General features: G+C 45.3%; 4 protein-coding genes across 12 annotated transcripts; 3 read left to right on the plus strand and 1 right to left on the minus strand.

Annotated features, from left to right (window-relative positions):
- The first annotated feature begins 15,483 nt into the window (after positions 1–15,483).
- cuedc2 (CUE domain containing 2) lies at positions 15,484–17,462 on the plus strand. Its single transcript, XM_038981954.1, has 2 exons — positions 15,484–15,930; positions 16,101–17,462. The coding sequence occupies exon 2, from the start codon at positions 16,115–16,117 to the stop codon at positions 16,952–16,954; it is 840 nt and encodes a 279-aa protein (XP_038837882.1). The 5' UTR covers positions 15,484–15,930; positions 16,101–16,114; the 3' UTR covers positions 16,955–17,462.
- Positions 17,463–25,460: 7,998 nt separating this feature from the next.
- On the minus strand, positions 25,461–34,449 carry LOC120035150 (zinc finger C4H2 domain-containing protein). Of its 3 annotated transcripts, none has more exons than XM_038981958.1 (5): positions 34,051–34,449; positions 31,020–31,191; positions 26,530–26,702; positions 26,231–26,420; positions 25,461–26,115 (listed from the first exon to the last, which is right to left on the minus strand). In XM_038981958.1, exons 2-5 carry the CDS (start codon positions 31,173–31,175, stop codon positions 26,002–26,004), a joined length of 633 nt encoding a protein of 210 aa, XP_038837886.1. In that variant the 5' UTR covers positions 31,176–31,191; positions 34,051–34,449; the 3' UTR covers positions 25,461–26,001. The 3 variants fall into 3 exon arrangements, with proteins under 3 accessions (XP_038837886.1, XP_038837884.1, XP_038837885.1); XM_038981956.1 differs by lacking the exon at positions 34,051–34,449 and adding an exon at positions 32,662–32,842; XM_038981957.1 differs by lacking the exon at positions 34,051–34,449 and adding an exon at positions 32,662–32,833 and having other exon boundaries at positions 26,258–26,420.
- Positions 33,502–51,065, plus strand: LOC120035147 (moesin-like). Of its 7 annotated transcripts, XM_038981948.1 has the most exons (16): positions 34,297–34,564; positions 35,004–35,261; positions 36,290–36,340; positions 37,394–37,477; positions 37,589–37,684; positions 38,165–38,287; positions 41,410–41,561; positions 41,932–42,015; positions 43,583–43,729; positions 44,531–44,627; positions 44,775–44,938; positions 45,035–45,165; positions 45,396–45,556; positions 46,222–46,305; positions 47,279–47,428; positions 50,172–51,065. In XM_038981948.1, exons 2-16 carry the CDS (start codon positions 35,253–35,255, stop codon positions 50,334–50,336), a joined length of 1,698 nt encoding a protein of 565 aa, XP_038837876.1. In that variant the 5' UTR covers positions 34,297–34,564; positions 35,004–35,252; the 3' UTR covers positions 50,337–51,065. The 7 variants fall into 7 exon arrangements, with proteins under 7 accessions (XP_038837879.1, XP_038837880.1, XP_038837876.1 ...); XM_038981947.1 differs by lacking the exon at positions 34,297–34,564 and having other exon boundaries at positions 34,585–35,261; XM_038981951.1 differs by lacking the exons at positions 34,297–34,564; positions 35,004–35,261; positions 36,290–36,340 and adding an exon at positions 33,502–33,692 and having other exon boundaries at positions 37,329–37,477.
- A 2,869-nt stretch (positions 51,066–53,934) lies between these two features.
- LOC120035146 (androgen receptor-like) lies at positions 53,935–93,599 on the plus strand. The gene is made up of 9 exons (XM_038981946.1): positions 53,935–55,031; positions 63,394–63,533; positions 63,935–64,051; positions 86,889–87,047; positions 87,239–87,448; positions 90,969–91,113; positions 92,524–92,654; positions 92,747–92,898; positions 93,067–93,599. The coding sequence occupies exons 1-9, from the start codon at positions 54,160–54,162 to the stop codon at positions 93,232–93,234; spliced, it is 2,094 nt and encodes a 697-aa protein (XP_038837874.1). The 5' UTR covers positions 53,935–54,159; the 3' UTR covers positions 93,235–93,599.
- Positions 93,600–125,772: the final 32,173 nt, after the last annotated feature.

Raw genomic sequence — 125,772 nt, forward strand, 5'->3', positions numbered from 1 at the left:
TACAATACACCTCTACAACAGGGTACAGTACAATACACCTCTACAACAGGGTACAGTACAACACACCTCTACAACAGGGTACAGTACAATACACCTCTACAACAGGGTACAGTACAACACACCTCTACAACAGGGTACAGTACAATACACCTCTACAACAGGGTACAGTACAACACACCTCTACAACAGGGTACAACACACTTCTACAACAGGGTACAGTACAATACACCTCTACAACAGGGTACAGTACACACACCTCTACAACAGGGTACAGTACAACACACCTCTACAACAGGGTACAGTACAACACACCTCACAACAGGGTACAGTACAACACACCTCTACAACAGGGTACAGTACAACACACCTCTACAACAGGGTACAACACACCTCTACAACAGGGTACAACACACCTCTACAACAGGGTACAACACACCTCTACAACAGGGTACAACACACCTCTACAACAGGGTACAGTACAACACACCTCTACAACAGGGTACAACACACTTCTACAACAGGGTACAGTACAATACACCTCTACAACAGGGTACAGTACAACACACCTCTACAACAGGGTACAGTACAATACACCTCTACAACAGGGTACAACACACTTCTACAACAGGGTACAGTACAATACACCTCTACAACAGGGTACAGTACAATACACCTCTACAACAGGGTACAACACACTTCTACAACAGGGTACAGTACAACACACCTCTACAACAGGGACAGTACAACACACCTCTACAACAGGGTCAGTACAACACACCTCTACAACAGGGTACAGTACAACACACTTCTACAACAGGGTACAGTACAACACACCTCTACAACAGGGTACAACACACCTCTACAACAGGTACAGTACAACACACCTCTACAACAGGGTACAGTACAACACACTTCTACAACAGGGTACAGTACAACACACCTCTACACAGGGTACAACACACCTCTACAACAGGGTACAATACACCTCTACCTCACAGGGTACAGTACAACACACCTCTACAACAGGGTACAAACACACCTCTACAACAGGGTACAACACACCTCTACAACAGGGTACAGTACAACACACCTCTACAACAGGGTACAACACACCTCTACAACAGGGTACAACACACCTCTACAACAGGGTACAACACACCTCTACAACAGGTTACAACACACCTCTACAACAGGGTAAACACACCTCTACAACAGGGTACAACACACCTCTACAACAGGGTACAACACACCTCTACAACAGGGTAAACACAACACACCTCTACAACAGGGTACAGTACCAACACACTTCTACAACAGGGTACAGTACCAACACACCTCTACAACAGGGTACAACACAAACACACTTTCTACAACAGGGTACAGTACAACACACCTCTACAACAGGGTACAGTACAACACACCTCTACAACAGGGTACAGTACAACACACTTCTACAACAGGGTACAGTACAACACCACCTCTACAACAGGGTACAACACACTTCTACAACAGGGTACAGTACAACACACCTCTACAACAGGGTACAGTACAACACACCTCTACAACAGGGTACAGTACAACACACCTCTACACAGGGTACAGTACAACACACCTCTACAACAGGGTACAGTACAACACACTTCTACACAGGGTACAGTACAACACACCTCTACAACAGGGTACAGTACAACACACCTCTACAACAGGGTACAGTACAACACACTTCTACAACAGGGTACAGTACAACACACTTCTACAACAGGGTACAGTACAACACACCTCTACAACAGGGTACAGTACAACACACTTCTACAACAGGGTACAGTACAACACACCTCTACAACAGGGTACAACACACTTCTACAACAGGGTACAGTACAACACACCTCTACAACAGGGTACAGTACAACACACTTCTACAACAGGGTACAGTACAACACACTTCTACAACAGGGTACAGTACAACACACCTCTACAACAGGGTACAGTACAATACACCTCTACAACAGTGTACAATACACCTCTACAACAGGGTACAACACACCTCTACAACAGGGTACAGTACAACACACCTCTACAACAGGGTACAGTACAACACACCTCTACAACAGGGTACAGTACAACACACCTCTACAACAGGGTACAGTACACTACAACCTCTACAACAGGGTACATAACACACCTCTACAACAGGGTACAGTACAACACACCTCTACAACAGGGTACAGTACAACACACCTCTACAACAGGGTACAACACACCTACAACAGGGTTACAACACACCTCTACAACAGGGTACAGTACAATACACCTCTACAACAGGGTACAACACACCTCTACAACAGGGTACAACACACCTCTACAACAGGGTACAACACACCTCTACAACAGGGTACAGTACAACACACCTCTACAACAGGGTCAGTACAACACACCTCTACCACAGGGTACAGTACAACACACCTCTACAGAACAGGGTACAGTACAACACACCTCTACAACAGGGTACAACACACCTCCTACAACAGGGTACAACACACCTCTACAACAGGGTACAACACACCTCTACAACAGGGTACAGTACAACACACCTCTACAACAGGGTACAGTACAATACACCTCTACAACAGGGTACAGTACAATACACCTCTACAACAGGGTACAGTACAACACACCTCTACAACAGGGTACAACACACCTCTACAACAGGTACAGTACAATACACCTCTACAACAGGGTACAGTACAACACACCTCTACAACAGGGTACAACACACCTCTACAACAGGGTACAACACACCTCTACAACAGGGTACAGTACAACACACCTCTACAACAGGGTAGAGTACAACACACCTCTACAACAGGGTACAGTACAACACACCTCTACAACAGGGTACAGTACAACACACCTCTACAACAGGGTACAGTACAATACACCTCTACAACAGGGTACAACACACCTCTACAACAGGGTACAGTACAACACACCTCTACAACAGGGTACAGTACAACACACCTCTACAACAGGGTACAACACACCTCTACAACAGGGTACAGTACAACACACCTCTACAACAGGGTACAGTACAACACACCTCTACAACAGGGTACAACACACCTCTACAACAGGGTACAACACACCTCTACAACAGGGTACAACACACCTCTACAACAGGGTACAACACACCTCTACAACAGGGTACAACACACCTCTACAACAGGGTACAGTACAACACACCTCTACAACAGGGTACAGTACAACACACCTCTACAACAGGGTACAACACACCTCTACAACAGGGTACAACACACCTCTACAACAGGGTACAGTACAACACACCTCTACAACAGGGTACAGTACAACACACCTCTACAACAGGGTACAGTACAACACACCTCTACAACAGGGTACAGTACAATACACCTCTACAACAGGGTACAGTACAATACACCTCTACAACAGGGTACAGTACAACACACCTCTACAACCGGGTACAGTACAACACACCTCTACAACAGGGTACAACACACCTCTACAACAGGGTACAGTACAACACACCTCTACAACAGGGTACAGTACAACACACCTCTACAACAGGGTACAGTACAACACACCTCTACAACAGGGTACAACACACCTCTACAACAGGGTACAACACACCTCTACAACAGGGTACAGTACAACACACCTGTACAACAGGGTACAACACACCTCTACAACAGGGTACAACACACCTCTACAACAGGGTACAACACACCTCTACAACAGGGTACAACACACTTCTACAACAGGGTACAGTACAATACACCTCTACAACAGGGTACAGTACAACACACCTCTACAACAGGGTACAGTACAATACACCTCTACAACAGGGTACAAACACACCTCTACAACAGGGTACAGTACAACACACCTCTACAACAGGGTACAGTACAACACACCTCTACAACAGGGTACAACACACCTCTACAACAGGGTACAACACACCTCTACAACAGGGTACAGTACAACACACCTCTACAACAGGGTACAGTACAACACACCTCTACAACAGGGTACAGTACAACACACCTCTACAACAGGGTACAGTACAATACACCTCTACAACAGGGTACAGTACAATACACCTCTACAACAGGGTACAGTACAACACACCTCTACAACAGGGTACAGTACAACACACCTCTACAACAGGGTACAACACACCTCTACAACAGGGTACAGTACAACACACCTCTACAACAGGGTACAGTACAACACACCTCTACAACAGGGTACAGTACAACACACCTCTACAACAGGGTACACACACCTCTACAACAGGGTACAACACACCTCTACAACAGGTACAGTACAACACACCTGTACAACAGGGTACAACACACCTCTACAACAGGGTACAACACACCTCTACAACAGGGTACAACACACCTCTACAACAGGGTACAACACACTTCTACAACAGGGTACAGTACAATACACCTCTACAACAGGGTACAGTACAACACACCTCTACAACAGGGTACAGTACAATACACCTCTACAACAGGGTACAACACACTTCCACAACAGGTACAGTACAACACACCTCTACAACAGGGTACAGTACAATTACACCTCTACAACAGGGTACAGTACAACACACCTCTACAACAGGGTACAACACACTTCTACAACAGGGTACAACACACTTCTACAACAGGGTACAGTACAATACACCTCTACAACAGGGTACAGTACAATACACCTCTACAACAGGGTACAACACACTTCTACAACAGGGTACAGTACAATACACCTCTACAACAGGGTACAGTACAATACACCTCTACAACAGGGTACAACACACTTCTACAACAGGGTACAGTACAACACACCTCTACAACAGGGTACAGTACAACACACCTCTACAACAGGGTACAGTACAACACACCTCTACAACAGGGTACAGTACAACACACCTCTACAACAGGGTACAACACACCTCTACAACAGGGTACAATACACCTCTACAACAGGGTACAGTACAACACACCTCTACAACAGGGTACAACACACCTCTACAACAGGGTACAACACACCTCTACAACAGGGTACAGTACAACACCTCTCTACAACAGGGTACAACACACCTCTACAACAGGGTACAGTACAATACACCTCTACAACAGGTTACAACACACCTCTACAACAGGGTACAACACACCTCTACAACAGGGTACAACACACCTCTACAACAGGGTACAACACAACACACCTCTACAACAGGGTACAGTACAACACACCTCTACAACAGGGTACAGTACAACACACCTCTACAACAGGGTACAGTACAATACACCTCTACAACAGGGTACAGTACAACACACCTCTACAACAGGGTACAACACAACACACTTCTACAACAGGGTACAGTACAACACACCTCTACAACAGGGTACAGTACAACACACCTCTACAACAGGGTACAGTACAACACACTTCTACAACAGGGTACAGTACAACACACCTCTACAACAGGGTACAACACACTTCTACAACAGGGTACAGTACAACACACCTCTACAACAGGGTACAGTACAACACACCTCTACAACAGGGTACAACACACCTCTACAACAGGGTACAGTACAACACACCTCTACAACAGGGTAGAGTACAATACACCTCTACAACAGGGTACAACACACCTCTACAAACAGGGTACAGTACAACACACCTCTACAACAGGGTACAGTACAACCACACTTCTACAACAGGGTACAGTACAACACACCTCTACAACAGGGTACAGTACAACACACCTCTACAACAGGGTACAGTACAACACACCTCTACAACAGGGTACAACACACTTCTACAACAGGGTACAGTACAACACACCTCTACAACAGGGTACAACACACTTCTACAACAGGGTACAGTACAACACACCTCTACAACAGGGTACAGTACAACACACCTCTACAACAGGGTACAGTACAACACACCTCTACAACAGGGTACAACACACCTCTACAACAGGGTACAGTACAACACACCTCTACAACAGGGTACAACACACCTCTACAACAGGGTACAACACACCTCTACAACAGGGTACAGTACAACACACCTCTACAACAGGGTACAGTACAATACACCTCTACAACAGGGTACAACACACCTCTACAACAGGGTACAACACACCTCTACAACAGGGTACAACACACCTCTACAACAGGGTACAGTACAACACACCTCTACAACAGGGTACAGTACAACACACCTCTACAACAGGGTACAACACACCTCTACAACAGGGTACAGTACAACACACCTCTACAACAGGGTACAGTACAACACACCTCTACAACAGGGTACAGTACAACACACCTCTACAACAGGGTACAGTACAATACACCTCTACAACAGGGTACAGTACAATACACCTCTACAACAGGGTACAGTACAACACACCTCTACAACAGGGTACAGTACAACACACCTCTACAACAGGGTACAACACACCTCTACAACAGGGTACAGTACAACACACCTCTACGTCAGGCTACAGTACAACACACCTCTACAACAGGGTACAGTACAACACACCTCTACAACAGGGTACAACACACCTCTACAACAGGGTACAACACACCTCTACAACAGGGTACAGTACAACACACCTCTACAACAGGGTACAACACACCTCTACAACAGGGTACAACACACCTCTACAACAGGGTACAACACACCTCTACAACAGGGTACAACACACCTCTACAACAGGGTACAACACACTTCTACAACAGGGTACAGTACAATACACCTCTACAACAGGGTACAGTACAACACACCTCTACAACAGGGTACAGTACAATACACCTCTACAACAGGGTACAACACACTTCTACAACAGGGTACAGTACAACACACCTCTACAACAGGGTACAGTACAATACACCTCTACAACAGGGTACAGTACAACACACCTCTACAACAGGGTACAACACACTTCTACAACAGGGTACAACACACTTCTACAACAGGGTACAGTACAATACACCTCTACAACAGGGTACAGTACAATACACCTCTACAACAGGGTACAACACACTTCTACAACAGGGTACAGTACAATACACCTCTACAACAGGGTACAGTACAATACACCTCTACAACAGGGTACAACACACTTCTACAACAGGGTACAGTACAACACACCTCTACAACAGGGTACAGTACAACACACCTCTACAACAGGGTACAACACACCTCTACAACAGGGTACAATACACCTCTACAACAGGGTACAGTACAACACACCTCTACAACAGGGTACAACACACCTCTACAACAGGGTACAACACACCTCTACAACAGGGTACAGTACAACACCTCTCTACAACAGGGTACAACACACCTCTACAACAGGGTACAACACACCTCTACAACAGGGTACAGTACAACACACCTCTACAACAGGGTAGAGTACAATACACCTCTACAACAGGGTACAACACACCTCTACAACAGGGTACAGTACAACACACCTCTACAACAGGGTACAGTACAACACACTTCTACAACAGGGTACAGTACAACACACCTCTACAACAGGGTACAGTACAACACACCTCTACAACAGGGTACAGTACAACACACCTCTACAACAGGGTACAACACACTTCTACAACAGGGTACAGTACAACACACCTCTACAACAGGGTACAACACACTTCTACAACAGGGTACAGTACAACACACCTCTACAACAGGGTACAGTACAACACACCTCTACAACAGGGTACAACACACTTCTACAACAGGGTACAACACACTTCTACAACAGGGTACAGTACAACACACCTCTACAACAGGGTACAGTACAATACACCTCTACAACAGGGTACAGTACAATACACCTCTACAACAGGGTACAGTACAACACACTTCTACAACAGGGTACAGTACAACACACCTCTACAACAGGGTACAGTACAACACACTTCTACAACAGGGTACAGTACAATACACCTCTACAACAGGGTACAGTACAACACACCTCTACAACAGGGTACAGTACAACACACCTCTACAACAGGGTACAACACACCTCTACAACAGGGTACAACACAACACACCTCTACAACAGGGTACAGTACAACACACCTCTACAACAGGGTACAGTACAATACACCTCTACAACAGGGTACAGTACAACACACTTCTACAACAGGGTACAGTACAACACACCTCTACAACAGGGTACAACACACCTCTACAACAGGTTACAACACACCTCTACAACAGGGTACAACACACCTCTACAACAGGGTACAACACAACACACCTCTACAACAGGGTACAGTACAACACACCTCTACAACAGGGTACAGTACAATACACCTCTACAACAGGGTACAGTACAACACACTTCTACAACAGGGTACAGTACAACACACCTCTACAACAGGGTACAACACACTTCTACAACAGGGTACAGTACAACACACCTCTACAACAGGGTACAGTACAACACACCTCTACAACAGGGTACAACACACCTCTACAACAGGGTACAGTACAACACACCTCTACAACAGGGTAGAGTACAATACACCTCTACAACAGGGTACAACACACCTCTACAACAGGGTACAGTACAACACACCTCTACAACAGGGTACAGTACAACACACTTCTACAACAGGGTACAGTACAACACACCTCTACAACAGGGTACAGTACAACACACCTCTACAACAGGGTACAGTACAACACACCTCTACAACAGGGTACAACACACTTCTACAACAGGGTACAGTACAACACACCTCTACAACAGGGTACAACACACTTCTACAACAGGGTACAGTACAACACACCTCTACAACAGGGTACAGTACAACACACCTCTACAACAGGGTACAACACACTTCTACAACAGGGTACAGTACAACACACCTCTACAACAGGGTACAGTACAATACACCTCTACAACAGGGTACAGTACAATACACCTCTACAACAGGGTACAGTACAACACACTTCTACAACAGGGTACAGTACAACACACCTCTACAACAGGGTACAGTACAACACACTTCTACAACAGGGTACAGTACAATACACCTCTACAACAGGGTACAGTACAACACACCTCTACAACAGGGTACAGTACAACACACCTCTACAACAGGGTACAACACACCTCTACAACAGGGTACAGTACAACACACCTCTACAACAGGGTACAGTACAACACACCTCTACAACAGGGTACAGTACAACACACCTCTACAACAGGGTACAACACACCTCTACAACAGGGTACAACACACCTCTACAACAGGGTACAGTACAATACACCTCTACAACAGGGTACAACACACCTCTACAACAGGGTACAACACACCTCTACAACAGGGTACAGTACAACACACCTCTACAACAGGGTACAGTACAACACACCTCTACAACAGGGTACAACACACTTCTACAACAGGGTACAACACACCTCTACAACAGGGTACAACACACCTCTACAACAGGGTACAGTACAACACACCTCTACAACAGGGTACAACACACCTCTACAACAGGGTACAGTACAATACACCTCTACAACAGGGTACAGTACAACACACCTCTACAACAGGGTACAGTACAACACACCTCTACAACAGGGTACAGTACAACACACCTCTACAACAGGGTACAACACACCTCTACAACAGGGTACAACACACCTCTACAACAGGGTACAGTACAATACACCTCTACAACAGGGTACAACACACCTCTACAACAGGGTACAACACACCTCTACAACAGGGTACAGTACAACACACCTCTACAACAGGGTACAGTACAACACACCTCTACAACAGGGTACAGTACAACACACCTCTACAACAGGGTACAGTACAACACACCTCTACAACAGGGTACAGTACAACACACCTCTACAACAGGGTACAGTACAACACACCTCTACAACAGGGTACAGTACAATACACCTCTACAACAGGGTACAGTACAACACACCTCTACAACAGGGTACAACACACCTCTACAACAGGGTACAGTACAACACACTTCTACAACAGGGTACAGTACAACACACCTCTACAACAGGGTACAACACACCTCTACAACAGGGTACAACACACCTCTACAACAGGGTACAATACACCTCTACAACAGGGTACAGTACAACACACCTCTACAACAGGGTACAACACACCTCTACAACAGGGTACAACACACCTCTACAACAGGGTACAACACACCTCTACAACAGGGTACAACACACCTCTACAACAGGGTACAACACACCTCTACAACAGGGTACAACACACCTCTACAACAGGGTACAACACACCTCTACAACAGGGTACAACACAGGAAGACGGACTGCACATAGAGTACAGGATCTTCAATTGTGGTGTTCCTTTCTGCTTCTGTCTTGTCAATACATTCCCTGCTTTGCTCTGTTATTATTTTAGGTTTCTGTGCCAAAATGGCCATCTAAACTACCAACTGTCCCAGAAAATAATATGGTGTGTAGTGGGTGAAGTAACCTGTGTTCTCATGTGTTGTAGGACACTGTGTCTGTTGGGAGAGTTGCTAAGGGGGCTCCCCAAGCCCTCTGACGCCCCCAGCAGGATCTGGGAACAACTGCAGGCCAGAGGAAGACATAGCAACTTGGGGTTACCTTGGAGACAGAACAGGAATCTGGATGTACCCAGACAAGAGAACGTCAATCTGGGGTTACCCTGACGACAGTACAAGAACTGAGCTAAGTGTGCCCTCATGCTGGCCATGTGACTGAGCATAGCAGTAATGGCACCCTTTTCCCTATGTAGTGAACTAGTTTTGCGTCGAGACAGCCCTACGTGGAAGTGGATTGCAGCCTGTGACTTTCACTGAGTGTCATTGATCATGTGTATTATAATGAGATTCATCTTAAAGTAAAAAGAAAATACAATTCCAACTGCAGTACAAAATACATTGTATTCTTGTATTCAAGTTTCACATACAACACTGTTAAAAGCAAATAAGCATCATGGTTTTCTCAGTCCTTGACCGTCCATTATGCCTTTAGTAAACATTAGAACAACTTCCTGGGTTATACAGTCGTGGCCAAAAGTTTTGAGAATGACACAAATATTAATTTTCACAGTTTGCTGCTTCAGTGTCTTTAGATATTTTTGTTAGATGTTACAATGGAATACTGACGTATAATTACAAGCATTTCATAAGTGTCAAAGGCTTTTATTGACAATTACATGAAGTTGATGCAAAGAGTCAATATTTGCAGTGTTGCCCCTTCTTTTTCAAGACCTCTGCAATCCGCCCTGGCATGCTGTCAATTAACTTCTGAGCCACATCCTGACTGATGGCAGCCCATTCTTGCATAATCAATGCTTGGAGTTTGTCAGAATTTGTGGGGTTTTGTTTGTCCACCCGCCTCTTGAGGATTGACCACAAGTTCTCAATGGGATTAAGGTCTGCTGAGTTTCCTGGCCATGGACCCAAAATATCGATGTTTTGTTCCCCGAGCCACTTAGTTATCACTTTTGCCTTATGGCAAGGTGCTCCATCATGCTGGAAAAGGCATTGTTTGTCACCAAACTGTTCCTGGATGGTTGGGAGAAGTTGCTCTCGGATGATGTGTTGGTACCATTCTTTATTCATGGCTGTGTTCTTAGGCAAAATTGTGAGTGAGCCCACTCCCTTGGCTGAGAAGCAACCCCACACATGAATGGTCTCAGGATGCTTTACTGTTGGCATGACACAGGACTGATGGTAGCGCTCACCTTGTCTTCTCCCCCCCCGGGATGACCCAAACAATCGGAAAGGGGATTCATCATAGAAAATGACTTTACCCCAGTCCTCAGCAGTCCAATCCCTGTACCTTTTGCAGAATATCAGTCTGTCCCTGATGTTTTTCCTGGAGAGAAGTGGCTTCTTTGCTGCCCTTCTTGACACCAGGCCATCCTCCAAAAGTCTTCGCCTCACTGTGCGTGCAGATGCACTCACACCTGCCTGCTGCCATTCCTGAGCAAGCTCTGTACTGGTGGTGCCCCGATCTCGCAGCTGAATCAACTTTAGGAGACGGTCCTGGCACTTGCTGGATTTTCTTGGGCGCCCTGTAGCCTTCTTCACAACAATTGAACCGCTCTCCTTGAAGTTCTTGATGATCCGATAAATGGTTGATTTAGGTGCAATCTTACTGGCAGCAATATCCTTGCCTGTGAAGCCCTTTTTGTGCAAAGCAATGATGACGGCACGTGTTTCCTTGCAGGTAACCATGGTTGACAGAGGAAGAACAATGATTCCAAGCACCACCCTCCTTTTGAAGCTTCCAGTCTGTTATTCGAACTCAATCAGCATGACAGAGTGATCTCCAGCCTTGTCCTCGTCAACACTCACACCTGAGTTAACGAGAGAATCACTGACATGATGTCAGCTGGTCCTTTTGTGGCAGAGCTGAAATGCAGTGGAAATGTTTTTGGGGGATTCAGTTCATTTGCATGGCAAAGAGGGACTTTGCAATTAATTGCAATTCATCTGATCACTCTTCATAACATTCTGGAGTATATGCAAAATGCCATCTTACAAACTGAGGCAGCAGACTTTGAAAATGTAATATTTGTGTCATTCTCAAAACTTTTGGCCACGACTGTACACTCCAATAGTGAACACGTTTTCATATCATAGCAAACAGTTACAACACAGTCATTATAGTTCAGTCATGGAAAGTGTTCATGCAATGCAAACGTGTTAAATACAGAGTAACAAGTAAATGCTGTATGTTTTACATTTCTAATGTTAGAGCCAATAGCAACATTAGCTGAAGAACGCTCAACTCCGTTCGCTTATATCGAGGCGGAGTTGAGTTTTGATAACTGGTTGCGTGATATCCGAGCAACAACATTGAGTCACCATCAGTTGATACTTGTTAAAAAGTCAATTCTGAAAACGCCTACCTGTACCTGTTTGTCCTGTACAACCGCGGTCCTTCCATAGGGTGCCGAAATTCATACTTTGAATAAAAACTTTTAGCGAATACAGACCTCGACTTTTTCCTAATTTATGTTGCTTGTAAACTAGCTGTTTATTATCTATGCATAGTCACTTTACACCTACCTACATGTACAAATTACCTCAACTAACCTGTACCCCCGCACATTGACTCAGTACATTGAAAATTCTGCTGCCATAGAAGTGTCCATCCATGAAGGCTCAAGGTCATTGGCCACAGATAAAATGACTTCAAATCACGTTATATGTACAGTAGCTTTGATTGGACTGATCATGTCAACATCATACTTTCACAATTTTAGCTAGCAGTCATAATCATGAATCAAGACGACAATCTACTGGCAAATCCAATTTAATCCTTGTCATAGGAAGATAAATAATGAAGAGAAATTATAGGTAAAACGTATCGGTGCTCATCGGCCATTGGACATTAACATTAAGTTGGAATCGCAAATTCAACGAGTGGTTTGGAAGGAATCAGTGACACTGGCTGTGTGGACAAGGCACTCCTGGCCTCTGATAGTCTGCACTTGGGTAAGATGTTAGTATCCCATGTGCCTCACCCTAATAATTTACCCCTCTTAATTTCGCCTACTGTTCTGACTAGCCTATAACCTGTTTTAGAGAAATGTAAAAATCTAATATTTTAAGAGCTTTCATTGTCTGCTTATATGCCCCCTTTATTCATCCTACGGTTCTGACTTGGTGTACAGGGAGAACACTATAAGAACGGCCCATGTTCTGAATTCTGTCGCTGTACATTTCAAAAGTGCTAAACAAATAGTTATATTGACTGACGTTACGTCTGTCCTAGCTCACTCATTGTCTTAATCGAAATTGCGGATTGCCTCTTATCCGCTTGTCGTCCCCTTCTGCCATAGTTTGTACATCTCAATTGTCATTAGAAACCACATTTGTTTAAGCAAGTCAGCCATATCAGCTTTGTTTTTAAAAGGCAGTAAATGAGGCTGAATGAACGGTTTCGCTGCCAGACAAGGCTCCGCTGATAGCCAGGGTTAGCAGTGGTAAGATGTTGGGACTGCTGTTATGTTTGTGGGCACCGTTTGTCACCGTTATAGTGCAGTTCATGTATTGTTTAGTGTTGTGTTGTGTATTGGCTTTTCTGGCATGCATTCCACTTTTTTTTTTTTCCCCACCAAGATTTACATGCTAAAATCACCATTGGAATCCGGGCACCATCCCTACGGTGAACCATGGTGGTGGCAGTATCATGCTGTGGGGATGTTTTTTAGCAGCAGGGACTGGGAGACTAGTCAGGATCAAGGAAAAGATGAATGGAGCAAAGTACAGAGAGATCTATGATGAGAACCTGCTCCAGAGTGCTCAGGACCTCAGACTGGGGCGAAGGTTCACTTTCCAACATAACAACGACCCTAAGCACACAGCCAAGACGATGAGGGATTGGCTTCGGGACAATTGCTCTGCCAAAACCCAAACTGAAAATAGCTGTGTGGCGACATTCCCCATCCAACCTGACAGAGCTTGAGAGGATCTGCAGAGAAGATTGGGAGAAACTCCCCAAATACAGGTGTACCAAGCTTGTAGCGTCATACCCAAGAAGAATCGAGGCTGTAATCGCTGCCAAAGGTGCTTCAACAAAGTACTGAGTAAATGGTCTGAATACTTAGAAAACTGAAATATCACATTTACATATTTTCTTTAAAATTAGCAAACATTTTTCAAAAACCTTTTTGCTTTGTCATTATGGGATATTTTGTATAGATTGATGAGGGGGGGAAACAATTTAATCAATTTTAGAACGAGACTGTAATTTAACAAAATCTGGAAAAAGTCAAGGGGTCTGAATACTTTATGAATGCACTGTAAAGGTTAACAATTACATTTTAACACTCAAGCACTGATTTAAAAAGAAAACACATAGGATAATGAGGATGATACTAAATGTAGGTTCCATGGCATGGAGAAGGTTATAAAGACATGTATTACTGAATTCCAGCGATTTAAATGTATCAAATGAGGTGGTAGTGGGAGAGTGTGAGTGTGTACTCTCGTCGGGCTTCATCTTGGGTTTCTTGTGGAAGAGACTCTTAGCCTTACACAATGGACAGATAGGAGCGTTATGATGGATCTGTTGGTGGCATGGCAGACAGGCATAGGCTACATTTTACATTTTTGTAATTTAGCAGAAGCTCTGCAATAAGTGCATTCATTTGAAGATAGCTAGGCGAGACAACCACTTCAGTCTTAACTACACTTTTCCTAAATAAAGTAGTTATCAGCAAAGTCAGTGTTGTAGGAAAATACACGTGCGGGTTATATTTGTACATATAAGGGAGTAATGTGACATATAAGCGAACAAATGAAAGTTTAGTTTAAAGTATCGTTATTTTTTCATTTTAGATCCTTTTCATGATATAATCTAACTCCAGAACGATAGGTGGCGGTAAGGAATCATTGTTGACAGCGCTAAACTCGCTAGGAAAAAATGGTTCCATTGTAGTTATTCGTGTGTAAACATTTGAGTTGCTAGCAGTCTAATCTCTTAGCTGGCTAATTATTCACACAGTTTGTAGATACACAATTGGAACAACATTTTATTTCTTGCACGTTTAAGGTTAGATTTGTATTTGCACGTCGTAGTTTTTGTTGCACTTTACTACAACGATATTCGTTTAGGCTTGCTAGCTTTTTGTTCTGCAGCAGTACGGCTACTATAGATAGTTAACGTCAATCCGATTCTCGTCATCTCTTCTGATTACGTGATTGTTGTCCGTCAATAGATCAGAAAATCCTGAAAATAATATATCATAGTGTCCACTTTCTTTGATATTAGTTCGGTTTGGTCAACCTTTGAAAACCTGAAGTTACGTTAGCCATTCTTGCCTGCTTCACAGTCAGCGGTCGCCGGTACGATTAATTTTGTTTTCGTTTTGTTTACTTCTAGCTAGCTATCATCAATTCGTAATGCATTCGTGATAGCGTATAGTTCTGTTAAAGGCGGCATAATTCGCAATCCCGTTTATTTCCGTCGTCACATTTGAATCAATCTGAATCTGGTATTGTTTTTTTGTTAACAGGTTTTGAGCCCATTATGGACCTTCACAAGATAATCCACGATACCCTGCAGGACTTCATTCAGACATGCATTCCCGAAGCAGACCTGAGTTCCCTGGATGATGTGTTGCTTCCCTACATCACTGGAGTCCTGGAGGATCTGGGATCTCAGGAGAGCGTGGAGGAGAACTTTGACGTGGAGGTCTTTGTAGAAATGCTGGAGGCCTACATTCCTGGCTTTGCTGAAATTGACAGTGTTAATGTTTGTGATATGATGTTCAGCCTGGCTTCAAAACTAGCCACAGCCCGGAGTTCAGAAAATAGTGTGCCAAAGGCTAGAATGGAGGTCCCACTGACAGTCAGCGCTACCTCCACTGGGTCTCCTGTGAGAGAGATGCACTGCCTTACTACACAGACTGAGGGGGCCACCGCCAAGGTGCCATTCTCTGAGTGGGAGGCCCAGGAGCCGCTCCTTCTGGAGATGTTCCCCAAGTGCAGACTATCAGAGGCCAGGAGTGCCTTGTCCATTGCTAAAGGTGACATGGAGGAGGCTGTCCGCCTCATCATCGAAGGAGACATCCAGCTCAGCCACACACCTCTAAACGTAAACCATGGGAAGATGGCTTCCCCTCAGGCAGAGCAGAAGATGAAAGAGAGCATCCTGGAGAAGTACATGCTAGTGGACAGGGAGGAGGATAAGAAAACACACAGGCCTGTTGCACCTAAAGATGCCCCTAAAAAACTGGTGCGTTACCACAGCAACCAGGTGGTGACCACAAAAGGGGAGCGGTACCAACTGGTGAAGAAAGAGGAGACGGAGGAGGTGAAGAAGACTTACGTCAGCATCAAACCCGCACGCAAATACAGATTCCATTGATGACTGACTGGCACTCTTCTGGAACACCAGGCGTTGACGTTGTTGTTTACATCCTTTCTGAATGCCTGTTTTTTTTGTTTGCCTGGTTTTGGAAAATGTTTGTTTTTGGTATGTATAAGTGTCTGATTTGAAAAACGTGTGGCCATCGTCTTGCTTCGAATATAATCTCTCCTTTGCAGTGATTCTCTGGCATCATTGTTTTGTTCTCTAGGTGGGTCATGATGTGCTCTTGTGGTGGGCTGGCCATGTGTATAAGACTTGAAGAACCGCTTCATTTGATTCTCATGTCCAAACTGTGTACTGTTTTTTTCCATTTCAGCAGGTGTGACATGGTACAGATTTTTTGGGGTCAGATATGATTTTTATTAGTATTTTTCCTGGCAGGGGGACTTAGCGATTTGGGGTCTGTTTCAAAACACTGTTTTCAGTACTCTATCGCAATACCTTATTCCCCATATAAGGGTAAGTTTAGTCCATTGAGCCTGTGCACCCATTTTTTAAAATAAAATAAAAATAGCTGTTTTTTACTAAAATAAGTTATTAGCGACCTTGTAAACATGCGGCGCCATGTTGGTGAAGTTGTTCCTTAGACTGGAAGTGGTATTTCCCGCAGCATGATAAGGGCCTTTTCTTTTACTAGCGAGGCACTGGAGATCAACTTCTGGAGAATGATAACACAGGTCAACAATCAGCTGAACCCAGAAACTGCAGGAGAGAGCCAGGAGGAGAGGGGGAAAGAGCAGCCCTCCAAGGCAGAAGTTGCAGAGTGAGACGTGGAGGAGGATGGTCATACAAGTACACAGAACACAGAAACTACAGCAGCGAGTAGGAGGAGAGGGGGAGAAAGAGCAGCCCTCCGAGGCAGGGGTTGCAGAGTGAAACGTGGAGGAGGATGGTCATACAAGTACACAGAACAACCAAGAGAGGAGAGGGGAAGTCCACAACCCTAAAGGACAGAGGGAGAGACAGGAGAAAGGGCTGCGGAGGGGTAGGCAGCAGAGGCAGTAAGAGTCTGTGGACCCTGCAAGAGCGAGGAAAGGATCAACCCTGCTGCCCAGACTGGGACCCAGCTGGTCCCCCGACAGCTCATCTCTGCCCTGAAGCACCAGACTGGGACCCAGCTGGTCCCCCTACAGCTCATCTCTGCCCTGAAGCTCCAGACTGGGACCCAGCTGGTCACCCTACAGCTCATCTCTCTGAAGCACCAGACTGGGACCCAGCTGGTCTCCCTACAGCTCATCTCTCCTCTGAAGCACCAGGCTGGGACCCAGCTGGTCACCCTACAGCTCATCTCTCCTCTGAAGCACCAGACTGGGACCCAACTGGTCCCCCTACAGCTCATCTCTCTGAAGCACCAGACTGGGACCCAGCTGGTCCCCCTACAGCTCATCTCTGCCCTGAAGCTCCAGACTGGGACCCAGCTGGTCCCCCTACAGCTCATCTCAGCCCTGAAGCACCAGACTGGGACCCAGCTGGTCCCCCTACAGCTCAGCTCAGCCCTGCTGCCCAGACTGGGACCCGGCTGGTCCCCCTACAGCTCATCTCTGCCCTGAAGCTCCAGACTGGGACCCAGCTGGTCCCCCTACAGCTCATCTCTGTCCTGAAGCTCCAGACTGGGACCCAGCTGGTCCCCCTACAGCTCATCTCTCCTCTGAAGCCCCAGACTGGGACCCAGCTGGTCCCCCTACAGCTCATCTCAGCCCTGCTGCCCAGACTGGGACCCAGCTGGTCCCCCTACAGCTCATCTCTGCCCTGAAGCTCCAGACTGGGACCCAGCTGGTCCCCCTACAGCTCATCTCAGCCCTGCTGCCCAGACTGGGACCCAGCTGGTCCCCCTACAGCTCATCTCTGCCCTGAAGCTCCAGACTGGGACCCAGCTGGTCCCCCTACAGCTCATCTCTCCTCTGAAGCACCAGACTGGGACCCAGCTGGTCCCCCTACAGCTCATCTCTGCCCTGAAGCACCAGACTGGGACCCCGCTGGTCCCCCTACAGCTCATCTCTGCCCTGAAGCTCCAGACTGGGACCCAGCTGGTCCCCCCTACAGCTCATCTCTGCCCTGAAGCTCCAGACTGGGACCCAGCTGGTCCCCCTACAGCTCATCTCTGTCCTGAAGCTCCAGACTGGGACCCAGCTGGTCCCCCTACAGCTCATCTCTCCTCTGAAGCCCCAGACTGGGACCCAGCTGGTCCCCCCTACAGCTCATCTCTGCCCTGAAGCTCCAGACTGGAACCCAGCTGGTCCCCCTACAGCTCATCTCAGCCCTGCTGCCCAGACTGGGACCCAGCTGGTCCCCCTACAGCTCATCTCTGCCCTGAAGCTCCAGACTGGGACCCAGCTGGTCCCCCTACAGCTCATCTCAGCCCTGCTGCCCAGACTGGGACCCAGCTGGTCCCTCTACAGCTCATCTCTGCCCTGAAGCTCCAGACTGGGACCCAGCTGGTCCCCCCTACAGCTCATCTCTGCCCTGAAGCTCCAGACTGGGACCCAGCTGGTCCCCCTACAGCTCATCTCTCCTCTGAAGCACCAGACTGGGACCCAGCTGGTCCCCCTACAGCTCATCTCAGCCCTGCTGCCCAGACTGGGACCCAGCTGGTCCCCCTACAGCTCATCTCTCCACTGAAGCTCCAGACTGGGACCCAGCTGGTCCCCCTACAGCTCATCTCAGCCCTGCTGCCCAGACTGGGACCCAGCTGGTCCCCCTACAGCTCATCTCTCCACTGAAGCTCCAGACTGGGACCCAGCTGGTCCCCCTACAGCTCATCTCTCCACTGAAGCTCCAGACTGGGACCCAGCTGGTCCCCCCTACAGCTCAGCTCAGCCCTGCTGCCCAGACTGGAACCCAGCTGGTCCCCCTACAGCTCATCTCAGCCCTGCTGCCCAGACTGGGACCCAGCTGGTCCCCCTACAGCTCATCTCTGCCCTGAAGCTCCAGACTGGGACCCAGCTGGTCCCCCTACAGCTCATCTCTCCTCTGAAGCACCAGACTGGGACCCAGCTGGTCCCCCTACAGCTCATCTCAGCCCTGCTGCCCAGACTGGGACCCAGCTGGTCCCCCTACAGCTCATCTCTGCCCTGAAGCTCCAGACTGGGACCCAGCTGGTCCCCCTACAGCTCATCTCTGCCCTGAAGCTCCAGACTGGGACCCAGCTGGTCCCCCTACAGCTCATCTCTCCTCTGAAGCACCAGACTGGGACCCAGCTGGTCCCCCTACAGCTCATCTCTGCCCTGAAGCTCCAGACTGGGACCCAGCTGGTCCCCCTACAGCTCATCTCAGCCCTGCTGCCCAGACTGGGACCCAGCTGGTCCCCCTACAGCTCATCTCTCCACTGAAGCTCCAGACTGGGACCCAGCTGGTCCCCCTACAGCTCATCTCTGCCCTGCTGCCCAGACTGGAACCCAGCTGGTCCCCCTACAGCTCATCTCTGCCCTGAAGCTCCAGACTGGAACCCAGCTGGTCCCCCTACAGCTCATCTCTGCCCTGAAGCTCCAGACTGGGACCCAGCTGGTCCCCCTACAGCTCATCTCTGCCCTGCTGCCCAGACTGGAACCCAGCTGGTCCCCCTACAGCTCATCTCTGCCCTGAAGCTCCAGACTGGGACCCAGCTGGTCCCCCTACAGCTCATCTCTGCCCTGAAGCTCCAGACTGGAACCCAGCTGGTCCCCCTACAGCTCATCTCTGCCCTGAAGCTCCAGACTGGGACCCAGCTGGTCCCCCTACAGCTCATCTCTGCCCTGCTGCCCAGACTGGAACCCAGCTGGTCCCCCTACAGCTCATCTCTGCCCTGAAGCTCCAGACTGGCACCCAGCTGGTCCCCCTACAGCTCATCTCTGCCCTGAAGCTCCAGACTGGAACCCAGCTGGTCCCCCTACAGCTCATCTCTGCCCTGAAGCTCCAGACTGGGACCCAGCTGGTCCCCCTACAGCTCATCTCTGCCCTGCTGCCCAGACTGGAACCCAGCTGGTCCCCCTACAGCTCATCTCTGCCCTGAAGCTCCAGACTGGAACCCAGCTGGTCCCCCTACAGCTCATCTCTGCCCTGAAGCTCCAGACTGGGACCCAGCTGGTCCCCCTACAGCTCATCTCTGCCCTGCTGCCCAGACTGGAACCCAGCTGGTCCCCCTACAGCTCATCTCTGCCCTGAAGCTCCATACATTCACAGAGGAGATGAGACGGGTAAAATAATATTTATCTTCACATAACTGTCTATATCTTTTGAGCTGCATGTCCCTACTGGCTGTGCCATTTACTGAGTGTGTGTGTTAATTAACAGGCCATGGACACAGAGCTGCATGACCCATCAGTGTGTGGAGTGTGTGTACAGCAGCAGGCAGCTTTGTCCCTAAACCACATCAGGAGGAAGACTACTCAACTAGACACTAACATACTGGAGGATAAACTACACACACACCTCTGTAACAGGGTACAACACACACACACACCTCTGCAACAGGGTACAACACACACACACACCTCTGCAACAGGGTACAACACACACCTCTGCAACAGGGTACAACACACACACACACACCTCTGCAACAGGGTACAACACACACACACACACCTCTGCAACAGGGTACAACACACACACACACCTCTGCAACAGGGTACAACACACACCTCTGCAACAGGGTACAACACACACACACACCTCTGCAACAGGGTACAACACACACCTCTGCAACAGGGTACAACACACACCTCTGCAACAGGGTACAACACACACCTCTGCAACAGGGTACAACACACACCTCTGCAACAGGGTACAACACACACCTCTGCAACAGGGTACAACACACACCTCTGCAACAGGGTACAACACACACCTCTGCAACAGGGTACAACACACACCTCTGCAACAGGGTACAACACACACCTCTGCAACAGGGTACAACACACACCTCTGCAACAGGGTACAACACACACCTCTGCAACAGGGTACAACACACACCTCTGCAACAGGGTACAACACACACCTCTGCAACAGGGTACAACACACACCTCTGCAACAGGGTACAACACACACCTCTGCAACAGGGTACAACACACACCTCTGCAACAGGGTACAACACACACCTCTGCAACAGGGTACAACACACACCTCTGCAACAGGGTACAACACACACCTCTGCAACAGGGTACAACACACACCTCTGCAACAGGGTACAACACACACCTCTGCAACAGGGTACAACACACACCTCTGCAACAGGGTACAACACACACCTCTGCAACAGGGTACAACACACACCTCTGCAACAGGGTACAACACACACCTCTGCAACAGGGTACAACACACACCTCTGCAACAGGGTACAACACACACCTCTGCAACAGGGTACAACACACACCTCTGCAACAGGGTACAACACACACCTCTGCAACAGGGTACAACACACACCTCTGCAACAGGGTACAACACACACCTCTGCAACAGGGTACAACACACACCTCTGCAACAGGGTACAACACACACCTCTGCAACAGGGTACAACACACACCTCTGCAACAGGTACAACACACACCTCTGCAACAGGGTACAACACACACCTCTGCAACAGGGTACAACACACACCTCTGCAACAGGGTACAACACACACCTCTGCAACAGGGTACAACACACACCTCTGCAACAGGTACAACACACACCTCTGCAACAGGTACAACACACACCTCTGCAACAGGGTACAACACACACCTCTGCAACAGGGTACAACACACACCTCTGCAACAGGGTACAACACACACCTCTGCAACAGGTACAACACACACCTCTGCAACAGGGTACAACACACACCTCTGCAACAGGGTACAACACACACCTCTGCAACAGGGTACAACACACACCTCTGCACAGGTAACCCAGGGTACAACACACACCTCTGCAACAGGGTACAACACACACCTCTGCAACAGGGTACAACACACACCTCTGCAACAGGGTACAACACACACCTCTGCAACAGGGTACAACACACACCTCTGCAACAGGGTACAACACACACCTCTGCAACAGGGTACAACACACACCTCTGCAACAGGGTACAACACACACCTCTGCAACAGGGTACAACACACACCTCTGCAACAGGGTACAACACACACCTCTGCAACAGGGTACAACACACACCTCTGCAACAGGGTACAACACACACCTCTGCAACAGGGTACAACACACACCTCTGCAACAGGGTACAACACACACCTCTGCAACAGGGTACAACACACACCTCTGCAACAGGGTACAACACACACCTCTGCAACAGGGTACAACACACACCTCTGCAACAGGTACAACACACACCTCTGCAACAGGGTACAACACACACCTCTGCAACAGGGTACAACACACACCTCTGCAACAGGGTACAACACACACCTCTGCAACAGGGTACAACACACACCTCTGCAACAGGGTACAACACACACCTCTGCAACAGGGTACAACACACACCTCTGCAACAGGGTACAACACACACCTCTGCAACAGGGTACAACACACACCTCTGCAACAGGGTACAACACACACCTCTGCAACAGGGTACAACACACACCTCTGCAACAGGGTACAACACACACCTCTGCAACAGGGTACAACACACACCTCTGCAACAGGGTACAACACACACCTCTGCAACAGGGTACAACACACACCTCTGCAACAGGGTACAACACACACCTCTGCAACAGGTACAACACACACCTCTGCAACAGGGTACAACACACACCTCTGCAACAGGGTACAACACACACCTCTGCAACAGGGTACAACACACACCTCTGCAACAGGGTACAACACACACCTCTGCAACAGGGTACAACACACACCTCTGCAACAGGTACAACACACACCTCTGCAACAGGGTACAACACACACCTCTGCAACAGGGTACAACACACACCTCTGCAACAGGGTACAACACACACCTCTGCAACAGGGTACAACACACACCTCTGCAACAGGGTACAACACACACCTCTGCAACAGGTACAACACACACCTCTGCAACAGGGTACAACACACACCTCTGCAACAGGGTACAACACACACCTCTGCAACAGGGTACAACACACACCTCTGCAACAGGGTACAACACACACCTCTGCAACAGGGTACAACACACACCTCTGCAACAGGTACAACACACACCTCTGCAACAGGGTACAACACACACCTCTGCAACAGGGTACAACACACACCTCTGCAACAGGGTACAACACACACCTCTGCAACAGGGTACAACACACACCTCTGCAACAGGGAACAACACACACCTCTGCAACAGGGAACTACACACACCTCTGCAACAGGGTACAACACACACCTCTGCAACAGGGTACAACACACACCTCTGCAACAGGTACAACACACACCTCTGCAACAGGTACAACACACACCTCTGCAACAGGTACAACACACACCTCTGCAACAGGGTACAACACACACCTCTGCAACAGGGTACAACACACACCTCTGCAACAGGGTACAACACACACCTCTGCAACAGGTACAACACACACCTCTGCAACAGGGTACAACACACACCTCTGCAACAGGGTACAACACACACCTCTGCAACAGGGTACAACACACACCTCTGCAACAGGGTACAACACACACCTCTGCAACAGGTACAACACACACCTCTGCAACAGGGTACAACACACACCTCTGCAACAGGGTACAACACACACCTCTGCAACAGGGTACAACACACACCTCTGCAACAGGGTACAACACACACCTCTGCAACAGGGTACAACACACACCTCTGCAACAGGGTACAACACACACCTCTGCAACAGGTACAACACACACCTCTGCAACAGGGTACAACACACACCTCTGCAACAGGGTACAACACACACCTCTGCAACAGGTACAACACACACCTCTGCAACAGGGTACAACACACACCTCTGCAACAGGGTACAACACACACCTCTGCAACAGGGTACAACACACACCTCTGCAACAGGGTACAACACACACCTCTGCAACAGGGTACAACACACACCTCTGCAACAGGTACAACACACACCTCTTTCTCATTCAATGGGTTTTGATGAGACATGGAAAGAGGTTAGGAGAATGCAAATGACATTTTCCCAGTATGTTTGTTGGGTGAGCTGCTGAGGAGCCTCCCCAAGCCCTCTGACTCCCTCAGCAGGATCTGGGAACAACTGCAGCCCAGAGGAAGACATAGCAACTTGGGGTTACCTTGGAGACAGAACAGGAATCTGGATGTACTCTGCCAACGCAATGTCAATGAAGGGTTACCTTGAAGGCCCAGAATGTTAACCTGACAGCAGTACAAGAACTGAGCTAAAGGTACCTTCGTACTGGCACTATCACCGTGTGGACATATCTGAAATATCCCCTATGTACTGCACTACTTCTGATCAGAGCCCTGTGTGACCCAGCCTGTGACTTTCACTGAGTGTCATTGATCATGTGTATTATAATGAGATTCATCTTAAAGTATAAAAGAAAATACAACTCCAACTGCAGTACAAAATACATTTTATTTTTGTATTTTTGTATTCAAGTTTCACATACAACACTGTTAAAAGCAAATAAGCATCATGGTTTTCTCAGTCCTTGACCGTCCATTATGCCTTTAGTAAACATTAAAACAACTTCCTGGGTTATACAGTCCAACAATGAACCCACTTTCATATCACAAACAGTTACAACACAGTCATTATAGTTCAGTCATGGAAAGTGTTCATGCAATGCAAACGTGTTAAATACAGAGTAACAAGTAAATGCAGTACGTTTTACATTTAATGCCAGAACCAATCACAACATGGGTACAGTTACAGTATAATATTGTGTATTATTGCATATAACATGGTTAGGGTCTATTAAACCTTAAGGTTAACAATTACATTTCAACACTCAAGCACTGTTTAAAAAGAAAACACTTAGGATAATGACGATTACACAAAATGTAGGTTCCATGGCACGGGGAAAGGTTATAACGACACGTTTTACTGAAATCCAGATGTGAAATGTAGCAATATGAGGTGGTAGTAGGAGTGTGTCTACTCGTCAGGCTTCCTCTTAGGTTTCTTGGGGTTGCGGGAGCGACTCTTGGCCTTACACAGTGGACAGATAGGAGCGTTACGATGGATCTGTTGGTGGCATGACAGACAGGCCTGGAGAGATGACAGAGATGTTAGTGTGTTATTACTATGTAGACACACAGACGTCAGTACAGTGTCATTTTTGTGTTGGTACACAGACAGGGGAGAGGAGTGTGTATGTGTGTACCTTCATAGGAGGGTGTGTACTGTGTACCTTCATGGGAGGAGGCTGTTGTCTGAAGGTGGCGGTCTGGCGGGCATCTTGTTTCCGGGAGACCTGGAGCTGTTGGGCCGCGGCAGCCGCTGCTGCAAGGGATTCTGGGATGGTGGGCTCATGAGGCTCCTTCTGCCACTCAGCCTTCTGCTTCTCAAAGTAACTATGGCAACAGAGATAGAAGATAGCACAGAGAACAGTTGATGTGTGTGTGAGTGTCTGTGCGACCATGTGTGTGTGTGTGTGTGTGTGTGTGTATAATGTGTACTGACTCCAGAGAGAGTTTCTCCTCCTCTTCGTTGAGGTTGGGCAGTCTGTGAAGGCCCAGGGTCATCCTCAGGGCATCTACATGTTCCTTCAGGGGTTTGTACTCATCATGGAGCCTCCGCGTCGTCTCCAGCAGCTTGTTCAGGTCGTTCTCCGACTGCTTTATAGTGCTCTCCATCTGGGGAGGAGAAGGAGAGAAATACATAAACTATTAAAGGGTAACTCAACCCCTTCACCTTTAAAAAATGCATTCAGGTGAGAAGTTATGGGTGGCGGGAATTGCTCATAAATATTCATTTTGGGGGTGTGTAAACGTAGTTGTGCCTGATCCCAACACTTTCTCACGAAATAAGATTTAGTCCACTGGTAGAACCCACAGACTGCACCACTAATCAGTTGTAGCAAGTTGCTATGACCACCATTGTTCTCTAGTTCTTGTTACAATGGATGTAGCTACGTATTAAATGTATAATGTATAATCCTCATAGACTACACCCCCCCCCCCCCCCCCCCAAAAAAAAACAGAGAGAGAAGGGGAGAGAGACTAACCGGTGCCGCCGCACATTGACTCTGCCGGTACCCCCTGTATATAGCCTCCACATTGACTCTGTGCCGGTACCCCCTGTATATAGCCTCCACATTGACTCTGTACCGGTACCCCCTGTATATAGTCTCCACATTGACTCTGTACCGGTACCCCCTGTATATAGCCTCCACATTGACTCTGTACCGGTACCCCCTGTATATAGCCTCCACATTGACTCTGTGCCGGTACCACCTGTATATAGTCTCGCTATTGTTATTTTACTGCTGCTCTTTAATTACTTGTTCCTTTTATTCCTTATTCTTATTCATATTTTTTAGACTGCATTGTTGGTTAGGGGCTTGTCAGTAAGCATTTCACTGTAAGGTCTACTTACACCTGTTGTATTTGGCGCATGTGACTAATAACATTTGATTTGACATAGATGTGCGTGAAACGGTAAACCAAAATGTAGAATTTGTGTGCCTTACTGCCTTTTGAATTTTGTGTAACGTCAGTAGTCTAGTCAAGGAAGCATCAAGCAAAATATATTGGTACACTCCACTTACCAAGACCATTGCCAAATAAGGTGCTTGTTTCTATACGAAACCAGAAGGTGGTACCACCCAGCACATCTAGAAGGGAGTGTATTTCATACCGAACCCCTCCCTTGAGGTGACGTATAGGAACCTTCTCCAGGTGCCTCTACGTCACAATTTCAATGGTAGAGTTGAACCACTGGGGCAAAAAGAGCTAGATGCACTACTAAAATACCAAATGACAAAACATTATGAACACCTGCTCTTTCCATGATGTAGACCATGGGTGTCAAACTCTGGCCCGCGGGCCAAATTTGGCCCGCGGGGTAATTATATTTGGCCCGCGAGACAATACCAAATTACTCTAGAGCTGGCCCGCCGGTATTATACAGCGCATTCACCGCTAATACTACGAATCCCATAATGCTCTGCTGTTGTTTTCGCGCGCCAATCAGGACAGGACCCAGAAACGCCCTCTCCTCTGTGACAGTAGTCATAGCAACATAGACGCTACAACTGTCCGCGCGCTATCCCTTCCCAAAAATGGCGAAAAGAAAGGCAGAAAACAGGAGCTTTCTGGACAAGTGGGAGGCAGAATATCTGTTTACATATGTAAAAGACAAACCTGTTTGTCTTGTTTGTGGAGTCAACGTGGCTGTAAGTAAGGAGTACAACATTAGACGACACTATGAAACGAAACACCATGACAAATACAAGGACCTGGACATGACTCAAAGGAGCCAGAAAGTAGAGGAGATGAAAAGAAGTTTGGTTTCACAACAGAATATGTTCAAAAAAGCCACATCACAAAGTGAGGCTGCTGTAAAGGCTAGTTATATAGTGGCAGCAGAGATCGCAAAATCAGCCCGGCCCTTTAATGAGGGAGAGTTCGTGAAAAAGTGCATGATGAAAGTTTGTGACCTCGTATGCCCAGAGAAAAAGCAAGCATTTTCAAACGTGAGCCTGAGCAGGAACACAGTAGCTGATCGCACATGTGATCTTGCCACCAGTCTGTATGACCAGCTGATGGAAAAGGGAAAAGATTTCGTTGCGTTCTCCCTCGCTGTGGATGAGAGCTGCGACGCATCTGATACTGCTCAGCTGTCAGTCTTCATCCGTGGAGTGGACTCAAATCTGTGTGTTACGGAGGAGCTATTGGGATTCAAATCAATGCATGGCACAACCACAGGAAAGGAAATCTTTGAGGAGGTTTCCAAATGTGTAACTGAAATAAAGCTGCCGTGGGATAAACTCGTTGGATTAACGACAGATGGTGCGCCAGCGATGTGCGGTAAAAAGAGTGGACTGGTGGGCATGGTTCGGGAGAAGATGCGGGAAGAGAACTGTGCAGGTGAGCTAACTGTTTACCACTGCATCATACATCAGGAATCACTGTGTGCCAAAGCCCTAAAGATGGAACATGTTATGACCACAGTAACACAGGTAGTTAACTTTATAAGAGCCAAAGGTCTGAATCACCGCCAGTTTAAATTTTTTCTAGAGGAGTGTGGTTCGGAATACGCAGACGTGCCGTATCACACAGAGGTGAGATGGCTAAGCAGAGGAAAAGTACTGAACAGATGTTTCGAGCTGCGTGAGGAAATATGTCAATTCCTGGAAACCAAAGGGAAGGATACAGCAGAGCTCCGGGAGCAAAAGTTTCTGTGTGAGCTGGCCTTTCTCTGTGACATCTCGAGCCATCTCGATGCGCTGAACCTGCAGCTTCAGGGGCGAGGGCGCATCATCACAGACATGTACGCTGCAGTGAGGGCCTTTAAAACTAAACTGTGCCTGTGGGAGAATCAGATGCTGCAAGGAAACCATTGCCATTTTCCCTGCTGCCAAACCATAAAAGCGCAGATCTCTACCGCCGTGTTCCCATGCGCACAGTTTGCTGAAAAACTCAGTGTTCTCGCCGCTGAGTTTAGCCAGCGATTTGCCGACTTCGATGTCCAGAAATGTAGGTTTGAACTGCTTAGAAATCCCTTCGCAGTTGATGTGGAAAATGCACCAACCAACATCCAAATGGAGCTGATTGAACTCCAGTGCAACGACACGCTGAAGTCAAAATATGATGCTGTGGGCGCCGCACAGTTTCCACGGTTCATCCCTGACACAATGCCTCAGCTCCGCACCCAAGCTGCTCAGATGCTCTCCATGTTCGGCAGCACTTATCTATGCGAGCAACTTTTCTCCTCGATGAAGATGACCAAAACAACTCACAGGAGACGTCTGACTGATGAACACCTTCGCTCGATACTGAGGATTTCTTCAGCTCAGAGCCTGAGCCCAGACATTAATGAACTAGCATCCAAGAAGAGATGCCAGGTATCTGGCTTGGGCACATCAGATTAGATCAGTGTGCAATAATTAACATTTTCTTTGTGCACTTTTTCTTGCTACAAGGCATGGGCTTGAATGGTTGATTGATTTATTATCATTTTATTTGTAAAATTATTAGCCAGTGGAAAAAGTTTATTTTGGTATTTAAATCAGAAGGCTGCAAATAGAAAAGAGGCATACGATTTTTATTTACATTTTATTTATTTAATAAATGAATGCCATTGATGTGTTTTTTCATATGAAATTCGATTTTGCATGTCTCCACTATTAAATTATATATTGTATGGTAATAAGCGATGCTTGTTCCATATTCAATGTTAAAGCAAAACTTGTTTGGGTCCATATTAAAAGGTTCATTTGTTCAATGTTGGCCCGCGACTTTGTTCAGGTTTTACATTTTGGCCCACTGGTTATTTGAGTTTGACACCCCTGATGTAGACGGACCAGGTGAAACCAGCTGAAAGCTATTATTGATCTCACTTGTCAAATCCACTTCAAGGGGAGGAAACAGGTTAAAGAAGAATGTTTAAGCCTTGAGACAATTGAGATATGAATTGTGTATGTGTGCCATTCAGAGGCTGAATGGGCAAGACAAAAGATTTGTGTCTTTGAACAGGGTATGGCAGTAGGTGCCAGGCGCACCGGTTTGTGTCAAGAACTGCAACGCTGTTGGGTTTTTCACGCTCTACAGTTTCCCGTGTGTATAAAGAATGGTTCACCACCCAAAGGACATCCAGCCAACTTGACACAACTGTGGGAAGCATCGGCATCAACATGGCCAGCATCCCTGTGGAACGCTTTCCACACATTATGTCCATGCCGTGACACATTTAGGCTGTTCTTAGGGCAAGGGGGTGCAACTCAATATTAGAAAGGTGTTCTTAATGTTTTGTAACTGTCAAAATGAACACACCAGAATTGAGGTTTCACTATAACTAAGCCTAAAACGTCTGTTTTTCAACAAAAAAAAACTAACATGTTTTCATGCGTTACTTTTTAAAATCTTTTTGTGCATTCAGAAGTCGAATAGCGGCTTCTGTCTCTCACTTCGTCTCACACACACACTCTTTCTTGCTCTCTGTCTACCCACCACGTTGATATCAGCATGTATGAGTCGTAGCTCCTCCACATGGGCCATCTTCTCCTGCAGAAGGAGGTCCATCTCCTGTTTGTATTCCTTCAGATGTTTCTCCTCAGACTCTAGGGACTCAAACTCTGACTTCAGACGAGACTTGATCTTCTGCATCTGTACCGTCTTATTCCTGAAATGATAGAAAACACAGTTTAACCAATACATTACTACTTAGTTATCACTGTACACCCCTAGTTACCAATGTAGTAACACAGTAGATACTTTACAAATGCACTAGTAGTTAGTTACCAATTATACAACATTCTGTAATTGTTTAACCTTTATTTAACTAGGCAAGTCAGTTAAGAACAAATTCTTATTTAAAATGACTGCCTACCCCGGCCAAACCCTAACCCAGACGACGCTGGGCCAATTGTGCGCCGCCCTATGGGTCTCTCAATCACGTCCGGTTGTGATACAGCCTGGAATCGAACCAGGGTCTGTAGTAACGCCTCTAGCACTGAGATGCAGTACCTTAGACTGCTGATCCAGGGTCTGTTGTGACGCCTCTAGCACTGAGATGCAGAGCCTCAGACTGCTTGTCCAGGGTCTGTTGTGACGCCTCTAGCACTAGGATGCAGAGCCTCAGACTGCTGATCCAGGGTCTGTAGTGATGCCTCTAGCACTAAGATGCAGTGCCTTAGACTGCTGCACCACTCAGTAGTTACTTACCACTGGACTACTTACCAATGATCCAGTTAACAATTCTACAGCATTAGGTAGTTACCTACCACTGCACTATTTACAATTGCAAGTATTCATTTGATTACAGGGCAGAAGACACAAAGACAACATCCTGTCAGTTCAACTTCACATCACTCAATCATGCTTCAGAAACCAATTGCCCAAAGGCATCTTCTATCGTTTCTCCTTTATTTAACCAGGTTAGCCTCTTCAGATAAAAATACTTTTTTTCAAGAAAGAACAGAAGCCGAGACATCATAGTCTATTATTGTGTTGCTGTTTCAATAGATTAGTTTGTGAAATAAGGAGCGAGAATATTTGTCACGCAAATAATTATTATAATGCATGCATAACCGACATATTCGTGCACGACATGCCATTGTTATAACTGGAGTAATTCTTGTCTAGACATCTTTTTTTCTACTGACGCCAAGCTAATCAGCGTCACATTTATTCAACAATGTGCAAATTTGCAACTGGTTCCGCCTGAATTAACTCAGACATTGGGGGACCCGGACCACCAACCATGGTTAGCCAATTATTAGCTAACGTTATCTGGCTAATGACATAAAGCTAGCTAAGTAGCCAGCTAGCCGCTAATCTGGCAAAGCACTCCGCATCTGGATTTTTGTTGATGCAAACAGTTGGATTGGTTATGCATAATACATAACTAGCAAGCAATTTTGTAATGTGCAAAACAAAAGCGAGAGTTTATATGCAGTTATTTCAAGAACAATAGAACGGTCACCACTGCTGGCTAACCTTGATCAAGGCTATGTCACCACATATAGCTAGCTTCCTAGCTCAATAACAAAGCCAAGACGCTAATATTAGCTCCTCGCTGCTCTTTTCCTGAGCCATCCAGCTACCTGATTTACCAGATGTGGTTTCTTTGAAGAAGAAGAAAAATCCTTACCGTATTTCCATAATGTTTTCTAGTTTGCACATGATCTCTTGTTCGTCCCCCATGATTTTGACTTTAGGGCCTGATAAATTAGATCTTAATGGAAGGACAGGGTGGTCTGCCAGCTAGCTAATAAAAACACAATACCTTCAGCCGTGACATGCGCTATGAAGCACCACGCATGCGCTAGGAAAACCAGTGCCTACGTGTACTGTACTGCAGTCACCCTCGCTGGAAACTGTTACATAGTGTCCGTCTGGCACTGAAACTATCTGATAAAACCCGTTACATCAGGGGTTCTTCAACTTTTTCAGCCTGGGACCCAAATGAGAAATTCAGTTTTTTTTCCTGAAACCCAAGCTTAGAAAAATATGCAACTATACGTAAATATCGGTACATTTCATTGCCCTTATGTCCAAAAAAAAAAAAAGCAATATAGACAAAAACAAATAATGAAATACCCATAGATATCTTTTGTTTATTTTTCCCCATTAAAAACACTCTTACATACCTGTCTAGATTGGAACTGTTGCTGTTAAAATACAATAAATAATTTAATTCTGAACTGGAATAAACGGATTGATTACGTTACACAGATGTATAACAGACCACACACACACAGGCTTTTTGATCGTGCAACCCAAAGTAACAGTATAGATAAAACATTATCAGGCCTACGCTACATCTTACTGTATACATTTGTTGATATAAAGTCTAGGTTGGAACTGTTGCTGTTAAAATATATATGTTTTTATTCTGAACTGGAATAAACTGATTGATCACATCACACAGATGTAGACCAGAACACACACACACAGTCCTAATGAGAGGTGTGTGGCTGGTTGAAGTTTTCAACAAGCATGTCTATTCTGGGCTGCTTTGGACAGTGCAACACTGGGGTCATGTTCAGCATTGACACTGTTTCTGTACTTGAGAACCCTGACTTGCATAGGTATGTGGTGCCAAACTGGATCAGAACATCTACTGCTTTCTCAGTCAGAGAGGAGACCGCTTCCTGCTGCAGATGAGCAACCCAGAACTGTGTGAGTGTTTGCCTCAAAAAGCATCTTGCTTCAATCAGTTTATTCCAGTTCAGAATAAAAATTATTACCTGTAACAGCAACTGTTCCAACCTAGACTTGTTTTCAACAATCATTTCTACAGTAAAATGTACAGTAGGCCTGATCATTTTTAATCTTCATCTGTACTGTTTCTTAGGGTTGCTCTATCAGTAGCTAGTTAGCTTGCTTTGGCTAACGTTAGCTATTAGCTGTATAACGTTAAAAGGCCAGGGGATTGTTGAAAGAGAAACTCACATCTACTACTATGAGAGATAGTACTCCCTTATTTATGCTTATCATCACTTGTTATAAAATGACAATGCCTTTCTAGTTGACTTACTGTTCCACTTTTGTAGCACTGTTTCTTGAAGCATCCTGCCCGGTTCTGAAATAACTCCCTGGGTTTACCGTTATGTACAGTAGTGCCTGGATGTTTGGTCAGGACGTGTCGTTTTATTAATTTGTTCGTTTTGAGAGACTCATTACTAAGCACTTCCCCACACAAAAAAAACATTGTGGGCGCTCCTCGTTATTTCAAAGTTCAAAGTTTGTATGAAAGAGACAAAAAGTCATCACTGTATTTGCGTTTCATGACGAAATGGCTAGCATGAGTCCATTTCCTGACAGCGGTGAGGAACAACAAGTCGGTGGCTTGAACCACAGCGCCGCAGCGTGTGGGTCGCGGAGTGATCTTCAAGAAAACTGCAGAACAAAAGATCCGGTAAACCGCGAAGCACAGGGGTAGCTCCCGCTATCTCTCCCACTCGCGCAGCTACCAAACTGAGCAGAGACCGCTGCTAAGCAGAGAGCGCACTGAACCGAGAGCGCAGTTGCACTTGGCCAAATCAATTCCAGTAATTAATGAAATAATTATACATTTACGTCGCGACCCATACTTTAAGAAACGCTGCGTTACATTGTTGTTGTAACATTGTAATGGAAACGGTTGCATTGTTTCAATGTAATTCTAAAGATAATGATGCCAACTGTCTACACTCTACATTACTCATAGGGTAAAGTTGATAGTAGATTTCTTATTGTGTTTCAATTCTTAAAATGTTATTTTAACAAAATAACAATTACATGTTGTAAAAAGAACAATGAAAAAGACATACAGGGTCTTTTACAAAACAACAACAATGTAGAAGCAGGAATGAATGCCTTGAGTGTTGTATTTACTAATCACTTTTTCCTTGGCTAGTGGCAATGTGGTCTAGGGTTAAGGCTAGATCTACAGTATATTATCAACATTGCCTTATCGTATATCTCATATGAAATTATCGTATTCTAAAGGTGGATGTAAATTCAACGTCTTGTGCGCCATTTTGCGGTGGTACTGTGAGGGTCAAGTGTTAGTACACCGCCCTAATCCACCTTGGCTGCCATTGGATTAGTCCTGAGAACACAACAATGGCTCGTTTTAATTCACCATAATCCCAGTGAATATTGAAAGCACTTTCATATGACTCTGTGGAGAAGAGGCTAATGCCGAAAGAAGAACCTCTCAGGAACGTACTAATATAGGAGTTCAAATCTCTACAAATGTCTTCTGTGAGTATCCATTTATACTCTTTATCCTATAAGATCTGGATTGAAGTTAAAATGTGGCTGTTTGTGTAAGATTAGGGTGAGATTGTGTAAATGTAGCATTTGACAGTAAAACAAGGCCAACTTTTTCCCATAGTAATGTCTCTGTTTCTCTGTGAGACAGAATAATGGTCTAGAAAGCTATTTATTGTATATAGTATGCTTACTTCCTTTATTGTGTATTTCACATTTCCTATTCTTATTTATAGTGTTATTTTTCTAGCATTACATTGTTATTTATTATTGAATTGTTTGTGGTTTTGAGTTTGCAAGAAACGCATTTCACATTTCACGGTACTTGTGCATGTGACATTACAACTTGACACCAGCCATTTTAAAGGTTTACGGTATTACTACCCTGAGTTATACCGTGTTTGCTAACCACTCACATCAGACACAAATGTTTTTTTAAGTTTGCGTTTCAACACAACAGTACATTGTTCTGTGAGATACTTGTAGTACAGTGAGTTCACTCAACTTTGAATCTCAATCTTTTATATCTTAGCACTTTTGAGTAATATAAACATTGTACTTGAAGAAACATTCATATTTTTTTGTGGTTGAAGTATCCTGGTCAGAATAGGCCGATGTGATCAACATTAAACATATGATAATGGGCCTATATATGGGCCTCCCTGGTTGGCCTGGCCGTCTCTGATCTCAGCTGTTTCGTAACTTTATCCCAATTTGCTCCATAATCAGTGTTAAAAACCACCTCGGAAATCCTAGCGGGGGCTACCTGGGATAGGTTTGAACTTATTATATATTTTTTTATTGTCCACACAATGTGGAAACTTTCACTAACATGATTGACATCAAAACAACAACAGCAACAATATAAACCTACACTAGAGTTCTGTGTGGATCATTTATTCTAGAATTAACCTTCCCCTGTTCTGAGAATACTCTCAACTCTATTTTGTTCTGAGAATTCTCCCTAAATAATATTTAACGTTTAAAAATACCTTGTGGGCTTCATGTTTTGATTGTAGTCCCCTACAACCACTTGCGATTGGATGATCCTGCAGGTTGAACAGAAAAATGTAAGAAACATAATTATATTATATTTTGGGGGTCTTTTACGTCACGAAGAACCTAGCACACAATTTTACAATCATAGTAAGAGACATATAATTCGCTTAGCCCCTTAGTACACTGAACAAAACTATAAACGCAACATGTAAAGTGTTGGTCCTATGTTTTATGAGCTGAAATAAAAGATCCCAGACATTTTCCATATGCACAAAAAGCTTATTTCTCAAAAATGTTGTGCACAAAGTTGTTTACATCCCTGTTGATGAGCATTTCTCCTTTGTCAAGATAATCCATCCACCTGACAGGTGTGGCATATCAAGAAGCTGATTAAACACCATGATCATTACACAGGTGCACCTTGTGCTGGGGGACAATAAAAGGCCACTCTAAAATGTGAAGTTTTGTCACACAACACAATGCCACAGTCTCAAGTTTTGAGGGAGCGTGCAATTTGCATGCTGACTGCAGGAATGTCCACCAGAGCTGAATGTCAATTTCAGGCGCCTCCAACGTTGTTTAAGAGAATTTGGCAGTACGCCCAACCGGCCTCACAACCGCAGACCACGTGTATGGTGTCGTGGGGGCGAGCGGTTTGCTGATGTCAACGTTGTGAACAGAGTGCCCCATGGTGGCGGTGGGGTTATGGTATGGACAGGCATAAGCTAAGGACAACAAACACAATTGCATTTTATCTAAGGCAATTTGAATGCACAAAAATACAGTGACGAGATCCTGAGGCCCATTTTTTTTTTAAAGTTATCTGTGACTAACAGATACATATCTGTATTCCCAGTCATGTGAAACCCATAGATTAGAACCTACTTAATTTATTTCAATTGACTGATTTCCTCATTTGAACTTTGAACTCAGTAAAATCTTTGAAATTGTTGAATGTTGCGTTTATATTTCTGTTCAGTGTATTCTGCATGCCTATCCCCTATTGTAAACCATACTACCTATTATACTAACCATTACTCTATCTTTGTGTTTTAATAGGCTATTAAGTTCTCTCTCCTCCCATTCATACTCCAGTTTGTGTATATGTGAACGCCCTCTGGTAGATCAATGTTCGCGTCACCACCATGGACGCTGAGCTGGAGTTTGCCATCCTGCCCAGCACCACTGGCAAACAACTCTTCGACCAGGTACGTGGACAGGCGGACGGACAGACAGACAGGCGGACGGACAGACAGACAGAAATCTCTGTTTCCTCGACTATGGACAAACAAGTAATCTTCTTCTTCATTGTTGTGTAGATAGTGAAGACCATCGGGCTGAGAGAGACCTGGTTCTTCGGCCTACAGTACCAGGACAGCAAAGGCTTCTCTACCTGGCTCAAACTCAACAAGAGGGTGAGTACATCCTCACTACTCTCCTCAGACAGTAACAACATACAGGACTGCCTCTTCCACTGCCTTGCGCTCCTTCTCCAGACGCTCTGCCTCCTCCTGGGCAAACGTCCTCTCTTTCTCCAGCTCCAGGGCCCTGCGAGTCTGCTCATCCAGCTCTACACGCACGCACGCACGCACGCACGCACGCACGCACGCACGCACGCACGCACGCACGCACACACACACACACACACACACACACACACACACACACACACACACACACACACACACACACACACACACACACACACACACACACACACACACACACACACAGAGTAAACACACACACACACACACACACACACACACACACACACACACACACACACACACACAGAGTAAACACACACGCATGCAAACATACACACACACACACACCCATGCTCATTCATTCACTTATTAACTCATGTTGTTGCAATGCTGTAATGTTCCCAGGTGACAGCTCAGGATGTACGCAGGGAGAACCCTCTGTTGATAAAGTTCAGGGCCAAGTTCTACCCTGAAGACGTAGCTGAGGAACTGATCCAAGAGGCCACGCAACGACTTTTCTTCCTGCAGGTCACACACACACACACACGACTACATGCGCAGACACAGACACACACACACACGACTACATGCGCAGACACAGACACACACACACGCACGAGCTGGCCAGACACACGTGCACACACGCGCACACACACATACATCAAATCAAAGTTTATTTGTCACGTTCACAGGAAACAACAGGTGTAAACAGTACAGAGAAATGTTTACTTACAAGCTCTTCCTCAACAACGCAATGTTCAATATCAAAGGTAAAGGAATAGAAAATCCAAAATAGGCTCTTATAAAGAGCACTGAGTCAATACTAGGTCAGACCAAAGATCAATAGTAACATGCTAGCATAGGGGAGAGTAGAGTATGTTGAGACATTGTTTACATTCAGCATCACTACGTCAAGCGAAATATAGTATTCTTTCTAACAAAGATCTCTACATATATTTCAGAATGTTGTGAGTTTTAGGAACTCAGTCGGGGTCTCAACTTACACAAAGTGCAATTTAGAAATGTGGTTGTGCAGCAGCAGTTTTTCTCTTGTTATGTCAGTCACTGACAGTCTCTCAATTAGCCTGTGTCAACAAAAATGTTTTAGATTGGTAAATTAGTCTAGCCAGCTATCTAAACTTGTAGTAATTATGGTCGAATAACCGACCGTGTGGCCCACATTCATTTTGTTAGTCACTCTCACTCAGATATTAAAAACTGCAAACATTTCTCTCCACCCTGTAGCAAACTGGCTTTAAAACCACAACATTTTCTTTACGCCCCATGGCAAAATGTGTAGAACTGCAGGAATTTACTCTAAAATTTCAAATTTTCTCTCCGCTATCAAGAGGAACATTTCTTACAACAAAATGCCACATAGGGCCCTCAAAAGGCTAGGGTCAGATCTGACTGCAGGTGAGGGTACGCAGACATCAAAGTTGCCCATCCCTGCTGTAAATAATCAGAATTAATTTAAACATTACAGTTTTGAAATCATAGCTTGTCTAAAAAAAGTGGTCTCTTGGCACAACTTACCCTGGGTCTTGGGTAACTTGAACACAGGGACAGGGTAAATTGAGCCGCATTGGGGTAAGTTGGTGCTGGTGTCCTGTGACAGTGGGTGCTGGTAGGTCAAAGTTTAATTCATGGAATGGGGGTGTGGTATATTGTATATCTTAAATGTATGCCTACATTCAGATTTACATTGAGGACACTTTCCTAATATTGAGTTGCAACCCCACTTTTGCCCTCAGAACAAATATTTGGTCACATGGCCTCCCGAGTAGCGTAGTGGTCTAAGGCGGTGCTAGCTGTGTCACTAGAGATTCTGGGTTCGAGTCCAGGCTCTGTCGCAGCCGGCCGCGACCGGGAGACCCATGGGGCGGCGCACAATTGGCCCAGTGTCGTCCAGATTAGGGGAGGGTTTGGTCGGCAGGGATGTCCTTGTCCCATCGCGCACTAGCGCCTCCTGTGGCGGCCCGGGCGCAGTGCACGCTGACACGGTCGCAAGGTGTACGGTGTTTCCTCCGACACATTGGTGCAGCTGGCTTCCGGGTCAAGTGGGCATTGTGTCAAAAAGAAGTGTGGCTTGGGTGGGCTTCAGAGGACGCACGGCTCTCGACCTTCGCCTCTCCCGAGTCCATGCGGGAGTTGCAGCGATGAGACAAGACTAACTACCAATTGGATACAACGAAATTGGGGAGAAAAAGGGGTAACAAAAATTAACAAATAAAAAATATTTGGTCACATGATTCATTTTGTGTATAGTTTCCTAGAAACAAGTTACCCCACTCTCCCCTACACATACAGTGCATTCGGAAAGTATTCACTTCTTCCACATTTTGTTACGTTACAGCCTTATTTTAAAATTGATTCAATCAGTTTTTTTTCTCATCAATCTACACACAATACCCCATAATGACAAAGCAAAAAAATATTTTTATTTTATTTTTTATTTCTGCATTTACATAAGTATTCAGACCCTTTACTTAGTACTTTGTTGAAGCACCTTTGGCAGTGGTTACAGCCTCGCATCATCTTGGGTATGGTGCTACAAGCTTGGCACACTTGTATTTGGGACATTCAAAGACCTGTCCCGAAGCCACTCCTGATTTGTCTTGGCTGTGTGCTTAGGGTCGTTGTCCTGATGGAAGGGGAACCTTTGCCGTAGTCTGATGTCCTGAGTGCTCTGGAGCAGGTTTTCATCAAGGATCTCTCTGTACTTTGCTCCATTCATCTTTCCCTCGATCCTGACTTGTCTCCCAGTCCCTGCTGCTAAAGAACATCCCCACAGCATGATGCCGCCACCACCATGCTTCACCGTAGGAATGTTGCCAGGTTTCTTCCAGACGTGATGCTTGGCATTGCTTGGAGAGAATCTTGTTTCTCATGGTCTGAGTCCTTCAGGTGCCTTTTGGCAAACTCTATGTGGGCTGTCATGTGCCTTTTACTGAGGAGTTGCTTCAGTCTGGCCACTATACCATAAAGTCCTGATTGGTGGAGTACTGCAGAGACGGTTGTCCTTTTGGAAGGTTCTCCCATCTCCACAGAGGAACTCTGGAGCTCTGTAAGAGTGACCATCCGTTTCTTGGTCACCTTCCCCAGATCTGTGCCTCGACACAATTCTGTCTCGGAGCTCTACGGACAATTCCTTAGACCTCATGGCTTGGTTTTTGTGGGACCTTATATAGACAGGTGTATGCCTTTCCAAATCATGTCCAATAAATTGAATTTACCACAGGTGGACTCCAATCAAGTTGTAGAAACATCTTAAGGATGATAAATGGTAACTGGATGCACCTGAGCTCAATTTCGAGTCTCACATCAAAGGGTTTGAATACTTATGTAAATAATTTATTTCATATTTGAATTGTTTTTAATTTGCCCCAAAATATTGAGGAACATTTTTATTTGATCTATTTTAGAATAAGGCTGTAATGTAGCATAATGTGGAAAAACTCAAGGGATCTGAATACTTTCCAAATGCACTGTATGTGTATTAAGATGTACACAGGTTAGATACACACACACACACACACACACACACACACACACACACACACACACACACACACACACACACACACACACACACACACACACACACACACACACACACCTCACACTGTTTATAATGTATGTCACTGCAGGTGAAGGAGGGCATCCTGAATGATGATATCTACTGTCCTCCTGAGACAGCTGTGCTGTTGGCCTCCTACTCTGTTCAGACCAAACATGGAGACTACAAGAAGGCCTACCATTTCCCTGGTTACCTCAGCAGGGACAAGCTGCTTCCCCAGAGGTGTGTCGTCTCTCCCCGTCTCCCTGTGTGACATACCTCAGCCCACAAACAGAAGCTAAACTGGTGAAACAGTCCACTGAATTTGTTGATCTTCTATGATCATTTTGAAGAGATCTATTCCAAGTCTCCCTGAACACTCCTCTGATTGTTGTCTTCCATACTCAGATCAGTGTTGGGGTCAATTCCATTTCATTTAGCAGACACTCTTATCCAGAGAGAGTTAAGTGCCTTGCTCAAAGGCACATCAACAGATCACCTAGTCTGCTCTGGGATTTGAACCAGCGACCTTTCGGGTACCGGCCCAACGCTCTTAACCACCGTCTTCTCTCTACCCTCCTAATTGAACCCTTCTCGTGTCCTCTACCCTTAGGGTTCTGGAGCAGCACAAGCTGAACAAGGAGCAGTGGGAGAACAGGATAAAGGTGTGGCATGAGGAGCACAAGGGAGTGCTGAGGTAAGATCACATGTCCTCTCTACTCACAGTCCAATCCAAGTTAACACTGGCTTACTTGTATTGCACTGATTTTACACTGATGTACAAAACATTAAGAACACCTTCCTAATATTGAGTTTCACCCCCCTCTTTTGCCCTCAGAACAGCCTCAATTCGTCGGGGCATGGACTTTATAAGGTGTCGAAAACGTTCCACAGGGATGCTGGCCCATATTGACTCTAATGCTTCCCACAGTTGTGTCCAGTTGGCTGGATGTCCTTTGGGTGGTGGACCATTCTTGATACACATGGGAAACTGTTGAGCGTGAAAAACCCAGCAGCATTGCAGTTCTTGACCCAAACCGGTGTGCCTGGCACCTACCAGACCCCGTTCAAAGGCACTTAAATATTTTGTCTTGCCCATTCACCCTCTGAATGGCACACATACACAATCCATGTCTCAATTGTCTCAAGACTTAAACATCCTTCTTTAACCTGTCTCCACTCCTTCATCTCCCGTAATTGAAGTGGATTTAAAAAAAACTAAAGTCAATGTCCGCACCCCTGTGGAAATCTAATTAGCATAATAAACAAATAAAATATGTCAGTTTAAGCTAGAGATATCTTTTGTTTGCATTGGATATGACTCAATCCACCGCATTCGGACTTCTGCATATGTTTGTAAGACCATGAGGCATCCCAGAAATCTCACAAAATCGTCTGTAGCATCCTAACGGTTTGGCCTACAAACCCCTCTATGGGAAGATGAGACTCTCATGAACACGATGGTGTTCTCCGTTTTGCCCTACGACCCCCACAAGCGTCTTGGGACTCGTCTGAAGTTGGTACAGCCGATCTGCCAACTTCTGTCTGTAGCGTCCGAACAGTTTGGGCTACACACTAATATGACCCCTCTGTGGAAAGGTCTCACGAACACATTTTCTGTTGGTTGTTTTGCTCCACAGGCCTCACAAGACTCGTCTGAAGGTCCGCCGGTACCAGTTGAAAAAACGTATGGAATTATATATGGAGAATGTTTAGTGCTAAAAAATAAGAGGTTAAATACATGTATAAACATTTTAAAAACAACAACAAATGTTTCCTGATCTTTCTTATATTTCTCAGATATAAGAAAGACACCTCAGAACAAACTTCCTTTAGATTTTTTGGGGTACTATCTGTAATTCAATGCATTTGCTAATAGCAGTAAGACCAAATTAAAATATTCATCAAATAATAATACTTTTTTGGATACATTAAGGGGTCTTAAAATTCAAAATAAAATATCTAAATGATCCTTGGTATGACCTTCTTAAAACAATTCCCTCCCCTGGCATATAGACAGGGTTTAGTCTGTAGACTGTAGAGGGTTCAGGTGACATTAATATGAGATCATAGCTTTCACCTGGATTCACCTGGTCAGTCTATGTCATGGAAAGAGCAGGTGTCCTTCATGTTTTGTACACTCAGTGTATGTAGAATGTGCTAAGCATTATGATAGCTTCATACAGAGCATCTTTCTCACTTGTCTGTGTCTATGTGTGTCTGTGTCTGTCTCTGTGTCTGTTTCTGTGTCAATCTGTCCCCAGGGAGGATGCCATGGTGGAGTATCTGAAGATAGCTCAGGATCTAGAGATGTATGGAGTCAACTACTTCAGCATCAAGAACAAGAAGGGTTCAGAGCTGTGGCTGGGGGTAGACGCTCTGGGCCTCAACATATACCAGAACACTGACAGGTAGGAACCTTTAACTACACTGAACAAAAATATAAACTCAATATGTAAATTTAGCAGTGCCCCATGGTGGCGATGGGGTTATGGTATGGGCAGGCATAAGCTACGGACAACGAACACAATTGCATTTTATTGATGGCAATTTGAATGCACAGAGATACCGTGATGAGATCCTGAAGCCCATTGTCGTGTCATTCATCTGCCACCATCACCTCATGTTTCAGCATGATAATGCACGGCCCCATGTCGCAAGGATCTGTACACAATTCCTGGAAGCTGAAAATGTCCCAGTTCTTCCATGGCCTGCATACTCACCAGACATGTCACCCATTGAGCATATTTGGAATGCTCTTGATTGACGTGTACGACAGCTTGTTCCATTTCACACTAATATTGAGCAACTTCACACAGCCATTGAAGAGGAGTGGACAACATTCCACAAGCCACAATCAACAGCTTGATCAACTCTATGTGAAGGAGATATGTCACACTGCATGAGGCAAATGATGGTCACACCAGATACTGACTGGTTTTCTGATCCACGTCCCTACCTTTTTTTTACGGTATCTGTGAAATCCATAGATTAGGGCCTAATTAATTTACTTCAATTGACTGATTTCCTTATATGAACTGTAACTCAGTAAAATCTTTGAAATCTTTGAAATTGTTGCCTTTATATTTTTTGTTCAGTATAGATCCGAATTCTCTGTAGATTCGTCATGACATTAGACTACTTTTGAAGTCTGACAACATTGGATGAACTTTGATTTTGGAGTGAACTATCCTACAGTGTTTTCTTTATAGGATGACCCCTAAGATCGGCTTCCCATGGAGTGAGATCAGAAACATTTCCTTCAACGACAAGAAGTTTGTTATAAAGCCCATGGACAAGAAAGCCCCGGTACGTCACCTCTGTTTCTTTATCTGCTGTGTATTTGGTTATAATTCAAACCTCTGATAATACCCGTTTGTTAAGTATAAAAAATGTCACTTCATTTTTTGCAAGAGGCACTGATAAGTACATTTGTGGTAAATGAGTCTGTTCCAGGATTTTGTGTTCTACGCCCCTCGTCTACGGATCAACAAGCGTATCCTGGCACTGTGCATGGGGAACCACGACCTGTACATGAGGAGGAGGAAGCCAGACTCCATCGAGGTCCAACAGATGAAAGCCCAGGCCCGCGAGGAGAAGACTAAGAGACAGATGGAGAAGTGAGGACAGAGACATGGAGAAAAGAGAGAGAGAGAGAGTGATAGAGATGAGTTTGTTAGCAGGTGTTTACTCATCCCTCGTATCCCTCGTCCCAGAGCTCTGCTTGAAAGCGAGAAGAAGAAGAGAGAGAATGCGGAGAAGGAGACAGAGAAGATCGCCAGAGAAACCATGGAGCTGATAGGCAGACTGAAACAGATTGAGGAAGAGACCAAGAAAGCTCAGGAAGGTCAGACTCATTCTGTCATCTGACAGTGTGTGTGCTGTATGTGCATGCATGCTTGTGTGTGTTCATATTATTCTCTCTGTGTGTGTGTGTGTGTGTGTGTGTGTGTGTGTGTGTGTGTGTGTGTGTGTGTGTGTGTGTGTGTGTGTGTGTGTGTGTGTGTGTGTGTGTGTGTGTGTGTGTGTGTGTGTGTGTGTGTGTGTGTGTGTGTGTGTGTGTGTGTGTGTGTGTAGAGTTGGATGAGCAGACTCGCAGGGCCCTGGAGCTGGAGAAAGAGAGGACGTTTTCCCAGGAGGAGGCAGAGCGTCTGGAGAAGGAGCGCAAGGCAGTGGAAGAGGCCAAGGCATCCCTCCTACAGCAGTCAGAGAGCCAGATGAAGAACCAGGAGAACCTGGTACACACACACATAGACAGACAGACAGACAGACAGACAGACAGACAGACAGACAGACACCACACAAAGACAGACAGACAGCCACACATACATAGACAGACGGACAGACACCACACAAAGACAGACAGACAGCCACACACACATAGACAAACAGACAGACAGACAGACACCACACAAAGACAGACAGACAGCCACACACACATAGACAGACAGAGACAGCCACACACAGACAGACAGACAGACAGACAGACAGACAGACAGACAGACAGACAGACAGACAGACAGACAGACAGACAGACAGACAGACAGACAGACAGACAGACAGACAGACGCATACACACACACAATAACATACACACTATACATACACATGGATTTAGTACTGTAGATATGTGGTGGTGGTGGAGTAGGGGCCTGAGGGCACACAGTGTGTTGTGAAATCTGTGAATGTATTGTAATGTTTTTAAAATTGTATAAACTGCCTTAATTTTGCTGCTTTGGCAGCAGCTAATGGGGATCCATAATAAATACAAATAGACAGACAGACAGACAGACAGACAGACAGACAGACAGACAGACAGACAGACAGACAGACAGACAGACAGACAGACACAGACAGACAGACACTAGGAGAATCATTTATTATTCTAAGGTTATTTTTCCAGGCTACTGATCTGACCTCTAAGATCTCCCTACTGGAGGACGTAAAGCAGAAGAAGGACGACGATACAAAGAGATGGCAGAAGAGGGTGAGAGAATAAATGAAGGAATGAATGTGTGTGTGTGATGGCGTAACCCTCTATCTAACCACAGAGATTAAATGTGAGTGAGAGTGTGTGTGTGATGGCGTTATCCTCTATCTAACCACAGAGATTAAATGTGAGTGTGTGAGTGTGTGTGATGGCGTTATCCTCTATCTAACCACAGAGATTAAATGTGAGTGTGAGTGTGTGATGGCGTAAACCCTCTATCTAACCACAGAGATTAAATGTGAGTGAGAGTGTGTGAGTGTGTGTGTGATGGCGTAACCCTCTATCTAACCACAGAGATTAAATGTGAGTGAGAGTGTGTGAGTGTGTGTGATGGCGTTATCCTCTATCTAACCACAGAGATTAAATGTGAGTGAGAGTGTGTGAGTGTGTGTGTGTGTGATGGCGTTATCCTCTATCTAACCACAGAGATTAAATGTGAGTGAGAGTGTGTGAGTGTGTGTGAGTGTGTGTGATGGCGTTATCCTCTATCTAACCACAGAGATTAAATGTGAGTGAGAGTGTGTGAGTGTGTGTGATGGCGTTATCCTCTATCTAACCACAGAGATTAAATGTGAGTGTGTGAGTGTGTGTGATGGCGTTATCCTCTATCTAACCACAGAGATTAAATGTGAGTGAGAGTGTGTGAGTGTGTGTGTGTGTGATGGCGTTATCCTCTATCTAACCACAGAGATTAAATGTGAGTGAGAGTGTGTGTGTGTGTGATGGCGTTATCCTCTATCTAACCACAGTGATTCAATGTGAGCGAGAGTGTGTGAGTGTATGTATGTGTGTGAGTGAGTGAGTGAGTGAGTGAGTGAGTGAGTGAGTGAGTGAGTGAGTGAGTGAGTGAGTGTGTGAGTGAGCGTGTGTGTGATAGCGTTATCCACTGTGAGCGGTCATGTGTGTTTGTTGTCTGGCGGTCATGGTGGAGGTTGATTTGAAGACTAAAGTCATCAGTGTCCACATCCAGGACTCTGTGCAGGGGGACCACGACGAGACCGACGAGAGCAGCGCCGAGGCCAGCGCCGAGCTGACATCACCAGGAATGGTCAGAGACCGCAGCGAGGAGGAACGCATGACGGAGGCTCAGAAGAATGAACGGCTACAGAAACACCTAAAGGTCAGAAACACCTAACTTAAAGGGGAACTCTACTTTTTTCCCCCATTAGTCCACTGTTGATACAGTCCCAAAATGTTTTTCATGTCAGCAGTCAAGTTGTCAAGATATTGGATTTTCATGAAGCAAAGTGTTACCAACCACATCATCATGATGATGTAAAAGGCATCAAAGGTGACACTTTGCTTCCTGAAAGTCCAATATCTTGAAAACTTGGCTGCTGACATGCAAAACATTTTGGGACCGTATCAACAGTGGACTAATGAAACAAATACTAAAATTCATGTTTTTGAGTGAAGTTCCCCTTTAACCCATAACCTATGACCTTTAATTAACCCTAACCCATAACCTATGACCTTTAATTAACCCTAACCTATGACCTTTAATTAACCCTAACCCATAACCTATGACCTTTAATTAACCCTGACTCATGACCATGACGGAGGCCCAGAAGAACAAACGGCTGAAGAAACACCTCACCATCTCAAGGTCAGACACAGTCAGACCCTAACTTAACCCATAACGCATTTGTATTGATTAAAGGTACCCTTCTCTTCTTGGGGTCCAGCAACATTAAGGCAGTTATATACAATAAAAAATATTACATGACATTACATTTCATAACACTATTCACAACACATTGTGTTCCCTCAGGCCTCTATTCTATTATCACATATCTACAATACAAAATCCATGTGTACGTGTGTGTCTTATCATGTGTGTATGCCTGTGTGTGTCTCTTCACAGTCCAAGTTGTTCCATAAGGTGTATTTTTATGTTTTTTAAATCTAATTTTACTGCTTGCATCAGTAACCTGATGTGGAATAGAGTTCCATGGTAGTCATGGCTCTATGTAGTACTGTGCACCTCCCGTAGTGTGTTCTGGACTGTGAAGAGACCTCTGGTGGCATGTCTTGTGGGGTATGGATGGGTGTCTGAGCTGTGTGCTAGTAGTTTAAACAGACACCTCGGTACATTCAACATGTCAACACTTCTTACAAAAACAAGTAGTGATGAAGTCAATCTCTCTTCAACGTTGAGCCATGAGAGATTAGCTCTCCGTGTACATTTAAGGGCCAGCCGTACTGCCCTGTTCTGAGCCAATTCTAATTTTCCGAGGTCCCTCTTTGTGGCACCTGACCACACGACTGAACAGTAGTCCAGGTGCGACAAAACTAGGGCCTGTAGGACCTGCCTTGTTGATAGTGTTGTTAAGAAGGTAGAGCATCGCTTTATTATGGACAGACTTCTCCCCATCTTAGCTACTGTTGTATCAATATGTTTTGACCATGACAGTAGTAGTTTAGTCACCTCAACTTGTTCAATTTCCACGTTATTTATTACAAGATTTAGTTGAGGTTTAGGTTTTAGTAAATGATTTGTCACAAATATAATGCTTTAAGTTTTTGAAATATTTAGGACTAACTTATTCCTTGCCACCCATTCTGAAACTAGATGCAGCTCTTTGTTAAGTGTTGCAGTCATTTCAGTCACTGTGGTAGCTGATGTGTATAGTGTTGAGTCACTACACACGTCACTCAAAGCCAGTGGCAGTAAAGACTGAAAAAAGTAAGGGGCCTAGTCAGCTGCCCTGGGGAATTCCTGATTCTACCTGGATTATGTTGGATAGACTTCCATTAAAGAACACCCTCTGTGTTCTGTTAGACGGGTAACTCTTTATCCACAAGATAGCAGGGGGTGTAAAGCCATAACACATACGTTTTTCCATCAGCAGACTGTGATCAATAATGTCAAAAGCGGCACTGAAGTCTAACAAAACAGCTCCTACAATATTTTTATATTTCTCTCAGCCAATCATCAGTCATTTGTGTAAGTGCCGTGCTTGTTGAATGTCCTTCCCTATAAGCGTGCTGAAAGTCTGTTGTCAATTTGTTTAGAGTAAAATAACATTGTATCTGGTCAAACACCAATTTTTTCCAGAAGTTTAATAAGGGTTGGTAACAGGCTGATTGGTCGGCTATTTGAATAGGTAAATGGGGCTTTATTTAATATTTTTTTATTTTCTTATTTTTTTATCCCATTTTCTCCCCAATTTCGTGGTATCCAATTGGTAGTTACAGTCTTGTCCCATCGCTGCAACTCCCGTACGGACTCGGGAGAGGCAAAGGTCAAGAGCCTTGCGTCCTCCAAAACACAACCCAGCTAAGCCGCACTGGGTCTTGACACACTGCTTGCTTAACCTGGAAGCCAACCGAGGAAACACTGTACACCTGGCGACCGTGTCAGCGTGCATTGCGCCCGGCCCGCCACCAGGAGTCGCTAGTGTGTGATGGTACAAGAACATCCATGCCGGCCAAACCCTCCCCTAACCTGGACGACGCTGGGCAGGTTGTCAGACCCCGGTGGCTTGTCATTGTTGATAGACAACCATAATTTTTTCACTTCTTCCACACTCCATGACCTTTAACCTTAACCCATGACCCTAATTCATGACCATGACAGAGGCCCAGAAGAATGAACGGCTGACTATACAAAAGCCAGACCCTACCTTATTTAACATATACCCTATGGCCCTAACCTAACCATAATTCTGCATGGTTGGGTTCAGTCCTGACTAAATATAAAAATGTCCTCCAGCCCTGAGCTCTGAAATGAGAGCTATGGTTCTTAGACCACATGCGTTACACATGTCCTACACATGTCCTACACATTCATTCCATGTATAGTACATTATGTTGACGCTCCACAAGTTTATTTGTGTCCTTGTTGTCTGTTTGTCCCTCAGGCCCTGAGTAGTGAGTTGGCCAGCGCTCGAGACGACAGTAAGAATACTCCCAACGACCTGATCCACGCGGAGAACGTTAAGGCCGGCCGGGACAAGTACAGGACCCTCCGTCAGATACGACAGGGCAACACCAAGCAACGCATCGACGAGTTTGAGTCCATGTGAAGGATAGAAAGAATACGAATGAGAGAGGTGTGTGTGTGTGTGTGTGTGTGTGTGTGTGTGTGTGAGAGAGAGAGAGAGAGAGAGAACAAGAGTCTGTACTGAATCTATGTATTTAAATGGGAGTCATATAGGCAGGTACAGTGTAATGACTAAGTCTTTAATACCTCTCCCCAGTAGTGTGTTGTCTCCCGTGACTAAAGAGTGACAACTTCATGGGATTTGTAGTTTGGTCAAGTAAAATTCTGTGGACTACAGACTGTAGGCTACTAGTACCAGAATCAAAGTGAGTGATGATATTATTAATCATAATATATCATAATTTATGCTGCTTTTGCTCATGGTTTTTGCAATCTTGAAATGAATCTATGCAAAATAATTATTAGCTGATATAGCATGAAAACCATATTTTTATGTATCGATAGATTAGTGACAGGAAGGATATGGATAGATTCGTGACAGGAAGGGTATGGATAGATTAGTGACAGGAAGGATATGGATAGATTAGTGAGAGGAAGGGTATGGATAGATTAGTGACGGGAAGGATATGGATAGATTAGTGAGGAAGGGTATGGATAGATTAGTGAGAGGAAGGGTTTGAGCTTAATTGCAATATTTTCTTAGGATGGATATATATTTCACAGGTACAGTTGAAGTCGGAAGTTTACATACACTAAGTTGACTGTGCCTTTAAACAGCTTGGAAAATTCCAGAAAATGATGTCATGGCTTTAGAAGCTTCTGATAGGCTAATTGACATCATTTGAGTCAACTGGAGGTGTACCTGTGGATGTGTTTCAAGGCCTACCTTCAAACTCAGTGCCTCTTGACATCATGGGAAAATCAAAAGAAATCAGCCATGACCTCAGATAAAAAATTGTAGACCCCCATAAGTCTGGTTCATCCTTGGGACCAATTTCCAAACGCGTGACGGTCCACGTTCACCTGCACAAACAATAGTACGCAAGTATAAACACCATGGGACCACGCAGCCGTCATACCGCTCAGGAAGGAGACTCGTTCTGTCTTCTAGAGATGAATGTACTTTGATGCGAAAAGTGCAAATCAATCCCAGAACAACAACAAAGGACCTTGTGAAGATGCTGGAGGAAACAGGTACAAAAGTATCTATTTCCACAGTAAAACGATTCCTATATCGACATAACCTGAAAGGCCGCTCAGCAAGGAAAAAGCCACTGCTCCAAAACCGCCATAAAAAAGCCAGACTACAGTTTGCAACTGCACATGGAGAACTTTTTTGGAGAAATGTCCTCTGGTCTGATGAAAAAAAAATTGAACTGTTTGGCCATAATGACCATCGTTGTGTTTGGAGGAAAAAGGGTGAGGCTTGCAAGCTGAAGAACACCATCCCAACTGTGAAGCACGGGGGTGGCAGCATCATATGGTGAGGGTGCTTTGCTGCAGGAGGGACTGGTGCACTTCACAAAATAGATGGTGTCATGAGGAAGGAAAATTATGTGGATATATTGAAGCAACATCTCAAGACATCAATCAGGAAGTTAAAGCTTGGTCGCAAATGGGTCTTCCAAATGGATAATGACCCCAAGCATGCTTCCAAAGTTGTGGCGAAATGGCTTAAGGACAACAAAGTCAAGGTATTGGAGTGGCCATCGCAAAACCTTGACCTCAATCCAATAGAAAATTTGTGGGCAGAACTGAAAAAGCGTGTGCGAGCAAGGAGGTCTACAAACCTGACTCAGTTACACCAGATCTGTCAGGAGGAATGGGCCAAAATTCACCCTACTTATTGTGGAAGGCTCTCCGAAACATTTGACACAAGTTAAACAATTTAAAGGCAATGCTACCAAATAATAATTGAGTGTATGTAAACTTCTGACCCACTGGGAATGTGATGAAAGAAATAAAAGCTGAAATAAATCATTATCTCTACTATTATTCTGACATTTCACATTCTTAAAATAAAGTGGTGATCCTAACTGACCTAAGACAGGGAATTTTTACTAGGATTAAATGTCAGGAATTGTGAAAAACTGAGTTTAAATGTATTTGGCTAAGGTGTATGTAAACTTCTGACTTCAACTGTATCAATGAGTACAACATCCTTTGCAAAGTGCTTTGCTATGACTCCAATAAATACCATTAACCAACACTGAATATGTGTTGAGTGCTGTGTATATAGCTACTGTATCACTCTAGGCATATATTATTGTACTTGTTGTGAGTGTGTTTGTTGTTTTATGTGTGTGTGTGTGTGTGTGTGTGTGTGTGTGTGTGTGTGTGTGTGTGTGTGTGTGTGTGTGTGCGCGCAGGTCTGACATTTGTTTGTACGGAGTGTGTGTGTTTTTCAGTAGGCCTGTTATGACTGAAAACATACAGTAAGGACCGTTTAAAAAAAATATGTTGATTCCACATACAATCGTAAGATAACCAGCTGGAACAAAAATGTTGTTGAGCCAACTCACAATCATATTGCAGCTGGTCGCTTTAAGTTGAATCAACATCTTTATTATTTTTTTTACAGTGTTATGAAATCTGAGGTCTACTATTCTGGAAGACAAAATCCCTCCCTAGGGAAAACACAGTTATCTTCTTTGGGAATTAGGCCATTGAGCAGCTCAGTTACATTACATTGAGTCAGTTAGCAGAAGCTCTTATCCAGATAGATTTACAGTTAGTGCAGTCATCTTAAGATACTGTAACATGGTGGTCGTAGTAAGTACATTTTTCCTCAATAAGGAAAATATGTTATGTTGAAAGACAACAATCTATGTTGCAACAGGAACTAACCCTGCAGGTGCCATGAAGTATGTATGTACTCTAGACCTGCAAAGTGCCTATTGCCTATTTAATTTGAATGTTTAAATGTTTATAAAATACTTGACACATTTACACTCAATGTTTGATAACACTTTCCTACAAACCTCTATCATAAGGCATGGGTATAGGCTACATAAATGAATAATCCTGTCATAACATGTGACATATAATCTTTGAAGTAATCTTATGATTTATGGTCCCGTATAACTCAGTTGGTAGAACATGGAGGACCAGTACGAAAAAAGTATAAAAATGTATGCACTCAGCACTGTAATTCACTCTGGATAAGATCATCTGTTAAATGACTAAAATGTTAAAAAATATATAAAAAATAAAATATGACAACTGACATTATGCTGCCATTACACAAACGGAACAACTGTTGCGACATAGCTTTCAATCACTTTTTTAAAACACATTACCGGAGAGTCTGTGGGTCAGAAAAACACTGTAACAACTCACTGTTGTTGTGTTACTATACTGAAGGAGGAGGAGAGCACACACTGTGTTTTGACTGGGAGATAAGACGAACCAGCAACAGAGGCACTCTTGTCTTTATTAACTTTATTAAAAATATATTTCAAATATACTTTACAGTGTGAATAGCAACAGTCAAATAATTAACAGACATATTTAGATCAACATAGATTTAGAACCATATACATTTAGAACAATGTGTTATAAACAGACAATAATAATACGGTAGAGAATGCACTTTACCCCACACAAGTCTCAACTTGGACACGCGCCAGCCATTCCCTTCACTGAGCTGCGGAGGTCACACCCGAATGAGCAAAGCGCGGAGGCGTCGAAGTGACTTGTTGTTAATGTTGGATCCCGTAGTTCGATGTGGCTATGGGTGGTGGCCAGACATAACGACATAGCAGGAGTCTCCGGTGACACGGTTGCGTTTGGATTTGACGTAGTTGCTTCTACTCTCACATTACGGGACATTTTTTGTAGCTCCTCGAATTTTAGGTTCTACTGTGCAAAACTGAGACCTAGAGATCACGTATTTGTTTGGAACCATGCGCGTCTGTAACGGAATCAAAACAATGCAGAGTGGCACAAATAAATCACATACAGCCAATGAATTAAGTGACGCGGTGTCTGTGTCTTTAGGTTTGAGTTCGCAGTTTAACGAGATAGTGGATAATGGACGGGGCGACACTCCGTTCTCTGCAGACAGCGGCCCAAATCACGGAAACCGTTTCTCCGTCTCGGAGGATTTTGGAGATGGCGCCAGTTTGACCTCAGAGTTAACCACCCAGATGCCGAGGAAAACGATAATTATATCAAATGGGCCATCATTCGAAGTAAATCAAGACATTTGTGGACCAAATTACTTGGGATTTTTACAGACCCCGGAGCGAGAAAGGGACAGCGAATGGAACGTGACAAGGCCTACGCACGATTTGGAGATGGCCCGAGATCCCCGTAAAAACTCGGACATGTTCGTGAATCTGGATAACGGTAACGCAGTGCCCTCTCAGTTTGACGAACTGTTACCTTTAAGTTCTCCATTACGCAAAGACCCCCCAGCCCTGGTGTTTGGTAGGGACTTTCCGGACACATCGACAGTTAATGATCAAATCCAAAGCAGCCGTAACATCAAAATCGAACCAGGGCACGAGGGACCCTGTCCCGTGGCGGATGGATATTGGTTCTGTAAATATTGTGACAACGGAAATTGCATGTCTCGTGGAGCACGTAAACCCTTTCCCTGTACTTCGTTCCCTGGGGTTAACTATACGGACTATGACTCTGGGATGCCACAGGAGTTTCATGTCCAGGCGCAAAGTTACCAAAGTGTGATGATGGGTGAAAGGGGTCTCCAAGTGTATCACTCCGCTATCAAGAAGGATAGTTCTGGATGGATGGGTGCTGACCCCAGCTTGAGGTAGATATACTCTTTATAAGACATTTTATTTAAATTGTTTCTTTGTTTGTTTGTTTCCCATAATACCAAGCGGGCCAGAGGAACATCAATGTAGCTTCTCTAACTATGTTTGTGTCATCATAACAAAACAACAGTAACATCAGTTGTTATAATCTGTCAAATTCAATAATAGTTGTAATGCCATCTGTTATATTGTTATGACTGTAGAGTTAAGTGTTATGATGCTTCCGGATGGCACCATATTCACTATGCGTCCTGCCATTTGAGATGCAGCCTTACAGTTTACCTGGTAAAATAAGGCTAAAAAACAAAAAACATTCTGACCAGACCAAAAGCACACGTGCGTCCGCATGCCCTATCGCGCGCATGTTGATTTTGTCCACCACACCAGACATGATCTGGACACACAAGTTGAAATATCAAAACTAACTCTGAACCAACTATATTAATTTGGAGACAGGTCAAAAATAGTTAAACATTTATGGCAATAGCTAGCTAGCTTGCTGTTGCTAGCTAATCTGTCCTGGGATATAAACATTGGGTTGTTATTTTATCTCAAATGCACAAGGTCCTCTACTCCGACAATTAATCCAATGATAAAAGGGTAAACCGAGAGTTTCTAGTAATCTCTCCTCCTTCGGTCTTCTTCTTTGGACTTTATATGGAGGTTGGCAACCAACTTTAAGGTGCATTACCACCACCAACTGGGCTGGAGTGTGGACCTCAGTTCATCTTTCAATCACCCACGTGGGTATGTGCTCCTATAAACCAATGAGGAGATGGGAGAGGCGGGACTTAAAGCGTCACAAATAGAACCAAGTTCTATTTTAGCGCCTGGCTGTGCAGACGCTCGTTGATGAGCGCGAGTGTAACGGATGTGAAATGGCTAGCTAGTTAGCGGTGGTGCGCGCTAATAGCGTTTCAATCGGTTACGTCACTCGCTTTGAGACCTTGAAGTAGTGGTTCCCCTTGCTCTGCAAGGGCCGCGGCCTTTGTGGAGCGATGGGTAACGATGCTTCGTGGGTGTCAGTTGTTGATGTGTGCAGAGGGTCCCTGGTTCGCGCCCGGGGCGAGGGGACGGACTAAAGTTAAACTGTTACACGAGCAGTGTGGGTGCAATGATTGAATAACGTGTGTGTAAATATATTTTGCAACGCTCGTGCACGCGACGGGATCGGTGTGGTAAGCATGTTAGTGAATATCCATTTTAACAGGTGACCTAATTCCCTGCAGCAGCTGCCACAGAGACTCACTACAATATCCCCTTGCTGGAGAGGACAGACTGCAGCTGTCTTTTCCAGCATGGCCGTCTAGTGACTACTACCCACCAGTGGGTCTGCCCCTGACACAACTGTTTACTTCCCTAACCAGTGTTTATTTAAGGGGTATTAGAGTAATAGGCTTCCAGTCAACTATCCGCTGGCCTTCAACTAACCAGGTGTAATGTATTTAGTCTCAATCCGCCGGCCCAGTAGGACATTAGGCAACACTCACCACTTAAAGATGCACTATGCAGAAATCGCTAAGCCATTTCCTGGTTGCTGAAATTCTAATAGTTTGCCTAATTTCAGTTAATGTGACCAAAACAAGCTATTTGAAGCTGGTGTAAAAAGCCGAAAGTAAGACGCAAAAAACAAACTTAAGCATGGGAAGTATAGAAACTGCGCACATAGAACAGATATACCACTTCTTAGACATGCTTTCAATGAGAATGACAGATCTATAACTCACATTTCTATGTGAATTTGGTCAGGCTGCCCAAAAAGTGACATATTGCAGCTTTAATAATCAGGGGCACAGCTTTGGGACATAATATACAGTACCAGTTAAAGGTTGGAATCTAATTGTATTGGTCACACACACATTTTTAGCAGATGTTATTGTGAGTGTAGCGAAATGCTTGTGCTTCTAGTTCTGACTGTGCAGCAATATCTAACAAGTAATATAACAATTTCACACAACAAATCAAAACTATGAAATAACACATATGGAATCATGTAGTAACCAAAAAAGTGTAAAACAAAATATATTTGAGATTCTTCAAAGTAGCCACCCTTTGCCTTGATGACAGCTTTGCACACTCTTGGCATTCTCTCAACCAGCTTCATGAGGTAGTCACCTAGATTGCATTTCCTGAAATGCCTTGATAAAGTTAATTTGTGGAATTTATTTCCTCCTAAATGCGTTGTGTTGTGACAAGTTAGGAGTGGTATTAGGGTTGCACATTTTGGGGAATATTCAGAGGTGGAAACTTTCCGTGGGAATTAACTGGAATATAGGGGAATTAACGGAAATGCAAATTAATATTAATACCATTTAAATTTAGATGTTTTTTGCATTGGATATATTTACCATATCATATGGTGAAAGAAACATAAACCTTTTACCTTATCATAAGTAGACATAATTGGAAATTATTAAATCCTTCCAATAGAAAGAAAAAACAACAATTTAGTTACGAAATGAACTTTAATTAAATGAGTTTACTCTTCACATGGGATGATTTTCAACAAAAGAATGGGAATATTCAATGATCCCCAATGATCCATCGCATCTTCCAAAAACGTTTTCAACATGCATCTGTAAAATTATAGTCTAGAAACTAAAGCTTTGGTTGTCTTCCTCTCGGGCTTCCATGTCTTCGCTCTGGACCTCCTCAATGTCCACCTCTTGAACATAAGACTCTGAGGTCTCATCTTCACTGTCACTTTCCAACTTTGTTGAGGATGGCTCGTGGTCAGGCTCAAAAAGCCTCAAATTTGCCCAGATGGCCACCAATTTTTCAACCCTTGTATTGGTCAGCCTGTTGCATGCGTTGTTGTGTGTGTTCCCAAACAAGGACCAGTTGCGCTCTGAGGCAGCTGATGTTGGTGGGATTTGGAGGATGATGGAGGCAACAGGGGAAAGAGCCTCAAATCCACAAAGTCCCTTCCACCAGGTGGCTGATGAGATATGTTGGCACAACTGCCATATTGCATCTCCATCCCAAAGCCCTTGCTTGGAAGTGTACTTCGCCAGACTGCCAAGAACCGTGGCCTCATCCAGGCCAAGATGGTGAGACATGATAGTGATGACACCGTAGGCCTTGTTGATCTCTGCACCAGACAGGGTGCTCCTGCTAGCATACTTGGGGTCCAACATGTACGCTGCGGCGTGTATGGGCTTCAGGCAGAAGTCTTCACGCTTTTTGATGTATTTCAGAACTGCAGTTTCCTCTGCTTGGAGCAACAGTGAAGTGGGCAGGGCAGTACGGATTTCTTCTCTTACATCTGCAAGCAGGGTCTGAACATCAGAGAGGATGGCATTGTCTCCCTCAATCCGTGCAATGGTTACTGCTATAGGTTTCAGGAGTTTCAGGCTGCTTACCACTCTCTCCCAAAATACATCATCCAGGAGGATCCTCTTGATGGGGCTGTCCATATCGGCAGACTGTGACATGGCCATTTCTTGGAGAGACTCCTTCCCCTCCAGGAGACTCCCAATGGGTGTTGCTTGGCAGCTTCAATGTGGTGCTCTTATTCTTCTACCTTTACTTGGTGAGGTAGATTGCTGCTATAACTTGATGACCCTTCACATACCTAACCATTTCCATGGCTCTCTTGCAGAGTGTATCCATTGTTTTCAGTGCCATGATGGCCTTGAGGAGCAGATTCAATGCATGAGCAGCACAGCCAGCATAGCCAGCATAGGTGTGATGTGAGGGTAGGACTCCTCCACTTTAGACCAAGCAGCCTTCATGTTCACAGCATTGTCTGTCACCAGTGCAAATACCATCTGTGGTCCACGGTCATGATAACTGCCTTCAACTCATCTGCAATGTAGAGACTGGTGTGTCTGTTGTCGCTTGTGTCTGTGCTCTTGTAGAATACTGGTTGAGGGGTGGAGATTATGTAGTTAATTATTCCTTGCCCACAAACATTCGACCACCCATCAGAGATGATTGCAATACAGTCTGCTTTCTCTATGATTTTCTTGACCTTCACTTGAACTCTGTTTGAACTCTGCATCCAGCAAATTAGTAGATAAAGCATGTCTGGTTGGAGGGGTGTATGCTGGGCAAAAACATTCAGAAATCTCTTCCAACACACATTGCCTGTGAGCATCAGAGTTGAACCAGTTGCATACACAGCTCGAGCAAGACACTCATCAGCATTTCTCTGAATACGTTCCTCCATTGAGTCAAAAAAACTTCTGATTCCAGGAGGACCAAGAGCTGTTGCTATCGATAAGATGTCATCATTTTCACCTCGAATAGAAGTAGAGGGACTTTTGTCAGAGATTCCTTGCTGTGAGCGCTGAGGGAACTTTATGCACTTGGCCAGATGATTCTGGATCTTTGTTGCGTTCTTCACATATGATTTGGCACAGTATTTGCAAATGTACAATGCTTTTCCTTCTACTTTAGCTGCAGTGAAATGTCTCCTCACATTAGATAGTGCCCGTGGCAGTTTCTTGTAAAGATTAGAAATTGTTAACAAGTTAGAAATTATTTAAACACACTTTGCTGTATTTACTAGTTAACAAAAAATCATGTATGTCGTATAAAATATATTCACCCCACCCAGTATTGTAATGAAAACTTACCAGAAAGCATTTAGTCCTTGGCTCAGACAGTGTAGCACTGTGGGCTCGAAAAGCATCACATTAGTGTGCAAGATCTTGAGAATCAGCTTTACATGTGATGGAAGAGTGCACTGCACATGTGGTGGAAGAATGCACTGTGCATGCAGAGGGTTGCAATTCCATTGAATTGGGAGAATTGGGGATAGTTAACCAAAATATGCCACAAGACCTAGAATTGGCTTATGTGTATCCCACAAAAAAAAGGTTCACTGTTATAAGCTAACCTTTTTTGATGAAATTAAGCAAAATCCCTCAAATTCCAGGGCTTAACTTCCCATGGAAAATTTCCAGAAATTTACCGGAAAGTTTCCGACCCTTTGCAACCCTAGGTGGTATACAGAAGATAGCCCTATTTGGTAAAAGACCAAGTCCATATTGTGGCAAGAACAGCTGACATAAGCAAAGAGAAACGACAATCCATCATTGCTTTAAGACATAAAGGTCAGTCAATATGGAACATTTCAAGAACTTTGAAAGTTTCTTCAAGTGCAGTCGCGAAAACCATCAAGCGCTATGATGTAACTGGATCTCATGAGGACCGCCACAGAAAAGGATTACCCAGAGTTACCTCTGCTGCAGAGGATAAGTTTATTACATTAGAGTGTCTAGTTTGAGAAACAGACGCCTCACAAGTCCTCAACTGGTAGCTTCATTAAATAGTACCTGCAAAACACCAGTCTGAACGTCAACAGTGAAGAGGCGACTCCGAGATGCTGGCCTTCTAGGCAGAGTTCCTCTGTCCATTGTCTGTTCTTTTGACCATCTTAATATTTAATTTTTATTGTCCAGTCTGAGATATGGCTTTTTCTTTGCAACTCTGCCTAGAAGACCAGCAACTCTAAGGTACTTGTCCTCTTGCTCAGTTGTGCACCGGGGCCTCCCACTCCTCTTTCTTTTCTGGTTAGTGCCAGTTTGCGCTGTTCTGTGAAGGGAGTAGTACACAGCGTTGTATGAGATCTGCAGTTTCTTGGCAATTTCTTGCATGGAATAGCCTTAATTTCTCAGAACAAGAATAGACTGACGAGTTTCAGGAGGAAGGTTTTGTTTCTGGCAATTTTGAGCCTGTAATCGAACCAACAAATGCTGATGCTCCAGAACTAGTTTTAAAGATGGACAGTTTTATTGCTTCTTTAATCAGGACAACAGTTTTCAGCTGTGCTAACATAATTGCAAAAGGGTTTTCTAATGATCAATTAGCCTTTTAAAATGCTAAACTTGGATTAGCTAACACAACGTGCCATTGGAACACAAGAGTGATGGTTGCTGATAATGAGTCTCTGTACGCCTATGTAGATATTCCATAAAAATCAGCCATTTCCAGCTACAATAGTCATTTACAACATTAACAATGTCTACACTGTATTTCTGATAAATGCTATGTTATTTTAATGGACAAAAAATGTGCTTTAAAAAAAACAAAATTTCTAAGTGACCCCAAACTTTTGAACGGTCGTGTATTTGTATTTTCTTCAGTCAGATAAACTCTCCGAACAGCCTGCCCGACCGCTCGGTGGCGTCCGACTGGTCCTAAAGCACACTGTTGCCCCGTTTAGTATCACATTCCCATTATAAAACACGAAAATGCAATTTCTGAACGTGGGGGTGGGGGGGACATTCCCCTGTCCCCAGTGTAAGTTGCGCCCCTGTTAATAATAATATCACACTTAATGCCAAGGCTGTAATGGGTCAGTCAAATGTCTAGTAGTGGATATTAATCAAGTTGAATTAGTTCACATTCAAGGACCATTTAATGTATACAGTGCATTTGGAAATTATTCAGACCACATCACTTTTTCCACATTTTGTTACGTTACAGCCTTATTCTAAAATTGATTGAACAACATTCTTTCCTCATCAATGTACACACCATACCCCATAATGAAAAAGCAATAACATTTTTTTAAATCAATTTTAGCAAATTTATAAAAAAATAAAAAAACAAATACCTTATTACATAAGTATTCAGACCTATTAGACTCGAAATTGAGCTCAGGTTCAATTGATTGGACATGATTTGGATAGGCACATACCTGTCTAAATAAGCTCCCACAGTTGGCATAGCATGTCAGAGCAAAAACCAAGCCATGAGGCCGAAGGAATTGTTTGTAGAGGTCCGAGACATGATTGTGTCCAGGCACAGATCTGGGCAAGGGTATCAAAAATGTCTGCAGCATTAAAGGTCCCCAAGAACATAGTGGCCTCCATCATTCTTAAATGGAAGAAATTTGGAACCACCAAGACTCTTCCTAGAGCTGGCCACCCGGCCAAACTGAGCAATTAGGGAGGAAGGGACTTGGTCAGGTAGGTGACCCAGAACCCGATGGTCACTCTGACAGAGCTCCAGATTTCTTCTGTGGAGATTCCTTCCAGAAGGACAACCATCTCTGCAGCACTCCACCAATCAGGCGTTTATGGTAGAGTGGCCGACGGAAGCCACTCCTCAGTAAAAGGCACATGACAGCCCGCTGGTTCTCTGATCTGATGAAAGCCAAGATTGAACTTTTTGGCCTGAATGCCAAGCGTCACGTCTGGAGGAAACCAGGCACCACTCATCACCTGGCCAATACCATCCCAACGGTGAAGCAAGGTTGTGGCAGCATCTTTCTATGGGGATGTTTTTAAGCGGCAGGGACTGGGAGACTAGTCAGGATTGAGGGAAAGATGGACGTAGCAAAGTACAGAGAGATCTTTGATGAAAACCTGCTCCAGAGCGCTCAGGACCTCAGACTGGGGCGAAGGTTCACCTTCCAACAGCACAACGACCCTAAGCACACAGCCAAGACAACGCAGGAGTTGCTTCGGGACAAGTCTTTGAATGTCCCAAATACAAGTGTGCCAAGCTTGTAGCGTCATTCCCAAGAAGACTCAAGGCTGTAATCGCTGCCAAAGGTGCTTCAACAAAGTACTGAGTAAAGGGTCTGAATACTAATGTAAATGTGATAGTTCAGTTTTTCTATTTTTTATACATTTGCAAAAAAAAAAAAAACTGTTTTTACTTTGTTATTATGGGGTATTGTGTGTAGGTTGATGAGAGAAAAAACAAATCAATACATTTTAGAATAAGGCTGTAACGTAATAAAATGTGGAAAAGGTGAAGGGGTCTGAAAACTTTCAAAATGCACTGTAGATATGCTATCTAATGTCAAACTAACTTTGCCACGGTCGTACACCAGCTGGCTGAAGCAAATTTGCAAAAATATTTGGTTAACTTTTACACCTGTGAACACACAAGACACCCACATCAAACCACACCCCGAAACCAACTTGTTTGAATTCAGTCAGGCCACTAGCATTTTTTTATGAACCAAATCTAAAACACGGCCAAACCAGAAAGTCCAGTCGCCCTTTAAAAGGATAGCTGGCTAACTTAAAATGTAACATTTGTCAGACTTGTCATACCTCAAATGTAGTGTAAAGTCGACCTGAGCCCGTATTCCACACCATATCTGGTAAACAGATTCTGCTGCTAAATGAATGAAAAAAGAATCCTAATGACTCAATCCCAATCATCAATAGGCAGGTATGTGCAGATAGGCAGGTATAGGCAGCTAGTCAGGTAGGTGCTTTTCAGAAGTGAGGGTGTATATATAAGATCTGAAGGAGTGTTAGGTGTGTGTTGTGTGTCTTCAGGCGTGTGTGTGTGTGCATGTGTGTGTGTGGTTATGAGGTGTATATATAAGATCTGAAGGAGTGTTAGGTGTGTGTTGTGTGTTTACAGATGTGTGTGTGTGTGTTTCAGATGTGAGGATATGTTGCCAGTGAGGGTGTATTTCTCAGACCGGAGGGTGTGTAAGGTATGTGGAGACGAGGCGTCAGGCTGTCACTATGGAGCTGTTACCTGTGGGAGCTGCAAGGTGTTCTTCAAGAGGGCCGCAGAGAGTGAGCCACACACACACTCATGCACGCACATACACACACACATATCAAACACGACACACACGCACACCAAACGCGGCACGCACACATGCTATAGACATACACTCGCACACATACGTTAGTCTTACTATCCTCGTGGGGACCAAACAATTGATTCCCATTCAAAATCCTATTTTCCCTAACCCCTAACCCTAACTCATAAACCTAACCCCTAAGCCTAAAATAGCCTTTTCCCCTGTGTGGACTGGAGAAATGTCCCCACTTGTCCTTGTATTACTATCCTTGTGAGCACTTCTGGTCCCCACAACGATAGTAAAACCAAAAACACCCTTGTACGCGCACACATACAGAAAATGGGATACCCAATTCCCCTGAAGCAGCCTTGTTTGTTATTGTGTTCCCAGGTAAGCAGAATCACCTGTGCGCCAGCCGTAATGACTGCACCATCGATAAGCTGAGGAGGAAGAACTGTCCTTCCTGTCGTCTCAGCAGATGCTTCCAGTCTGGAATGAGCCTCAAAGGTAACAACTTTTACTATAACATACATGATTGTTAAATGGGGAGAGGGAGAGAAAGAGATCATGAAAAAGAGGGGGAGAAGAGGGGAGCAGAGATAAAGAGGGGAGGGGAGGAAGGCTAGACACACCTGTATTTTGGTTACAGGGTCTATGAAAAAGCAGGAATCATGACTAGGTCTTTAGGATTTAATTGACCATGTTTTTTACCCCTTACCCCTTTCAGCTATACCAACAGAAGCAGGCATGGTAAAATAGTGGGATTTTCTCTGTCTGTCTCTCTCTTTCTTTGACAGTTTTAACATTGACGATAGCAAAGGAACATTTTATAGAACTTCTTTAGAGGTTCTATAGAGACAATACTGTTGTGTCAAATTGTACAATTATTATTTTATTATTTTGAAAATGCTGTCAAATTGGTTGTTGATCATAGATAGACAGCTATTTTCAGGTCTTGCAATAGATTTAGCAGATTAAAGTATGTCAAACTGCAACTCCTCCACTCAGGAACATTCACTGTCTCCTTGGTAAGCAACTCCAGTGTAGATTTCAAAATCAAATCAAATGTTATTTGTCACATGCGCCGAATACAACAGGTGTAGGTAGACCTTACTGTGAAATGCTTACTTACAAGCCCTTAACCAACAATGCAGTTCAAGAAATAGAGTTAAAAAAAGATTTACTAAATAAACTAAAGTAAAGTACACAATAAAATAACAATAAATAATAAGATAAGATTTGTATGAAAAATACTTATGAGGTGTATATATAAGATCTGAAGGAGTGTTAGGTGTGTGTTGTGTGTTTACAGATGTGTGTGTGTGTTTCAGATGTGAGGATATGTTGCCAGTGAGGGTGTATTTCTCAGACCGGAGGGTGTGTAAGGCAGACAAAAAAACTGTAAAAACTCTTCTCGTTGTGTAGAAACCAGGGTCTGGCCCCGAGCCGTCTCTCCCTGGTACCTTATAGAAGAGAAACATTAACTCCTACTCTGGAATGCGGTATCACCCAAAGACGTCGTAAATCTCCTGTCAGTATTAAATCTCCCAGAGGCCCACTTTCAGTTCACACAGACACGATAGAGTTATAAGAACCCTCTATTCTGTTGCATAAAACTACCATTTGATGCAATTACAGTATTATTACATCATCTTACAATCTTGCTCTCACATTGTTAAGGAGCTTTTTGGACCTAGACTTGGCGCTCCGGTACTGCTCGCAATGCGGTAGCAGAGAGAACAGTCTATGACTTGGGTGACTGGAGTTTTTTACCATTTTTTGGGCCTTCCTCGGAAACCGCCTAATATATTGGTCCTGGATGGCAGGAAGCTTGGCCTCAGTTATGTACTGTGCCTTACGCACTACCCTCTGTAGGTCTTTACGGTCGGATGCCGAGCAGTTACCATACCAGGTGGTGATGCAACCGGTCAGGATGCTCTCGATGGTGCAGCTATTAGAACTTTTTGAGGATCTGGGGACCCATGCCAAATCTTTTCAGTCTCCTGGGGGGGAAAAGGTGTTGTCGTGCCCTCTTCACGACTGTCTTGGTGTGTTTGGACCATGATAGTTTGTTAAGAAACTTGAAACTCGACCCGCTTCGCTACAGCCCCGTCGATGTTAATGGGGGCCTGTTCGGCCCGCCTTTTCCTGTAGTCCACAATCAACTCCTTTGTCTTGCTCACATTGAGGGAGAGGTTTTTGCCCTGGCACCACATTGCCAGTTCTTTGACTTCCTCCCTATAGGCCGTCTCATCGTCGTCGGTGGTCAGCCTACCACTGTTGTGTCGTCAGCAAACTTAATGATGGTGTTGGAGTCGTGCTTGGCCACGCAGTCGTGGGTGAACAGGGAGTACAGGAGGGGACTAAGCACACACCCCTTAGGGGCCCCCATGTTGAGGATCAGTGTGGAAGATGTGTTGTTGCCTACTAGAGGTCGACCGATTATGATTTTTGAACACCGATACCGATTATTGGAGGACCAAAAAAAGCCGATACCGGTTAAATCGGCCGATTTATATATATATATATGTAATAATGACAATTACAACAACACTGAATGAACAATGAACACTTTTATTTTAACTTAATATAATACATAAATAAAATCAATTTAGTCTCAAATAAATAATGAAACATGTTCAATTTGGTTTAAATAATGCAAAAACACAGTGTTGTAAAAGTGCACTATGTGCCATATAAGAAAGCTAATGTTTATGTTCCTTGCTCAGAACATGAGAACATATGAAAGCTGGTGGTTCCTTTTAACACGAGTCTTCAATATTCCCAGGTAAGAAGTTTTAGGTTGTAGTTATTATAGGACTATTTCTCTCTATACCATTTGTATTTCATATACCTTTGACTATTGGATGTTCTTATAGGCACTTTAGTATTGCCAGCTTAATCTCGGGAGTTGATAGACTTATAAACTCCCGGGTGGCGCAGTGTTCTAGAGCACTGCATCGCAGTGCTAGCTGCGCCACCAGAGTCTCTGGGTTCGCGCCCAGGCTCTGTCGCAGCCGGCCGCGACCGGGAGGTCCGTGGGGCGACGCACAATTGGCTTAGCGTCGTCCGGGTCCGGGTTAGGGAGGGTTTGGCCGGTAGGGATATGTGGATATTGTAAAGTGTAAAGTGTGTAAAGTGTAAAGTGGATATTGTAAAGTGGTTGTTCCACTGGATATCATAAGGTGAATGCACCAATTTGTAAGTCGCTCTGGATAAGAGCGGATAAGTCGCTCTGGATAAGAGCGTCTGCTAAATGACTTAAATGTAAATGTAAATAAACAGTGCTGTGCATCAAGTGCTGGCAAACGCAGTAAACTGCTGTTTGAATGAATGCTTACGGGCCTGCTGCTGCCTACCACCGACCGCTCAGTCAGACTGCTCTATCAAATATCAAATAGTTGACTTAATTATAATATAATAAACACACAGAAATACAAGCCTTTGGTCATTAATACGGTAAAATTCGGAAACTATAATTTCGAAAACAAAACATTTGTTCTTCCAGTGAAATACGGAACCGTTCCGTATTTTATCGAACGGGTGGCAACCCTAGGTCTAAATATTGCTGTTACATTGCACAACCTTCAATGTTATGTCATAATTATGTAAAATTCTTGCAAATTAATTACGGTCTTTATTAGGAAGAAATGGTCTTCACACAGTTCGCAACGAGCCAGGCGGCCCAAACTGCTGCATATACCCTGACTCTGCTTGCACTGAACGCAAGAAAAGTGAGAATTTCTATAGTTAATATTGCCTGCTAACATACATTTCTTTTAACTAAATATGCAGGTTTAAAAAAAATATACTTTCTGTGTATTCATTTTATGAAAGGCATTGATATTTATGGTTAGGTACATTTGTGCAACGATTGTGCTTTTTTCGCAAATGTGCTTTTGTTAAATCATCACCCGTTTGGTGAAGTTAAAGTAGGCTGTGATTCGATGATAAATTAACATGCACCACATTGATTATATGCAACGTAGGACAAGCTAGTTAACCTAGTAATATCATCAACCATGTGTAGTTAACTAGTGATTATGTGAAGATTGATTGTTTTTTATAAGATAAGTTTAATGCTAGCGAGCAACTTACTTTGGCTCCTTGCAGCCACAGGTCCTTTTGATGCTGCACTCGCGTAACAGGTGGTCAGCCTGCCACGCAGTCTCCTCGTGGATTGCAATGTAATCGGCCATAATCGGCGTCCAAAAAGGCCGATTACCGATTGGTATGAAAACTTGAAATCGGCCCTAATTAATCGGCCATGCAGATTAATCGGTCGACCTCTATTGCCTACCCTTACCACCTGGGGGCGGCCCGTCAGGAAGTTCAGGATCCAGTTGCAGAGGGAGGTGTTTAGTTCCAGTGTCCTTAGCTTAGTGAGGAGCTTTGTGGGCACTATGGTGTTGAACGCTGAGCTGTAGTCGGTGAACAGCATTCTCACACAGGTGTTCCTTTTGTATAGGTGGGAAAGGGCAATGTGGAGTGCGATTGAGATTGCGTCATCTGTGGATCTGTTGGGGCGGTATGCAAATTTAAGTGGGTCTAGAGTTTCAAGGATGATGGTGTTGATGTGAGCCATGACCAGCCTTTCAAAGCACTTCATTGCTACTGACGTGAGTGCTACGGGGCGGTAGTCATTTAGGCCGGTTGCCTTCGCTTTCTTGGGCACAGGGACTATGGTGGTCTGCTTGAAACATGTAAGTGTTACAGACTCGGTCAGGGAGAGGTTGAAAATGTCAGTGAAGTCACTTGCCAGTTGGTCCGCTTGTGCTCTGAGTACACGTGCTGGTAATCGGTCTGAATGTTGACCTGTTTAACTTCTTATGGCTGGGGGGCAGTATTGAGTAGCTTGGATGAATAAGGTGCCCAGAGTCAACTACCTGCTATTCAGGCCCAGAAGCTAAGATATGCATATTATTAGATTTTGATAGAAAACACTCTGAGGTTTCTAAAAATGTTTGAATGATGTCTGTGAGTATAACAGAACTCATATGGCAGGCAAAAACCTGAGAAAAAATCCAACCAGGAAGTGGGAAATCTGAGGTTTGTAGGTTTTCAAGTCTTTGCCTATCCAATATACAGTGTAAAATTTGGTCCAATTGCACTTCCTAAGGCTTCCACTAGATGTCAAGTCTTTAGAACCTTGTTTCAGGCTTCTACTGTGAAGGGGGAGAGAATAAGAGCTGTTTGAGTCAGGTGTCTGGCAGAATGCCATGAGCTCAGTCAGACGCGCGCCGTGAGAGTTAGCTGCGTTCCTTTTCCTTTCTAAAGACAATGGAATTGTCCGGTTGGAATATTATTGAAGATTTATGTTAACCTGTTTGGGCTGCAAGGGGCAGTATTGAGTAGCCAGATAAAAGGTGTCCATTTCAAACGGCCTCGTACTCAATTCTTGCTCGTACAATATGCATATTATTATTACTATTGGATAGAAAACACTATCTAGTTTCTAAAACCGTTTGAATTATTTCTCTGAGTGAAACAGAACTCATTCTGCAGCACATTTCCTGACCAGGAAGTGGAATGTCTGAAATCGATGCTCTGTTCTTCTTCCTGCCTATAAATGGGCACAAGACCTATTAGTATACATGCACGTCATACACCTTCCTCTGGGTGTCAAGAGGCTGTGAGAGAAGAAATGAGGTGATTATCTTGGTCTGAGATGGAACACATCATCTTGGAATGACGTGTCCCCCATTTTCGGTACTCTGAAGAGCGCGAGCTGGACAGTGGGGTTGCCTTTTGTTTAGCTGCGGTAATAGGCGACTACAATCTCCGGCTTTGATTTTATTTGATACATGTCACCATATCATCGTAAAGTATGTTTTTTCAATATAGTTTCATCAGATTATTGAAATTTTTTCGGGAGTTTTGCCGTGTTCCGTTCTCTTCCGTTTGTTGACATGGAGAGTGTCGTGCCACCCGGCTAGCGCGCTTGCTAAATGAAGAGGGAAAGTTGCCGTTCTGAATCCAAACAACGACTGTTCTGGACAAAGGACACCTTGTCCAACATTCTGATGAAAGATCAGCAAAAGTAAGACCCATTTTATGATGTTATTTCATATATCTGTCGTAGTCGCCGGCGCCCAAGTGTTTCTGGCTATTGTGCTAAGCTAATATAACGCTACATTTTTTTCCCGCTGTAAAACACTTAATAAATCGGAAATATTGGCTGGAATCACAAGATGCCTGTCTTTCATTTGCTGTACACTATGTATTTTTCAGAAATGTTTTATGATGAGTAATTAGGTATTTGACGTTGGTGCCTGTAATTATTATGGCTGCTTTCGGTGCAATTTCTGACTGTAGCTGCAATGTAAACTATGATTTATACCTGAAATATGCACATTTTTCTAACAAAACATATGCTATACAATAAATATGTTATCAGACTGTCATCTGATGAAGTTGTTTCTTGGTTAGTGGCTATTTATATCTTTATTTGGTCGAATTTGTGATAGCTACTGATGGAGTAAAAAACTGATGGAGTAAATAAAGTGGTGTCTTTTGCTAACGTGGTTAGCTAATAGATTTACATATTGTGTCTTCCCTGTAAAACATTTTAAAAATCGGACATGTTGGCTGGATTCACAAGATGTGTACCTTTCATATGCTGTATTGGACTTGTTAATGTGTGAAAGTTAAATATTTAAAAAAAATATCTTTTGAATTTCGCGCCCTGCACTTTGAGCTGGCTGTTGTCATAAGTGTACCGACGTCGGGCTGCAGCCATAAGAAGTTAAAAACATCCAAAAGATTGATTCTATACATCGTTTGACATGTTTCTACGAACTGTAATATAGCTTTTTTGACTTTGTCTGGACTAAGTGCCTGCGCCTCTTGAATTTGGATTTGTGAACTAAACGCGCAAACAAAAAGGAGGTATTTGGACATAAATGGTGGACTTTATCGAACAAAACAAACATTTATTGTGGAACTGGGATTCCTGGGAGTGCATTCCGATGAAGATCATCAAAGGTAAGTGAATATTTATAATGCTATTTCTGACTTCTGTTGACTCCACAACATGGCGGGTATCTGTATGGCTTGTTTTGGTGCCTGAGCGCTGTACTCAGATTATTGCATGGTGGGCTTTTTCCGTAAAGCTTTTTTGAAATCTGACACAGCGGTTGCATTAAGGAGAAGTATATCTTTAATTCCATTTATAACACTTGTATTTTCATCAACATTTATGATTAGTATTCTGTAAATTGATGTGGCTCTCTGCAAAATCACCGGATGTTTTAGAAGCAAAACATTACTGAACATAACGCGCCAATGTAAACTGAGATTTTTGGATATAAATATGAACTTTATCGAACAAAACATACATGTATTGTGTAACATGAAGTCCTATGAGTGTCATCTGATGAAGATCATTGTCACGTTCGTCGTATTGATGAGACCAAGGCGCAGTGTGATATGAATACATTCTTCTTTTAATAAAGAAAGAACACTAAACAAACTAACAAAAATAACAAAACGAACGTGAAGCTATATACAACGAGTGCTGAAACAGGCAACTACACAGACAAGAACCCACCAAACCAAAATGGAAAATTGCAACCTAAATATGATCCCCAATCAGAGACAACGATAAACAGCTGTCTCTGATTGGGAACCAATTCAGGCCACCATAGACCTACAATATGCCTAGACTAACAAACACCCCTAGACATACAAAAACCCAAGACAAGAAACAAGCATACCCACCCTCGTCACACCCTGACCTGACCAAAATAATACAGAAACATAGATAACTAAGGTCAGGGCGTGACAATCATCAAAGGTTAGTGATTAATTTTATCTCTATTTCTGCTTTTTGTGACTCCTCTCTTTTGGCTGGAAAAATGGCTGTTTTTCTGTGACTTGGCGCTGACCTAACATAATCGCATGGTATGCTTTCGTTGTAAAGCCTTTTTGAAATCGGACACTGTGGTGGGATTAACAACAAGTTTATCTTTAAAATGGTGTATAATACTTGTATGTTTGAGGAATTTTAATTATGAGATTTCTGTTGTTTGAATTTGGCGCCCTGCACTTTCACTGGCTGTTGTCAAATCGATTCTGTTAACGGGATTTCAGCCGTAAGAAGTTAAAGGTCTTGCTCACATCGGCTACGAAGAGTGTGATGACACAGTCATCTGGGAACAGCTGGTTGTCTCATGCATGCTTCAGTGTTGCTTGCCTCGAAGCGAGCATAAAAGGCATTTAGCTCGTCTGGTAGGCGCGCGTCACTGGGCACCTCACGGCTGGATTTCCCTTTGTAGTACGTAATAGTTTGCAAGCCCTGCTACATTCGACGAGCGTTAGAGCCTGTGTAGTAGGATTCAATCTTAGTCCTGTATTGACACTTTGCCTGTTTGATGGTTCGTCTGAGGTGATAGCGGGATTTCTTATAAGCGTGCGTTTTAGGTTATTGTCCTGCTGAAAGGTGAATTCATCTCCCAGTGTCTGGAAAGCAGACTGAAGCAGGTTTTTCTCTAGGATTTTGCCTGTGCCTAGCTGAATTTCGTGATATTCAATTGGTATTTACAGTCTTGTCCCATCGCTGCAACTCCCGTACGGACTCGGGAGAGACGAAGGTCGAGAGTCATGCGTCCTCCAAAACACAACCCTGCCAACCCGCACTGCTTCTTGACACACTGCTTGCTTAACCTGGAAGCCAGCCGCACCAATGTGTCGGAGGAAACACAGTACAACTGGCGACAGTGCCAGCGCGCAGAAGCCCGGCCCACCACAGGAGTCGATAGAGCGCGAGGGGACAAGGACATCCCGGCCAGCCAAATCCACCCCTAACCCGGACGACGCTGTGCCAAATGTGTGTTGCCTCATGGGTCTCCAGGTCGCGTCCGGGATCGAACTTGGATCGGTAGTGACGCCTCAAGCACTGCAGTGCCTTAGTCGGGAGGCCCTCCATTTATTTTTTTATACTGAAAAATTCCCCAGTCCTTAATGATTACAAGCATACCTATAACATGATGCAGCCACCACTATGCTTGAAAATATGGAGAGCAGTACTAAATAATGTGTTGTATTGGATTTGCCCCAAACACTTTATATTCAGGACAAAAAATATTTTTTACAGCCTTAGTTTAGTGCCTTCTTGAAAACAAGATGCATTTGGAATGTTTTTTATTCTGTACAGGCTTCGTTCTTTTCACTCTATCATTTAGATTAAGATTGTGGAGTAATTAAACTCTGAAAAAAAAGAAACGTCTCTTTTTCAGGACACTGTCTTTCAAAGATAATTCGTAAAAATCCAAATAACTTCACAGATCTTCATTGTAAGGGTTTAAACACTGTTTCCCAAGCTTGTTCAATGAACCATAAACAAGTAATTTAACATGCACCTGTGGAACGGTCGTTAAGACACTAACAGCTTACAGACAGTAGGCAATTAAGGTCACAGTTATGAAAACTTAGGACACTAAAGAAGCCTTTCTACTGACTCTCAAAAACACCAAAAGAAAGATGCCCAGGGTCCCTGCTCATCTGCGTTAACGTGCCTTAGGCATGCTGCAAGGAGGCATGAGGTCTGCAGATGTGGCCAGAGCAATAAATTGCAATGTCCGTACTGTGAGACGCCTAAGACAGCGCTACAGGGAGACAGGATGGACAGCTGATCGTCCTCGCAGTGGCAGACCACGTGTAACAACACCTGCACAGGATCGGTACATCCGAACATCACACCTGCGGGACAGGTACAGGATGGCAACAACAATTGCCCGAGTTACACCAGGAACGCACTATCCCTCCAACAGTGCTCAGACTGTCCGCAATAGACTGAGAGAGGCTGGACTGAGGGCTTGAAGGCCTGTTGTAAGGCAGGTCCTCACCAGACATCACCGACGACAACGTTGCCTATAGGCACAAACCCACCGTCGCTGGACCAGACAGGACTGGCAAAAAGTGCTCTTCATTGATGAGTCGCGGTTTTGTCTCACCGGGGGTGATGGTCGGATTCGCGTTTATTGTCGAAGGAATGAGCGTTACACAGAGGTCTGTACTCTGGAGCGGGATCGATCTGGAGGTGGAGGGTCCGTCATGGTCATGGGCGGTGTGTCACAGCATCATCAGACTGAGCTTGTTGTCATTCCAGGCAATCTCAACGCTGTGCGTTACAGGGAAGACATCCTCCTCCCTCATGTGGTACCCTTCCTGCAGGCTCGTCCTGACATGACAATGCCACCAGTCATACTGCTCGTTCTGTGTGTGATTTCCTGCAAGACAGGAATGTCAGTGTTCTGCCACGGCCATCGAAGAGCCTGGATCTCAATCCCATTGAGCAGGTCTGGGACCTTTTGGATCGGAGGGTGAGGGCTAGGGCCATTCCCCCAGAAATGTCCAGGAACTTGCAGGTGCCTTAGTGGAAGAGTGGGGTAACATCTCACAGCAAGAACTGGCAAATCTGGTGCAGTCCATGAGGAGGAGATGCACTGCAGTACTTAATGCAGCTGGTGGCCACACCAGATACTGACTGTTACTTTTGATTTTGATCCCCCCTTTGTTCAGGGACACATTCTTCCATTTCTGTTAGTGACATGTCTGTGGAACTTGTTCAGTTTATGTCTGAGTTGTTGAATCTTGTTATGTTCATACAAATATTTACACGTTAAGTTTACTGAAAATACCGCAGCTGACAGTGAGAAGACGTTTCTTTTTTTTGCTGAGTTTACAATGTTGTTGATACATCCTCAGTTTTTCTCCTATCACAGCCATTAAACTCTGTAACTGTTTTGAAAGTCACCATTGGCTTCATGGTAAAATCCCTGAGCAGTTTTCTTCCTCTACGGCAACTGAGTTAGGAAGGACGCCTGTATATTTGTAGTCACTGAGTGTATTGATATACTCTTAGAAAAAAATTGTATTTGAAATTTCTACACATCTACCAATAGGTGCCCTTCTTTGCGAGACATTTTAAAACCTTCGTGGTCTTTGTGGTTGAATCTGTGTTTGTAATTTACTGCTTGACTGAGGGACCTTACAGATAATTGTATGTGTGGGGTACATAGATGAACACTATTATTGCACACAGAGTGAGTCCATGCAACTTATGTGACTTGTTAAGCAAATGTTTACTCCTGAACTTATTTAGGCTTGCCATAACAATGGGGTTGAATATTTATTGACTCAAAACATTTCAGTTTTTATATTTTTTATAATTTGTAACATTTTTGCGAAAAACAGAATTCCACTTTGACATTATGAGGTATTGTGTGTAGGCCAGTGACATAACATCTCAATGTAATTCATTTTGAATTCAGGCTGTAACTCAACAAAATTTTGAAAAAGTCAAGGGGTCTGAATACTTTCTGAATTTCCTGTATATGTATGATCTACACTGAGTGTGCAAAACATTTAGAACACCTGCTCTTTCAATTACATACACTGACCAGGTGAATCCAGGTGAAAGCTATGATCCCTTATCTCTTTTTAAGCCTTGAGACAATTGAGACATGGATTGTATATGTGTGCCATTCAGAGGGTGAATGGGCAAGAAACTAATTGTATGTACTTTTGAACGGGGTATGGCAGTAGGTGCCAGGCGCACCGGTTTGTGTCAAGAACTGCAATGCTGCTGGGGTTTTCATGCTCAATAGTTTCCCGTTGGGTATCAAGAATGGTCCATCACCCAAAGGACATCCAGCCAACTGGACACAACTGTGGATAGCGCTGTGGCGGTCATGACATTTTGTCAGCTAGTGATTGTCAAACAAATAACTGCCGGTCTCACGGTAATTGACCGTTAATTAACGTAAACATGTTTAGCATCTCCTGGCTTCCATGCATAGCCTACATGCCACTGATGCAGACCTATGGAACATCTACATTTTTAAAGTTTAATAAATCCATGTAATATAGCCTACACTATCACATTAAATCCATTATTTATTTTAGACTGGTCTAAAGAAACATGATATGAAGGAAATGTAGTCTATTTCAGAAGAACAGAATAGCATACTCTGAGTTGTCCTTATGTTAGGCCCTGATCTGACTATGCATATGGCTGTGGGCTACACTTGTTCATTTAGCATACAAGATTTGCTTAGAATTCCGTGGCATTATTTTATAGTATGAAGAATACAATTGAACATAGCTGAATAAAATATAAAGGATATTTTCTCCATAACGATTTGAGGGAGTGCGCACATGCGGCTATTCTGTGTTGAGCGGTTAACAAAGAAAAAGGTCCTCCTATATGCTTCATTTAGAGTTATTTATGCAAACTTTAGTTGTGATACAAACGTTGGGCTGTATGTTTTGATTTTTAATAGATTCTAAAGCTGCATGATGCGACTCTAATGATGATTTTAAAAATGTCACATGAAAGGCCTTTGATTTGTGTCTTGTGAAGGCTGCACACACTTCATCAGTCTGTCATTCACAATGTGACAAAAACCTGATCATATTTTCACCAGGCCTCGATGGTTCCCGGCGGCATCCCCTTGTGTGGCTGTAATGCCCCATAAAACATACATGTATTTTGCGGCCAAAGTAGCCGTTGTGCCCTTCGGCTGAATATAATAATTATAATTCCCTTCTCCCGGCAGCAGCACTCCAAAGCACCTCTCACTCACATGACTCTCTCAGATATCTCAATTCTTATTAGCCAATGCCTGTCACACGATTGGGTTCTTCTCTCAGGCATCTGAGCTCCGAAGTAGGCTACAAGTGAAGACAGACACATCGGGGATGCAACTGAGCGCATCCCTCTTATCAAATTCCGATGTTAAAAAATATTGAAGATTTTAGAACTGTCCACATTTACTTTTCGTCAGCCAACAAGATGAGTAGGCGTAACGAACGGCAAAAGCACTAGTCTATGTCAGTCTACTATCCCCATAGTACAAAAGTTGACCTATTGTATCGGTCAACTTCAATTTTTAAAAGCAATGAGGCTGATGCAACAGATCAGAACGTTTAGCTTTTAATATTGATAAACTATTAGGCTATTTCTTCACATTATAAGCTCAGCAATGCACACACGGCAGTAGGCTGTAAGCGCGAATGTTTCAAAATGCAATCAATTAGCAGGAAAACACTATTCTCAAAAGTGACCGCAAATGCGATTATGCGTGTAATGCTTTTATTATAAAGGTGCATTTTTAAGGTGAAAATGATCTTCCCCAAACTTGAAACTGACGCGCCGCCTATGTATGCCAGTTAGGATCTACAGTCGTGGCCAAAAGTTTAGAGAATGACACAAATATTAATTTCCACAAAGTTTGCTGCTTCAGTGTCTTTAGATATTTTTGTAAGATGTTACTATGGAATACTGAAGTATAATTACAAGCATTTCATAAGTGTCAAAGGCTTTTATTGACAATTACATGAAGTTGATGCAACGAGTCAATATTTGCAGTGATGACCCTTTTTTTTCAAGACCTCTACAATCCGCCCTGGCATGCTGTCAATTAACTTCTGGGCCACATCCTGACTGATGGCAGCCCATTCTTGCATAATCAATGCTTGGAGTTTGTCAGAATTTGTGGGTTTTTGTTTGTCCACTCACCTCTTCAGGATTGACCACAAGTTCTCAATAGGATTAAGGTCTGCTGAGTTTCCTGGCCATGGACCCAAAATATCGATGTTTTGTTCCCCAAGCCACTTAGTTATCACTTTTGCCTTATGGCAAGGTGCTCCATCATGCTGGAAAAGGCATTGTTCGTCACCAAACTGTTCCTGGATGGTTGGGAGAAGTTGCTCTCGGATGATGTGTCGGTACCATTCTTTATTCAAAGCTGTGTTCTTAGGCAAAATTGTGAGTGCGCCCACTCCCTTGGCTGAGAAGCAACCCCACACATGAATGGTCTCAGGATGCTTTACTGTTGGCATGACACAGGACTGATGGTAGCGCTCACCTTGTCTTCTCCGGACAAGCTTTTTTCCGGATGCCCCAAACAATCGGAAAGGGGATTCATCAGAGAAAATGACTTTACCCCAGTCCTCAGCAGTCCAATCCCTGTACCTTTTGCAGAATATCAGTCTGTCCCTGATGTTTTTCCTGGAGAGAAGTGGCTTCTTTGCTGCCCTTCTTGACACCAGGCCATCCTCCAAAAGTCTTTGCCTCACTGTGCGTGCAGATGTACTCACACCTGCCTGCTGCCATTCCTGAGCAAGCTCTGTACTGGTGGTGACGTGATCCCGCAGCTGAATCAACTTTAGGAGAAGGTCCTGGCGCTTGCTGGACTTTCTTGGGCACCCTGAAGCCTTCTTCACAAAAATGTAACCGCTCTCCTTGAAGTTCTTGATGATCCGATAAATGGTTGATTTAGGTGCAATCTTACTGGCAGCAATATCCTTACCTGTGAAGCTCTTTTTGTGCAAAGCAATGATGACGGCACGTGTTTCCTTGCAGGTAACAATGGTTGACAGAGGAAGAACAACAACCACCGTGCTTCACTGTAGGGATGGTGCCAGGTTTCCTCCATACGTAACACTTGGCATTCAGGCCGAAGAATTCAATCTTGGTTTCATCAGACCAGAGGATATTGTTTCTCATGGTCAGAGAGTCTTTAGGTGCCTTTTGGCAAACTATTGAGGAGTGGCTTCTGTCTGGCCACTGTACCATAAAGGCCTGATTGGGGTAGGCCTGCAGAGATGGTTGTCCTTCTGGAAGGTTCTCCCATCGCCACAGAGGAACTCTAGATTGCTCAGTTTGGCCGGGCGGCCAGCTCTAGGAAGAATCTTGGTGGTTCCAAACTTCTTCCATTTGGATTACATTGTGTCTGGATATCCTTTGGGTGTGTCGTGGTAATTCTAACCGAAAGGAGAGACAGTATTCTTCAAAACAACTTTATTATAAGATTTGCAAAAATGAAGCAATCAATAACAACCACTCAACAACTTTTCGTTAGGAAAGCCGGGGTAGGCCGTCATTGTAAATAAGAATTTGTTCTTAACTGACTTGCCTAGTTAAATAAGGGTTCAATTTAAAAAGCTGATTTCGTTTGTCTATGCTGATTTAAGATAGCTGACGTTACCACCATTTTCGGTTCCTTTCTGCATGTTTCCACACATCTAAGTTCTTGCAGATTGAGAAAACAGGATGTCCCACACTGCAGTCGCACCCACACAAGACAAGCCTGTATCAAAATACTAACAAATGACAATGGACAATTCTCTAATTAAACAACATAATGAGTATTTAAATAATTTCCTCTACAGGTGAAAGACCATTCTTGATACACACGGGAAACTGTTGAGCATGAAAAATAAAGCAACTTTGCAGTTCTAGACACACTCAAACCAGTGCACCAGGCACCTACTACCATAACCCGTTCAAGGGCACTTAAATCTTTTGATCTCTGAATGGCACACATACACAATCCATGTCTCAATTGTCTCAAGGGTTAAAAATCCTTCTTTAAACTGTCTCCTCCCCTTCATCTACACAGATTTGAAGTGGATTTTAAAAACCCTTGAGTCAATGTCCGTGCCCCCGTGAACATCTAATTAGCATGATAAAAAAATCTCCAGGTGTAAAAATCCTTCTCCTTCTGGATTGAAGTGGATTTAACAGGTGACATCAATAAGTGATCATAGCTTTCACATGAGCTGTAATCAAATACCCATACTAACATACTGTATACTACATACTTAATGATACAGTGGCAATAAAACGTATGTGCACCCTTTGGAAATACCTGGATTTCTGCATAAATTGGTCATAAAATTTTATCTGATCTTCATCTAGGTCACAACAATAGACAAACACAGTCTGCTTAAACTAATAACACACAAGCAATTATACGTTTTCATGTCTTTATTGAACACACCGTGTAAACATTCACATTGCAGGGTGGAAAAAGTATTGAACCCTTGGATTTAATATCTGGTTGACCCTCCTTTGGCAGCAATAACTTCAACCAAATGTTTTCTGTAGTTGCGGATCAGACCTACACAACGGTCAGGAGGAATTTTGGACCATTCATCTTTACAAAACTGCTTCAGTTCAGCAATATTCTTGGGATGTCTGGTGTGAACTGCTCTCTTGAGGTCATGCCACAGCATCTCAATTGGGTTGAGGTCAGGACTCTGACTGAGCCACTAGAGAAGGCATATTTTCTTCTGTTGAAGCCATTCTGTTGTTGATTTACTTCTGTGCTCGTTGTCCTGTTGCATCACCCAACATCTGTTGCGCTTCAATTGGCAGACAGCCTAACATTCTCCTGCAAAATGTCTTGATAAACTTGGGAATTCATGTGTCCGTCGATGATAGCAAGCTGTCCAGGCCCTGTGGCAGCCCCAAACCATGATGCTACCTCCACAATACTTTACAGTTGGGATGAGGTTTTGATGTTCGTGTGCTGTGCCTTTTTTTCTTCACACATAGTGTTGTGTGTTCCTTCCAAACAACTCAACTGTAGTTTCATCTGTCCACAGAATATTTTTCCAGTAGCGCTGTGGAACATCCAGGTGCACTTTTGCAAACTTCAGACATGCAGCAATGTTTTTTTTGGACAGCAGTGGCTTCTTCCATGGTGTTCTCCCATGAACACCATTCTTGTTTAGTATTTTAAGTATCGTAGACTTGTCAACAGAGATGTTAGCATGTTCCAGAGATTTCTGTACGTTTTTAGCTGACACTCTAGGATTCTTCTTAACCTCATTGAGCATTCTGCGCTGTGCTCTTGCACTCATTTTGCAGGACGGCCACTCCTATGGAGAGTAGCAACAGTGCTGAACTTTCTCCATTTATAGACAATTTGTCTTACTGTGGACTGATAAAAAAAATCTAATTTATTTATAAAGCCCTTCTTACATCAGCTGATATCTCAAAGTGCTGTACAGAAACCCAGCCTATAACCCCAAACAGTAAGCAATGCAGGTGTAGGCTGAACATCAAGGCTTTTAGAGATACTTTTGTAACCCTTTCCAGCTTTCTGCAAGTCAACAATTCTTAATCTTAGGTCTTCTGAGATGTCTTTTGTTCGAGGCATGGTTCACATCAGGCAATGCTTCTTGTGAATAGCAAACAAATTTTGTGACTGTTTTTTATAGGGCACGGCAGCTCTAACCAACATCTCCAATCTCATCTCATTAATTGGACTCCAGGTTAGCTGACTCCAAGTCATTAGCCTAGGGGTTCACATGCTTTTCCCAAACTACACTGTGAATGTTTAAATTATGTATTCAATATACACAAGAAAAATACAGTAATTTGTGTCTTATTAGTTTAAGCACACTATGTTTGTCTGTTGTCTTATGTAGAAATCCAGGTAATTCCAAAAGGTTCACATACTTTTTCTTGCCATTGTATACTACATACTATTAGTTCATTTTAGTACACCATAAACTAACGGTATCCTTTCAGTTGAGCGAGCAAGCCCTTCACCTGTCTACCGGAAGTTTATGCTGTTGCTATGCAACTTCTTGCAAGCTTGTTAGCATAACAAATTACTAGCTAGACATCTTATAACCAGTGGTGGTAAAAACACTCAAATCTCCTACTTGAGTAAAAGTAAAGATACCTTAATAGAAAATGACTCACGTAAAAGTGAAAGTCACCCAGTAAAATACTAGAGTAAAAGTCTAAAAGTATTTGGTTTTAAATATACTGTTACGCTCATCGAAAGGAGTGGACCAAGATGCAGCGTGGTATGTTTCCATCCTTTTATTAGGAAGAGAAAACTTCAAAGAACAAAAACAAAACGCTATAATACTGCTCACAGGCAACTATACATAGACAAAATCCCACGAAGCACAAAGGGGAAATGGCTGCCTAAATATGATCCCCAATCAGAGACAACGATAAACAGCTGCCTCTGATTGGGAACCATAATAGGCCAACATAGACATATAAACCCCTAGATGACCCACCCTAGTCACACCCCGACCTAACCAACAGAGAATAAAAAGCTCTCTATGGTCAGGGTGTGACATATACTTAAGATTCAAAAGTAAAAAGTATGAATAATAAAACATTCCTTATATTAAGCAAACCAAAAAGCACAATAATTTTTATTTATTTTTTATTACGGATTTCCAGTCACACTCCAACACTCAGACATAATTTAAACACAAAGCATTTGTGTTTAGTGAGTCCGCCAGATTAGAGGCAGTAGGGATGTTCTCTTGTGCGAATTGGACCATTTTCTGTCCTAAGCATTCAAAATGGAACTAGTACTTTTGGGTGTCAGGGAAAGTGTATGGAGTAAAAAGTACATCATTTTATTTCGGAATGTAGTGAAGTAAAAGTTGTCAAAAATATAAATAGTTAAGTAAAGTACAGATACTCCAAAAAACTACTTAAGTAGCACTTTAAAGTATTTTTACTTAAATACTTTACACCACTGCTTATGACTTCATTAACAATGCCCATTAAGAACACACAACCACTATACCACTTAGCTAAGAATGACCTGAATAATCAAGTCAATAGATTGTGTTTATAAAGCCACTGTGGTTATCTACTCCAATTTCAGAGCACTCTCGTCTGAGTGTGCCAGAGCGCGGAATAACTGACAAATTTACACAACACCCGTTTAATATGGTCGGTGTCAGTAAACAATTGGCCCAGCGTCGTACGGGTTTGGCTGGAGTAGGCCGTCATTGTAAATAAGAATTTGTTCTTAACTGACTTGCCTAGTTAAATAATCGTTAAATAAAAAATAAAATCGTAATCAAAAAAGCGTAATTAAATTGTTGCTAACAACACAGTTACAGTCAACAACACTCTGGATAGCATAGAAACAGCCTAACCAACTCAGCTAGGGCGAGTAAAATAGTCAGAGTGAGCTGTTTTCTCATTTGTGTCTGGAAGTAGCTAGCAAGCCAGCCAACGTTATCCAGTTAGCTTGGGTGCTTAACTGAGGTCAGAACGCTCTGATCAACCCTACTCCTCGGTCAGAGTACAGTGTGCGCTCTGACGCTCCTAATTTAGAATAGACAATCTGACAACGCTCTGAATTTACGGACACCCAGAGCGAAATCTGGCACTCAAGATTGAATTGATGAACACACCCTTAGAAGCCAACTAACATTAGGTAGCTAGCTAACATACAGGTACATACTGCTGTAATTATATGCTATGCGGTTTGTAAGGATAGCGTAGTTTACAAATTGTCAGACAACGTAAATTAACTTATTCGAAAAGTAATTACTTATTACATTGGTCAACATTTTCTTAACATTTGTCATAATTAGATAAAGCAATAAATTTGTATCGGCTCTCGTCGGACTTCGTCAGCATATTTTCCGCCATTTTCTTCAAATCTGAAAATGTTGTGAACCACGCCCATTTCCGGATGAATTGCATTATGGGCCATAAAAGCACGTAAATAGTGTCCACTGGTCGTACACTTCTTATTTTGGCGAATGTAGTACGACATCTGTGAACTTTTGGCATACTAACTATACCCATACTATGCCCAATAAGCATACTACATACTCAATGTATGTCACAAATAGTACCTTTAGTGTGGTTAGTATGAGTATTCGAACACAGCTCTGGATTCACCTGGTCAGTCTATGTCATGGAAAGAACAGGTGACCCCAATGTTTTGTACACTCAGTGTAGTTTGTAATGCCTAGCCTCCTGGCTAGTGGCTACTGTGACATTCACGGTACTTTTAAGCTGCGAAGAAAGAACGTGAATCGACCCCTCTCGGCTCGTGACATTCCCTTTGCTAATGTGAATTGAAAAGTGTATGTTCATATTATGTAAATTTACATTTCAGACCGATAATGCCATTCATTGAGAATAAGAAAGAGCCTCTTCACAATTTACTCACACTTTACTTTTCATAAAAATACTATCGGCTACACATATTACTCAAATGTAAACTCACGTACTTGCTATGTCTCGACCGCTACCTCGGAAGGTAGTGTAGACACTCGCCCGACAGTTGCCCGGCTTGAAGCAGGGCAGTGTAAACAGAATTGTCTTGTTGAGTCAACACTCCTACAGTATAAATGGTAATAGCAGAACAATGGTTTTGAAACAGCTGAAATGTATAGACATTTTCCTAATAGTTGAGACTTGTTTTATTGAGTTTTTAACTTAAATTGAAGTAACATGCTGTTACATTTTGAAATTGTTGCAGTAGCTGCAGGCTGCACTGAGCCATGTATAAAGCTCCACCACTAAAACCTGTAAAATGTAGATTATACAAATAGGATATCTTTGTTTTATTTGTAACCAGTGTTGCCAATTTAGCAACTTTTTCGCTATATATAGCAAGTTTTATATAGCAAGTTTTCAGACTCCTCCAGCGACTTTTATTGGTAAAAGATTCTAGCGATAAATTCAGTTGCTTTTCAGGCTGCCTTTGGGGAGTTTTGACACAGAGGGTTTATATGGTTTTGATGGCATTTAGCTACTTTAACCCACTCAATTATGCCAAAAACGAGAGTGGGAGAAGGTGTCTGTGCAACAGAAGTCACAGCACACGCACTGGGGATGGGGTGTGCGGCGGGAGAGGGGGCGAAAACGCTATGTCGGTGGGAGCAAGGCAAAGTGGTGCTGTGATGTCGTCGCGGCAACACCAAAACGTAATCAAGGGGCCAATAGCGGGTCTCACTGAAAAAACGTTGGCAACACTGTTTGTAACATTGTGTAGAGATTTCAAAGGTTCCACCGCAAGTTCCAGAGTGGTGGGGGGGCATTGTTTTCCTTGGGCTCAGATTTCTTCCTGGTCTGGTAGTAGGTGACCTAAAGGCTACTACTACACAGAATACGCAAACGGCGCGAAGGAATGTAGTGCAATGTCGTTTTTCGTCACAAAAGTGCTCCCTGAAATTCGACTAACTCCTGTGCCACACGAGAACTGTAACGCGCGGCATCATCTCTTCCGTAGCGGGCAGTGTTGTGTAGGCAATGAAGGTTGCTAGGTTCCTTCATCTGATCAACAGTATAGGCTATGCATCAAAGAAGCCTATTTTGCATTGACAAGCAAATATAATCTCAACTACTGTTCAAACAATGAACCAAACAACATTTAACCTTAATAGAATCCACACAAAATTGCATTTTGTTTAGAAGTAATAACTAGTGATTACAGGCTATTATGAAATGGTAGAAACTGCTGTAGCCAACTAACGTCAGCTAGTCATCTAGCATTCTTCTCCGTGACCAAAACATGACGTTCTATTTTTAGCTGATAGGGGAATGAATACACAAGCAGCATATAAAACTGGGATACTGTTTTAGGTTACAACGGCAAGTATAAGAATATTTGCCAGGTATATATTTTTATTATTAATCAGATTTTTTTTTAAATCCCACGTGCACGCATGTAGATCAACAGAATGGAGCTTGTAGTAACCTTGACCAACTCCGGACCCTAGTTCCAGCGTAGTTCTAGCGTATGACATAGTAATAAATTACCAGTAATTTTTTTTTTAAATATCAGGTCATAAGGTTTTTCAAAAATCCTGGAAAAACTCCTGGCCCTAGGGAGGGTGGAAACATTAAAACACTTTACACAGGCAGAGACAATAACTGCAAATGGACACAAACTAACTTGGCTGAGCTGGCTGTATGCTGCAGGATTGCATGGTTTAGGGCTGTGCATCTGTAATTAAAAAGATACTCATACTGTATGTCATCACTATTGTGTTGATCGATTAATTCCAGCCAATCATTTTCGATTAAATAGGCCTAGGTAGCCTAGCCACCCGAAGTGTGAATATAAACCAAATTTGACCACAGTCACATTTTGTCAGAACACAAATCATTTGGCCAATTTTAGGCTATAAATACATAGTTTATGCCAGTTTCCCCAGATGGGATTAGAGACAATAGGCTTCTCTAGGCTATCTGGATCTGTTCTTATCTATTTCATAATTATTATTGTTTTTTAAAAATAAAATATTATGTATTTTACCACAATTTCCTCAAAATTCTCATTATCGCAACAATCCAAAAAAGTTATAAACAAATCAATTGCTAATGTTTTTTTTTACATTACTCTCCTAATGAAAATGCCTGAGTTAAAAACAACACTGAAAATAAAAATAAAACATTTAATAATAAGACATTAGACATTTTAGTAATGAGAAGGCCAAGTGGGGGTAAAGGGGGTGTTTGAGAATAAGAACCTCATTCTGAAGGCATATACACAAATACATTAGCTTCTACTCCTCTAGATGATGCATCATGGGTGAATAAAACTTTATTTAAAAACTGATTGTAGTTTTTACAGGAACTTTAACAAGTGTTGTGGTAATGAGATGTCGTTTTTTACAGGAATTTGAACAATTGTTATGGTAATGAGACACATGTCCACAGACACTATTTGTACGTGATAAATATTATATTTTCATGTAAAATTCAACTAGTATACAATTTTTATGGTCGAACTGTAGCAACATATTTTGTGCTTTATTCAAATCAGTTAGGTCTTTCTAAATTAACATTTTATAAAATGACCCAAGCAATTTAATCCGGACTCATTTCGGCAATGAAAATCTGGGGTGAAAATGTGCAAAATTCAGGCATACATGTAAAATGTATTTAAAATAAGACACTTCGCCAAAAACTAGACATCTTAGTTCCAAAAATGATAGTTGATTTTACAGATGCATCATGTTTTTTTTTCAACTCAATATGCTATAGACATGTTTAAAAATGGTTTCATGACTATCACCCATCTGCAGCTGTGGGTGTTATCAGTAGGCTACAGTTGATCAGATTGAAGCACAGACTAATTGTGCCCGTTGACAAATCACGAGGCATATTTCTTTTATTTATTGGTGTCAGGTATGGACTTCCACATAAAACTTGTTGCAGTGAATTCACTTGTAACCATGTTTTCAGTCACAATTAGCTTTTACCACATGTACTGATTTGCATGATATTGATAAAAAATGAAGGCAGGTTTGTTGTAAGGTAGTCCTTTTGTACTTTTATATTAGAATGAGAGCGTTAATCGTTCATTTTTGATAGGCTAACGTTACTTGATGAAGACATGCTGTTACAAAAGCAACTCTGTGCCTTTTTCTTGAAGCAAAAATGTAAGTGTAGCCTACAGATGAGAAAGTCAACCTTTTAATTGTCTGCATGTACATGCTTGTGAATTTTTGCCTTATTCAAGAGTGGAATAGGGTTTGGTTGTATTATTCAAGAGTGTAAAATGTTTTAAAAGAAAAGTTTGTCATTGTTAAATAGTTTGTGCTTACTGGCTAGTGGCTACTGTGATATTTACGGTCAATTTGAGCTGCAGACCAAGAATGTCACATGGCCAGCCACAATGAAAGGTTAAAGCAAGGATGTAATGTGAATGGAAAAGTAGCATTCTTTTTCTCCACCCTGCTCCTCAGACTCCTTCATATCTCCTAGTGGTAATGGGGCCTTTCTCTCTGTCCTACTTCTGTGTGTGGTGCATTTCAGGCCGGAAGCTGAGGGGAGCTGGCCCGCTGAAAGGAGTAGTGGAGGGGGGAACACAGGCACCCGGCAGAGAGAGGACTGGAGAGAGGGGAGGAGAGAGGACGGGGGGACTACAGTTATCCACCGTTTCCCCACAGGCTAAATGTGAGGATCAATATTACCGTATGTGAGATATTTTTCTTAACCAGAATGTAATTTTTTCATATGAGCCCTAACAAAGAAAGCAGTTACAACTCAATTCAGAATTTACGACCAACCCTGGATGAAAGGCAGCACATATTTAGTCTCAACTTGTCTAATTTTGTTACATATCTCTTGTCTCAACTCTTCTCATCTCATATCCCTCTCTGCAGGCTGTGCTGCTCTGCAGGCTCCCACTCTTGGCCCCTCCCCCAGCCTACGCCCCTCCCTCCTCAACGTCCTCAGTTCCATCGAGCCAGGAATGGTCAACGCAGGCCATGACACCTCCCAGCCAGACTGTTTCACCTCCCTACTGTCCAGCCTCAACGAGCTGGGAGAGAGACAACTTGTGTCTGTGGTGAACTGGGCTAAAGCCATGCCAGGTAAACCACTCTTCCTGTATTCTACTGTTACCTAACCACCACATGGTACCAACCCTCTAACCCTGTATCTTACTGTTACCTAACCACTACATGGTACCAACCCTCTAACCCTGTATCTTACTGTTACCTAACCACCACATGGTACCAACCCTCTAACCCTGTATCTTACTGTTACCTAACCACTACATGGTACCAGCCCTCTAACCCTGTATCTTACTGTTACCTAACCACTACATGGTACCAACCCTCTAACCCTGTATCTTACTGTTACCTAACCACTACATGGTACCAACCCTCTAACCCTGTATCTTACTGTTACCTAACCACTACATGGTACCAACCCTCTAACCCTGTATCTTACTGTTACCTAACCACTACATGGTACCAGCCCTCTAACCCTGTATCTTACTGTTACCTAACCACCACATGGTACCAACCCTCTAACCCTGTATCTTACTGTTACCTAACCACTACATGGTACCAACCCTCTAACCCTGTATCTTACTGTTACCTAACCACTACATGGTACCAACCCTCTAACCCTGTATCTTACTGTTACCTAACCACTACATGGTACCAACCCTCTAACCCTGTATCTTACTGTTACCTAACCACTACATGGTACCAACCCTCTAACCCTGTATCTTACTGTTACCTAACCACTACATGGTACCAACCCTCTAACCCTGTATCTTACTGTTACCTAACCACTACATGGTACCAACCCTCTAACCCTGTATCTTACTGTTACCTAACCACTACATGGTACCAGCCCTCTAACCCTGTATCTTACTGTTACCTAACCACTACATGGTACCAACCCTCTAACCATGTATCTTACTGTTACCTAACCACTACATGGTACCAACCCTCTAACCCTGTATCTTACTGTTACCTAACCACTACATGGTACCAACCCTCTAACCCTGTATCTTACTGTTACCTAACCACTACATGGTACCAGCCCTCTAACCCTGTATCTTACTGTTACCTAACCACTACATGGTACCAACCCTCTAACCCTGTATCTTACTGTTACCTAACCACTACATGGTACCAACCCTCTAACCCTGTATCTTACTGTTACCTAACCACTACATGGTACCAACCCTCTAACCCTGTATCTTACTGTTACCTAACCACTACATGGTACCAACCCTCTAACCCTGTATCTTACTGTTACCTAACCACTACATGGTACCAACCCTCTAACCCTGTATCTTACTGTTACCTAACCACTACATGGTACCAACCCTCTAACCCTGTATCTTACTGTTACCTAACCACTACATGGTACCAACCCTCTAACCCTGTATCTTACTGTTACCTAACCACTACATGGTACCAGCCCTCTAACCCTGTATCTTACTGTTACCTAACCACTACATGGTACCAACCCTCTAACCCTGTATCTTACTGTTACCTAACCACTACATGGTACCAACCCTCTAACCCTGTATCTTACTGTTACCTAACCACTACATGGTACCAACCCTCTAACCCTGTATCTTACTGTTACCTAACCACTACATGGTACCAACCCTCTAACCCTGTATCTTACTGTTACCTAACCACTACATGGTACCAACCCTCTAACCCTGTATCTTACTGTTACCTAACCACTACATGGTACCAGCCCTCTAACCCTGTATCTTACTGTTACCTAACCACTACATGGTACCAACCCTCTAACCATGTATCTTACTGTTACCTAACCACTACATGGTACCAACCCTCTAACCCTGTATCTTACTGTTACCTAACCACTACATGGTACCAACCCTCTAACCCTGTATCTTACTGTTACCTAACCACTACATGGTACCAGCCCTCTAACCCTGTATCTTACTGTTACCTAACCACTACATGGTACCAACCCTCTAACCCTGTATCTTACTGTTACCTAACCACTACATGGTACCAACCCTCTAACCCTGTATCTTACTGTTACCTAACCACTACATGGTACCAACCCTCTAACCCTGTATCTTACTGTTACCTAACCACTACATGGTACCAACCCTCTAACCCTGTATCTTACTGTTACCTAACCACTACATGGTACCAACCCTCTAACCCTGTATCTTACTGTTACCTAACCACTACATGGTACCAACCCTCTAACCCTGTATCTTACTGTTACCTAACCACTACATGGTACCAGCCCTCTAACCCTGTATCTTACTGTTACCTAACCACTACATGGTACCAACCCTCTAACCCTGTATCTTACTGTTACCTAACCACTACATGGTACCAACCCTCTAACCCTGTATCTTACTGTTACCTAACCACTACATGGTACCAACCCTCTAACCCTGTATCTTACTGTTACCTAACCACTACATGGTACCAACCCTCTAACCCTGTATCTTACTGTTACCTAACCACTACATGGTACCAACCCTCTAACCCTGTATCTTACTGTTACCTAACCACTACATGGTACCAACCCTCTAACCCTGTATCTTACTGTTACCTAACCACTACATGGTACCAACCCTCTAACCCTGTATCTTACTGTTACCTAACCACTACATGGTACCAACCCACTAACCCAGGTGTGATAGAGAGAGTTGGGGAACAGAGAGCTGGTCTGTGTGACTGATACCAGTGCTGTAGCCTCGGTTCTAGTTTTCTATGTCCTTCCCACCAGAGGGGGCTCTAGTCATAACCTATTTTATTCTCCCTGTACTGTGGGTTTCAGAGAGCTGCATGTAGAAGACCAGATGTCAGTGATCCAGTCTTCATGGCTGGGGTTGATGCTGTTCTCTCTGTGTGGGTTTCAGAGAGCTGCATGTAGAAGACCAGATGTCAGTGATCCAGTCTTCATGGCTGGGGTTGATGGTGTTCTCTCTGTGTAGGTTTCAGAGAGCTGCATGTAGAAGACCAGATGTCAGTGATCCAGTCTTCATGGCTGGGGTTGATGGTGTTCTCTCTGTGTAGGTTTCAGAGAGCTGCATGTAGAAGACCAGATGTCAGTGATCCAGTCTTCATGGCTGGGGTTGATGGTGTTCTCTCTGTGTAGGTTTCAGAGAGCTGCATGTAGAAGACCAGATGTCAGTGATCCAGTCTTCATGGCTGGGGTTGATGGTGTTCTCTCTGTGTAGGTTTCAGAGAGCTGTATGTAGAAGACCAGATGTCAGTGATCCAGTCTTCATGGCTGGGGTTGATGATGTTCTCTCTGTGTAGGTTTCAGAGAGCTGCATGTAGAAGACCAGATGTCAGTGATCCAGTCTTCATGGCTGGGGTTGATGGTGTTCTCTCTGTGTAGGTTTCAGAGAGCTGTATGTAGAAGACCAGATGTCAGTGATCCAGTCTTCATGGCTGGGGTTGATGGTGTTCTCTCTGTGTAGGTTTCAGAGAGCTGCATGTAGAAGACCAGATGTCAGTGATCCAGTCTTCATGGCTGGGGTTGATGGTGTTCTCTCTGTGTAGGTTTCAGAGAGCTGTATGTAGAAGACCAGATGTCAGTGATCCAGTCTTCATGGCTGGGGTTGATGGTGTTCTCTCTGTGTAGGTTTCAGAGAGCTGTATGTAGAAGACCAGATGTCAGTGATCCAGTCTTCATGGCTGGGGTTGATGGTGTTCGCTCTGGGCTGGAGGTCTTACACTAACACAGACGCTAGAGAGCTCTACTTCGCTCCTGACCTCATCTTCAACGAGTGAGTACAACTATTGTCTTGCTGAATACAATATTGATAAATCTCTCTCTCTTTCTCTAGACAATAAATAAAAGGGAAATAAACAATCCTAAATTAAGAATAAACATTATACTGACCCTTTCTCTCACCTTCTGACCCCCCTCTCTCTCTCACCTTCTGACCCCCCTCTTTCTCTCACCTTCTGACCCCCCTCTCTCTCACCTTCTGACCCCCCTCTCTCTCACCTTCTGATCCTCTCTTTCTCTCAACTTCTGACCCCCCTCTCTCTCTCACCTTCTGGTCCCCCTCTCTCTCTCACCTTCTGATCCTATCTTTCTCTCACCTTCTGACCCCCCTCTCTCTCACCTTCTGATCCTATCTTTCTCTCACCTTCTGACCCCCCCCTCTCTCTTACCTTCTGATCCTATCTTTCTCTCAACTTCTGACCCCCCTCTCTCTCTCACCTTCTGATCCTATCTTTCTCTCACCTTCTGACCCCCCTCTCTCTCACCTTCTGATCCTATCTTTCTCTCACCTTCTGACCCCCCTCTCTCTCACCTTCTGATCCTCTCTTTCTCTCAACTTCTGACCCCCCTCTCTCTCTCACCTTCTGATCCTATCTTTCTCTCACCTTCTGATCCCCCTCTCTCTCACCTTCTGATCCTATCTTTCTCTCACCTTCTGACCCCCCTCTCTCTCACCTTCTGATCCTATCTTTCTCTCACCTTCTGACCCCCCTCTCTCTCACCTTCTGATCCTCTCTTTCTCTCACCTTCTGACCCCCCTCTTTCTCTCACCTTCTGATCCTCTCTTTCTCTCAACTTCTGACCCCCCTCTCTCTCTCACCTTCTGATCCTATCTTTCTCTCAACTTCTGACCCCCCTCTCTCTCTCACCTTCTGATCCTATCTTTCTCTCACCTTCTGACCCCCCTCTCTCTCTCACCTTCTGACCCCCCTCTCTCTCTCAACTTCTGACCCCCCTCTCTCTCTCACCTTCTGATCCTATCTTTCTCTCAACTTCTGACCCTCTCTCTCAACTCCTGACCTTCTCTCGCTCTCAACTTCGGACCCTCTCTTTCTCTCAACTTCTGACCCCCCCTATCTCTCTCTCAACTTCTGACCCTCTCTCTCGCTCTCAACTTCTAACCCTCTGACTTTCTCTCTCTCAACTTCTGACCCCCCCCCCATCTCTCTCTCAACTTCTGACCCTCTCTCTCAACTTCTGACCCTCTCTCTCTATCTCTCTCTCAACTTCTGACCCTCTCTCTCAACTTCTGCCCCCCCCCCCCCCATCTCTCTCTCAACTTCTGACCCTCTCTCTCTATCTCTCTCGCTCACCTTCTCACCCTCTCTCTCTCACACCTTCTCACCCTCTCTCTCTCACCCTCTCTCACACCTTCTCACCCTCTCTCACACCTTCACCACTCCAGTCAGAGGATGCGTGTGTCCAGTATGTATGAACACTGTGTCCAGTTCCGTCTGCTGTCCCAGAGGTTCTGTATGCTCAGAGTCACCCAGGACGAGTTCCTCTGTATGAAGGCTCTGCTCCTCTTCAGCATCAGTGAGTCACATCACTGACACACTGACACACTGACACCAGGTGACTGTATCATTATCTGGGTCAATATCTGCTTATTTATTTGTGTCTGTTAGTCCCCGTGGAGGGTCTGAGGAATCAGAAGTGTTTTGACGAGCTGAGGATCTCTTACATCAAGGAGCTGGATCGTCTGGCCAGCTACCACGGAGAAAAACACCACACACAACGCCTGTTCCAGCTAACACAACTACTGGACTTCCTACACCCGGTAATATACACTAACCCTGACCTCTGACCCCTAACCAACACCTGTTCCAGCTAACACAGCTACTGGACTACTTACACCCGGTAATATACACTAACTAATACACTAACCCCCCCTTGTTCTCCACCCATCCACCCTCGTTCTCTCCCTCTCTCTCTTTCTTTCTCTCAGATTGTGAGGAAGCTGCACCAGTTCACCTATGATCTGTTTATCCAGGCCCAGTCTCTGCCCACCAGAGTCAGCTATCCAGAGATGATCTCTGAGATTGTCAGCGTTCACGTGCCCAAGATGCTCACAGGCATGGTTCAGCCAATCCTCTTTCACAATGCACCTTGCTAGAGGGTCTTCCTATCACAATGCACCTTGCTAGAGGGTCTTTCTATCACAATGCACCTTGCTAGAGGATCTTCCTATCACAATGCACCTTGCTAGAGGGTCTTCCTATCACAATGCACCTTGCTAGAGGGTCTTCCTATCACAATGCACCTTGCTAGAGGGTCTTCCTATCACAATGCACCTTGCTAGAGGGTCATACCATCATAATTCATCCTAAAAGAGGGACAGACAATAACAAAACAATCTGCTAGACATTCAACCCAGGGTCCCCCATTGATTTTGTCAGTCTCTCTCACTCAGATATCATATCAACATGGCGTAAGTCCTGGCAAAATGTGTAGAATTGTAGAAAATTGGCTTTAAAACAGCAAGATTTTCTCTCCACCCCATTGCAAAATGTGTAGAATAGCATGAAATGTGTTTTAAAACCACAACATTTTCTCTCCACCTCATGGCAAAATGTGTAGAATTTCAGGAATATATGCTTTAAAACCACAGCATTTTCTCTCTGCCCCATGGCAAAATGTGTAGAATTTCAGAAAATGTACTTAAAAACGTCTCTTTTTTTGCCGTCAAGAGGGGGACACCTGAAATGTTTTACCCGCGAGGTGGGGGTAAACCTAGCCCTGGTTCTATATATCACAAAACACCTTGGAGGTTATAACTAAAACCTTGTTAGACACCCAACCATTTACTGTACATATCGATGACATCACATCAAGTCGCTTTTAGCATGCTAAGATGGCATCTCATGAGGGAGATTTATGTAGACATAACATGCACAGTTTGAGCTACTCCAGGAAGTGATGTTGCAGGCTAGCTCAGTGCCGCCCCTTTCAATGAGTATCTCAAGTGTAAATGATAGCCGACCGGGGTACTGCAGGCTGCCATAGCAACTCAATTATCCATATAACTTCTTTGTGTGATTAAAAAAAAAAAATATCGGTTCAAGGACATACATCTGTTGTAATAGAAGCAATTATCTGTAACATGATTGTCTTCAAATGTTTTTTGTTGTTTTTTTCCCTTTGAATATTGACCTGAAACCGCAACCATTTACTATAACGGGGATCCTGCTTTCTGGGAAAAAACAGCCTGGTTTCAATGAGAGGTGGCAGTTGGTCTCCCCCGGGTCCTACACATACTCTTCCTTTGCGCTGCTAGTCACTAGCCTGGAATCCAAACTGAATATCATTCTGTATTGTTCACTATCCTTCACTAACACTCACCAGAATGGATGCCATTGATTACGTTGGATCCCCTGTTCTCAAGCTGGGGTTTGATCCTGAATGTACATCTCAGATTGTTGTTTTTCTCTTTTACTTTTCAGTTTACCATTATTTGCTCTTTCATAGTTTCAGCAAAATGTAGTAGTATATTACACAATATGTCAAAATAAGACATTCTTCTGAATTACACATCATTCATACTCTATAGACACAGACAAAGAGGTGCCTATAGCTGTTCATTTGACCTTTGTATATAACACCATATTAAGCACAAAGTGTACATGATTTCTGTAAATATGGAATGGATTATATGTTGCATATTCTATAAAAACAAATCAGACTTCTTTCAAATTCGATCTAAAACAAACAAATAAAACAATCTATATTCCACTTCACTTTGGTCCCTTGCTTTATTTAGTGTTTTCCAGGGTGTGTCCAGAGGGAAACAGGCATACAGGGTGTGTCTAGAGGGAAACAGGCATACAGGGTGTGTCTAGAGGGAAACAGGTATACAGGGTGTGTCCAGAGGTAAACGGGCATACAGGGTGTGTCCAGAGGGAAACAGGCATACAGGGTGTGTCCAGAGGGAAACAGGCATACTGGGTGTGTCTAGAGGGAAACATGCATACAGGGTGTGTCTAGAGGGAAACATGCATACAGGGTGTGTCCAGAGGGAAACATGCATACAGGGTGTGTCCAGAGGGAAATGGGCATACAGGGTGTGTCCAGAGGGAAACATGCATACAGGGTGTGTCCAGAGGGAAACATGCATACAGGGTGTGTCCAGAGGGAAACAGGCATACAGGGTGTGTCCAGAGGGAAATGGGCATACAGGGTGTGTCCAGAGGGAAACATGCATACAGGGTGTGTCCAGAGGGAAATGGGCATACAGGGTGTGTCCAGAGGGAAACATGCATACAGGGTGTGTCCAGAGGGAAACAGGCATACAGGGTGTGTCCAGAGGGAAACAGGCATACAGGGTGTGTCCAGAGGGAAATGGGCATACAGGGTGTGTCCAGAGGGAAATGGGCATACAGGGTGTGTCCAGAGGTAAACGGGCATACAGGGTGTGTCCAGAGGGAAACATGCATACAGGGTGTGTCCAGAGGGAAACAGGCATACAGGGTGTGTCCAGAGGGAAACAGGCATACAGGGTGTGTCCAGAGGGAAACAGGCATACAGGGTGTGTCCAGAGGGAAACAGGCATACAGGGTGTGTCCAGAGGGAAACAGGCATACAGGGTGTGTCCAGAGGGAAACATGCATACAGGGTGTGTCCAGAGGGAAACATGCATACAGGGTGTGTCCAGAGGGAAACAGGCATACAGGGTGTGTCCAGAGGGAAACGGGCATGCAGGGTGTGTCCAGAGGGAAACATGCATACAGGGTGTGTCCAGAGGGAAACAGGCATACTGGGTGTGTCCAGAGGGAAACGGGAATACAGGGTGTGTCCAGAGGGAAACAGGCATACAGGATGTGTCCAGAGGGAAACAGGCATACAGGGTGTGTCCAGAGGGAAACAGGCATACAGGGTGTGTCCAAAATAGAACCGTATAACTTATAGAGCACTACAGGAAACGGCAGAGAGAGCACGCCCCTATCCACATCGACCGCAGTGGAGAAGGTGAAAAGCTTCAAGTTCCTCAGCGTACACATCACAGACGATCTGAAATGGTCCACCCACACAGACAGTGTGGTGAAGAAGGCCGCAACAACACCTCTTCAACCTCAGGATGCTGAAGAAATTCAGCTTGGCCCCTAAGACCCTCACAAACTTTTACAGATGCACAATTGAGAGCATCCTGTCGGGCTGTATCCCCGCCTGGTACGACAACTGCACCGCCCGCAACCTCAGGGCTCTCAGAGGGTGGTGTGGTCTGCACAACGCATCACCAGAGGCAAACTACCTGCCATCCAGGACACCTACACCACCTGATGTCACACAGGAAGGCCAAAAAGATCATCAAGGACAACAACCACCTGAACCACTGCCTGTTCACACCGCTATCATCCAGAAGGTGAGGTCAGTACAGGTGCATCAAAGCGGGGACCGAGAGACTGAAAAACAGCTTCTATCTCAAGGCCATCAGACTGTTAAATAGCCATTACTAGCCTGCTACCACCCAGTTACTCAACCCTGCACCTTAGAAGCTGCTGCCCTTTATACATAGACATGGAATCACTGGCCACTTTAATAATGGAACACTAGTCACTTTAATAATGTTTACATACTGCTTTACTCATTTCATATGTATTTACTGTATTCTAGTTAATGCCACTCTGACATTGCTCGTCCTAATATGTATATATTTCTTAACTCCATTCTTTTACTTTAAATTTGTGTGTATTGTGAATTGTTAGATATTTTGCACTGTTGGAGCTAGGAACTCAAGCATTTCACTACACCCACAATAACATCTGCTAAATATGTGTACGTGACCAACACAATTTTATTAGATTTTTGAGTAGGGCCCATGTCCTGCACTATATAGGGTGCCAATTTCTTACTCAATCCCAGTCATTTTCCATGAAAAGCCTATATTTCTCATTCAGGTAAGGTGTTACTATCTATTGAAGTATTGAGCTTCTTTATCCTATCTGAGTTCACATTTCTATTTACCAAATAAATATTACCTCGCTAAGAAATCAGTGGCCTGATTCCAACAGGTGTGTTCTATTCAGTGAGGTGATATGGCTAAATTAAATAAAAAATAAAATATGTTCACAACGTTACAGATAGAAAGGAAGCAACACAATTCCCTATTTTACCTGAGAAACCATCATCTGTTCACCACAATACATGTCTATCTCATTCTGTCAACAACAACAAAAACAACGAACGGGGCGGCAGGTAGCCTAGTGGTTAGAGCGTTGGGCTCCGAAAGGTTGCTAGATCGAATCCCTGAGCTGACAAGGTAAAAATCTGTCGTTCTGAACAAGGCAGTTAACCCACTGTTCCTAGTCCGTCATTGTGAATAAGAATTTGTTCTTAACTGACTTGCCTAGTTAAATAAACCAAAAATGTTGCATCCTGAACAGGCTGTTTATGGGTCTTGTAGTTTTCACTTCTCAGCCCGATAAGAGCCCACAGCAACATAATTAACAACAGCTTGTCTGAGCAGAGCACTTCAGTGATCAACTACAGCCACCTAGTGGACTGTAGTGTTACTGCATCAAGCAGCAAACGAAGACCAGCTGGCAATGCGACTGACAGTCTGCCACATTGATACCAACCGCATTAGTTCTACATGCTGGAATCATCATGAAAATACATAAATCATCCCGTGGCTTATAATGAAACTGTATTTTCTGATCTCATAACTTTCTTCATGTATTATTCATGAACATGCCTCAACAAACTCTTGCCCTCAATGTTTTATGTTGAAATACTGTATAAGAATATGGTTTAGGGCAGGCTCAAGCCCTAGGCTCTACATAGTGCACTACTTTTGACCAGGCCTCTGGTCGAAGTAGTACACTATATCGTGAATAGGGTGTAATTTGGGACGCACCCTCCGACCAGTCTTAACCAGAACCAATGTCACATTGAATCGCTCTGATTCCTGTGGGTTTTAACAGTCCATCTAGTCTCTCAGGTTGTATGAAAAATGAAAAACATTCTTCTTTCTGTTAGTGAAAGGTTTTAGTACATCTCTCCACAGCGAGGAGTGACATTACTCTGACTGAAAGCCACTAGTCTATTTTAGTTCATTGGATTGGATGTCCAAAAGACCCCCACTGTAAAAAGCCCAGCTCTGTCAGAGTAACTTCCTGCACTGCGGCCATGTTAAGTGTACACACACACACACACACACACACACACACACACACACACACACACACACACACACACACACACACACACACACACACACACACACACACAGTCTTGTACAGCTAACCTTGTGGGGACATACAATTCAGTCCCATTCAAAATCCTATTTTCCCTAACCCCTAACCCTAAACCTAACCCTAATCCTAACCCGTACTCTTACCCTAACCCTAACCTTAACCTTAACCCTAACCCTAACCCTAACCCTAACCCAAAAACCTAAACTTTATCCTAACCCTAAACCTAACCCTAGCTCCTAACCCTAACCCTACAACTAACTCTAGCTCCTAACCTTAATATTTAACTTAATTCTAACCCTAACACTAATTCTAACCTTAACCCTAAACCCCCTAGAAATAGCATTTGACCTTGTGGGGACTAACAAAATGTCCCCAGCTGGTCAACTTTTTGTTCGTTTACTATTCTTGTAGGGACTTCTGGTCCCCACAAGAATAGTTAAACACGTCCACACACACACACACACACACACACACACACACACACACACACACACACACACACACACACACACACACACACACACACACACACACACACACACACACACACACACACAGTTCGTGCTCTAAACAACTCTCAACAACTATTTGTCTCCTCATAAATGACGCAGAACTGAGAGTGATCGAGCGCTGAAAAATCACTTATCTCTAAATATATTTTTTGCAACATTGCCCTTGTGGTTTGACTTTAAAAGGACTGGCATCTCGTACAGTTGAAATGATCAAAAATAGATGTGTTGACGTCGACAGTTGAACTTTTAGTTGTGATTCCAGTTGATCTGCGTGTGTGTGTGTGGTCTCCCAGCCATTTCTACATCAATATTACATTGCCACTGTAGTGGAGGTACTGGAGAGTAGAGACAAAATCATAATCACAAATAACTCTAGTCTTTTACATTCCTATTGGATGTATATTTATATACATATGAACACTTAAACCCAATGCTCACCAGAGTAGAACATGCAGTAGAAACAGAATCAATGTCCAAGGAGTCATTCTGACTGGTTATACACTACATGACCAAAAGTATGTGGACACCTGCTTGTCGAACATCTCATTCCAAAATCATGGGTATTCATATGGAGTTGGTCCCCCCTTTTGCTGCTATAACAGCCGCCACTCTTCTGGGAAGGCTTTCCACTAGATGTTGTAACATTGCTGCGGGGACTTGCTTCCATTCAGCCACAAGAGCATTGGTGAGGTCGGGCACTGATGCTGGGCGATTAGGCCTGGCTCTAAGTCGGCGTTCCAATTCATCCCAAAGGTGTTAGATGGGGTTGAGGTCATGGCTCTGTGCAGGCCAGTCAAGTTCTTCCACACCGTTCTCGACAAAGCATTTCTGTATGGACCTCACCTTTGTGAAAGGGGGCATTGTCATGCTGAAACAGAAAAGTGCCTTCCCCAAACTGTTGCCACGAAGTTGGAGGCACAGAATTATATAGAGTGGCATTGTATTCCATAGCGCTAAGATTTCCCTTCACTGGAACTAAAGAGCCTAGCCCGAACCATGAAAAACAGCCCCAGACCATTATTCCTCCTCCACCAAACGTTACAGTTGACACTATGCATTGGGGCATGTAGCGTTCTCCTGGTATCCGCTAAACCCAGATTCGTCCGTCAGACTGCCAGATGGTGTTGTGTTTCCACTGCTCATGAGTCCAATGGCAGCAAGTTTTACACCACTCCAGCCGACGCTTGGCATTGCACATGGTGATCTTAGGCTTGTGTGCAGCTCTTCGGCCATTGAAACCCATTTCATGAAGCTCCCAACGAACAGTTCCTGTGCTGACGTTGCTTCCAGAGGCAGTTTGGAACTCGGTAGTGAGTGTTGTTGATTTTTACGCACTTCAGCACTCGGCGGTCCCGTTCTGTGAGCTTGTGTGGCCTACCACTTCGTGGCTGAGCTGCTGTTGCTCGTAGATATTTCCACTTCACAATTAAAGCACTTACAGGTGACCAGGGCAGCTCTAGCAGGGCAGAAATTTTACAAACTGACTTGTTGGAAAGGTGGTATCCTATAACAGTGCCACGTTGAAAGTCACTGAGCTTTTCAGAACAGGCCATTCTACTGGCAATGTTTGTTTCTGGAGATTGCATGGCTGTGTGCTCTATTTTATACACCTGTTAGCAATGGGTGTGGCTGAAATAGCCGAATCCACTAATTTGAAGGGTGTCCACATACACTGTGTATGTTAGTGGAAGAACTGTTCATCGGGAGCTTCATTAAATGGGTTTCCATGGCCGAGCAGCCACACATAAGCCTAAGATCACCAATGCCTTGCATCGGCTGGAGTGGTGTAAAGCTCGGCGCCATTGGACTCTGGAGCAGTGGAAACGCATTCTTTGGAGGGATGATTCACGCTTCACCATCTAGCAGTCTGACAAACTAATCTGGGTTTGGCGGATGCCAGGAGAACACTACCTACCCCAACTGTAAAGTTTGGTGAAGGAGGAATAATGGTCTGGGGCTGTTTTTCATGGCTCGGGCTAGGACCCTTAGTTCCAGTGAAGGGAAATCTTAACCCTACAGCATACAAGTACCCTCAAAGCTCATCACTAAGCTAAGGACCCTGGGACTTAACACCCCCCTCTGCAACTGGATCCTGGACTTCCTGATGGGCCGTCCCCAGGTGGTAAGGGTAGATAACAACACATCTGCCACGCTGTTCCTCAACACGGGGGCCCCTTATGGGTGCGTGCTCAATCCTCTCCTGTTCTCCCTGTTCACTCATGACTGCATGGCCAGACACAACTCCAACACCATCATTAAGATTGCTGACGACACAACAGTGGTAGGCCTGATCACACGTCAATGATGAGACAGCCTATAGGGAGGAGGTCATAGACCTGGCCGTGTGGTGCCAGGATAACAGCCTGTCCCTCAACGTGATTAAGACAAAGGAGATGATTATGGACTACAGGAAAAGGAGGACCGAGCACGCCCCCATTCTCATCGACGGGGCTGTAGTGGAGCAGGTTGAGAGCTTCAAGTTCCTTGATGTCCACATCACCAACAAACTATCATGGTCCAAATAGACCAAGACAGTCGTGAAGAGGGCACAACAAAGCCTATTCCCCCTCAAGAGACTGAAAAGATTTGGCATGTGTCCTCAGATCCTCAAAAAGTTCTACAAAAAGTTCTACAGCTGCAACATCGAGAGCATCCTGACTGGTTGCATCACTAGCTGGTATGGCAATTGCTTGGCCTCCGACCGCAAAGCACTACAGAGGATAGTGCGTACGGCCCAGTACATCACTGGGGTCAAGCTTCCTGCCATCCAAGACCTCTATACCAGGCGGTGTCAGAGGAAGGCTCTAAAAAGACTCCAGCCACCCTAGTCATAGACTGTTTTCTCTTCTACCGCACGGGAAGTGGTACCGGAGCGCCAAGTCTAGGTCCAAGAGGCTTCTTAACAGCTTCTACCCCCAAACCATAAGACTCATAAGACTCTGAACAGCTAATCAAATGGCTACCCAGACTATTGGCGCCCCCCCCCCCCCCCCCCTCGCTACTGTTATTTTACTGCTGTTCTTTAATTATTTGTTATTTAAATGTTTTACTTATCTATTTTTATTTAACACTTACTTTTCTTAAAACTGCATTGTTGGTTAAGAGCTTGTAAGTAAGCATTTCACTGTAAGGTCTACACCTGTTGTATTTGGGTCATGTGACAAATAAGATTTGATTTGACATTCTAGACGATTCTGTGGCCCTATCCTGTTTCAGTATGACAATGCACAAAGAAAGGTTAATAAAGAAATGGTTTGTTTAGATGGGTTTGGAAGAACTTGACTGGCCTGCACAGAGCCATGACCTCAACCCCATCGAACACCTTTGGGATGAATTGGAACACCGACTGTGAGCCAGGCCTAATCGCCCAACATCAGTGCCCGACCTCGCTAATGCTCTTGTGGCTGAATTGAAGCAAGTCCCCGCAGCAATGTTACAACATCTAGTGGAAAGCCTTCCCAGAAGAGTGGAGGCTGTTATAGCAGCAAAGGGGGGGACCAACTTCATATTAATGCCCATGATTTTGGAATGAGATGTTCGATGAGCAGGTGTCCACATACTTCTAGCCATGTAGTGTACTAAAAAGGATGCAGTGTTGTCAGACCTCGAATAATGCAAAGAAAACAAGTTGATATTCATTTTTAAACAACACAATAATGTTTTAACTTAGGATGAGTTCAGAAATCAATATTTGGTGGAATAACCCTGATTTTCAATCACAGCTTTCATGCATCTTGGCATGCTCTCCACCAGTCTTTCACATTGATGTTGGGTGACTTTATTAGGGTTAGGACAATAATCTCACTAGACAATGTGGTCGACATTTAGAGCACTTGACTTGGGGCCAAAAAATGACAATTATAAACCAAAGCAGCAGCACATAAAACAATAATGAGATTAACATCTACCCTCCGAATAACACAATATATAAAGTGCGTCCAAAACAGCACCCTATTCCCTATATAGTGCACCAATGGGCCCTGGTCGAAAGTGGTGCACTTTATAGTGAATATGGTGCCATTTGGGACGCTGATCCTGGTTTACTGTGTAACCCTACACTATGGCCAGGGCTCACAGAGCTGTGGAATGGTAATAAACAGGGGACTATTGGGACTATTACCACAACCCAGTCCATTAACAACCAATTAACAGACTATTACTATTTCACCAGACAGCCCCTCTCATCTCACTGTGGGTTTAAAGGAGGATATCCCAGGAGAGAGAAAGAGAGAGAGAGAGTGGTTTAAAGGAGGATATCCCAGGAAAGAGAGAGAGAGAGTGTGTGTGTGGTTTAAAGGAGGATATCCCAGGAGAGAGAGAGAGAGTGAGAGAGAGAGAGAGAGAGAGAGAGAGAGTGGTTTAAAGGAGGATATCCCAGGAGAGAGAGAGAGAGAGAGAGAGAGAGAGAGAGAGAGAGAGAGAGAGAGAGAGAGAGAGAGAGAGAGTGGTTTAAAGGAGGATATCCCAGGAGAGAGAGAGAGAGAGAGAGAGAGAGAGAGTGGTTTAAAGGAGGATATCCCAGGAGAGAGAGAGAGAGAGAGAGAGAGAGAGAGAGAGAGAGAGAGAGAGAGAGAGAGAGAGAGAGAGAGAGAGAGAGAGAGAGAGAGAGAGAGAGAGAGAGAGAGAGAGAGAGAGAGAGAGAGAGTGGTTTAAAGGAGGATATCCCAGGAGAGAGAGAGAGAGAGAGAGAGAGAGAGAGTGTGGTTTAAAGGAGGATATCCCAGGAGAGAGAGAGAGAGAGAGAGAGAGAGAGAGAGAGAGAGAGAGAGAGAGTGGTTTAAAGGAGGATATCCCAGGAGAGAGAGAGAGAGAGAGAGAGAGAGAGAGAGAGAGAGAGAGAGAGAGAGAGAGAGAGAGAGAGAGAGAGAGAGTGGTTTAAAGGAGGATATCCCAGGAGAGAGAGAGAGAGAGAGAGAGAGAGAGAGAGAGAGAGAGAGAGAGAGAGAGAGAGAGAGAGAGAGAGAGAGAGAGAGAGAGAGAGAGAGAGAGAGAGAGAGAGAGAGAGAGAGAGAGAGAGAGAGAGAGTGGTTTAAAAGAGGGTGTCCCAGGAGAGAGAGAGAGAGAGAGAGAGGGAGAGAGTGTGGTTTAAAGGAGGATATCCCAGGAGAGAGAGAGAGAGAGAGAGAGAGAGAGAGAGAGAGAGAGAGAGAGAGAGAGAGAGAGTGGTTTAAAGGAGGATATCCCAGGAGAGAGAGAGAGAGAGAGAGAGAGAGAGAGAGAGAGAGAGAGAGAGAGAGAGAGAGAGAGAGAGAGAGAGAGAGAGTGGTTTAAAGGAGGATATCCCAGGAGAGAGAGAGAGAGAGAGAGAGAGAGAGAGAGAGAGAGAGAGAGAGAGAGAGAGAGAGAGAGAGAGAGAGAGAGAGAGAGTGGTTTAAAGGAGGATATCCCAGGAGAGAGAGAGAGAGAGAGAGAGAGAGAGAGAGAGAGAGAGAGAGAGAGAGTGTGGTTTAAAGGAGGATATCCCAGGAGAGAGAGAGAGTGAGAGAGTGTGTGTGTGGTTTAAAGGAGGATATCCCAGGAGAGAGAGAGAGAGTGTGTGTGTGGTTTAAAGGAGGATTTCCCAGGAGAGAGAGAGAGAGAGAGTGTGTGGTTTAAAGGAGGATATCCCAGGAGAGAGAAAGAGAGAGAGAGTGTGTGGTTTAAAGGAGGATATCCCAGGAGAGAGAGAGAGAGAGAGAGAGAGAGAGAGAGAGAGAGAGAGAGAGAGAGAGAGAGAGAGAGTGGTTTAAAGGAGGATATCCCAGGAGAGAGAGAGAGAGAGAGAGAGAGAGAGAGAGAGAGAGAGTGTGTGGTTTAAAGGAGGATGTCCTAGGAGAGAGAGAGAGAGAGAGAGTGTGTGTGTGGTTTAAAGGAGGATGTCCTAGGAGAGAGAGAGAGGGAGTGTGTGTGGTTTAAAGGAGGATGTCCTAGGAGAGAGAGAGAGAGAGAGTGTGTGGTTTAAAGGAGGATGTCCTAGGAGTGAGAGAGAGAGAGAGAGTGTGTGGTTTAAAGGAGGATATCCCAGGAGAGAGAGAGAGAGAGAGAGAGAGAGAGAGAGAGAGAGAGAGAGAGAGAGAGAGAGAGAGAGAGAGAGAGAGAGAGAGAGAGAGAGAGAGAGAGGTTTAAAGGAGGATATCCCAGGAGAGAGAGAGAGAGTGTGTGTGTGATTTAAAAGAGGATATCCCAGGAGAGAGAGAGAGAGAGTGTGTGGTTTAAAGGAGGATATCCCAGGAGAGAGAGAGAGAGAGAGAGAGAGTGTGTGGTTTAAAGGAGGATATCCCAGGAGAGAGAGAGAGAGAGAGTGTGGTTTAAAGGAGGATATCCCAGGAGAGAGAGAGAGTGAGAGAGTGTGTGTGTGGTTTAAAGGAGGATATCCCAGGAGAGAGAGAGAGAGTGTGTGGTTTAAAGGAGGATATCCCAGGAGAGAGCGAGAGTGAGAGAGTGTGTGTGTGGTTTAAAGGAGGATATCCCAGGAGAGAGAGAGAGTGAGAGAGTGTGTGTGTGGTTTAAAGGAGGATATCCCAGGAGAGAGAGAGAGAGAGAGTGTGTGGTTTAAAGGAGGATATCCCAGGAGAGAGAGAGAGAGAGAGAGTGTGAGAGCGCACAGACACCATGTCCCCACTCCCCCTCAGCGCAGAATCCATTCTCTACCCAAAAAAGGCCAAAAATGACACAATGAGGAAAGCTTTCAAACAGAAACTACTAGAGGAGAGGCCAGAAACCCTTTTTGCAGACCTCTACAAAAACGGTGACGTGAGTAATCTCATCTTTCTCACTGACCAGCCAAATGCATGGCGCTCAGCAATCTGCTCTCACTACCCATGCATAAAGAAAGAGGGAATCTGTAATGGGTGGAAGCTGAAAATCAAAGAGACAGACGACCCTGACAGCACCATGATAACAATCAACCTCTACAAGACTGGGACTGTCATGGTGCAAGGTAACATCAGGCTGTTTGAAACAGACTTTCAGACCATTAAGGAGAGAGCGGAGAGAGAGAAGAACACCACCAGTGACATGCCCTCCCACAAGACAAACTCCACCAGCACCACCCTCACCCCTACCCTCCCCACCCAAAAAGGCACATCCAGCAACTCTCTTCCCACCATAGTGGAGGACACGCCCCAGGAGGAGAGCGACCCCCTCAGTGCAGAGCAGGCTCAGGCCCTCCTCACCACCATGGCTGCCATGAGGGATGAGTTCACCAAACTGGAGGGGGAGGTGGTCCTGCTCAGGGAGAGCGTGAGCAAACAGCAAACAGACAACCACACCTTAGAGGAGCTCCTAACCAAGGTGAGGACAGAGCAGGACAGCAGCCTTGCAACACAGCTGAAAGAGGTTCAGCAAGAGAGAGACGGACTCAAGAGAGAGCTGGCTGATCTAACACAGGAGGTGAGAGAGCTCCAAAAAGACAGGCAGAGCAGCAATAAGGAGCTGACCACACTAAGAGAGGAGCTGCAGGAGAGAAAGAGAGCAGAGGACAGGCTGCAGGAGCAGATAGATCACCACCCTATGACCTGCCCTCACACAGCAGAGGAGCCCAGCTCAACCAGCCAGACTTCCCCAGCCCTGCCTGCTGCACCCCTCCTCCCCAACCCACAGAACAGCCTCCCACTGACAGTGGCACCGACACAGACCAGCCACACCCCAGCTCCAACACCCACCAGCCCCCACTCTGCCCCCCCCAGTCCAGAAGAAACACTGGCTGACATCGTCCTGTTAATGGACTCAAATGGGAAGTATGTCCAGGAGAAGAAACTTTTCCCTAGACACAAAACGAGAAAGGTGTGGTGCCCAACAACGCAAAGTGCCATGGAGCTGCTTGATAAGGCCCATCTCGGGTCGCCAAGCCACATAATTATACATACCGGAAGCAACGACCTACGTGCTCAGCAGGAGAGGGTGGCGACTTCACTACGGGGAGTGATTGAGAAGGCCTCCGCAATCTTCCCCAACTCAAGAATCATAGTGTCAACCCTTCTACAGAGGAGGGACTTCCACCCTGCCACAATCCAAAGAATAAACGCCAGCCTATCCCGGGACTGTGCCCTGCGACCCAATGTACACCTGGCCCACCATCCCACCCTCGATCTGGACTGTCTCTATGACCATGTTCACCTGTACAGGGAGACAGTCCCCATCCTTGCCAAGACTCTCAAGGACGTCGCTTTAAACCGCAGCCCGACCTCTCCGCCCAGGAACAGCGGAGCAATCTCCACCCCGCCGAGATCACCGAGACAACACCCCGGACCAGCACCCTGGACCCCCCAACCACGACCACAGCACCACCAACCTCAATGTCCACCACAGCCAGCGCAGCACAGACCACCCCAGCCCAGCTTCAGAGCCACCCAGATGAGGCCTACCACCCCCCTCCTCCCCACCGCAGACCCACACCTGGAGGAGCCACAGCCCAGCAGGCAGAGCTACGCACAGGCTGTGAGAGGAGCAACTGGCCCAGCCCCCACCAACCAAATGAGTGACATTAAACAAATGCTGAGTCTACTATGCTCACATGTGATAGGCCGAGGGTCATGGTAAGATGAGCACAAGAACACCACCATCCTCACACTACATCCACCCAAGTGGCATGACACAAATTCTTGTGTCATCATCTTAAATGATAAACAAATCACATTTGCAAAATAAGAGTTTACTTTAATTGAAAAATCCTGTTTTAATGGTTCTTCTTGGATTCTGAATGTTTGTCTCATTTTGAAAGGTAAAGAAAAGAAAGAGAGAAAAAAAAAAAGTTATGAAGTCTTTTTACGTTGCATGTTGGAATTTACAAGGATTGAAGTCCTCTGCTTTTGGGCTAAAGAGCAGAAACCCAGACTTCCTGAAAGAAATTGATGATGTTGATATTGTAGTACTACAGGAAACATGGTGCAGAGGTGATGTTTCCACTGGCTGTCCACTAGGTTATAGGGAGATAATCATACCATCCACTAAATTAAAAGGAATCAAACAGGGCAGAGACTCAGGGGGAATGTTAATATGGTATAAATCTGAACTAATTAATTCAATCGAATTGATCAAAACAGGAGAATTCTTTATCTGGTTAAAAATCAACAAGGAGGCTATCTTGACAGATAAAAACGTCTTCCTCTGTGCCACATACATTCCCCCCTCAGAGTCACCCTACTTCAATGAAGAGAGCTTCTCCATTCTAGAGGGAGAGATTAGTCACTTTCAGGCCCAAGGCAACGTACTGGTCTGTGGAGACCTGAATGCTAGAACAGCAGAAGAACAAGACACTATTAACAGTCATGGGGATAAACACCTACCAGGAAGCAATAACCTTTCCCTCCCCACATACCCCCACAGAAACAACTATGACAAAGTGAAAAACAAAAACGGAGTACAGCTCCTGAGGCTCTGTCGAACACTGGGTCTGTACATAGTCAATGGCAGGCTGAGAGGAGACTCTTTTGGTAGGTACACCTACAGCTCATCCCTTGGCAGCAGCACTGTAGACTACTTCCTCACCGACCTAAACCCAGAGTCTCTCAGAGCCTTCACAGTCAGCCCACTAACACCTCTCTCAGACCACAGTAAAATCACAGTGTATCTGAGAAGAGCAGAACCCAACCATGAAGCATCACGGCCCAATAAATTACATGGTACTAAACAAGCCTATAGATGGAGTGCAAACAGTACAGACATCTACCAAAAAGCAATTAGTAGCCAAAAAATACAATCTCTCCTGGACAACTTTTTAGCCTTAACATTCTCCTTCAGCAATGAAGGTGTAAATTTGGCCGTTAGAAACATAAACTTTATATTTGACAAATTAGCCTCCTTGGCTAATCTAAAGAAGCATAAGAGCAAACCAAAAATAACAGATAATGAAAAATGGTTTGATAATGATTGCAAAAATCTAAGAAAGTCATTGAGAAATATATCTAATCAAAAACACAGAGAACCAGACAACAAAAATATACGCCTTCAATATGGGGAAACACTGAAGCAATACAAACGCACCCTAAGAACAAAAAAGGAACAGCACATTAGAAATCAGCTGGTTGGAATCGAGGAATCCATAGAATCAAACCACTTCTGGGAGAATTGGAATAAATTAAACAAACCTCATCATGAGGAATTGGCTATCCAAAATGGGGATATGTGGAGAAATCACTTTGCAAACCTCTACAGCAATATAACAAAGAGCCCAGAACAAAAAGATATACAAGAAAAATTACAAATCCTTGAATTAGCAGTCAAAGACTATCAGAATCCTGTAGATACCCCAATTACAGAAGAAGAATTATTGGAAAAACTATGCAATCTCCAACCCAAAAAGGCCTGTGGTGCTGATGGTATTTTAAATGAAATGATCAAATATACAGACCACAAATTCAAATTGGCAATACTCAAACTCTTCAACATTATCCTCACTGCAGGTATTTTCCCCGATATTTGGAACCAGGGATTGATCACACCAATCTATAAAAATGGAGACAAATTTGACCCAAATAATTACAGAGGAATTTGCGTTAACAGCAACTTGGGGAAAATTCTCTGCAGTATTATAAATAGCAGACTACATCATTTCCTTGACGAACACAACGTCCTGAGCAGAAGCCAGATTGGATTTCTAAAAAATTATCGTACAACAGACCACATTTACACCCTCCACACTCTAATTGATAAACAAGTTAACCAAAACAAAGGCAAAATCTACTCGTGTTTTGTAGATTTCAAGAAAGCATTTGATTCAATTTGGCACGAAGGTCTTTTTTATAAACTAATAGAAAGTGGTATTGGAGGGAAAACATATGATTTTATTAAATCAATGTACACTAAAAACAAATGTGCGGTTAAAATTGGCAACAAGCAAACAGACTTCTTCTCTCAGGGGCGGGGAGTGAAACAGGGCTGCCCAATAAGTCCAACATTATTTAACATCTACATTAATGAATTGGCAAAAACATTAGAAGAATCGGCAGCACCTGGTATCACCCTACACAACACTGAAATCAAGTGTCTGCTGTACGCAGATGACCTGGTGCTGCTGTCTCCCACTAAAGAGGGGTTACAGCAGCACCTAGATCGTCTTCACAGGTTCTGTCAGACCTGGGCTCTGACCGTTAACCTAAAAAAAACAAATATAATGATATTCCAAAAAAGGTCGGGAAATAAGGATGACAAATATAAATTCTATTTGGACACAGTTCTATTAGAACACACCAAAAACTACACATATCTAGGACTAAATATGAGCAACACAGGTAGCTTTCACATGGCTGTGAATGAGCTGAGAGACAAAGCAAGAAGAGCATTTTATGCCATTAAAAGGAACATCAAAATTGAAATTCCAATTAGAATCTGGCTCAAAATTTTTCAATCAGTTATAGAACCAATTGCTCTATATGGCAGTGAAGTATGGGGTCCACTCTCTAATAATGAATTTACTAAATGGGACAAACATCCAACTGAAATATTGCATGCAGAGTTTTGCAAGACTGTATTGCAAGTACAAAGAAAAACTCCAAATAACGCATGTAGGGCAGAATTGGGCCAATACCCCCTCCTCATTCGAATAGAAAAAAGAGCCATCAAATTTTACAACCATCTAAAAACAAGTGACCCTAAAACATTCCATCACACAGCTCTACAATGTCAAGAGATGAAACCAGAGAAGAGTCCCCTCAGCCAGCTGGTTCTGAGGCTCAGTTCACCAACCCAAACCAACCCCATAGAGCCTCGGGACAGCCCTCAGAAAATCTGGCCCAACCAAATCATCACAAAACAAAAAGAAAAATATATAACCTATTGGAAAGACACCACAAAAAATCAAAGTAAACTTCAATGCTATTTGGCTCTAAACAGACAGTACATGGTGGCAGACTATCTGACCACTGTGACTGATAGAAAACTGAGGAAAACATTGACTAGGTACAGACTCAGTGAGCACCGTCTGGCTATAGAGACCGGTCGTCACAGACAAACCTGGCTGCCCAGAGAGGACAGGCTGTGCTCACTCTGCTCCAGAGGAGAGGTAGAGACAGAGGTGCATTTCCTACTACACTGTGACAAATACTCAGACCTAAGAGCATATTTCTTTCCCAAAATTATAACTCAATACAAAGAATTTGAAACTATAAAAGATGAAGAAAAAATCAAATATTTATTGGGTGAAAAGCCAAAATGTGCAGTTTTGGCAGCCAAATATGTGTCCTCCTGCCACAACCTGAGGGACAGCCAGTGAAAAATGCAAAGTAATGTTGATAATATTTCCCATTTAGCTTAGTTTTGTTTTGTCTTTCATACCAGGTCATATGTCTTCTCAAGTCATATTGACACTGGTCTACTACTGTTGCTTTAATTTATTGTTGTTCTGATTAATATTGTTGTTGTAGTTGTTGTTAATGGTAATCCCATGTCCACTACTACTGTTATTATTGCTGTTGGTCCCACCATTTATTTATATATAAATATATATATATTTTGTATATATATACATATATATTTGATTTTGATTTTCGATATGTATACTTTGACAATGTAAGTAATAACGAACTTGCCATGTCAATAAAGTCAATTGAATTGAATTGAATTGAATTGAATTGAATTGAGAGAGTGTGTGGTTTAAAGGAGGATATCCCAGGAGAGAGAGAGAGAGAGAGAGTGTGTGGTTTAAAGGAGGATATCCCAGGAGAGAGAGAGAGAGAGTGTGGTTTAAAGGAGGATATCCCAGGAGAGAGAGAGAGAGAGAGAGAGAGAGAGAGAGAGAGAGAGAGAGAGAGAGAGAGAGAGAGAGAGAGTGTGGTTTAAAGGAGGATATCCCAGGAGAGAGAGAGAGAGAGAGAGTGTGTGGTTTAAAGGAGGATATCCCAGGAGAGAGAGAGAGAGAGTGTGTGGTTTAAAAGAGGATATCCCAGGAGAGAGAGAGAGTGTGGTTTAAAGGAAGATATCCCAGGAGAGAGAGAGAGAGAGAGAGAGAGAGAGAGAGAGAGAGAGAGAGTGTGTGGTTTAAAGGAGGATGTCCTAGGAGAGAGAGAGAGAGAGAGTGTGTGGTTTAAAGGAGGATATCCCAGGAGAGAGAGAGAGAGAGAGTGTGTGTGGTTTAAAAGAGGATATCCCAGGAGAGAGAGAGAGAGAGAGAGTGTGTGGTTTAAAGGAGGATATCCCAGGAGAGAGAGAGTGAGAGAGTGTGTGTGTGGTTTAAAGGAGGATATCCCAGGAGAGAGTGAGAGAGTGTGTGTGTGGTTTAAAGGAGGATATCCAGGAGCCAGAGGAGAGAGAGAGAGAGAGTGTGTGTGTGGTTTAAAGGAGGATATCCAAGGAGAGAGAGAGAGAGAGAGAGAGAGAGAGAGAGAGTGAGAGAGTGTGGTTTAAAGGAGGATATCACAGGAGAGAGAGAGAGTGAGAGAGTGTGTGTGTGGTTCAAAGGAGGATATCCCAGGAGAGAGAGAGAGAGAGAGAGAGAGTGTGTGTGTGGTTTAAAGGAGGACATCCCAGGAGAGAGAGAGAGAGAGAGAGAGAATGTGGTTTAAAGGAGGATATCCCAGGAGAGAGAGAGAGAGAGAGTGTGGTTTAAAGGATGATATCCCAGGAGAGAGAGAGAGAGAGTGAGAGTGTGTGTGTGTGTGTGTGTGTGTGTGTGTGTGTGTGTGTGTGTGTGTGTGTGTGTGTGTGTGTGTGTGTGTGTGTGTGTGTGTGTGTGTGTGTGTGTGTGTGGGTTTAAAGGAGTGTTTGAACATGTGCTGCTTTTAGCTGCATCATAAAGAGGCCTGTGAAATGGTCTGGATGGAGGGAAGAGGAGGAGAGAGGAGATGGAGAGGGAAAGACAGAGGTGGGGGAAAGACAGAGGTGTAGAGGGAAGGGAATAGGGAGGAGAGAGGAGATGGAGAGGGAAAGACAGAGGTGGGGGAAAGACAGAGGTGTAGAGGGAAGGGAATAGGGAGGAGATGGAGAGGGAAAGACAGAGGTGGGGGAAAGACAAAGGTGTAGAGGGAAGGGAATAGGGAGGAGATGGAGAGGGAAAGACAGAGGTGGGGGAAAGACAGAGGTGTAGAGGGAAGGGAATAGGGAGGAGAGAGGAGATGGAGAGGGAAAGACAGAGGTGGGGGAAAGACAGAGGTGGAGAGGAAAGGGAATAGGGAGGAGGACAAGGTGGAGAAGAAAGGGAATAGGGAGGAGGAGAAGGTGGAGAGGAAAGGGAATAGGGAAGAGGAGAAAGTGGAGAAGAAAGGGAATAGGGAGGAGGAGAAGGTGGAGAGGAAAGGGAATAGGGAGGAGGACAAGGTGGAGAGGAAAGTGAATAGGGAGGAGGTTAAGGTGGAGAGGAAAGGAAATAGGGAGGAGGAGAAGGTGGAGAGGAAAGGGAATAGGGAGGAGGACAAGGTGGAGAGGAAAGGGAATAGGGAGGATTACATGGAGAGCAGGGTTGGGAAGTAACTGATTACTTGTAATCAGATCTTTAAAAAAACTGTAGTCAGTTATGTTACAATAAAAAATATTGTAATCAGATTACAGATACTTTTCAAAAACTACATGATTACTTCTTGGATTACTTTTCAATTCAAAACTGACTTTTGCGAAAAAAAGGCGCAAATTTAAATTTGTTCCACCTTAGCAAGTCTGACTACAAGTCAGAGACCGCTATCGTGACACACCAAATGATGGCCACCAATCAGAGACCACTATCGTGACACACCAAATGCATTTAATGGATCCTTTTCATCTTCTAATGTCTCTTAAGGGGAAACTTGTCACGACTCCGACCAAAGGTGACTCCCCTTCCCGTTCGGGTGGCGCTCGGCGGTCGTCGTCGCCGGCCTACTAGCTGCCACTGACTCTTTTTCCTCCCCCTCCTTATGTGTTTATTTGTTACACCTGTGTTGAGGTGATTGTAATTAGTTGGGCTTTATTAGTCAGCCAGCCCGCCCGTTTCTTTGTGCGGGATTGATCAGTTGTACCTTGGTATCGGGAGTAGACGAACGTATTTGTTTGTTTCGTTCGTAGAGTGTATTTGGACTGTTTTTTCGTCCCCCGTGTATGGGGCATTTGTTTGTTCACCCAGTGTTTTCGTGGGGACGTTGTTTACCGTGTGTCCATTAAAAGCACTATATTGAACTCTCTGTTGTTCCTGCGCCTGACTTCACACCCCCCGACACCCAGAGCGTTACAAAACTAATCCAAAAAGCAATCAGATTACCTTACGGAGTTTGTGTAATTCAAAAGTTACGTTACTGATTACAATTTTGGACAGGTAAAACTATTAACTGTAACGGATTACATTTGAAAAGTGACCTACCCAACCCTGGAGTGGCAACCTGATTGCATGAGCAGAAAGACAGCTTTCTGCAGCTGGTCTCAGTCTGGGGCGTGTTGAGAGAGACTTAGGATGCAGCCAAAGGCACGAGGCGCAGCCCTAAGAACTCATTCACACTGGAATGTCCGTTTACTGGTTTCTGTTCTATGGGCTTGGATCAGGGTGGACAGTAGGACTATATAGCTCAGGGAAACTCCCAGTCTCAAAGAGAGAGAGAGGGGGGAGGAGAGGGAGGAGGGAGGAGGGGGGGAGGGAGGGAGGGAGGGAGGGAGGGAGAGGGAGAGCAGGAAGAAAAAAAGAGGGAGAGGGAGAGGTGTAAGAGAGAGAGAAGGCCCATTATGACCTCAGTAAGTCCCAATGGAACATGTATTTGTCTTTACTTGAAAGTGTGATTTATTTTCCTAGCAGTAAGAGTAGGTTATGTTTGTCACCGCTCTGAAATGGGAGTTTGAGGTTTTCAAAAGCGTATTTAATGTTTGCCTGGAGACTGAATAAGGAGGTAGCATTCTCTCTTGATGAGTTTGACTACTTACCTTTAAAATACCTGCATTATATCTTAATCATAACCACATCGTTATCCTGGAGAAAGAGAGATGGAGAGAGAGTCAGAGAGAGAGGGAGAAAGGAGAGAGAAAGAGGGATTTACAAAGATAAGAGCGGGAGTGAAGGAGAGCGAAAGGGAGAGGGAAAGAGAGATGGAATGGAGGGAGAGAAAGGGAGAGAAAGAGAGATGGAATGGAGGGAGAGAGAGATGGAATGGAGGGAGAGAAAGGGAGAGAGAGAGAGATGGAATGGATGGAGAGAAAGGGAGAGAGAGAGAGAGGGATTGAGGAAGAGAAGGAGGGAGAGGGAAAGAGAGATGGAATGGAGGGAGAGAAAGGGAGAGAGAGAGAGAGGGATTGAGGAAGAGAAGGAGGGAGAAGAGAGAACTGCGGTTGTATCAGATTTCCTCCACTGGGTGTAGATGTGGTCTTAGATTTCTCTCTGGGCTGCTGATTAACATATGTGTGTGTGTGCGTGTGTGTGTGTGTGTGTGTGTGTGTGTGTGTGTGTGTGTGTGTGTGTGTGCCTGAGCAGAGGCAAGGAACCAAGGAACTTCAATTTTAATTTCCCACAGCACCAGATATTACACCCCCGCACCCCTTCTCCCTCTCAATGTGTTTATCTATCTATCTATCTATCTATCTATCTATCTATCTATCTATCTATCTATCTATCTATCTATCTCTATCTATCTATCTATCTATCTATCTATCTATCTATCTATCTATCTATCTATCTATCTATCTATCTATCTATCTATCTATCTATCTATCGGAGGGGAGGGGAGGGGAGGGGAGGGGAAGGAAGGAAGGAAGGAAGGAAGGAAGGAAGGAAAGGGAAGGATGGGAAGGAAGGAAAGGGAAGGATGGGAAGGGAAGGATGGGAAGGGAAGGGAAGTGAAGGGAAGGGAAGGGAAGGGAAGGGAGGGAAGGGAAGGGAGGATGGGAAGGAAATGGAAGGATGGGAAGGGAAGTGAGGGGAGGGAAGGGAAGGGAAGGGATGGAAGGGAAGGGAAGGATGTGGAAGGGAAGGGAAGGGAAGGATGGGAAGGGAGGGAAGGATGGGAAGGGAAGGGAAGGAAGGGAAGGATGGGAAGGGAAGGGAAGGGAAGGAGAGGAAGGAAGGGAAGGATGGGAAGGGAAGGGAAGGGGAAGGGAAGGTAAGGGAAGGGAAGGGAAGGGAAGGATGGGAAGGGAAGGGAAGGGAAGGATGGGAAGGGAAGGGAAGGGAAGGGAAGGGAAGGGATGGGAAGGGAAGGGAAGGGAAGGATGGGAAGGGAAGGAAGGGAAGGATGGGAAGGAAGGGAAGGGAAGGAGAGAGGAAGGGGAAGGGAAGGATGGGAGGAAGGGAAGGGAAGGGAGGATGGGGAAGGGAAGGGAAGGAAGGATGGGAAGGGAAGGGAAGGGAAGGGAAGGGAAGGATGGAAGGAAGGGAATGGAGGGAAGGGAAGGAAGGGAGGGAGGGGAGGGAAGGGAAGAGGAGGGAAGGAAGGGAGGGGAAGGAATGGAAGGGAAGGATGGAAGGGAAGGTAAGGGAAGGGAAGGTGAAGGGAAGGATGGGAAGGGAAGGAAGGGAAGGAGGGAGGGGAAGGGAAGGAAGGGAAGGAGGGAAGGATGGGAGGAAGAAGGGAAGGGAAGGGAATGAATGGAAGGGAAAGGGAAGGAGGGTGAAGGGAAGGGAAGGATGGGAAGGGAAGGGAAGGGAAGAGTATGGGAAGGAAGGGAAGCGGAAGGGAAGGGAAGGGAAGGGATGGGAAGGAAAGGGAAGGAAGGATGGGAAGGGAAGGTAAGGTAAGGGAAGGAAGGATGGGAAGGAAGATGGGAAGGGAAGTGAGGGAGGGGAGGAAGGATGGAAGGGAGGATGGGAAGGGAAGTTGAGGGGAAGGGAAGTGAGGGAGGGAAGGGAAGGATGGGAAGGGAAGGATGGGAAGGGAAGTGAGGGAAGGGAAGGGGGGGGAGGAAGGGAAGGAATGGGAAGGGAAGTAAGATGGGAAGGGAAGGGAAAGGAAGATGAGGGGAGGGAAGGAAGGAGGGAAGGAAGTGAGGGAGGGAGTGAGGGAGAGGGAAGAAGGATGGGAAGGGAAGGATGGAAGGAAGGGAAGTGAGGGGGGAAGGGAAGGATGGGAAGGAGGTGGGAAGGGAAGGGAAGGGAAGGGATGGGAAGGGAAGGAGGGAAGGGAAGTGAGGGGAAGGGAAGTGAGGGGAGGGAAGGGAAGGATGGAAAGGGAAGGGAAGGAAGGGAAGGGAAGGGAAGGGAAGGGAAGGGAAGGATGGGAAGGGAAGGGAAGGGAAGGGACGGATGGGAAGGGAAGGGAAGTGAGGGGAGGGAAGGGAAGGGAAGGGAAGGGAAGGGGAGGGAAGGGAAGGGAAGGATGGGATGGGAAGGGAAGGGAAGGGAAGGGAAGGAGGGGAAGGGAAGCAGGAAGGGAAGGGAAGGGAAGGGATGGGAAGGGAAGGAAGGGAGGAAGGGGATGAGGGAAGCGGAAGGATGGGAAGGAAGGAAGGATGGGAATGAGGAAGGAGGAAGGGAAGGAGGGGGAAGGGAGAGGAAGGGAAGGGAAGGATGGGAAGGAGAGATGGAGGGAGGAGGGGAGGGAAGGGAAGGATGGGAAGGGAAGGGAAGGGATGGGAAGGGAAGGGAAGGATGGGAAGGGAAGGGAAGGGTGGGAGTGGAAGATGGGAATTGAAGGGAAGGGGATGGGAGGGAAGGGAAGGGAAGGATGGGAAGGGAAGGGAAGGGTGGGAAGGGAAGGATGGGAATTCGAGGAAGGATGGGAAGGGAAGGAAGGATGGGAAGGAAGGAGGAGGGAAGGGAAGGGAAGGGTGGGAAGGGAAGGATGGAACGAAGGGAAGGATGGGAAGGGAAGGATGGGAAGGGAAGGGAAGGGAAGGATGGGAAGGGAAGGGAAGGAGAGGGAAGGAAAGGGAATAAGGGAAGGATGGAAGGGAAGGGAAGGAGGAAGTGGGCAAGGAAGGGAAGGGAAGGATGGGAAGGAGGAAGGGAAGGATGGGAAGGGAAGGAAGGAGGGAAGGGAAGGAGGGAAGGGAAGGTAAGGGAAGGGAAGGGAAGGGAAGGGAGGAGGGAAGGAAGGGATAAGGGAGAGGATGGTAAGGGAAGGGAAGGGAAGGGGAAGGATGGGAAGGGAAGGGAAGGGAAGGGAAGGATGGAAGGGAAAGGGAAGGGAAGGATGGAAGGAAGGGAAGGGAAGGATGGAAGGGAAGGGAGGGAAGGGAAGGAGGAGGGAAAGGGAAGGGAAGGGAAGGGAAGGGAGGGAAGGGGGAAGAAGGGAAGAAGGAGGAAGGGAAGGGAAGGGAAGGAAGGGAAGGATGGGAAGGGAAGGGAAGGGAAGGAAGGGAAGGAGGGAGGGGAGGGAAGGGAAGGGGAGGGAAGGGAAGGGAGGGGAAGGGAAGGGAAGGGAAGGATGGGAGGGAAGGATGGGAAGGGAAGATAAGGGAAGGAAGGAAGGGAAGGAGGGAAGGGAAGGGAAGGGAAGAGGGAAGGAGGAAGGGAAGGAAGGAAGGATGGGAAGGGAAGGAAGGGAAGGGAGGGAATGATGGAGGAAGGGAAGAGGGAAGGGAAGGAAGGATGGGAAGGAAGGGAAGGGAAGGATGGGAAGAAAAGGGAAGGGAAGGGAAGGGAAGGATGGGAAGGGAAGGGAAGGGAAGGATGGGAAGGGAAGGTAAGGTAAGGGAAGGGAAGGATGGGAGGGAGGAAGATGGAAGGGAAGTGAGGGAGGGAGGGAAGGATGGAAGGGGAGGATGGGAAGGGAGTGAGGGGAAGGGAAGTCGAGGGAGGGAAGGGAAGGATGGGAAGGGAAGGATGGGAGGGAAGTGAGGGGAAGGGAAGTGGGGGGTGAGTGAAGGGAAGGATGGGAAGGGAAGGATGGGAAGGGAAGGGAAAGGAAGTGAGGGGAGGGAAGGGAAGGATGGGAAGGGAAGTGAGGGGAAGGGAAGTGAGGGGAGGGAAGGGAAGGATGGGAAGGGAAGGATGGGAAGGGAAGGGAAGTGAGGGGAGGGAAGGGAAGGATGGGAAGGGAAAGGATGGAAGGGAAGGGAAGGGAAGGATGGGAAGGGAAGGGAAGGATGGGAAGGGAAGTGAGGGGAAGGGAAGTGAGGGGAGGGAAGGGAAGGATGGAAAGGGAAGGGAAGGATGGGAAGGGAGGGAAGGGAAAAGGAAGGGAAGGAAGGATGGGAAGGGAAGGTGAAGGGAAGGGACGGATGGGAAGGGAAGTGGAGTAGTGAGGGGGAGGGAGGAAGGAAGGGAAGGGGAGGGAGGGAAGGGAAGGATGGGATGGGGAGGGAAGGAAGGGGAAGGGAAGGATGGGAAGGGAAAGGAAGGAAGGGAAGGGAAGGGGAAGGGAAGGATGGGAGGGAAGGAAGGGAAGGGAAGGGAAGGATGGGAAGGGAAGGGAAGGATGGGAAGGGAAGGGAAGGATGGGAAGGGAAGGATGGGAAGGGAAGTGAGGGGAGGGAAGGGAAGGATGGGAAGGGAAGGGAAGGATGGGAAGGGAAGGATGGGAAGGGAAGGGAAGTGAGGGGAGGGAAGGGAAGGATGGGAAGGGAAGGGAAGGGAAGGGAAGGATGGGAAGGGAAGGGAAGGGTGGGAAGGGAAGGATGGGGAATTGAAGGGAAGGATGGGAAGGGAAGGGAAGGGAAGGATGGGAAGGGAAGGGAAGGGTGGGAAGGGAAGGATGGGAATCGAAGGGAAGGATGGGAAGGGAAGGGAAGGATGGGAAGGGAAGGGAAGGATGGGAAGGGAAGGGAAGGGTGGGAAGGGAAGGATGGGAATCGAAAGGAAGGATGGGAAGGGAAGGATGGGAAGGGAAGGGAAGGATGGGAAGGGAAGGGTGGGAAGGGAAGGATGGGAATCGAAGGGAAGGATGGGAAGGGAAGGATGGGAAGGGAAGGGAAGGATGGGAAGGGAAGGGAAGGATGGGAAGGGAAGGATGGGAAGGATGGGAAGGGAAGGGAAGGGTGGGAAGGGAAGGATGGGAATCGAAGGGAAGGATGGGAAGGGAAGGATGGGAAGGGAAGGATGGGAAGGAAGGTAGAGGGGAGGGAAGGGAAGGATGGGAAGGGAAGGGAAAGGGAAGGATGGGAAGGGAAGGGAAAGGGAAGGGTGGGAAGGATGGGAAGGGAAGGAAAGGAGGAAGGGAAGGGAAAGGAAGGGAAAAGGAGAAGGAAGGAAGGATGGGAAGGGAAGGGAAGGATGGGGAAAGGGAAGGGAAGGGAAGGGAAGGATTGGGGAAGGTAAATGGAAGGAAGGGATGGGAAGGGAAGGAAGGGAAGGGAAGGTAAGGGAAGGGAAGGAGGGAAGGGAAGGATGGGAGGGAAGTGAGGAGGGTAGGGAGGGAATGGAGGAGGATGGGAAGGGAAGTGAGGGAAGGGAAGTGAGGGGAGGGAAGGGAAGGATGGGAAGGGAAGGATGGGAAGGGAAGTGAGGGGAAGGGAAGTGGGGGGAGGGAAGGGAAGGATGGGAAGGGAAGGATGGGAAGGGAAGGGAAGGAAGTGAGGGAGGAAGGGAAGGAGTGGGAAGGGAAGTGAGGGGAAGGGAAGTGAGGGGAGGGAAGGGAAGGAGGGGAAGGGAAGGATGGGAAGGGAAGGATGGAGGGAAGGGAATGAGGGGAGGGAAGGGAAGGATGGGAAGGGAAGGAAGGGAAGGAAGGATGGAAGGGAAGGAAGGATGGGAAGGGAAGTGAGGGGAGGGAAGTGAGGGGAGGGGAGGGAAGGGAAGGATGGGGAAGGGAAGGGAAGGGAAGGATGGGAAGGGAAGGGAAGGGAAGGGAAGGATGGGAAGGGAAGGGAAGGGAAGGGACGGATGGGAAGGGAAGGGAAGTGAGGGGAGGGAAGGGAAGGGAAGGGAAGGGGAGGGAAGGGAAGGGAAGGGAAGGATGGGATGGGAAGGGAAGGGAAGGGAAGGATGGGAAGGGAAGGGAAAGGAGGGAGGGAAGGGAAGGTGGAAGGGAAGGAAGGGAGAGGGAAGGGAAGGATGGGAAGGGAAGGGAAAGGATGGGAAGGGAAGGATGTGGGAAGGGATAAGTGAGGGGAGGAAGGTAAGGATGGGAAGGGAAGGAAGGGAAGGAGGGAAGGGAAGGAGGGGAAGGGAAGGAAGTGAGGGGAGGGAAGGGAAGGATGGGAAAGGGAAGGGAAGGGAAGGAAGGATGGGAAGGGCAAGGGAAGGGGTGGGAAGGGAAGGAGGGAACGAGGGAAGGATGGGAAGGGAAGGGAAGGGAAGGATGGGAAGGGAAAGGGTGGAAGGGAAGGATGGGGAATGAAGGGAAGGATGGGAAGGGAAGGATGGGAAGGAAGGATGGGAAGGGAAGGGAAGGAAAGTAAGGGAAGAGGGAAGGGGAAGGGAAGGGTGGAAGGGAAAGGATGGGAATCGAAGGAAGGATGGGAATGAAGGGAAGGATGGGAAGGGAAGGGAAGGATGGGAAGGAAGGGAAGGGAAGGGAAGGGAAGGATGGGAAGGGAAGGGAAGGGTGGGAAGGGAAGGATGGGAATCGAAGGGAAGGATGGGAAGGGAAGGATGGGAAGGGAAGGATGGGAAAGGGAAGGAAGGAGGGAAGGGAAGGGGAAGGATGGGAAGGGAAGGGAAGGGTGGGATAGGGAAGGTGATGGGAATGAAGGGAAGGCTGGGATAGGGAAGGATGGGAAGGGAAGGAGGGGGAGGGAAAGGGAAGGATGGGAAGGGAAGGGAAGGATGGGAAGGGAGGAGGGGAATGGGAAGTGAGGGAGGGAAGGAAGGATGGGAAGGGGAAGGATGGAAGGGAAGTGAGGGGAAGGGAAGTGGGGGGAGTGGGAAGGGAAGGAGGAAGGAGGGAAGTGAAGGGAAGGGAAGGGAAGGAAGGGAGGAGGAGGGAAGGAAGGATGGGAAGGGAAGTGAGGGGAAGGGAAGTGAGGGGAGGGAAGGAAAGGATGGGAGGAAGGATGGGAAGGGAAGGAGGGGAAGGGAAGGGAAGTGAGGGGAGGGAAGGGAAGGGATGGGAAGGGAAAGGTTGGGAAGGGGGAAGGGAAGGGAGGGAAGGGAAGGATGGGAAGGGAAGGGAAGGATGGGAAGGGAAGTGAGGGGAAGGGAAGTAGAGGGGAGGGAAGGGAAGGATGGGAAGGGGAAGGGAAGGATGGAAGGGAAGGGAAGGAAATGGGAAGGAGGGAAGCGGAAGGGCAGGGACGGAGGGAAGGGAAGGGAAGTGAGGGAGGGAGGGAAGGGAAGGAGGGAAGGGGAGGGAAGGGAAGGGAAGGATGGGATGGGAAGGGAAGGGAAGGGAAGTGAAGGATGGGAAGGGAAGGGAAGGGAAGGGAAGGGAAGGGAAGGATGGGAAGGGAAGGATGGGAAGGGAAGGGAAGGGAAGGATGGGAAGGGAAGTGAGGGGAAGGGAAGTGAGGGGAGGGAAGGGAAGGATGGGAAGGGGAGGATGGGAAGGGAAGTGAGGGGAAGGGAAGTGGGGGGAGGGAAGGGAAGGATGGGAAGGGAAGGATGGGGAAGGGAAGGGAATGGAAGGGAGGAGGGGAGGAGGGAAGGATGGAAGGGAATGAGGGGAAGGGAAGTGAGGAAAGGGAAGGTGGGAAGGAAGGATGGGAAGGGAAGGATGGGAAGGGAAGGAAGGGAGGTAGGGAAGAGGGAAGGGAAGGATAGGGAAGGGAAGGGAAGGAGAGGGAAGGGAAGGATGGGAAGGGAAGTGAGGGGAAGGGAAGTGAGGGGAGGGAAGGGAAGGGAAGGATGGAAGGGAAGGGAAGGAAGGATGGGAAGGGAAGGGAAGGGAAGGGAAGGATGGGAAGGGAGGGAAGGGAGAGGGGAGGGAAGGGAAGGGAAGGTGAAGGGAGGGAAGGGACGGGAAGGAAGGGAAGGATGGGAATGGGAAGGGGAAGGGAAGGGAAGTGAAGGATGGGAAGGGAAGGGAAGGGAAGGGAAGGGAAGGATGGGAAGGGAAGGGAAGGATGGGAAGGGAAGGAAGGGAAGGGAAGGATGGGACGGAAGGGAAGGAGGGGGAAGGGAAGGAAGGGAAGGGAAGGATGGGAAGGGAAGGGAGGGGAGGGAAGGGAAGGATGGGAAGGGAAGGGAAGGGAAGGATGGGAAGGGAAGGGGGGAAGGGAAGTAGGGGGGGGGGGGGGGGGGGGGGGGGGGGGGGGGGGGGGGGGGGGGGGGGGGGGGGGGGGGGGGGGGGGGGGGGGGGGGTGGGGGGGGGGGGGTGGGGGGGGGGGGGGGGGGGGGGGGGTGGGGGGGGGGAGGGGGTGGGGGGGGGGGGGGGGGGGGGGGGGGGGGGGGGGGGGTGGGGGGGGGGGGGGGGGGGGGGGGGGTGGGTGGGGGGGGGGGAGGCGGGGGGGGGGGGGGGGGGGGGGGGGGGGGGGGGGGGGGACGGGGGGGTGGGTGGGGGGGGGGGGGGGGGGGGGGGGGGGGGGGGGGGGGGGGGGGGGGTGGGGGGGGGGGGAAGGGGGGGGGGGGGGGGTGGGGGGGGTGGGGGGGGGGGGGCGGGTGGGGGGGGGGGAAAGTGAGGGGAGGGAAGGAAGGATGGAAGGAAGGGAAGGAGGGAAGGGAAGGGCGGATGGGGGGGGGAAAAAAAAAGGGAAAACAGGGAAGGGAGAAGGGGGGAAGGAAGGATGGGAACGAAGGGAAGGAGGGAAGGGAAGGGAAGGGAAGGGAAGGATGGGAAGGGAAGGGTGGGAAGGGAAGGGATGGGAACGAAGGGAAGGATGGAAGGGAAGAGGATGGGAAGGGAAAGGGAAAGGATGGGAAGGGAAGGAAGGATGGAAGGGAAGGGAAGGGTGGGAAGGGAAGGATGGGAATCGAAGGGAAGGATGGGAAGGGAAGGGAAGGATGGGAAGGGAAGGGAAGGGAAGGATGGGAAGGGAAGGGAAGGATGGGAAGGGAAGGGATAGGGTGGGAAGGGAAGGGGGGAAGATTCGAAGGAAGGATGGGAAAGGAGGATGGGAAGGGAAGGAATGGGAAGAGGAAGCGGAGGTGGAAGGGAAGGGAAAGGATGGGAAGGATGGGAAGGAAGGAAGGGGGAAGGGAAGGGGGATGAGGGAAGGATGGGAAGGGAAGGATGGGAAGGAAGGCTGAGGGGAGGGAAGGGAAGGATAGGGGAAGGGGATGGGAACGGGAGGGAAGGAGGAAGGAAGGGAAGGATGGGAAGGGAGGATGGGGAAGGATGGGAAGGAAGGATGGGAAAGGGAAGGGAAGGATGGAAGGGAAGGAAGGGAAGGAAGGATGGGAAGGGAAGGTGAAGGGTGGGAAGGGAAGGAGGGGAAGGGAGAGGGAAGGATGGGAAGGGAAGGAAAGCGGTAAGGATGGGAAGGGAAGGGAAGGGGGGAAGGGAAGGATGGGAAGGGAAGGATGGGAATGGAAATAGGAAGGGAAGGGTGGAAGGGAAAAGGATGGGAAGGGAAGGGAAGGGTGGGAAGGAAAAGGATGGAACGAAGGGAAGGGAAGGATGGGAAGGGAAGGGAAGGGAGGGAAGGATGGGGGAAGGGAAGGAAGGATGGAGGAGGGGAAGGGAAGGATGGGAAGGGAAGGATGGGAAGGGAGGGGAAGGATGGAAGGGAAGGATGGGAAGGGAAGAGGAAGGGTGGGGAAGGATGGGAAAGGGAGGATGGAAGGGAAGGGAAGGGAAGGAGGGAAGGAAGGGATGGGAAGGAAAGGATGGGAAAGGGAAGGGAAGGGAGGAAGGGAAGGGAAGGATGGGAAGGGAAGGATGGGAAGGAAGGGAAGGTGGAAGGAAGGAAGGATGGGAAGGAAGGGACAAGGATGGGAAGGGAATGGGAAGGGAAGGATGGGAAGGGAGGGGAAGGGAAGGATGGGAAGGGTGGGAAGGATGGGAAGGGAAGGATGAGGAAGGGGGGAAGGTATGGGAAGGGAAGGATGGGAAGGGAAGGGAAGGATGGGAAGGATGGGAAGATGGGAAGGGAAGGGTGGGAAGGAGTTGGGAAGGGAAGGGAAGGTGGGAAGGGAAGGGAAGGGTGGGAAGGGAAAGGATGGAAGGGAAGGTGAAGGATGGGAAGGGAAGGGAAAGGAATGGGAAGGGAAGGATGGGAAGGGAAGGGTGGGAAGGGAAGGATGGGAAGGGAAGGGAAGGGAAGGATGGGAAGGGAGGGAAGGGTGGGAAGGGAGGGAAGGGAAGGCGACGAGGAAGAGAGGGGGAGGAAGAGATGGATGGAGAGAGACAAAGAAAACTAAGTGGGAGAGGGAGTACTGTAGGTTGTGGGCTCAATAAATCATTAAATTACATTTTCTGAAAACATTTTTCATATCAGTAAATCTTAACTTTACAACAGTAAGTCATTTTAGATAAAAGTGTTAGATTAAGGACAATGTTATTATTGTTATTTTATTACATTATCTAAATCTTCAGTGTTCAGTGTTATCAGAAATATCAGTAATGATCCACATGGTGAAGAAGAATCTTCCTAAAGACAACCACCTCCACACCTCCATTTACCCTTAGTAAACTACAAGGGAGGGGGGAGGGAGTAGGGTGTGGGTTCAATTACCACACAGATACATTTTACAGAATACATTTTCTCATACTTAAATTTAAGTCACTTTGGAGAAAAGATTTAAGCTCTCCGAAAGACAACATTCTCTATTACCCTGAGTAATGTAACTACCAGCAGCCATAGACACACAGCCGCACACATCCGCACACAGCCGCACGCAGCCGCAAGCAGCCGCACACACACAGAGTAAACTAACTACCAGCAGCCTCTCTGCTGTAACAACACCTACACACCAATACAATGATAGATATTATCTCTCCTCTTCTCTTCTCTTCTCAATTTAACAGCCTCTCCTCTCCTCTTCTCAAATTAAAAGACATTCTTCTCACTTTCTCAATTTAAAAGCTTCTCGTCCTAGCTATCTCCTACACTCTCGTCCAGCATGATCTACTCCTTCTACCTTCTCTAATCGCCTCATACCTACTCTCTTAATAGCTCCTCCCTTCCTCCTTCCTCTTTCTTGAGCTCTCTGCTTCTCTCCAACAAGCTATAATACACTTTGAAGAAAGGTGAGTTACAGGATACGACCAGGCTTTAGTGCGAGATTTCACTAACACTACACAATACACACAACACACACACAACAATACACAACCCACACACACACACAAAACACACACACACCACACACCACACAAACAATCACACGTTAGA

Source organism: Salvelinus namaycush, chromosome 42 (assembly GCF_016432855.1).
Source record: "Salvelinus namaycush isolate Seneca chromosome 42, SaNama_1.0, whole genome shotgun sequence".
NCBI classification, from domain to species: Eukaryota; Metazoa; Chordata; class Actinopteri; order Salmoniformes; family Salmonidae; genus Salvelinus; species Salvelinus namaycush.

Excerpts from the sequence above, each read along its gene's own strand:
- cuedc2 (XM_038981954.1), top strand. The coding sequence starts at position 16,115 with ATGGACCTTCACAAGATAATCCACGATACCCTGCAGGACTTCATTCAG.
- LOC120035147 (XM_038981948.1), top strand. Across the intron at positions 43,730-44,530 it reads ATATACCAGAACACTGACAG|GATGACCCCTAAGATCGGCT; the intron begins GTAGGAACCTTT and ends TTTTCTTTATAG. Across the intron at positions 44,628-44,774 it reads CCATGGACAAGAAAGCCCCG|GATTTTGTGTTCTACGCCCC; the intron begins GTACGTCACCTC and ends AGTCTGTTCCAG.
- LOC120035150 (XM_038981956.1), bottom strand. The coding sequence starts at position 32,714 with ATGGGGGACGAACAAGAGATCATGTGCAAACTAGAAAACATTATGGAA. Across the intron at positions 31,192-32,661 it reads GAAAACATTATGGAAATACG|GAATAAGACGGTACAGATGC; the intron begins GTAAGGATTTTT and ends CTATCATTTCAG. Across the intron at positions 26,116-26,230 it reads GTACACACCCTCCTATGAAG|GCCTGTCTGTCATGCCACCA; the intron begins GTACACACATAC and ends TCATCTCTCCAG.
- LOC120035146 (XM_038981946.1), top strand. The coding sequence starts at position 54,160 with ATGCGCGTCTGTAACGGAATCAAAACAATGCAGAGTGGCACAAATAAA. Across the intron at positions 87,048-87,238 it reads ATGTGAGGATCAATATTACC|GCTGTGCTGCTCTGCAGGCT; the intron begins GTATGTGAGATA and ends CCCTCTCTGCAG. Across the intron at positions 91,114-92,523 it reads CCTGACCTCATCTTCAACGA|TCAGAGGATGCGTGTGTCCA; the intron begins GTGAGTACAACT and ends TCACCACTCCAG.